We start from the raw sequence: 144,179 nt of genomic DNA, 5'->3' as shown, positions 1-144,179 counted from the left end.
CAGCCCCCAGACTGCAAAAGTCCTGGCTCCTTTTACAGAACTGCTGTAAGAAGAATCGCAGAGAAAATGGGTGGTAAGTGTGTGGAATACTCAAAATAGGCCAGGGATTGTTCTTATCAAAGGATGCGGGTAGCGCTGTGGTCTAAACCACAGAGCCTAGGTGTTAAGTTGTGGGTGAACATATCAGACGACACAGTGATTCTTCAAACAGCTCTTGTTTATTCACAGGCCAGAACTGAACTGAACTGAAGGGTTCGGCCAGCCTGCTTATATAGAGCTCCACTAGAACACAACAGTAACCATTTTCTGTAACTATCCAATCACTGAGTATTTCAATCCCTTATTTGCATATGTGGACCTGAGTGAAAACTATCTACAGTATCCCCCTGCTGGCCCAGGGTGAAAACTTCAGTACATAACACTAGGGCTTGCCGATCAGAAGGTCTGCGGTTTGAATCCCTGCGACGGGGAGAGCTCCCGTTGCTTGGTCCCAGCTCCTGCCCACCTAGCAGTTTGAAAGCACGTCAAAATGCAAGTAGATAAATAGGTACCGCTCCAGCGGGAAGGTAAAAAAGGTGTTTCCATGCACTACTCTGGTTCGCCAGAAGCGGCTTAGTCATGCTGGCCACATGACCGGGTAGCTGTCTGTGGACAAATGCCAGCTCCTTTGGCCTATAGAGTGAGACAATTGCCGCAACCTCAGAGTCGTCCGTGACCGGACCAAACGGTCAGGGGGTACCTTTACCTTTACCTATTGTTCTTATCATTATTGATTGTGTCACCATGGCTGCTTAACAACGTGTGAGAGAGCACAGGAGAAAAGAGGTTATACACCACACAATAGAAACAATAAGAAAGCAGAAGCAACTTAATGATAATGATAATAATTTAGCATTTATACAGTTATTTCTGAAGGAAGTTAAAATGATTTCTATAAGATCAGCAAGATTTCAGGGTCGGCCCTCCCTACTAGACAAAGAACTTGAGCTCCCACTTCTGTTTCTGCCCAAAACTCCAAAGCACAAATCAGATCAGCACATAGGCAAGGCACTGGTTGAAAGGTATAGCAGGTGCTACAAAAGTATGGCTGCATGGCTTAAGTGCTAGCTGAGGTCATGTGCCCCCTGCATTTTCCTTTTTAAGAGTGATGGTGGAGCAGCTCTTAGTGGGGCAAGTGGCTAGAGTTGGCCCTGTGAGGTTTGTTCACACTGGGCTGCAGTACAGTGGTATTTTGGTTCCCAAACTTAATCCGTTGCAGAAGTCTGTTCCAAAACCAAAGTGTTCTAAAACCAAGGAGCGCTTTCCCATAGAAAGTAATGCGAAATGGATCAATCCGTCCCAACAACCCCCAAACAGCAATTTAACATGAATTTTACTATCTAATGGGACCATTGATCCATAAAATGAAAGCAATAATCAATGTACTGTACTATAAACTAAATAAGACAGCATTGTAGATGATTGAAATTCAAATTAATTTCCCCCCCTTAAGTACACGGATGATAAAAAGGGATGCGGGTGGCACTGTGGGTTAAACCACAGAGCCTAGGGCTTGCCGATCAGATGGTCGGAGGTTTGAATCCCCACGATGGGGTGAGCTCCTGTTGCTCTGCCCCTGCTCCTGCCAACCTAGCAGTTCAAAACCACGTCAAAGTGCAAGTAGATAAATAGGTACCGCTCCGGCGGGAAGGTAAATGGTGTTTCCGTGCACTGCTCTGGTTCACCAGAAGCGGCTTAGTCATGCTGGCCACATGACCTGGAAGCTGTACGCCGGCTCCCTCGGCCAATAAAGCGAGATGAGCGCCGCAACCCCAGAGTCAGTCACGACTGAACTTAATGGTCAGGGGTCCCTTTACCTTTACACTGATGATAGTCATTGTTTGGATGGAGGAGCTTTTATCCATTTCTGCAGTCACACAATCAATCAATTAGTAGCTGAACTGGGTTCCACACAGTCACAAGCAACAGTCACAAAAACGGAGTCACAAGCCACAGTCACAAGTCAGTCCCATAAAATGAAGAACAAGTCACAGCAAAAAAAACGTATACCAGTTGCTGGAAACCACGAGAGGAAAGAGGGCTCTTGTGCTCATGTTCTGCTCGCTGGTTCCTCAAAGGCATTTGGTTGGCCACTGTAAGAACAGGATGCTGGTCTAGATGGACCATTGGCTAGATCCAGCAGACTATTCTTTTGTTCTTTTGACAGTAGTTGGCTTGCCTAGCAGTTCCCTGTAGAACAGCATAAACTGCCACTTGCCAGATAGTCTTCTGTATACAACCATAGTGGTTTAACATCAGAAGAAGCTAGTATGCACCACTAGATTTTGGGATAGATTTGAAAATGTATCAGTCAAAATGTTTTGTTTTTGAAATATACTCAGAGTCGAGAGTGGATTTCATGCTCTTTATTCAGCTCATAGTGGTGAGGAGGAATGGAAATTCCCACAGAATGCCTGCTTTATATACATTAGTTGCACAATTGGCCCCACGTGATTGGCTAATTCCGGGATTCTCCTGTAGGCCAATCAGGTTGCGGATTCACTTCCACCTGGAGCTGGATTGGGTGGCTCCTGTGGACCAATCAGACTGCTGCATTCTGGATCCTATTGTTCTAGGACCAATCAGACTGCTGCATTCTGAATCCTATTGTTCTAGGACCAATCAGACTGCTGCATTTTGGATCCTATTCAACTCAGTACATAACAGTTTTGCTCTGCTAGTAGCTTTCTACACCATTTTACTGATGGGACTGGGGTTAAAAGCAGACATTTGTTTCAGCAAGATGACAAATTTCAGGGAAACAAATTTCCTCTTTGCTTATTGCTTACTATGTGAGCAAAAATTCTACTACTAATAAAGCCACATTTGAAAGAACATACCGACAACAGAGGGAACAATATATGTGTTTATACCTTTACCAGGAATATGCATGAACTAGAGCTCATCAAAGGAATGAGCTCAAGGAAATGTTCCTGCCTGTGACCAGGTGGTCCAAGTCTATCAAAAATAATAGTGAAGCAATTCCCATTAACAAGGGAAATGACTGAAAGTAATAAAACATAGGACCACAATATGTTGGAACCACACACATACACACACAGTTTAGCAGAAAATTACTACTATTAAGTATACAGAGTGTTAGGATGATCTAATAAAATAGACAGGGTCTTTAATTCTGTACAGAGTATAACATAACCTCTCATGTATTCTTTCCAATATGCTTTTTATATTTTCTTGAGCTCTGCAAGTGTTCCTGTCGTACTTACCACACAAAGTTTTAATTCACACAGGATTATTATTGGTGTTTATCGGCTTAAGGAGACTACCAGAAGAGATCATAAAGAAAAAAGGGAAAATATATGAACAAGATGTGATGTGGAAACAGCAAGATAAGACTGGATAGAATTATGAACTCTGCTTGGACTGATTTGGACATTAACGCAGTAGCAAGAAGATAATCAGAATCCCCCTTCGGATCTTGAAATATGGGTCCCCTCAACAAAATTTAAAATTCGGCTTTGTAATTCGGAATTTATGTGATATGATTTAATTTGATTTGATTGGCCGGTTAATAAAAAATATTTTAAAAAAACAAAAAACAAAGTTTTATGATTAGTTCCGCTTGTACTGCCCTCTGTAGATAACCTTCTTTACAACCATTTTGTATGTAAAGCAGTAATATCTCAACTACCACCAGCCAAGCATGTAGAACAGGCAGTGGCCCACTGCATTCAACAAATGTATGTGTACCTGGGTACACAAATAATCGAGTGTATGGTTGTATGGCTAAAAAGGGACACGGGTGGTGCTGTGGGTTAAACCACAGAGCCTAGGACTTGCCGATCAGAAGGTTGGCGGTTTGAATCTCCGCGACAGGGTGAGCTCCTGCTGCTCGGTCCCTGCTCCTGCCAACCAGCAGTTTGAAAGCACGTCAAAGTGCAAGTAGATAAATAGGTACCACTCCGGTGGGAAGGTAAACGACATTTCCGTGTGCTGCTCTGGTTCGCCAGAAGTGGCTTAGTCATGCTGGCCACATGACCCGGAAGCTGTACACTGGCTCCCTCGGCCAATAAAGCGAGATGAGCGCCGCAACCCCAGAGTCGGCCACAACTGGACCTAATGGTCAGGGGTCCCTTTATCTTTATACTTGTATGGTTAGTTGTTTCTCCCATGCAATGTTCAATGAGTGTATAGTTTGTGTACTTGTGTATTCAGTAGTTGAGTTTTGATTAATCTTACCATCCTCTGTTGGAAACTGAAATAGCTTTGCTGTTACCAATCCGCTAACCGCATACAGAAAGATCAGTACTTTAAATGCTGCTGAAATAACAACAACAACAACAACAACAACAACAACAACAATTTATACTCCACCCATCTGGCTGGGTATCCCCAGCCATTCTGGGCAGCTCCCAATAGAATATTAAAAACATGATAAAACATCAAACATTAAAAACTTCCCTAAACAGGGTTGCCTTCAGATGTCTTCTAAAAATACAGTAGTTGTTTATTTCCTTGACATCTGATGGGAGGGCGTTCCACAGGGTGGGTGCCACTGTTGAGAAGGCCCTCTGCCTGGTTTCCTGTAACTTCACTTCTCACAGTCAGGGAACTGCCAGAAGGCCATCCGTGCTGGATCTCAGTGTCTGGGATGAACGATGGGGGTGGAGACGCTCCTTCAGATATACGGGACCGAGGCCGTTTAGGGTTTTAAAGGTCAGCACCAACACTTTGGATTTTTTCAGAAAGAAGAGGAAGGGTTCCACCAGTACCCTAAATGAGATTGGACCACCTTTGCCACCTGTGCCACCTTTCCCGGGGGTGATTGAGGGTCCCCAGGGCTGCGTGATGTCAATGTGCTGTGTGCGTCTGCCCCATGCCGTGCGTGCATTATGACGTACGTGTGGACTCCCTGTGGTGTGTGCTTGTGCAGACATTTGGGAGTGTGGCCCTCTCATTTGTAATTTTTTTGGGCCCCCACTTCCCCCCATACTTAGCCCTTGTGCATTCAGGTGAATGAATCTATTAAATAATGTCCACTCTTTAGTACAATTGGACTGGCAAACTAGCTGCATTTGAAAATTATAGCCGTTAATGTTGCTAATGAATCTGATTTCCTGCCGGAAAGTTCTGCAGGGCAGAGAGAGAAATAAGAACCATCTCAAGAAGAATGCCAGAAGTGTATTTTGTTACCTCAGTTCCAGATAAATCTTTTGGACAAGATACAAATATTTGAATTTACGCTTCTTTGGTTAGCCATTGAAGGATAATTTCATTAGCAATAATTAAGCATGGCTCAAATTTGGAAGCTGATGTATGTTTACATATCTCAGCACTAGGGATGGGGGATAAATTCAATTTAGTATGCATTTAAAGTCAAATCTGCCAAAGTTGTCCTTTCCTAAACAATATATGAAATTCACACTTATCCGAATTTTGCAATGCAGCCCTTCAATCAAAGCATGTTCACAAAAACCCTATATTATGGGAAAGTGTGAATAAAAATGAAGATTTTAGTGAAAATAAAATACAAAAAAGCATTATATTGAGGAAATCACTTTTAAAAATGCACATATAATGTGTCCAGAAGGAGAAATTCTCACAAAAATAATGCTGATGAATTTTTCATGAGGATTTGTGCTTTTAAAACAATAAAATGGAAATGAAAATTCCTTCAAAATGTGGAAAATTGAATTTAAGATTGGAAAAATGAGGAACCCAGAGAACCAGAATTGACAGATACTTCCATCCCTACTGGGGGAATAGTTCCTATTGTGGGGGGATAATGCATTATTTATTCTCCCACAATAGGAACTATTTCCTCAGCTGGGTCTTATTTCTTGGCAGGTGAATACATATTCATCAGTTGAACATGATTGTATTCCATCCTTCTTTGTAATGTTATGAAACACATCATTATAGGTTTCTGCATTAGAAAAAATCATAACTGCATTAGATCAACTCTCACTTGTGTTCGAAAACTGCTTTCAAGTCAAACGAGAGACAAGATTTCTTCCCCTGAGCTGCACATGCGCAAATTAACAATTTTATTATTCTCCATTCTCTTATTTTGGCCTACGCCTCTGGATAGAATGTCACACTTGGTTTTTCTATTAACATATCCTGCAAGATATGTTAGCCAAGATCCGTTTTTCTTGATACAATACTACTGTCCAAGTGTATCTACTGGTTGTTTTAAGAGACTTGGCTCAACTCCACCCTTGGTCTACCTCCTGATTGATTGAAATGGAAAAAGGCTACTCAGTGGAAAATCATGAAACAATCTGGGATGTCTATAAATTACATCACATTACTAAAAGCTCTCACTGTGGGTGGGAGTCAAATATATTTTAATCAGAATAGACCCACTGGAATTAATGAACCAAACTAAGTTAGGTCCATGATGTCAGGTGATTGGGAAGAATTAGGAGCACACTTACGACTATGTTCCTTCCTCCTCCTTTTCAGCCATGGCTCAATCGGCACAGCATGAGACTTTTAATCTCAGCGTCATGAGTTTGAGCCCCATGCATAGCTGTCAACTTTCAGATTTGAAAATAAGGGATCAGAAGCCTCGAAAATAAGGGATCCGCAGCCAAAATAAGGGATCGGCAGCCTCACCTGTCCCAGGCACTCCTGTCTTCCACTGCCTCCCGCTGTTTGGTCAAACTCATGCTGGTAGCTTTGAGAATACTGTCCAACCATCTCGTCCTGTGTCGTCCCCTTCTCCTTGTGCCTTCAATCTTTCCCAACATCAGGGTCTTTTCCAGGGAATCTTCTCTTCTCATGAGGTGGCCAAAGTATTGGAGCCTCAGCTTCAGGATCTGTCCTTCCACTGAGCACTCAGGGCTGATTTCCTTCAGAATGGATGCGTTTGATCTTCTTGCAGTCCATGGGACTCTCAAGAGTCTCCTCCAGCACCATAATTCAAAAGCATCAATTCTTCGGCGATCAGCCTTGTTTATGGTCTGTGTTTTACACATGTCTCACAAATTGACTTACCTTTTAACTAGCTGAAAATGAAAGTATTAATTATTTTAAGAAGTTAATTTTAAAGGCTGCTTTCAACTTTAACAAATTATTCCCCCCCCCCCCAGTGACTAAATAACCTTGCCACAGCACGCACCACCAGTATCACATTTTAAGGAAATGGGGGACATAAGCTTTCATGCATGTCAACGCCATTGCCTGTTGTTTATTCATATGCACTTTATGCAAAGTGTTCTGAAATTGTCTGGACCTATTTGAATGTGAAGCTATTTTGTGTGCATCTATTTCTCTTAATAAGTGATGAGAATTGGTACAAATCCTATTGGGCTGCGAGCAATAAATTGCATTCCAACAGCTTTTCTATTAAGAGTTAGATTGTCTGACATCGGCTTGAAAGAGATGTAATATTTCTCCATGTCAGATTTTCTCCGTGTGTTGGAGCTGTTTGTGGAGTTTTCGTGCCACTGTCAATAGAACTGGATGCTGCTGAGGACCTTGGCATTTCATTTTGCTCTGCTAAAAGGAAGTAAACAGTGTCAGGGACGAATTGAAATGACCCATCTACATTATTGCATCGAGCTTCTGAATGAGCAGCTGAGAACAAAAGCTGGATCACTTGAGGGTTACAGAGGCTCTGCATGTTGTTTTCAGCCGTGAATATTCGTTTAGCGAAAGGAGAAGAGGGAGAAAGACAAACACTCCATTTAAAAATGCAAAAATAAAAATAAAAGTGCTCCCACTGTTCCAGCAAAGAGATCAAAAAGTCATTTTCTTGTTCCATTAGAAACAATAATAATTTCTATTTAACAATTATATAAGGCATTTGACTGTTAGAGGCACTGTGAAATAGTTGTTTTCAGAACCTGTTCCCATGGTGAGTCTCTTTTCCTCCCATCCTCCCATGAATCAGGGCTCTCATGGCATGTCTTTCTTCATCCATGATCCATCCTTTGTGCTCAATTATATTTTGATATATCTTAAATGAGCTGCTAACCATTGAATTTTTAGTGGTACGTTGTGGTGACATTACAATTTCTATTGTGTGTTGTGCTCCTGGCGTGTGTGTGTGTGTGTGTATGCACTGTGGTCTAAACCACTGAGCCTCTTGGGCTTGCCGATCGGAAGGTCGGCTGTTTGAATCCCTGCGACAAGGGTGAGCTCCCGTTGCTCTGTCCCTGCTCCTACCAACCTAGCAGTTCGAAAGCACACCAGTGCAAGTAGATAAATAGGGACTGCTGCGGTGGGAAGGTAAATGGCGTTTCTGTGTGCTCTGGTTTCCATCACAGTGTCCCGTTGCACCAGAAGCGGTTTAGTCCTGCTGGCCACATGACCCGGAAAGCTGTCTGTGTACAAACGCCAGCTCCCTTGGCCTGAAAGCGAGATGAGCGTCGCAACCCCATAGTCGCCTTTGACTAGACTTTACCGTTCAGGAGTCCTTTACCTTTACTATAGATATAGATATATAGATATAGATATATAATGCTATTTCAAGTGATGTTGCAGTGCTTTGTGCTGTTAAGTAACACAGGATTATTATTATTAATTTAATTTATATACTGCCCACCCCTAGTTCGGAGAGTCGCTCCAGAAGAATACCATGGTTGATCAAAAGCCACTGAGAGGTCAAGAAGAATGGACAGGGAGACATTTCCTTGTTTCTCTCTCGACAGAGGATGTGTTGATTTTGTTCACCTAAAGCTGCACAAAGGGTTTTCTTCTACTTCAGGTGTAGCAGCAGGGCACGTCTCCAGAGCTTTGTTTGAGGTCAAGCGCTGCTTTTCTTACTCACGCACCACAAGGACTACTGGTCTGAGGATGGAACTGCATGTAATTCAAATCAGGACACTATTGTCAGAGCCCAGAATCCTTCAGGTCCTGGCAATCAGGGGACACGAAAGGCCCGATCCATGCCACAGCTTGCTATAAAACTCCCAGAAGTCCTGCTCTTGCTAGCCCTTGAAGCTGAATGCTTGAAAAGGTTAAGTTAAAACATCCCACAGAGTTGTATAAATACCTTATACAACAACTGCAACATTAATAATGTCTGTTTATAAAATGATTTATAAAACTACAAGTGAGGCACTCACTTGACCGGAATGTAATTGAAATTAGTAAGATTTTGGAACGCAGAAATAAAGAAAACTATCAAACCATTAATTCTAGCACGCGCCGGGGGGGGGGTACCTAAATTATATAATTTGGTATTTGAAGTATTGGTATTAGTAATTGTATTATAATTCGGCATTGTTATAATGAGGCTATTATTGGACTGTAACTGAAAACTAATAAAAATTATTATCACAGAGTTGTAAAAATAAATTCAGCAACAGAGGTGGAACTATTGACAAAAAGGAATGCTATCATAAGGACTTCAGTAAAACTTTTTGTTTCAAGTTCAGTCTTAGCTGAAAAGCCCACTCCTATTGAAATAAGTTTTGTTTCATCTTTTTGAAGCCAAAGTCTGCAAGAGTTAAAGGGAAAGGGAAAGGGAAAGGAAATGATGAACGACCAGGGCTGAGATTTATGAAGCTGCAGCCTCAAGCTAAGCTTCTAAATCATTATTTCGATGCCTGCATGAGATGCATGGCTGTCAAAAATGCTAAACACCTCTTTGTTTATAGAGGTGGTACAGCTTGCTCAGCACTTCTGAAGATGAGGCTGCTGGCTGCCCCTCCCATATTGAAACTACCAATAAGCCAAACCACAGGAGTCACATTCATCTGTCATAAATGTGTTGGATAGGGCAGAACATGGGCAGTTGCTTAGTCCAGAAACACCTGAATACAGGACGTACAAGTCTAAATTCTTTACGCTCCCATCCAGGCTGGTGAGGAGCCCATTAAGGATACATTCCCAACCTTACCACAGTCCATTTATTAGGGAACATAACAACAGAGCTATCAAATGGCAATATTACTTGTGCTGGCCTCGCTGACTTAACTTTGCATTATGTCCTCTCAATAAAGTTTTGGGCTGTTCTGGTTCATCACCCTCTTAGTAAGATTTCTGTCCACATTTTTTTTTTGGAGCTGGATTCTGGATTCATACATTGACAGTGTGGTGTCACTGGCACGATGCTGACAGGTGAGGAATGCCCAGAGTGATGCGTTAACTCTTTATTGTCAGAAGTACATTGACAAGTTAGGGAAAGGCGTGCCCATCAGTCTATCAGCCAGTGTGGTGTAGTGGTTAAGAGCGGTGGAGTCGTAATCTGGTGAACCGGGTTCGCGTCTCCGCTCCTCCACATGCAGCTGCTAGGTAACCTTGGCCTAGTCATACTTTTTTGAAGTCTCTCAGCCCCACTCAGCTCACAGAGTGTTTGTTGTGGGGGAGGAAGGGAAAGGAGATTGTTAGCCGCTTTGAGACTCCTCAGGGTAGTGATAAAGCGGGATAGCAAATCCAAACTACTCCTACACCTCCTCCTCTTCTTGTCTTCTTTTCTTCTTCCTCCTCCATATCTCAGCCACTCCTAGATGTGCACCTGTTGAGGCTGCAACAGAGAGGACACCCCCCCCCCCATTTTGGCTTATTGTGCTGGTCCCATGGGTTAACCATGAAGTGAGGTCCAAGTCCAGTCCGAGGTTGAAGGTGCAGTATGGAGGCAGTTCATCAAATCTGAAGCTAGGTGCAGGGCAGGGAGTCAGGTGAGGTCAGGAGCTCTGGCAGGAAAGCAGGACAGGGTTCAGGAAGGAACTGGCTACCAACAACGTTGCCCCCGCAACCTGGGAGTGGGGCTGGCTGGCTTTTATCTGCCCTGAGGCATAGGGTGGCCCCGGTCCACAGGTGACTCACCTCTCCTGGCCTGGAGGTGTACACTCCTCCTGTGGGAACTTGGTTCCCTCCGCCTCTCTGCCCTGAGCCTCTGTAGCTCAGGAGAGGCTGGAGGGTTACCGGACCCAGAGGCAACCTCAGCTTCCCCTGACAGGGCTGAGAGTGGATCACCTGCAGGCAATGGGTCCTCCATCACCTCAGGAGCCAGAGCAGACTCAGCTGATGCCTGCACCTGAGGATCCATCACAGGTAAGGACCCTTCAGGCTCAAGCCCCAGCCCCGGCTCAGCTGGTTCTGGAAGCGGGGAATCCTGTGCAGGCTGAGATTCCTCAGGTTCAGCCTCCGAATCTGAATCCCAGGACATCACATTTATGTATCTCCCCCACCCATGCAGTGCACACGCAGGTGAAAGCTCTGCCTGAGTGTAACCTGTTTCTGCTCCTCCCAGTTCAATCCTCTACTGGTCCTGGGAGACAGTAGAGAGAAGAGGTGGGGGCAGGAGGAGGAGGAGGTGTAGAAATCCTTGACTCTACCTCAGCCTAACCTATCCCTCCTCCTACACCTGTTCTTCACTCTCCATTCCTGCAGCTTCTTCTGCCCCTCGTCTCCCGGCTGCCTCTCAACAAAGGCCATGGATACCCATTTTTATACTCATCCTTCTTTTGTGACATGACCCATGGGGAAAATGGTAAGGAGGGAAATGTCAGAGTTCTTTTACAGTGAGGAGCTTCCATGAATAAATGGCGAAGTGTTTTCCATGGGAAAATGACCTGGTGGATTGTACCCATTGTAAGACATCAAGAAGAACATTTGGATTCTTTCAAACTTTACCACTAGTGCCCTGCATTCCATTGATCTAAGAGCTCATTAATTACCATGATGATATTTGCAATTGTCTCCTGCAGAAAGTGATGAACAAAGTCATTCTCAAAAGCAATCCATTCCAAATCTAATTTGTTGGCGAAATGAACCATATAAACAAAATGCCACTTGCAGTTTGACTCAAATGAGATGTGCTTAACGAGCCTATCATTGTCTGAAATGCTCATCACTCTGTGGCCATAGCGACATAAAAATCCAAACCAATGTGCACAGAGTGGAAACATTGCATTCTGTATAGGGTATAACATAAAATGGATGGCCACTCTGTGGAAACATCCTTAATTTTCACACTTCCTCATTTACTGAGTTTTGGGCAACTGGATTTAGAAAAGTGAGTGAGATGGCTAAAAGTGAATAAGTGAAAACCAGCCACATGCCCATTTTCTTGTGCATATTACATTATAATCCTAAACTGAAACCAAGGGCTTTTAGAAGGTATTATACCTGCGTAGACTACAGAACAGTGTTCTAAGTGCAGAAAGCGAGCTGTCGAGACAACCTAATTACAGATTAGGTTGGAAGCTATGCTTTCGGGATGGGTCTGAATATTTTCAGCTGTGGACCCTAGACCCAAAGGTTTTCCAAAAAAAAGCCACAATAAGTCAGTATCAAGCTTCTTAATTTTGTCTGTGGTATAAGCATGCAAGGTTTGGAGGCTCCGTTGAGTCACCTGATAAATACTGTCTCTGGTTACCAGAATCCGTCTTTCAAGAGCCCTGGGCCCTTCAGTGTTATTGTTGATGTATCTTTAAAATTTAAATGCTCAGTAGCTGCAAGGGCAGGGCTTTTTTTCAGCCAGAACTCACCAGCACCTCTTAGGCGGGCACCATTGCCATTATAAGAGAAGGAGAGAGGTGTTCATGGTGAGTTCTGGCACCTCTTTTTCTAAAAAAATAGCACTGTCAAGGGTATTTTGTAACTAAGCTGTCCGGCTCCCTATGGGGTTGTATCTTACTAATGGGCACTCAAAGCAGACCCACTGAATTGAACGGGCCTAGGCTAGCCATGTCCATTATTTTAATGAGACTATTTAGAGTAGAACTTACATTGGATACAACTCATGGAAAGATCTTCATTGGCTCCCAGTACATTTCCGAGCAAAATTCAAAGTGTTGGTGCTGACCTTTAAAGCCTTAAACGGCCTCGGTCCAGTATACTTGAAGGAGCGTTTCCACCCCCATCATCCAGCCCGGACACTGAGATCCAGCACCGAGGGCCTTCTGGCGGTTCTCTCGCCGCGAGAAGTGAGGTTACAGGGAACCAGACAGAGGGAACTCCCAGCAGATGTCAAGGCAATAAACAACTATTTTACTTTTAAAAGACACCTGATATGTTTTTGATGTTTGGTTGGAAGCCGCCCAGAGTGGCTGGTGAGACCCAGTCAGATGGGCGGGGTATAAATAATAAATTATTATTATTATATTATTATGAAACTTTATAAAACCACACAAATAAATATAAGACTTCTGGAGAAGCATAATCTCTGGATTACAGGCTGCTTAACATTGAAATGTGGTTGGTATTTGGCATATATGGCTAGTTATTTTGGTGACGAGAACCTGCCTGGCTGCAAGGAAGGGCCTATAAGCTTATCATTTCTGTCACAATTCAGCTGCCACCCTGCAATCTTCCACAGAGACGAACCCGATACCTCCTTCAGATGAGGTAGAAAAAGAGGCACTCATCTATGGGGTTAATGTGCTCGGAGCCCAGGGACTCGTGGAAATGGTTCCGTATGATTAGTTGGCAGCGATGAGTAAGAGTGATAGGAAGGTGTTAGGAAGACTGATGACAGTCGTGAGCACAGCAAAAGACACCTAAGGGGCCAAGGGAATGCTCGGACTGATAGCGGAAAGCCCACTTTGTGTCTCGCTCATCTCCCATACTTAGATCATGAGACAGCGTGTCTCCTACCTTGTGACACGTGGTGACCTTGGTCCTCCCCCCCCCGCCTGAATGGCCGAAAGCAGTAAGTAATAATAGAATACCAATAATCTCTACTTGCAGCTTTCTTATTGTTTTGGCAACACCTTGGATATTTCCCAACGAAAGTCTCTTAAGTTTACGAATATTAACAATACATTTGCATTTTATATTCTCTCAGGTTTGATTAAAAAAGAAGAAGATAGTATTGTTTATGGCGACAAATTTTCCAAAATACAGCGAACACAAAATATTAATGGCTTCTATGCAAGTTCAAAAGGATTGTTTCTGAGCGGTATACAGTGGTACCTTGGGTTACATATGCTTCAGGTTACATACGCTTCAGGTTACAGACTCTGCTAACCCAGAAATTATTACCTCGGGTTAAGAACTTTGCTTCAGGATGAGAACAGAAATCACGCGGCGGTGGCGCGACAGCAGCAGGAGGCCCCATTAGCTAAAGTGATGCTTAAAGTTCTTAACCCGAGGTAATAATTCTGGGTTAGCGGAGTCTGTAACCTGAAGTGTATGTAACCTGAGGTACCACTGTATAACGAATTTCCATGTAATTCCATATTCTTAGGTAGAATTTTTTAGAAAAATGAAGTAAAAATTAAAGATAAATGGGGCAAGATATTGTTTCAAAATAATATTACAATATCCCTTTCAGCTTTTTAATTAACAAAACACTTTTAGGTGCAGGAAAGTAATTAAAACTCATTGGAGTTTCTCCCCATTTGCAGGAGAGGTGGCATTAAATTTCCAAGCAATAAATATGTTGAAATTATATTTTGCATAAGGGTGACAACTGCATAAACAAACAGCTCTGCTTGGCTAGAAGCAAGGACGTCAAAAGCAGACAGGCACGGTTTGTAGTTACTGTTCCCGCTATTCCAATAAAAGCTATTAGCGCCTTTCCTAAAATACACAAAAGCAAGTTCTGTGTATTAGCCCAACTTTTCTTAATTTAAAGTTTATGATGCTTGTAATATGGAAATATATGCAACATTTCATTGCCTGTGGGTGTCCTTGGGTCGGGCGTCACAATGGTCAACGAAGCGTGGCAATTAATTGTAATAGATAAAGCTCAATGAGCAGAAACTGAGCAAAATTAACACAGCAGTTCTCGACTAATTTCCATTCCTGCCCTTAGATCACATCCCTCCGCTCTGTAAAGTCTTACACATTCTCTCTTGAAGAAGACCTCAGTCCAGTATCTGAAGGAGCACTGCCACCCCCATCGTTCTACCTGGACACTGAGGTCCAGTTCTGAGGGCCTTTTGGCGGTTCCCTCACTGCGAGAAGCCAAATACAGGGAACCAGACAAAGGGACTTCTTGGTAGTGGCACCCGCCCTGTGGAATGCCCTCCCACCAGATGTCAAAGAGAACAACAACTACCAGACTTTTAGAAGACATCTGAAGGCAGCCCTGTTTAGGGAAGCTTTTAATGTTTAATAGGTTATTGTATTTTAATGTTCTGTTGGAAGCCGCCCAGAGTGGCTGGGGAAGCCCAGCCAGATGGGCAGGGTATAAATAATAAATAATAAATAATAAATAATGAATAATAAATAATAAATAATAAATAATAAATAATAAATAATAAATAATAAATAATAAATTATTATTATTATTATTATTATTATTATTATTATTATTATTATTATTATTAACTCCAGCAGCAAAATAGTGCTTGAGTCCAACATTAATAATAATAATAATAATAATTATAATTATTATTATTATTATTTCCCCAGCCACTCTTGGCATCTTCCAACAGAATATTAAAATACAATAGTCCGTCAAACATTAAAAGCTTCCCTAAACAGGGTTGCCTTCAGATGTCTTCTAAAAGTCTGGTAGTTGTTGTTCTCTTTGACATCTGGTGGGAGGGCGTTCCACAGGGTGGGTGCCACTACCAAGAAGACCCTTTGCCTGGTTCCCTATAACTTGACTTCTCGCAGGGAGGGAACCGCCAGAAGGCCCTCAGAGCTGGACCTCAGTGTCCGGGCTGAACGATGGGGGTGGAGACGCTCCTTCATTGCAAGATTCAACCTCAGCCTCCATTTTGGAAAAGGCAAGAGGATTACTCTTGTTCTTTCGTGAGGGGTTTGCAGGCACAACTTTCCACATACAAGGAAACATATGCAAATTACTAAATGAAATAAAGACACATGATCCAATGGAGTATATTTTAGCATTAAGTATAAGCACAATTTAGCATAGCTGGTGTAAACAATAGGGACCTATTTTACATTTTTATTGGCTAGAGTTATCTGTTGGCTCGATTTAACCTTTTTCCACTAGCAGAAGCCAGAGTTAGGATTAATGCAAGTGGGTTCCCCCCTTCTTGCTCCCCCCTGTATCTCATCCAAATCCTTTATGGGGGTTGAGGAACCCCCAGAACAGTGTGTGGGGTGAGGGCAACCGTACTTGAATTCAATCAAACAAAGCAAATAGGTTGTAATTTGAGATCTAAATGAAAGGGTTGCAAAAACTGCTCTTCGTTATAGACGTTAGATTCACCAGGAACAGAAGGGAAAGTTTAGCTCCATCTCAAGTAGTGTCCTTCAGACTTCCTGTTCTTTTCATAAATGAATGGTTCCCATTCACAGCTATGGGAAAATAGACACTCTTCCGTTAGGTATAATGTTGCTATGGAAGGGGAGAGAAGAGAATTGCGCATTTGATGTCAGCATGGTCTGAATCTGGCACAAGATGCAACTGGACTTAATTCCACCTATATATAATCAGTTCAACCTCCCTAAACTATTTTTAGAAGGAGACTCGCTCCCCTATTGATTATATACAAGATGTATGCGTTTTGGCTACATTCCCATGTTAATAATAAGTAGTATTTAATGGCAAATAATTTCTCCAACATGTCTGTTTCCCTGCACCATCCATTCTTTATTTGTATACCCTGTTTATGTATTTAATGGCTTCTAAAGCTGGCAACACTTGAGGAATGTTTGAAATATAGGAGGTATATGTAGGGAATAAAACATGGGAGAGCTTTCCTCAGACATACAATGGGCCTTTGGGGATGAATATTCTGGGCTGCCTTCACAAAACTATAGCCCTCAGATCCGCTCAGTACACCTGATCTTTCAGTTGCCAAAGCACAACAACTTGTCTGTTTTATTTATGAAGGAAGTGAAAAAAGAAAAGCATCTTTCCAAGAAATAAATTTGGTTTCCTATGCAGGCTTGATGAATTTTCTAAGTCAGGCTAGAACTCAACCATGGTATTTGTTTCCTATTCAAAGGAAATGAAAAAGGGCAGATTTTTTTGGGTGGTTGATGGTGTCCTAATGTAAGCTAGTTCACTGCACACGATATATATTCACCAAGAGCATTAATATTGGGTTTAATCCAGCCAACATTAAGCACTTTCCGTTCTCGTCGATTCAGTGGGACCATGCCCACTGGTCTTGAGTCGTAAATTCTGCATCCACTTTTGAGACCTAATTCACGATAACAACAGGGCTTAGGGCCAGTTTGCATGTAACAGCCTCCATCTGGAGGTCATTTTAAATTGCTTCCATGCAGCTGTTAGCACATGGTGAGCTGTTAATGTGCAGTCATTCATCACATCCACTGAGTGATTTTTACTCCCAGAAAACTATCCCCCAGAAAGAGAGAAATGTTTGCACAATAGTGATGTAGTTGGTCCGGTTTGGCTAGAGTAGCGGGATCCGAGGCAGTCCCATTTTGGGGCACCATTTTGGTTCACATTTAATCCAGGCAGCCTGGATGTAGTACACATATGCAGGAATAACCTGATGACTTTTCAAAACCTGTGGATGTAGACCTTCTCCTACTGCTCCCCTATCTGGTCAGGAGAAAGCAGGCAGCTCCCATCCATCTAATATTGGGTCCAAGACAAGCTTTCATTGTGCCTGTGTTGGGTGGGTCTGAGGTAGTGATAGGGTTTCTGCCATTCAATAGTTTTGAATCTTACCTTGGTGGTATCTAGACACACATAAAAAAACGCTGTGAAATTTTTTTTAAAAAAAAAGTTTTGAAAAATACATTGAATCCTGCATAGCTCACTGTCGCCATCAAGTGTCACATTTGTAAACTGCACTTTACAACACCTTTAAAACGTTTTATTTGCAGCCATATAGCTGAGTCCCTAGTTAAGGAGAATGCAACAGGCAAGATCTGGACACATACACAAAGTTTCTTCATTCACATTGCGTGCCCAGGTGGAGACCCCCCCCGACCCCAGGCGACACCTGAGTGGAATAATGTGACAACGTGTTATGGGATTAAAATTGGCCACAACTTCATTAAACTTTCAGGTGTAGGAAGACCTTGGCTTAGGCATTGGGCATTTATCCCTCCCAGTTCCCGGCCGGGGATCTGGGGCACAATCTGTCTGTGGATTGGGCTGGCTCTGGAAGATGCATGTTTAAGCAGAGAGCCAGCCCCCCCAATTCACCGCAATACAGGGGAGTGCACTGACAACCTTTCAGCATATGGCCAGTGACTCCCCTCAACGCAACCCTTTAAGGGGGAACCCTGAGATCGCCACCACGGGGGGGGGGGGCGTGCGTCATGCCCCCCCCCCCCATTTAGGGAAGATAAACTAAAGGATTCCACCCAAGGCCTAAAACAGCCAAAGTTATGACGTTTTGCTACGGGGAAGGCTAAACCTGCCAATGCAGGGAAAATTCCTTCCCGGTCCTTTAACAGGAACCATCGTAAGTCCATAGCAGTGCCTGAATACCTGTGAGGAAGAATTTAACTTGCAATAAAAGGCCTAAACGAAGGAAGGGAAGGGAGGGTGAAGCTTTGGAGCCGACTGTCAGCATCGCCCTTGAGCCAGTGCCACTAACTGGACTCATCCACTTCAGCCCGACTGGGCTAGGCGAGCTGGGTAGCACTTCCAGAGACCACATTCTGCACAGGAACAGGTCAAAGTGCTGTGGACTCACAGCTTAGAGTTGTGAGCACCGGATTCACTTCCACAAGTAGACAGTCATCGCACAGCAGAGTACAGCAGAGTCTAGCAGAGTCTAGCAGAGTATATAAACAACTTGGAGAGCTTCTTTATTCTATCTACAACTACTATACAACTATATGCAGAGCTAAATAAGCCTAAGCATAAATGAATGCTAAACCGCACTGAGTGTCTGCAGCTGCTCTTAGCAGCAACCTTATCTATACACACGATCTCTCTCTAACACTCTCTCTCTCCGACACACTGACTGACTGACCGACCGACTCACTCACTGACTCTTTGATGTGGTGCTGGAGCAGAATAAGTAGAGAGCAGAACACGCCTCCTCCTCTCTGCAGAATCAGCAGACTCCTCAGGAGATTCTTGGATATGGGAGGGGTGAAATCTCCTCACCGACTGAGAGCTGCCAGGTAGGCTCCACCCCCTTTTATGCTTAAAGAGCGAACCCTACCCTTACTTGGTCCACTCCCCTGCTCTGCCTCGCCAGTCACGATTGATTATTTGAACTGAGGTTGGTGGGAACCTCAAGGTTCATGACTTGGGGAGGTGGTCCAGGAGCGCTCTGCCAGGAGTCACGTAGAATCAGGGGTGCTGGGTGTGGTTACGCAAAGGGCGCTCTCCATTTGATGTGGGGAGAGGTCATTCTCTTTCCTACATTTTTCATATCCTTTTCTCCTGCCTCTTCCGCCTCCACGAGCAATTGTTATTCTTAATCCAGCTGTTTTGTGGAAGGGTAAGGTAAAGGGACCCCTGACCATTAGGTCCAGTCACGGACCTCTGGGGTTGTGGCGCTCATCTCGCTTTATTGGCTGAGGGAGCCGGCGTACAGCTCCCGGGTCATGTGGCCAGCAGGACTAAGCCGCTTCTGGTGAACCAGAACAGCGCACGGAAACGCCATTTACCTTCCTGCCAGAGTGGTACCTATTTATCTACTTGCACTTTGACGTGCTTTTGAACTGCTAAGTTTGTAGGAGCAGGGACCGAACAACGGGAGCTCACCCGGTCATGGGGATTCGAACCGCTGACCTTCTGATCGGCAAGTCCTAGGCTCTGTGGTTTAACCCACAGAGCCACCCGCGTCCCTTGTGGAAGGGTAGTCACATGCCCAAACAACTGTTTTAAAAATAAAAATACTGCGAAGGTGTCTTGAACAACAACTAATGGGGAAAGGTGGGCTTCATCCTTTCCTGTGGGCTATTGGAAACAAAATGGAAGGAGGGGAGTGTGGTGATAGATGGAACCCAGCAAAACATCACCGCACATGTTTTTAAAAAACCCAGAACACCCCCCAATACTCTTCGGTATTTTCACAGTCAGATAACATGCAATTCCACATTTGATTTTCTTCCATGATTGGATTAGGAAAATCAGAATTTAGTACTGCGACAGTGTGGGCTGCCACTTAGATGAAGACTACGCCATGCTGATGCCACAAGGAGAAATCAGGAATACAGCCACTTTCAAATCCACCTTAAACTTCATTGGGGACAAACGCATGATCAGGAAGGTGCCCTTAAATAAGATGAATCTTGAGTTGAATTAGTATATAGCTGGAATACAATACTTTTATCACACTTTAGCAGTTTTCCTATATGCATTCATGTTATGCTTTAATAATTAAACATGTTTGCATGTTTTGCCTAATATGGTTAATACGAAAGTTGCATAAATTTTGGAGAATATTAAATGCAAATAAATAAATAAATAAATATTGCTTTTGCAAAACACAATAACTTACACTGTTATATTTTATTTCATGCCATAAATTTATGGCATTTCCGTCTTCTTGGTAGAAAATGAATCACGAAGCCGAACATGTGTCACTGATATTTCATCTTCCCCAGAAAGCTCTGTTCTGAGGTGTGTTTTGAATTCGGAGAAATTCAAAATGGACCCTGCCATAAAAATATGATTGGCTTCTTTTGTCACTCTCGGGGGAGGGGCACCAATATGGCGGACAGCTGTTCAATATTTACAGAAACACACACACTTTTACAAAGTGGGCAGGTTACTCATATCCAATTTTAACTGGGAAGTGTTATTTGAGCAGTATCCACAACGAAAGGGCAGAGATTCGAAGGAATCTTGTTAAATATATGAATTCAGAGTTGTATTCAACTTAGCCCCAGGTAGATTGTTCCACCAGTTCCCATTGCCCCCCTTGCAAGCAGATTTGAGGGTTGTGTGGGGCAGAGGCAGGGGCAAACTCCTCTTGTTGCTGTTGCAAAATATACCGTGTTTTTTGCTCTATAAGACTCACTTTTTCCCTCCTAAAAAGTAAGGGGAAATGTGTGTGCGTCTTATGGAGCGAATACTTTTGCTCCGCAGTGATCCCTCTTGCTGTTCTGGCTTCTGGGATTCAGAATATTTTTTTCTTGTTTTCCTCCTCCAAAAACTAGGTGCGTCTTATGGTCTGGTGCGCCTTATAGAACGAAAAATACGGTAATTGAATACTGCCCTCAGTGTGCCATTCCACGCAATCCTATTTGAAATACTAAGAAAAATGTATTTTTATGATTGGCTCTTCCTTCCTTCCTTCCTTCCTTCCTTATTTTTAAAAGGAAGGAAGGAAGGAAGGAAGGAAGGAAGGAAGGAAGGAAGGAAGGAAGGAAGGTCCAATAAAAAATGACCTGCAAAGTTAACCTATCCCAGGGATTGTATGACTTTGAATTCAGACAGAATGCAGGATAGATGCAATGGCAAGCAACAAAATTATAGTTATAATTTCAGCAGGAGTTTATTTGTTGAGGATATTATAATACTGAGTGGACCTTGTGAATATTTCTAAATGTGGGTATTTTATTTGAGGGGGGTTCTTGGGTTCTTGTTTTTGTTCTGATTATGTATTTTGTGGTTTTATATTTTGACTTTATTTTGTGAACAGCCCTGAGACCTCCGGGTATAGGGCGGTATATAAATAAATAAACCATTAAATAAATAAACCAATAAACCAATAAATATTAAAGAAATCTGTGCCAGTGGCAGCATGGAACCTCAGAGCCGCTGGATGGCACTACTTTATCCTGAAGGCATTAATCTGTAGCCTAAAGCAAACCTAATTCAGGTAGAACAGAGTAATGCGGGACTCCAGGCAAGGAAAAATCAGCTGAATTCAGATACTGATTTTTTTTTAAGAAAGCAAAATTAAAATTTCAGCTCAAGAATGTGCAACATAACAACGGTTATCTGAGTGAAGCCAAATAGAGGTGGGATTTAACCTAATAAACCACTGCCTGCTGGCATTATTACAGAGGTAGTATTGCACATTCCTTTTCTCTTAGTTGCCTTTTAATCTTTTCTTAAAGCAAAGGGGGGAAAAATCCACTTACACATTTATTCATTTCCTCCCATTTATCGATTTCTTTGTTGTCTTTTCAATAAGACATAAGGGGAAGGCAAATGTGCAAACTGCTCCAGGGATTGGGTGTGTATGTCTTGGTGACATCACAGATGCTGGCCAATCAATATCACGCAGAGACGGCTTCTGTAGTAAGCCTGCAGAACTTTGTTTTTAAAAAACTCAACCAAGCCTGGAGAGGATTAGGTGCTTCGAAATGAATGTGATAATTCCAGTTCCAACTGAGCCCCACTGTTTTCTCCAAGTTGCCTATGCACAGCTACCTCTGTTCAAGGTCCACGTTGTGGGAAAAGTGCAGCTAAACACTAGATGGCAGAATTCCCATTGCAATTGGCAGCGTGGTATGCTAACACACAAAAGGAATGTCCTGTTTCTGCACAAAATGATGCATAAGCATAGACCGCAAAAAGCCATTCGTAACATGAGGATGAAAGAGTTTGTTCCATTTCAACCTCCCCTTGTCTTACTAAACCATTGCTATCATTATTTTTACACTATGCCAGTGGCTTATCTTAACGCCATAAATACGCCTTCATCAGCCAGGTGTTTGCAATATCTTTTCTTCAAAATATTCAGAACTGCCTCCATTGATGAACACAGGCTTGACTGTGATCTTACTGGCAATCTGTTCATGTAGCTGATTGGAACAGCCATCACACCATCGCAGCCATCTATTCCATTTGGATGCCACCATTTAATAAGTTATTAGTAGGAAAACAAGCCAACCCATTATTATGCCAGATTTCATTTTTCTGACTTTCTGAGGGTAGTACAGTGGTGACTCTACTTACGTGTCCCACTTCTTACATATCTTTCGGGATATGCACACGGAAAACCTGGAATTATATTTCTAGATTTCACTGTGCGCGCATGCGCAGTAGCACTCTATTGCACCGTGCGTGCGCGCAGAACAGGCACCTCCAGTTGTGGAAACCTCAGGATCCGACCAGAGCTCCAGAATGGATCCCGTCCACAACCAGAGGTACCACTGTAATGTGTTGCTTTGGTGGCTATTAGAAAGCTACCTTAGGTAAAGGTAAAGGGACCCCTGACCATTAGGTCCAGTCGTGGCCGACTCCGGGGTTGCGGCGCTTATCTCGCTTTATTGGCCGAGGGAGCCGGCGTACAGGTCATGTGGCCAGCATGACTAAGCTGCTTCTGGCGAACCAGAGCAGTGCATGGAAATGCCGTTTACCTTCCCGCCAGAGCGGTACCTGTTTATCTACTTGCACTTTGATGTGCTTTCGAACTGCTAAGTTGGCAGGAGCAGGGACCGAGCAACGGGAGCTCACCCCGTTGCGGGGATTAGAACCACCGACCTTCTGATCAGCAAGTCCTAGGCTCTGTGGTTTAACCCACAGCACCACCTGAGTCCAGAAAGCTGCCTTAGATGGAGTTAAAAGATTATTGGTCCATTTGGTCCAGTATTGCATTCTTCGACTAGTAGGAACAAGCCAAAGTTTCAGGCAGGGGTCCTCCACCAAGAAACTTGGGTTTTCCTTCCTGCAAAGCACTGAAATACACCCTGCCTTTTATCCAGCTTGCTTGGGGAGTGGGGTTTGCTATTATTGCCTGGGTGCAAATATCATTGAATTTTTTGTCACAGAAGCATAGAATCATAGAATTGTAGAATTGGAAGAGTCCACAACCTCCTGAGGGAGACCATTACAGGGTCGAACAGCTCTTTCTGTCAGAAAGTTCTTCCTGGTGTTCAGCCGGAATCTCCTTTCTCGTAAATTGAAGCCGTTGGTTTGAGTCCTACCCTCCAGAGCAAGAGAAAACAAGCTTGCTCCATCTTCCATGTGACTGCCCTTCAGATAAATCTTGTCTGCGGATTTGAGCCACTTACTCTTTACTCTTCTTTCTATAAGCAAATATATCAAAAAGCACTTGGGTCATAGCACATTCCAAAAGAATGGATGCTCTGGTTTTCACCCTTGCCCTTTTCCTGCCTTAGACTGATCCTGTAGATCTTGTACGATAATGAATCTTTTCTACCACCAGGGCTTCCAGGTCGTTGCCCCCAACCCTTCAGGAATTGGCACCTTGATTTAGTTACAAAATAGCTTCAGACTTTAAAGAGTTCTGCTGCTGAAATTCCAAATTCTCACTCTTCACATTGCCATTGTACAGAAGCTGCTGCAGAAAAAGTGCCAGTGTGTGAACATAGTGTCGGAGGCATAACAATGGAAGAGATGATTAGCAGCTGCAGTTGGGAAATCAGATCTTAAACTGAGGGTGGAATTTTATCATTCAGATCTGAATTTGGGCTGCTTTGGGTTTACCTACATGTGTTTCAGTAGCCTGTTTGAGCACATTCTACAAATTCGAGGCTACAGCATTCAGAAGTCACAGTAACTGACTGGTGTAGGAGCAGACAGAGAAACTTGCATTCCTGCTGCCAGCAGTACCTGCTTCTATTGGCAATTTCCAGATCTCCCGATGTCTTTGCAAGCAGAAAATTAAAATCTAAGAGGCATTGATTGGAAGAATCATTGACACAGTAATTTGTTTGTAATAATTGTTGTGACTGTAGCAAAAAAGCTGCATTATAATTTACTGTATAAGAAAAGTGGTTGCATCTAAGAGGCATTACCTAAATGTCAACGAATCCATGTTAAGATGCTGACTTAATCCAATCAAGTAAACAACCTCATTTTCTGATTACTGTGGCAAAACAAAGCTGATTTTGCTTTCCTAATCTATGTGATAAGCTTGGTTTCTGCAAAACTTTGCTGCGTCTTAGGCCCAATTTGCCACATTTCACAGAACCAAGCAGCAAAGCTTTTCTTGGGCTGTACAAACAGCTTCAAATTGCAGGTGGGCCACTGCATGTTTGAATGATCCTCTGCATTCAGACCTGCATCTCCCCAGCCGTAGCTGCAAAGAAAGGCATGCTTTGTCACAGGGGTGGGAAACACTTCCAGCTCAAGGACCATATCTGGGCCACCATTTTCTTTTCAGAGTGGAGGAGTACATGCCTGAGGTAGGTGAGGCCAGACGCAAACATGGGCATAGCAATGAATGTGAATTTTATCTTCACAGATTTGAAATTCATGGCATGTTGTTCACTGAAAGAAATGAAAATGATGTACCGGTGGTATTTGACTCCTGTTCAGTTAGCAAAAGTGTACAGAAAGAGTACAAAAACTTGCTGGAAATGTAAAGAAAAAGAAGGTACCTTTTATCATATGTGGTGGGTGTGTAAAGTAGTAAAATAAAAATAAAAATTGGGAGATGATATATAATGAAATGAAAAAAATGTTCAGAATAACCTTTGTTAAAAAACCAGGAGCTTTATTATTAGGAATTGTAGGTACCAAGATCCCAAAGGATCAGAAAAGACTGTTTATGTATGTGACAACAGCACAGATACGACTGGCCCAAAGATGGAAGGAAGATTCAACCCCAACCAGAGAAGAATGGCAAATCAAGATGAATCTCTATGCCAAAATGTCAAAATTAACTGGGAAGCTCAGAAATCAAAAAGACAAGAACTTTAAAAAAGAATGGGGAAAGTTTATAATTTATATATGAGACCACTGCAAACAGGTTAAAACATTGGCAGGATTTTATCCATACTTGTAAAGTAATGGAAACTATGGACAACTCAGAGGAAAAATATTTGGATAAATATTAATATGCAGTTGTAATCATTTTCATTAGGACGCATGGAAGGGATAGGGGAAAGTAAGGAGAGTAATCTCAGTATTTGGATTTCAAAGTGTTGTTTGTTGTATGTTTATATTTTTTAAAAAATTATATATATATATATATATATATATATGCAGGTTTTGGTGTCCTCGGGTGTCTTCCCGTGTAAAAGTTGGGGTGTCTAGGCGACGTTTCGCCTAGACACCCCAACTTTTACACGGGAAGACACCCGAGGACACCAAAACCTGCATTCCTGTACCCGTGAAAATCTACGAAAGCATATATATATATATATATATATATATGAGAGAATATATGAAAATGAATGTGAATTTTATCTTTATCCAGTAGAGTAGTCCTTACCTCACATACTCTTTGGTCTACCATCCAAACGGGCATCTATTCCAGTCAGGCAAAAATATTCAAGGAAGGGGCAAAACAGGCCCATTGAGGGATGAGTCTTGCAGAGGGTCCCAAGGGACAGACAGAGAAACTGGGGGGCGGAGGGGTTAAATTGGCCACCAGGCCTGAGAATCTCCAACCCTGCCTTGCCCCTTAAGTCTAAGTGGACCTCATCCCATCTCCTCCTGTTGTAGGAAATTGTCAGGAAGCTGTCAGTGGCTCCCAGCTGGTCGCCCAGGAAAGTATAAAGACAAGGAAAAGTTTCCCATCGTCTTTTTTTATTTCAATCTTTACAGAGAGAGGCTATAGAACCCAGCCTCTTGGATAATTGTCCAGAGTGAATCTTCACCTCCATCTCTCCCACTTCCTCATATGTCACTTCTATGGGTGCTGCTACCTGCCCTCTGTCTTTGAGCAATTTGCTCTCCTACTTTTAAGGCTCGCCAGGTTGTGGGAGATGGAGGGTCTGGGATGCTTTCTATTGACAACGTGTCAGACGGGTGTGGCTCTGGCTCTCCCATGATTTCCCAGCATTTCCCCATATCTGCTTCTGAGCTGCTACTTCCCTCAAACCCCTGTTGTAAATCTTCCTCTTCCTCCTCCCTGGAAGGGTCAGGCTGGGAAGGCGGGATCCACCATTCCTCCTCTGCCCAGTCCCTGACAGAAAAGGGTGGGTGCCACTACCGAGAAAGCCCTCTGTCTGCTTCTCTGTAACTTGGCTTATCACAGTGAGGGAACCGCCAGAAGGCCCTCGGCGCTGGACCTCAGTGTCCAGGTAGAACGATGGGGGTGGAGACGCTCCTACAGATATATTGACTATTTGTCTATGAAAGCTGTCAAATGCAGATTATGTTTTATGTTGGGTAGTTCTGGGTGCAGTCTTCAGGCAAGTCCTTCTCCCTGAGCCCCCATTGAGAGCGAAGGAAGCTTAATTATCTTCCTGTACATTTCCTGTTTCAGTGGGGCTTGAAAATCCTGGTGAACTTTGCCCTGTGCACCTGACAAATGCAACAGTAATTCTTCAAATTACTATTGCCCCTCTGCTAGTCCAAAGTGCTTCATAGATCTCAGCAGTCCTTGTAACAACCTTTCCAGGTGGGCAGTATTATTCCGATATTGTGGACGTGGGGCTGTAGCTTGCTTAAGACCAGCTAGTAAGCATGGGTCTGAGAAGAAATTTGAACTTCCTCCTGGCTGCCACCTGCTTCCGCTGTGCTATGTAAATGGAACTGGCTTTGACAGAATCAGTATTAATCACAATCTCCCTCAAAATCATTCTCTTCCCGTCTCACAGCACTTATCTGTATGATGTATGCAGGTAAAATCTCCCCTATTTATGTTAGGCTTATTTATCCTGTGCAAAGAGACACCTGAAACAATGTAAGATCTGTGATTTACTAATTTATCAAGTGATCTCTGGTAACGTCAAGTAACGAGGGCTTTGCTCCTGTCACAGTGATGCATCCCTGCAAAACGTTCCGCTTTGTTTTCCGTTCATTATGTCAATGAAATCATGTTTGCATGAGCAGAGGGTCTTATTCGTCTATCACTCAACATCTATCCATGCCCCCCTCAGGCAACCATAACTGCCCCTGTCCTTCCGTATATATTAACAGCACTTCCAACACCCTCATTTAAAAATATAATAATAATAATAATAATAATAATAATAATAATAATAATAATAATTTATTTATACCCCACCCATCTGGCTGGGCTTCCCCAGCCACTCTGGGTGGCTTCCAACAAAACACTGAAATACAATAACCTATTAAACATTAAAAGCTTCCCTAAACAGGGCTGCCTTCAGATGTCTTCTAAAAGTCTGGTAGTCGTTGTTCTCTTTGACATCTGGTGGGAGGGCATTCCACAGGGCGGGTGCCACTACCAAGAAGGCCCTCTGCCTGGTTCCCTGTAACTTGGCTTCTCGCAGGGAGGGAACCGCCAGGAGGCCCTCGGCGCTGGTCCTCAGTGTCCAGGTAGAACGATGGGGGTGGAGACGCTCCTTCAGATATACTGGACCGAGGCCCCAAGGACTTTTCTGTTGCAGACTAAGAAATAACAGTCACCCCCAATTCAGTAAGGGAGATCTGCAAACAGAATAGCTTTTAAACACTGATTTCACTGCTGGGTCAGGAACCGTTAAAAAAAACCTTTCATCTGCGGAGTAATGTAGCTAAACAACTGTTGTTCACAACTGTTCCTTTAGAAGGTACAGAGTGTACACATCACTGGCAAAAAAAGAACTCTGGATATAATTTTCTGTTTTTTTATCATTGCTGCTCTTAGGGGATGAATTGAAAAGCGTGTGGCTTAGTTAAGGCAAAAGCAACTGGAGGCAGACGAGACAGAATAAATTGTAGGATCCATGTTATAAGGCACTTGCGACCATAAGTCTCCAATGCCATTTGGCTGAGCAGGTGCGATGGCACAGAATGTACACGAACATTCAAGATGCTCAAACTACCAGAGGGTTGTGGAGCTTATTGAACATCTGCGGGGAAAGGGAAGGTTGTTAAAAATATAGCCCCCCAGGAACTAAACTAGCTCTGTGAAACAATTTGAAGACTGGGAGCCAGAGAAGGGAAGGAAACCCAGAGATGGGCGAGGGGTGGTAGTGATGAAGCTAAACAACAGAATGAAACAGCCTGCCCCAACCTGGTGCTCTCCAAATGGTTTTGACTAGACTTGGTGTCCAATGTCCATAGGGCACCAGCTTAGGAAAGTCTGCCTTAGGGAACGGCAGATGAAAGAGAAAGCTTAGAGAAGAAGGCAGAGACCGGAACGAGGTAAGAAGGGGGCAATGGATTAGGGGGCTCTGGGGAAACATCACAGCCCAAGGCTGGATCAATTGCAGTGTGTGGAAACAAAGGCAGGGCAGGGCAGCCAGGGAAGAAGAAGAAGAAGAGTTTGGATTTGATATCCCGCTTTATCACTACCCGAAGGAGTCTCCAAGCGGCTAACATTCTCCTTTCCCTTCCTCCCCCACAACAAACACTCTGTGAGGTGAGTGGGGCTGAGAGACTTCAAAGAAGTGTGACTGGCCCAAGGTCACCCAGCAGCTGCATGTGGAGGAGCGGGGAAGCGAACCCGGTTCCCCAGATTACGAGTCTATCGCTCTTAACCACTACACCACACTGGTGCACCAGCTGAAGGAAATGGACAACATTGCCTGTGGGGTGAAAAACTGATACCCGAGAGAACCATGTCTGATGCAGAGGGGAGGGTTAGACCAGATGAGTCGCACTGCACCCTGCTCTCTATTTTATCAAAAAGGTGGCCTTGGGTTTTATTGCATCCATTGTGTTATTTTTATAAGGTTGATAAAATGTGGGGATATTTAGAGGAGATGGAAAAAGTGGCCAGTTGTGCCATATGGCAGAGATACAGCAAAGTGCACTGGAGTGCCTAATCGCTTTTTCTGTTTGCCATCCGGGATTAATCCTGACTGCACTGATACTGCCAATATAAATGAATGATTGTCAGCTGCAATAAATGCCAGCCACATAATCTGCCAGGAAGGACTCGTAAATCTTCTAAGCAAGGCAAAGGAAGGTGTCCCCCCCTTGAAACAGATAAACAAACCCAAAACCTTTATATATATCACTGTTCTACTATTGCTCTTGCAATATTTCATGTTAGCGTGGGCTTCTAGAATTATTCCCCCCATGTAAACATTTTTATGCACATAAAAAACAGTTCTTAACATTCTATCACAGTCTCCCATCATTCTGTCACACTCTGGTGTGGCCATGAGACTATCTTAGTGGAGGGCTTTGTGGGATCAGACTGGGTTCTTACATTTCAGTGGTGTTACACAATGTACCCTTAACATTCCCCATTATGATTGAATTGCTGCCAATCACTCTTAAGAAGGGACACGGGTGGCGCTGTGGGTTAAACCACAGAGCCTAGGACTTGCCGATCAGAAGGTCATGCTGGCCACATGACCCAGAAGCTGTATGCCGGCTCCCTTGGCCAATAAAGCAAGATGAGCGTCGCAAGCCCAGAGTCGGTCACGACTGGACCTAATGGTCAGGGGTCCCTTTACCTTTACTCTTAAGAAGAAGGGATGCAAGTGGCGCTGTGGATTAAACCACAGAGCTTAGGACTTGCCGATCAGAAGGTTGGCAGTTCGAATCCTTGCGACAGGGTGAGCTCCCGTTGCTCGCTCCCTGCTCCTGCCAACCTAGCAGTTTGAAAGCACGTCAAAGTGCAAGTAGATACCTTCCAGCGGGAAGGTAAACGGCATTTCCGTGCGCTGCTCTGGTTCGCCAGAAGCGGCTTAGTCATGCTGTCCACATGACCAAGAAAAACTGTCTGCGGACAAACGTCAGCTCCCTCGGCCAGTAAAGCAGGATGAGCGCCTCAATCTGTCAGGGGTCCTTTACCTTTTTAAGATCATACAATAAAAATGAACTTTCAGTCTCTTACTTTGTTTGGGGTTCTGTAGAGCCTCTTTTTCTCGCTTTACCTTTACTCTTAAGAAGAAAAGCAACCCTCTACTTAGGACACTGTGGCAACTTGCCTTCCCCTGAACTGTCCTTAAATATACAAGCTTTTCTTGCACCAACACACACACCTGACACAGTGATAGGCACCTTAGATACAGTGGTACCTCTAGTTAAGAGCTTAATTTGTTCTGGAGGTCCGTTCTTAACCTGAAACTGCTCTTAACTAGAGACGTGCTTTCGCTAATGGGGCCTCTTGCTGCCGGTGCACCGCTGGCACACGATTTCCATTCTCACCCTGGGGCAAAGTTCTCAACTCGAGGTAACTCTTCCAGGTTAGCGGAGTTTGTAACCTGAAGCGTTTGTAACCTGAGGCATTTGTAACTCGAGGTACCACTGTATTGTGCTGTGTAAGGATGTCAGAGAATACCTATGGAAACAGAAACTGTAGCAGAAATGGCTGGTGTTCGCTTATTTAGACCCATGTTCAGAATGGAAATCATCCAGTGAACAAAGATCAGTGTTTGTTGCTGCTGCTGTTGCTTTCAGTCCGCAAACGATATGTTAATTGATTATGTTTGTCCCCTTTCTGGAAAAGTGCACGGAAGTGGGAGGGGAAACAGTAGCCCCAGCAATTCCTATTGTCTGGTGTACTTATCAGTCACAGCCTCATTCATTCACTCATTGGCTTTAAAGAACCCACAGATAGAAACAGCCAGACTAGCTCATTTCCCAGAAATATCTACCTGTGCATTTTGTTTCATAATTTTATTTCTAGGAGGGCTGGAAATGGCCGTGGTTTTTTTTTTTTTGGGGGGGGGGGGACGGACCCAAAAGCTCAGAGTTTGGAGGCCCTGCCCATCACCTGTACTAGTCTGTGAAATATCAGCAGTTCTTTAGGGCAGCTTCTTGCTAGCCAGTCCATTACTTACCAACTGTATCTTTTCCACTCTCCATCCCTGGCAGAGGAGAGGACATTTGTAGCATCCCAGGTTATTTTTCCCCTTTTATTAGTTGCATTGCATTTGGACTGTTATAACACTTTGCATGTAGATGCTGCACCATTAGGTGATTAATAGATTTAACAAATAAATAAAATTATGACAACAGCGGTTTAAGCTACCATCCTGGGTGGTGGTGTCATTTTCAGAAGCTTACAGTTTCCACCAGCCATTCAAAATTATTAATCCATCAAGCTGTTTGAAAACCTAGAATATGACAAGAACATAATTTTCACCTTTCTCTTTCTCTACTTCTCCAAATCCCAGACCACACAAACCTAAACATGGATGTCCTCATGGGCCTTTAGCTAGAGAGAACAAGGAAGAAATTAAGAAAGGAAGAAAGAGGATGCAGTTGATTTAGAAGAATTTCTGTATTGATGAAGGACGGGGTGGAAATCAAAGACAAGATTTTGTATGAACTCTCCATCATCTCCACCTTGACCTGACACAGAATCTAACACATGGCTAGCGATACTATTGGCTGAGGTTTTTTTTTACATGGCCTAATTGGGATTTCATACAAACACATCAGAATAGCTGCAAAGCGTTCTGTCAACCCAGCTTCAAATCAATCTGAATCAATTTGATAGCCCTGAGGAAAATCCTATAAAGGTGTATTTTGTGTGTGTAGAGATTTATTATTCTTTGCGTTTTCCTTTTTACATAGAGACATTTTAACTCATCCAGTTTGCTGGTGCTTGTGGATTTAATATCATGACAAAACAACTGCAGCATATATATATGCTATATTAAAAGAACTCGGCATGAATATTTTACATGACTTCTTGATTCCATCTGGAGTACAAAAAAATCTGTCGGTACAAGTGTGGTGGGAATCCTTGAACAGCTGTGCGTGTGTGAAGTGGCACAGACACTATTGCATTGCTGTGAAGATAAGATGGGTGTCTTTTGCCTAGGATGTGCAAATAGCAGATGAACTTATAAAAATATTTATTGGCTATACTATTTCAGACTGCAGATTGGAAATCACATAGTTCTCCACCCTTAAAAGCAAAATCTACACACAGTATGCTGTACATAGAACAAAAGGAGGTCCCCTTTCTCCCCAACATCTGGTTTCCTGTAAGACCACACATAAGGTTAACAAAATTTGTTTCGTAATCCGAATATTTCAAAATTACTTACGTCTGGTTCACAACTTGCATGTTCATCACTCAGTGATATCAAGAAGAAGTAATGGCTTTGATGTGTGAACTGACCATTACAGATGGTTATTTTATATTGCCCCCAAACCAGCTCAAGATCAGTGCTTGCTGGTGGAGTTAGTCCACGTATTCAGCTTCCACCCGCAAAGTGATTCGAAATAAAAAATGATGTAATGCCCTAAGATTGACATTATTTACTGAATCTAATGCAAACTGAACAGGTATGGTCGCAAGATTTAAGGATGCAAATTGCAGTAGGTATGGGAGAAGGTTGATGACATAATTAGAGGTGGTTTTAGGGTGGCATGACTAGTGCAGCAGCACTGCAGGGTGCGCCTAGAATGCTGGAGAATGGAGCCTGAGCGGAGAGGGGCGTGCATTTTAGTGCCACACAGGGTGTCGCTGAAATGTGAGAGCTCAAAGTCCACCACTGACATACTCTACATCATGTTTGGAGAACCTCAGTGCTTTCCCACTTCCTGCAGGTTAAAAGTTAGCAAATGGCACACTTGATAGCACACTCTCTACTGTGCCTGTTTTCTATTTGCAGGGAGTTTTGTGTTGTTGTTGTTTTAACTTTGGGGATGTTAAAAATGTGGTCACTTCTTCCATCTCATTTTCCTGTATGTATAGATGAGTGCTGTGGCAACACACACACACACACACACACACAGAGAGAGAGAGAGAGAGAGAGAGAGAGAGAGAGAGAGACTTTCACAATGGACTTGCTTTGCCTTATAACATTTCTTTGCTTCTTACCTGTAATGGTTCTAGGGGTTGCTCGTGCGTAAGTCGCCGCCACTAATGGCTAGGTTACCTGGTTGAGCCCCTTTCTGTCTGGACAGCCTTAAGCTTCGTGGCTGCCTCAGTCGCTGGCAGAATCCGTCAGTGGGCGTTTCTTGAACCTTTTCCAGCATAAAAGCTGTTTGACGCCCAGTCTTCTCCTACTCTCCCTGCGCGGAAGTCTTCTGCGCAAAGAGGGTGTGGGCAGCGGAGTACTCGTGCCCTCTCCGCTGGTCTCCGGCGAGGAGTCCTGGAGCCACCTCTCCGATTCCCCCATCTGCCCCCCTTCTCCACTGGTGTTACGCTGATTTCCTTCCCCAGCGGATGGACTGCCTCTCTCCCTACTGGGACCCTCTCCGTCATCCCTCTGGAGCCTTCTCTCCGCCTCCAGCTCCGATGGCAGTTCCCTGACATCACCCCAGATACTTTCTTCACAAGACACATTGACAGTGATTTGCTCTGCTGCCTTTTCACCAGAGCTTGTCAGAAATGACACGATAGATGTACAATCGTTGCCTTTGCCATACTTTTACCATGTGTTGACTGTGAACTGAGTGAAATAATGTGCTATTTGCAAATATTTGTATTTTGAAATTATCTGTGTCCCCCAACCCACCCTCCCCACAGAGTCCCAGCAAATGAACATCTCAAGCTTAAAAGTCAATAATTAGACTGGGCAGTTGAAGTGAAGGCACAATGAACATGCAATATAGAGCCAAAATGAATTTTGTTAGGCCTCAATTTTGTATAACATTTAGAATTTGGGCAGATTTTTTTTTGTTGTTGGTCACATCAGTAAACATATTATGCAAGAACTGATAGTGTCAGACTTAGACCAGCAAGTGGGGCTGTTGTATTACATCGCTTGCAGCTGTGACTTTAGGTTTTAGTCACTTTGCATTTGTCCAGTAACAAAGAAGAAAGCAGCAATGTCTCGTGTCGAGTGATCTAAGGGGGTGTCTCTAGAAGTAGCGCTTCCAGTTATGTGAGGCCCTGCACTTTGCTCCTGAGATGGTGTTTTCAGGAACAGTTTCATATCCAGTATTTGGTGACTTCAAGCATTAGGGTCAATGGCAAAATTAGGTCAACAGGTATTAGACATTAGAAGGTACGGCATATATATCCTCTGTTTGAATAGTGAGTGGAACCTTCTTTTCTGGGCTGATGCCTGTTTTGAGGAAACCATCAAAAGAGCAATGTGCCTTCTGGTAGTTCTCCCAGTGTGGTGTAGTGGTTAAGAGTGGGAGAACCAGTGTGGTGTAGTGGTTAAGAGTAGTAGATTTGTAATCTGGGGAACCGGGTTCGCTTCCCTGCTCCTCCACATGCAGCTGCTGGGTGACCTTGGGCCAGTCACACTTCTTTGAAGTTTCTCAGCCCCACTCACTTCACAGAGTGTTTGTTGTGGGGGAGGAAGGGAAAGGAGAATGTTAGCCGCTTTGAGACTCCTTCGGGTAGTGATAAAGCGGGATATCAAATCCAAACTCTTCTTCTCTTCTTCCCAAATGGAGGGGATGGGTGGATGGGCAGTGGTACTGACAGCATCACTGATCCAGCTGCCTGTCAGGTCAGTGCTGTAAAGAGTAAGTGAGGCCACTGTAACTACTACCATCTTCAACATCAGGTGTGATGGGTCTTCTAGAGCTTAAGCTGTCATTTCCTCGCCATAATAGGTACTATGGCTGGGTATGCCTGTTGTCTGCTTACATAGGAGCCAAGGTCCCTTCTGCTCCCTCCATAAAATATTTGAGGGCCCCCCAAATTGATGGGCATTGCCATTCCAATGGTGCGCATGTGCCGCATCTTGTGATTGATTATGCAGGGCAAGGCTTACCTGGCGCCGCCAATATTTTATTCAAGTTGGCACCCTTGTCTGCTTATCTTTATTTTACCCTATCTCTCCCCCCCCAACTAAAATCCTCCAGACCCTGGCCATGGTCATTCCATTCTGGCCTCAGAATGCTTGCCAGGGTCACCAGGACTGGTTGCCAAACCTGGTGGAAAGAGCTATAGGCTTGGGGAGATGAGAACCCAACCTCTCACTGGGAACTGGGAAACGAAAAAAGCCCAGTGATTGAGTTATGGCAATGGGTTTTTGGCTGTCTTTGGCATTTTGTTTGAGGAGATTTGTGCCCCCCCTCTCTTACACACAAACACACAAACACACACAATCAGAGAGAATTTGTAATGGTTGTTACCTTAGATATCCTCTTATGGCGTCTGTTTTCTTTCTGTTCTTTTCAGTGCTTCCAATTCTCACTTTGTTTCCTATTTTTTTGACCTCCACTTTAATTGCATCTTCTGAATAAAAAGAAAAGAAAAGGAAGAGTGAGTCTGAAAAGCAAAGTGGTTTAGAGGCCGGCTAATCTTCTGTATGAAGCGAAAGTGTGATGCAAGCAAAAACCAGAACAACACACATATTGACCTTGCTTCACCTTTGTTTCCATTCCTTCAGCTTACTTAATGTAGTCCCTTTATTGAACCAGCAACATGGAAAATCACTGGTGTCAATGTGAGCACGAGCCTGCAGTTGCTATCTATGCTTCTTGCATATCAAGGAGGAGAAAGGACTGAAACTGGAGGGGAAAATATATATTCTAATTACATAAACAGACAATCCAGGGCTGGTAGCACAAACAATCCTGTGACGGTTACGTTCTGCTACTGAATGTAAGCAGAACCTGCAGGTTCCAAAGCTGAATCTGCCAATTATAGTTTCTCTCTGTTTCTTGTGCCACCTCCCAGATTCAGATCCCTACATTTCTGCATCATTTTGCATTTGAAAAAAAAAGTCCTAATGAAAATTATTCAGTCTTTTTAATGCAGATTTCTAATATACATAGCTTTGTATACATTTTCCCCTAATATAATATATTTTCACACATTGCTATCAATAATATATGCATTTTAAAAGCACATTTCCCTCTAATACACATATTTTTGCACATGCTATTTTGGATGTTTTAAAGCATGGTTGTTAATTTTTTTCTTGATTTTCTTGTTTTATCTTTTTGCAAACTGCTTTGAGGTGGGTTTTTTGTTTTTGCAATTAAGCAGTGTATAAATTTTATGAAATAAATGAATAAGGTTATACAAGCGCTAATTCTGAGGGCTTGCTGTGCTTTGATTCGTATCTCTTTGGGTTGTGAATCAAGCAGGTCCACCTTTAAATGTGAGCAGAACCAAATCTATTATCTCCTGTCTTTAGCTGAATAAGACTACAGGTCAGCATCCTGTTTAAGTGGCCACATGCTAGAACCAGAAAGGTGGGCATTGTGGTATGAGCCCTATGCCTCCATCCAGGAAGAGGGTTGAATCCTGAAGCAGGCTCCCACATGCCCAACCAATGTGGATGCAGATTTTCACCTAGAAACAACCACGCTAATATATGCATCCCTGTTGGCTTACTCAGAGGTAGACAGGGTTGGGTAAGCCAACAGGGAGGTCAGCATGATGCGGATGCATAGGCAGAGTGCTGAATTGATTCTGCACATCTGCATAGCACAAACCCAGCTGGAATCTGATCAGCCAATGCCAAGTGACGCTCCTCACAAGGGAAATGTGGCACACAGAAAGCTAGAGACAGATTTAATTGTCTTTGACGAAGACCCCCCGATGGTCCCAGCAATTCAGATAACACCGTCGATGCCGGGAAATAGGGAAAATGCTGCAACTCAACCCCGAGAACAACAACACCGTGCATATCCTAAGAACGGTTGCATCACTACCAAACTAGTGGGAGCGCTGATAACAATTTCCCCACCACAATGAAGCCAAGCCAGTTACGGAACGTGCAGCCTTAACATTATCTCATGGAACATAGAGGGTTGGGCCAACAAACTAGGGGACGAGCCATTTCGTGAATATATAACTGGTTTTGACATAATAATACTGCAGGAAACTTGGGCAACTGACAACATAGTTCTTGACGGTTACCTTGCCTATGAAATCAAGGCCTCTAAACCGCTCGGAAGGGGACGACCGAGGGGGGGCCTAGTAACTCTGGTTTCCACTCAATTGGCGTCACAGGTTACTGAGTGCTCAGTTTTTGAGCAGCTGGCACTGGGGATCACTTTGCATCTGGAATCCAAGAGTATCATTCTTGTTTTAGCTTACATCCCACCATATACCGTGCAAACACAGATCGAGAGCACATGGCGTAAATTCCATAGTTTCCTTTATTCCCTACAAATTACCGTATTTTGCGCCCCATAGGACGCACCGGCCCATAGGACGCACCTAGTTTTTTGGGGGGGAAATAAAGAAAAAAAATTTTATTTCCCCCCCAGGTGCGGGGCTGGAAGAATCAGGTCGGGGAACAGCAGGAAGGCACGCTCCGCCTCCCCGCTGTCCCCCGAGCTTGTGGGGCTGGCGATGGGGAGAAGTGCGCTGAGCCCAGGACTGCAGGCAGCTCTGCGCAGCCACCGGGAGCCGGGCGGGACTTCGCGCCCCGCTCCCGATGGCCGTGCAGAGCTGCGCTGAGCCCGGGACTGCAGGCAGCTCTGCGCAGCCACCGGGAGCCGGGCAGGACTTCGTGCCCCGCTCCCGATGGCTGTGCAGAGCTGCGCTGAGCCCGGGACTGCAGGCAGCTCTGCGCAGCCATCAGGAGCCGGGGGGGGGACTTCGCGCCCCGCTCCCGATGGCCGTGCAGAGCTGCGCTGAGCCCGGGACTGCAGGCAGCTCTGCGCAGCCATCAGGAGCCGGGGGGGGGGGGACTTCGCGCCCCGCTCCCGATGGCCGTGCAGAGCTGCGCTGAGCCCGGAACTGCAGGCAGCTCTGCGCAGCCACTGGGAGCCGGGCAGGACTTCGCGCCCCGCTCCCGATGGCTGTGCAGAGCTGCGCTGAGCCCGGGACTGCAGGCAGCTCTGCGCAGCCATCAGGAGCCGGGGGGGGGACTTCGCGCCCCGCTCCCGATGGCCGTGCAGAGCTGCGCTGAGCCCGGGACTGCAGGCAGCTCTGCGCAGCCATCAGGAGCCGGGGGGGGGGACTTCGCGCCCCGCTCCCGATGGCCGTGCAGAGCTGCGCTGAGCCCGGGACTGCAGGCAGCTCTGCGCAGCCATCAGGAGCCGGGGGGGGGACTTCGCGCCCCGCTCCCGATGGCCGTGCAGAGCTGCGCTGAGCCCGGGACTGCAGGCAGCTCTGCGCAGCCATCAGGAGCCGGGGGGGGGGACTTCGCGCCCCGCTCCCGATGGCCGTGCAGAGCTGCGCTGAGCCCGGGACTGCAGGCAGCTCTGCGCAGCCATGAGGAGCCGGGGGGGGGGGACTTCGCGCCCCGCTCCCGATGGCTGTGCAGAGCTGCGCTGAGCCCGGGACTGCAGGCAGCTCTGCGCAACCCTCGGAGTCGGTCTCCCGAGGGTTGCACAGAGCTTCCTGAAGCCTGGAGAGGGAGAGGGGTTGGTACGCCGGGGGTTGGTATGCTTTGTAATGATTTGTTGGGTCTCTGGACCGTAATAAAGATTGATGATGATGGCATAGCACAAACCTCCCTCCCATTTCACCCCAGTAACCTGAAGCGGGTCTGGTGTGGGGAGGCCAGATGCCCCCTGCTGCCCCTCCCTGCTGGTCGTTTCTGCGGGAGGGGAGTCTTAAGTCCTTTCTCTCTTTCATTGTTTCAAGGTTGCCCTCTGCAAATGTATGTTTAGGGCTGAATACACAAACAACACCACTGAGAGTAAGCTGTACTTCTATTTATGCAATAGCTCCACTCCTTCACTTACATACCTTGGGTTCAGTTTCTTGGTCACGGTCGAGTGTGATGTAGCATGTGACCAAGAGACAGAATCCAGGAGTGAGATATCCTTTACCAGTTTCAGATAATAAAAAGGGTCAGAATAAATCTGGTGAGGAAGTCCAGGAAAGTGAGAAATAAGAAATGTTCAAGTACTGTAGAACCATATACTCTTTGCTCTTTTCCTTTTATTTTTTAGAACCCATGAAATTTATCTGCATCTCGGTGCTGCAGCCATGGAAATTGTTGGCTTTGTGTTCATTAATTAACAGGATGCACTTTTGCAAGCAATCCATTTTCTGATAAATGTAGTTTAATGTGCATTGATCTAAGGCATTCTCATAAACATCACTATATAATTTATGGTGAGTTCCACCCTGGTTTATTGTTCAATAATCTGCATCACTGATTTTGTTCTGATAAAGTTGCAGGCTGCTCTTCCTCAGATTTCCTCCACGGGATTTTTCAGCCTTCACCATGTGACTATTCACTGTGTCACTCCTAATGTTCATCATTATGAACCATGGCTTGCTTGCCTTTGAAGTTATCTTGCATGCAGAATATTGATCCATCAAACAGGCACCTAATTCACTCTGATAGTCCCTTGTTTTTTTCGTCCTTGCTTTCTGTGGCTGTTTGCAGAAAACCTCTCTCTCTCTCTCTCTCTCTCTCTCTCTCACACACACACACATATTCCCCTGCAGTTACTGACACCCTTCATTATATATAAAAAATGACAGGTAGTAGTATAATATTTGCATATACAGATCTGTGATGCAATATTATGTCCCAGCAGTTCAAATTCTGCACCAAGAGTTGAATTCTGTGATCTCTGTGCAATCCTCCATAGAATCATAAAATTGTACAGTTGGAAGGTACCGCAAGCACCACCTAGTCCAACCATCTTCTATGCAGGAATCTTTCAAATATCTGCTCACCTTGGGAGGAACCAGGTAAACAGACCTATTGTTCTTTCTTAGCAGGGGTGCCAACTTGAATAAAATATTAACAGGCCTAGGCAAGCCCTGCCCGTCATAATTGATCACAAGACACAGCAGCACCCCCCCCCATTTGAATGGAAATGCCCATTTATGGAGGGGCAAAGGGACCTCAGGCCCTAGGAGTTGGCTCCTATGTCTCCCAGTCTACCTGAAAAGCTCAACGCGTGAGGACGTCTGAGTTGGTTGCTCCAAGCTCAGAACGCATGGCTGTCACCAGCCACTATTGAGTTCCTATAACAATAATTTAGGAACTTTCACCACTTTGTAACAAAGCCAAGTTTTACTGTCTGTGCAATATTCCTGACTGATGTATGGGAAAGCGCATGAACCTGACCTTTGAAGAATTTGTAAGTAAACCATTTTTTAAACTCACCAACCATTTGCCTTTTCCTATGCTGGGGCAAAATTTTGGAACTCACAACATTTTCACAATATTTCCACACTTTAATTTGTTGCATATATTTTTTTAAATAAATCTCTGCTCGGCTTCTATCACCAAAGAGTATTTGTCCCAAATCTTGATCTTGGTATCTAGGAAATACCCTTTTATACCAATTTTTCCTTGAACCAACACACCTTCACATGTTCACTAAACACATGAGTGAGGAGTGTTGTATGAAAACACCTAGTCTAGCAATGGACAACCAGATACCAGCTGACTATATCTAGTGTGTTGACAAGGCTGGAAGGTGTGTGTGTGTGTGTTTTTTTAAATATTCTGAATAGTTGGACTGTTGATTAATATTTTAAACACCTCCCCAGAAAACAAACATATTCTGTGCTGTAATTTGACACCTTGGTTTATTACTCTATTTGTATACAGTGGTACCTCAGGTTACATATGCTTCAGGTTACAGATGCTTCAGGTTACAGACTCCACTAACCCAGAAATATTACCTCGGGTTATGAACTTTGCTTCAGGATGAGAACAGAAATCGCGTGGGAGGCCCCATTAGCTAAAGTGGTGCTTCAGGTTAAGAACAGTTTCAGGTTAAGAACAGACTTCCGGAACGAATTAAGTATGTAACCAGAGGTACCACTGTACAATATTACTCAAAGTGGTCGTTGACTTTGCCAATGAAGTTATAGATAATAGTTGATAGCCTCCATTACTTGCACAGAGCTTCCAGCATTGCTAAAATATAGTAGTCTGTTAGTAGGTAGTTAATTTTGTTCTTGTGCACAAGATGGAAATGGGAACACTTCCATGTACACCGTATTTTTCTGTGTATAAGACGCCCCCATGTATAAGACGACCCCTATTTTTTGAGCCCAAAATTAAGAAATAAATATTTTAAACATTCCGTGTATAAGACAACTCCCCCCCCCAATTTTAAACTTTAAATTTTTTTGGGGAAATATAGTCTTATACAAGAAAAACTACAGTATAATTCAACCACTAGATGTCACCGCCTATGGAGTTTAGAATACAATTTAGCAAATAGGATAGTTTCCTCATCAAGCTGCGGCATGGAGTGCAGAATCGAGATTTGCTGAAGAACTTACTCTGAAAGAGACATTGATTTCAATTGATTACACTAGAGATGAATTTGGTAAATCAACCATGAGCAGTGAGAAACATGTTACTATGGAGAATAAATCTTGACTGGGGAAAAAATTGATTGCTTAATTTGGAAAGATGTAGAAAAATAATAGATGGAAGGAATGCAGTGCATCTTCAGTATCTCATGACTTTTCTAACAATGATTAAACAGTTCTTAAAAAAAATAAAAAATTGAAGCAGAACATGGACTAAATGTGAACAGGTTGGATAGTCCAAGGATTGATTTTACGAATTAGCCAGGTGGGCAGGGTATAAATAATAAAATTATCATCATTATCAGCAGCAGCAGCTTTGATTCAGAAATAATAACAGCAGAATAATAATGAGTTTTAAGAATGGTTTTGGAGAAGAAGAAAGCTCACCAGAAAATACAGCACAATGGAAAAGGGAGCCAATGTAAAATTGAGGAATAGCTGGGAAATGCAGCCTAATAGGTTTAATGAAGTAATCCTAAAGTATTTAAAGCCAGCCAAAAGTTGCCTGTTTTTCAAAGTGATTTTGCACCTCATTCCTGAAATTCTCTCTTTTTTTAAAAAAAATAATGTTTATTAGAAGTTTAAAAGTTACACAAAAAGGAAAAAAAGAGAAAAGCGAAGAGAAGAAAAAAAAGAATTAAAAGTTACATAGAAAAAAAGCAAAAAACCCCACAATACATCAAAACACACACAAAAAAACAATACATAAAAAGCACAATATATCAAAATCCTTATCTTTCATTAACTTATTTCCTCGACCTCCTCACACCTCCCATTTTTGCATTCCAGTTGTTAATTATATCAGCAAATCCTTTCCGTCTTTCACTGCTTTCTATCTTTTAGTTATCTTAATTTATTTTTACCTTATCTTATCATCAAAACCTTAAAGTTTATTTATACCTAACTCCTTATAATATTTCTACTAAAGTCATGTAATTTCATTCCAGCATTTCCCAACATTCATTAATTTTACATTCCTGAAATTCTCTCCCAAATGCTGTTCTCTCCCCCCCCACCCCAACTTTTGGGCTTAACGCCTTAGCTCTCATTCCTAATGAAAATAAAACTCAGCAGAGCAATCCTACAGTTGTGATGGCTGTGGTTAGAGAACCTGTGGTGAAGCGGACAGCACTTCCAAACCCCTGCCAGTTCTTTTCTTTTTTTTTTTTTACCTTCAAATTTCTTAACCCTATCCCACACATATTGATTGCAATGGGAGGTAATTGTCTATGCTAGCTCCAGGGCTGGCTCAGCTTGGGACAGTATGGGACTGAGGGGATGCAGGATCATGCCTTCCTGACGTGCCTTCCAGCATCCCACTGGAACATCCACTTGGCGGAACATCAATGCCCATAGAACTTGACATAGGTGAACTCAGATACTTTATTCGGCTATAAGCCCACAAGGTAAAACCAGTCAATAAATAAAATAAAATAGCATTTTACATTCTAAAATATCAACTAAAATGTTTCAATGCATAATCTCCTTCACGTTACGTACCATCTCTAGATATACCATATTGTGGCCTTGAATATAAGGATTGTGGACATAGGTGTATTGAGGTGATTGGGGCTGTTCCAAGACAGCAGGATACAATTCTACATTGCAACTACTACCACAACTCAACTGCTGCACCCGTATTCAAGTGGTGCTGGTGGGGCAAATTTCATCTGCAGTGTGATACCGAAACCTGACAGCTGGTGTGCATAGTCAGAAAACAATTTTGCAACATCAAATTGACCCGCATGCCTGGTTACAGTGAGGCCAGAAAAGATGTCGGACCCATTGTAAGGAAATATCTCCCGTGAAAACTGTGATGCCGCAGCGAAACTCAGCGTATATTCTTGTGGCGTGCTTCTCTGTCCTCTTGCCACTTGCGTCTGTTTTCAGGGAAGGTGAGGAGCAATGCAAAAGGCAGCACTCTGTGCATCCCAAGTGAGCCCTTGAATGCTGATTTCCTAATAAATAATAGGAAACTCCTGCCAACCTAGCAGTTCGAAAGCACGTCAAAGTGCAAGGAGATAAATAGGTACCGCTCCGGCGGGAAGGTAAATGGCGTTTCCGTGTGCTGCTCTGGTTCGCCAGAAGCGGCTCAGTCATGCTGGCCACATGACCCGGAAGCTGTATGCTGGCTCCCTCGGCCAATAAAGCGAGATGAGTGCCACAACCCCAGAGTCGGTACAACTGGACCTAATGGTCAGGGGTCCCTTTACCTTTACCTTAACAGGAAACAGATCTAAATAAATTGGTGGTGGGAGACAGGGGCGAACGAAGGCGTCGCAACACCTGGGGCAGGGTGTCGATGTTAGGATATTTCCGTTCCACCTTAAAAGGGAGCAGGATGTTTGTGTCACAGCCTGCGCATTTCCTGTTTCACAGGATGTTTCTGTTGTGTCTTTGTTTTCGTCTCTCTGCCGTAACACTGAAGCAGGCAGTCATGTTTTTCTTTGTTCTGATCAACGCTAAATAAACTTGCAAATAATGCTCTCCTGGGTGCATCCTTCGCTGTGCATTATCTGCTGATAGAGCGTGCATCGGCTCTGGAATGTGGGAAGCTATTTCTGGAGCTCGTGTCGCTAATTGCTGATACTGCGTGTCTACGGGAGATCAATGGACGTCCGGAGACGATGTGGAGTCATGATGGACTTTGTCTCCCTGGCAGTATCCCAACAACAGGTTATGAGCCCAGCACGCTTCCGCTGCACCACTCTGCTCATAAATCTTGAAGCCTGCTTTGCAGTATCCCAACAGTCACTACGTAGGGCACATGTGCGGAGTCGCTACGTACGACGTATGCGCTGTATGTAGTTACACTGCACATGCACTTTACATAGTGGTTTGCCGCCACCGCCGCTCCAGCGCCGTACAGACGGTGCCAAGATCCTCTGCTTGCAGTTGTAGCAGCGACAGAGTAATTCCACTGTTGTCCGTACGGCACTCAAGTGGCGCCGGCAGCAAACTGCTATGTACAGCACGTGTGCGGTGTTGCTACGTACAGCGCATGTGTGCAACGCAGCACATACGTTAACATAGTGGTTTGCCGTCGGCGCCGGGATTCTCTGCTTGCAGCTGCAGCCACGAACAGAGGATCCTCCACGTGCGGCTGCGGCGGCACGATGCCTGCTTGTGCCGCCGCGAGCCCTCGTGGGGTGGCTTCTTGTCACCCTCCCAGACACGCACCTGGGGCGCACCGCCCCCCACCGTTGCAACGCCACTGGTGGGAGAAACCTACTGAGAAAATACCCCGAGAAGCAAATCATCCTGTATCAGCAACCAAGGAGATTTTCTCTCCCTTATTAAAGGAGATAGAAATCTCGGGAGCATCAGCAAGCTTCAATATGTCACCGTTGGTGTATGACCAAGGACCTTCGTAAACTGAAGCATCCATGTGTGAAGGAAAAAAAGCAATTAGTAGGGAAAGGATTGCATTAGGTATAGCTCATTCAGTGCAAAAAGAGGAGGGCCTTCATCGAAAACCTGAGCGCAGAACAGAGGGGACTGTAATACTTCAAGGACAATTCTAATTGCTCTTTAATTTCTTTATGCATTATCTCCATTGACATATTTCTTCCTCTCAGTATCTACCCATTTAATTTAATTTTCACTAATGTTGCTGCTTTCTGTCGCATTGTGTTGTTTTCCCCTTCCCTTCCCAACCTGGGTTTTGTTTAATTATAATTAATAAGTCAAGTTCATTGCTGCTATAAAGGCTTTTTTAAAAAAATAAAAAAGGACTCCATTTGCCATTTATTTCGCACAATGTGGGGTAATGGTGGCAAAGTGTAAGATCCCTGCTATTTTCAAACAAAAGGGAAGCCGCTGCATTTCTTGAAATCCTCCCCATGAACCCCAAAGTATCCGTCTGGAGGAAGCCTGGCTTCATCCTGACACAACAAAAGCAGCCAGTTTAATGAAAGTGTATTCAAAACGTATTATGAAGTAGGCATCCCCAAATCACTTGGTGCAGAAGAACCACCACGAAGGTCAATGGGATTGCTGTGGAGTAAGTGGTCTGAGGATTTCAGCCACTACCTTGAATTCCTGCATGCTCCCTTTCTTTTATTTTCCTGCTTGTCCAGACATCAAATTTGGAAGCATTTCCTCTAATGCTGACGGGAAAAGGGTTTTTCTTTTCCAAGCTCAAGTGCCTAATTAGGAAAAAGTTTCTCTGCCTTTCACCCCTCCACTTGAGTGCGGCTGCTCTCCAGAGCCCCATCGACAATGCAGGCATTTATAACCTTAGAGTGGAGCAGCAGGAAGCTCTATTCCATTATTGTGTGATAAATGAAAACAACAGACAGAAAATAGTCTCATTCAAGCAGTACACCTGCTTTGTGCCTCTTCTGATCCCGGCTGAATTTTACAAGGGCCTTTTTCCCCCTTCCTTTTTTGGAGCGGGGACCATAAGCAGAGACCAATTGGGGAAATCATCATTACTGAAGTCTCTGAACTGGCCACTTCAGATAGGTTGCCTAGTTCTTAGGTTATCCTTTCCCAATAGCTATAGACTTCCCTCAATTGTTTCCATTTTAGAAACTGCCTTTGATTCTGAAGCTTTCAATTTGCCACAAGTCCTAGTTATTGCATGAGTTATTTCATCTGGCCCTCATGCAGACATGTTGTGCTTAAAGTTACCAGATGCAAAGAAAGAGAGCTTCTCTCCCCACTCAGCCGAACTACGCTTTGCAAATACCTTTAATAGCTGTGTAGGAGAAGGAATTTCTAGGCAAGAATGGATTCCACCCCATTCTTTCATTTTATTGTGTACTCTGCTCTGCATGCCACTCTTCCTGAATTTTGGTTTAACTAGGATAAATACCCAGCTCTACCTCTCATTTAAATTGGAACCAGTGAGGACAGTGAATGTCCGGCGTGAGTGTCTGGAGACTGTGGGGGAATGGATGGCAAATCTACATCTCCAGATGTTCTGTCCCAATGTCCTACCCTGTCAATTCAGTTCATTTGTATCTCCCCTCTCCCATGTTACTGATGTCCATATACCCATAGGCAGGCCACTGCCAGAAACACGACACAGTCATGTGTACAATTTTATGTACTACTCCCAGTGCTACCTCCACTATCATGCCTTTAAGCACCAATTCTGAGGATCACCAGTGGGGACAGAGTTGTTGCAGCCATCCCTTGCTTTTGAGCTTCCCATAAAGCAATGGATTAGTCACTAAGGCAACAGGATCCTGGACTTTGATGGGTCTTTGATCTGATTTAGTAGGCCTCCAAATGGGATACGGGTGGCACTGTGGTCTAAACCACTGAGCCTAGGGCTTGCCAATCAGAAGGTCGGCGGTTTGAATCCCCACGACAGGGTGAGCTCCCATTGCTTGGTCCCTGCTCCTGCCCACCTAGCAGTTCGAAAGCACGTCAAAGTGCAAGTAGGTGCCGTTCTGGCAGAAAGGTAAATGGCGTTTCCGTGCAGTGCTCTGGTTCGTCAGAAGCGGCTTAGTCATGCTGGCCACATGACCCAAAAGCTGTACGCTGGCTCCCTCGGCCTATAGAGCAAGATGAGCACCTCAACCCCAGAGTCGTCCACAACTGGACCTAACGGTCAGGGGTCCCTTTACCTTTACAAGTAGTTGGTTGCATGTTTGTAAGTTTCACTCAACTTACTACCTGTAATATGAGAATCATGTCTGCAGTCAAGCCAATTTGGAGGTTTTCCTTCAGGCAAAATGACTGGGGGATTGCGAGATAAGCCAAAAGGGTTTCAGTAACACTAGACAAATTTCCTGAGGAGATTGCGCACACTACTGTGGTGTGGGACACATAATTTGCTTATTTATTTTATTGATTCCATAAAATTTATATACCACTTGATTGTAAAAAATAAAAGCTGAAAGCGGTTTACAAAAAGAATAGAACAATAAGATTATTAGTAAAACCATTCCGAAAATTAAAACCAGCACCAAACTAAAAATATACCAGCATTCTAGATATTTGGGTAGGCTTGTCTAAACAAAAATGCCTTTAGCAGGCACCAAAAAGAGTATGTTGAAGACACTTGTCTGATATCAAAAGGCAGGGAGTCTCAAAGTGTAGGTGCCATAACACTAAAAGATTGAGTTCTTATAAATGCCGAACAGATATTATATGGCACCTGTAACAGTGCCAATTCTTCAGATCAAAGCAGTTGAGTGGACATATATGTGGTAACGTGATCTCGTAGGTACAGTAAACGGCTCCCAACTTATTGAGGGCTTTGTATACTAGTAGTAGTAACACCTTGAACTTGGCCCAGTTGCAAATCGGCAACCAGTGCAGATCTCTGAGCATGGGTGTTCTATGCGGACAAGGCCTCACTCCCGTCAGCAATCGTGCTGCAGCATTCTGCACTAACAGCAGCTTCCAGATCAATCGCAAGGAAACATAGAGAACATTACAGTAATCCAGTCTTGAAGTAACCAATGCATTAACTACTGTGGCTAGGCTTTCCCAGTCCAGGAATGGTCAAAGCTGAAAACAGGTATGAAATTCACAGCCTGTTATGGCTTGAAAGAAAATTATCATGATATATAGATGGTATTTAACTCCAAAGAAGCTAGCTCAGATGTTTCAGAATGTTTCAAATAAGTGTCGGAAATGTGTAAGAATTGTGAAGGTTCTTTCCATCACATGTGGTGGAACTGCAGGGAGGCCAAGGCCTATTGGAACTTGGAGGAGAAGGAACTGGGTGACATCAACCCCCTTTCCAGCAGCAGAGGCCAAGGAGACTTAAGATTTGCCCAGTCCCATTACATGCCTTTGTATGCAGGGTTTTTGGGGTGTGTGTGTGTTTTGGGGGGTAAAGTAGCATTAAGATATGAGACTCATACACAACTGCAATAAGAAAAGTACAGTCCATGAACAATGAGTTATTTGATTTGATGGCAGCTAAGAAACTGGACTCATGAAGGGAAGGGAAGACAAGACAAGGGAAAAGGTAGAGTAGATGAGTTCAGGTACGCAGGATATGGAGAAGTTTTCTCACCTAGTAACAGGAAAAGTGAAGAGTGTCACAAAGGTGGAGAGCATCAATGGATAGGTACAGATATATGTTTCATAAAACTTTTCCTAGCTTGGACCACTCCATGCTACAGAGGCAGGTTACATACTTGAGTCTTTTCCATGCAAAATCCTCCTTGCACCTACACAAATAACACACCCAGAAGATGGGTATTTCTTTGTAGGATCAAATATTAAGTCATACAGTTTTTCCAACTTCAGTGTGAAGTGTCTCAACGAAGGGAACATTTTAGTTCTTGATTCTTTCACTCAGGTAAACTAACAGTCCCCTGGAGCGGGCCCTAATGTCCCCATTGGCCAGTTGGACCCACTGCCAGGGGAAAGTCTGAACAAGGACTGCCGGCATTGGCCAATAGCTGGCAGCTGGGTGATCACCACTTGTGGTGTTTGGGGCCTGGCCACAACACCACCCACCCAGGAAGGTGAGCGGACTTAGAGAAAGACTGCAATCCAAGAAAGGTGTGTAAATAGGATTTTGAAAGAATGTAGGTTAAGATTCTGAATAAGGTCTAATAACTTTTAAATAAAGTGTCTGAAGCGTTGAGTCCATCAGAACCTAGGGCTGAACCTTTGAACGTTCACCCTTCACTAATGTGAACAAGTCTCCTGTTGTATTTGCCACATCTCTTTATCCTCTGTCCAGTCAGAGAACATCAGAGAGCATTTGTGCCTGATGGATGGAATTGCTTATGGCATGTCATAACGTGATCAAAAGTGACATGGTGTGTTAAAATATTGGTCAAAAGCTCTCAGGGTGGTAAAATCTTCATGACACATGAAAATGTCTTGAAGCAAATACTTCATTTGTTGCATGCCTTATCCTTGGCCTATGCACTAGATAGGCATAGTTTTATTTTTCCAGAATATTTGGGGCATATAATATTTGCTTCTTCCCCCAAAAGAACCATGAGCAGATTTTATCTAACTGGAGGTGTCAGTGGAATGGACCAGCTGCATTAGCAGCAAGCAGGCAGAGTTACAAGCCACAAGTGGGGGGAGACCTAAAATTGCAGCAGCAGCAAAATGGTTTTACAGAAGCAGGGAATTAACTTTATTCTCTCGGAGTTGTTGCATCTGTAGCACAATTCATCCAGCGCTGCCTATGACTAGAAACAATTTTCTCTAGCAGCTGTTAGTGGTTTAAATGTACCAGGAGCACTGTTGCCTGTATGCTGAACATATATCAGCTGAGCTGAAACTACTCACTGGTTTTGAGAACAGTGGCAACACATTTGAACCTGATTTTAGGACTCCTCTATGTTCAAGAAGAAGACAGGTAGGAATTTTGTTGGCTTCTGTCTGTCTCAATAGACAATGGAGTGCGCCTCCAGGGGTGAAGTCAAACCACTGGAGAATCACACTGCCTGATGTCGCTGCAGAAGAGGTAGCAGATAACTGTTGCTTCCCACATTGTTTTGCTGTGTTAGCAACACTGGGACTTATCTGGGATGCAAACCTGGGCAATGTCTCCTGGGCTACCCAGACCACCCTCTTAGCCTTGCTGATGTGGTCCAAAGGAAAGCAGAGCAATACATTTGGCACCAGCTTGGCTGCAGAAGGAGGCATACAAGGTGCCATCTAACCATCTTATGGACTTCACTCTGGATTTGTGTAGGTAGGCTTTCCTCCTTAGCCTTTTCTTCTCCCAAAGATGTCCCACAAGGCAGCAGGTATGGATTTTTCCACTGGGTTTGCTCCTGAAGCCTTTCTCACAAGGCAGCAGAGGTTTAGGACCAGAGTCTTCCTTTTCCTAGGTGAGCCCCATCTTCCCCTCACTTCCTTCTACAGCGTGTGAAGAAACTGCCTTCTTGACTGTTGGACCCACAATTGGTTTCGTCAACTCAATCCACCAGAGTCTTTGCATGGAGCAGAAGTCACTAACTCACAGAGGGTTTAAGACCCATCGACTATTCTCACCTGGTTTAGCCGGCCAATTGAAGCCGTTTCCCGGAGTTCATCCACTGTCACATGTTGACAGCTTCTAGGAGTCGCAGGTGAGAGCTGAGTGCAGGATGGGGACCAAAGGTGGACCAACCACCCCAGAAGGAGCACCATGAGGTACTACCCCTGAGGCAGAGTAAGCCCATAGAAAAATAATGGAACTGCATTGGGGCACTCTATTCACATAGGAAGCTGCCTTATAAGAGCAAGGGTCCATTTTGCTCAGTACGGTCAACATCTTTCCAAGTGTTCAGATGGCAAGCTTATATACATCTGCTACTGAAATTCATGACATTCCCAGATTCTGATGTGTGGGCTTTCCCCTGCAAGGGTGAATGATGCACTGCCTGCCTGTGGGGTCATGGAAGCTTGCAAAAAAATTGTATTGGCAAATTCTGAAGTGCAGTGTCCCTAGGCTTGCCATATGTTAGGAAAATTCCTGACAGGTCCTGGTTTTTGGGTGTAAAAATGTTGTCGGGGGAAATTTAGCTGAATCGGCAAAATGTCAGGGAAAACCCGGATGGAAAAAGTAAAGGAAACAACTAAAAAAGCTTAAAATCACTATTTCTGGGTTAGGTTACCCCCCAAAAGAACAACAACAACAAAAAAAAAAGCTTAGCAATTTGGGTGGTTTCCTTAAAAAAGGCCCAACTTCGCAGGTGTGGGGAATTTTACTTTTTGAAATGTGGCAACCCTAAGTGTCTCTTCGTGCTGGTCACAGCCATGCCCCTCCTGTGATTTTACAACTTTTTCTGTGGTCTAAACCACTGAGCCTAGGGCTTGTCAGTTGGATGGTCGGTGGTTCAAATCCCTGCGATGGGGTGAGCTCCGGTTGTTCAGTTCCTGCTCCTGCCAACCTAGCAGTTCGAAAGCACATCAAAATGCAAGTAGATAAATAGGTACCACTCTGGTGGGAAGGTGTTTCTGTGCACTGCTCTGGTTTTGCCAGAAGCGGCTTAGTCATGCTGGCCACATGACCCGGAAAAACTGACTGCGGACAAACATCAGTTCCCGTGGCCAGTAAAGCGAGACGAGCGCCTCAACCCCAGAGTTGTTTGCGACTGGACTTAGCTGTCAGGGGTCCATTACCTTTTTAAGATTATACAATAAAAATGAGCTTTCAGTCTCTTACTTTGTTTGGGGTTCTGTAGAGCCTCTTTTTCTTTTTCCTGCTTGTGTCAGATCCTTGAAGGAGGGAGCCATAGGATTTTGAAAGAAGCAGAAGAGAGGAAAATGTATCAGCTCTGAGTGTGCTTTTGCGATGCGAACCATTTCCTTTTTAAAGCCTTTGACTCATGGTCATCACCTTGTTGAATCACCACAATCTGCCCAGTTTTGAAAATAACTTGCCTAGAATAAAGATATTGTAGCATCTCTGGAGGCAACCAAAGTATGGACGAGAGGAGAGAGGTAGCATATGTTATTCTCCCTCCCCAGCTTCTACTGAATTGTATAATGCCAGGCAACATTAATCAGTACTAAGAAGAATAGAGGTTCTAATGTACTGCCCTGGAGAGACATCTCCATTAATTGCTTGCCAAGTAGTTGATTTTACTCTACTGCCTGCAGTCTATAGGAAAACTGCAATCCATTAAACAAGACTGGATAATTCCATAACCTTTCATGCTGCATTGCACAATGTCAAGTTATGTCAAAGTTTTTTGTGTGTGCTTTTTTAGCCACCCACAAGTGGTAGCTTTCTTGTCATCTCAATTTCAGATTGTGTTCAGTTTAACTGAAGATTCCGCCCACTAGGAACATGATTTTGCCCAGGACAGACAACTCAGGGGATGTAAGCTACATACATGTCCCAAGGTAGCCTGATCCAGCCCCTGCCAGCCCCACCATATTTTCATCATGGTACAGATTGTAAACAGGTATGCTGGTGGAGCTGTGGGTTAAACCACACAGCCTAGGACTTGCCAATCAGAAGGTCAGCGGTTCGAATCCCCGCGACAGGGTGAGTTCCCGTTGCTCGGTCCCAGCTCCTGCCAACCTAGCAGTTTGAAAGCACATCAAAGTGCAAGTAGATAAATAGGTAACGCTCTGGCAGGAAAGTTAATGGTGTTTCCGTGTGCTGCTCTGGTTCGCCAGAAGCGGCTTAGTCATGCTGGCCACATGACCCGGAAGCTGTACACCGGCTCCCTCGGCCAATAAAGCGAGATGAGCGTCGCAACCCCAGAGTTGTCCGTGACTGGACCTAATGGTCAGGGGTCCCTTTACCCTTTACCTTTACAGATTGTAAACAGGGAACCCACAGTTTTGCTTAAAGGTTTTGAGAACTAAGCATACCCTACACTTTAAGGTTACGTCTTTTCTATGAATTTACAGTGTAACATATAGGTGATGGCCACAGAGCTGGGCATTCTCAAGCCGAGGAGTGGCTAAAATTGTGGGCTCAAAGTCCCATCAGCCAGAGTGACCAAGGTCAAGGATGATGGGATTTATAATCCACCAGCATCCAGAGAGCCACAGAGTGGCCACCCCTGCTTTAGCCCACAGATAGCAATGGACTTAAGCACCCATTTAGGGCTGCTTTGGTTCGTGACCATTGCAATTAAATGTACACATGTTCATGTATTGGGGTGCTGGGACACGGGTGGCGCAGTGTCTAAACCACTGAGCCTCCTGGGCCTGCTGATCAGAAGGTTGGCAGTTCAAATCCTCGCAGAAGTGAAGAGCTCCCATTTCTCTGTCCCTGCTCCTGCCAACCTAGCAGTTCGAAAGCATGCAAGTGCCAGCAGATAAATAGGTACTGCTGCAGTGGGAAGGTAAACGGAGTTTCTGTGCACTCTGGCACTTGTCATGGTGTCCTGTTGTACCAGAAGCGGTTTAGTCATGCTGGCCACATGACTCGGAAAGCTGTCTGTGGACAAATGCCCTCGGCCTGAACGAGGAGATGAGCATTGTGGTGATCACACAGGGTCACCGGACATTTAACGGTCTATTGATCCCTGTGCCACCACTGTGATCGCTTCCCCGCTGCCACCAACCAATTACTCTCTGGTAAAACACTGAGTCCAGTCAGTTGTTAAAAGTGAACAAAAAAAATAAGTTTATTTTACAAACGTTAAGAAGTTTATGGTTTCTCAGATAATATTCCTGTCAGTATCTTAACTTTAGTTTCTTTACCGGCCTATACCTTCCTAATACCTTCTGACTGATTAGCTCAACTGTTTGACTGACTCCTCTTAACAAATTCTCTCACTCTCTCCCACCAGACTAGCCCAACCCACAGACTTATCTTCCCTCTCTTGTCTAACTCCAGACTGTCTTCTCAACCACTCTAACTCCTCCAAAAAACCCTCTGTGCTTAAACCTTATATGCAGTTAACTCCACCCCTTGTGTTCCCATTGGTTAGTCATTTTACAATTAGTTAACCCTTTCCTTATGAACCCAGTATGATTTCACACACCTAGAAGGGCAAACGGCACAAGCGCCATATCCCATAGTCGAATTCAACTGGACTTAACCGTCCAGGGGCCCTTTACCTTTTACCTTATTAGGGTACTTCATAATTCCAATGTTTTTATTGCTTGATGGAATCCATTTTACCTTGGAGGGAAAGCTGACCAAAATCTGGAAATACATATTGTACCTCTTAAAACAGGAATGTGGGGCATCCACTGGTGCTGTGGTGTCAGAAAAGCAGTCGCTGTTGCAAAGAAAAACAATGTCCACCAACTCCCCAGGGCTATAATACACATGGCTGGTGAAGAAGGTGAGCTGCAGAAAAAACCTTTTGCCTCCCTGCTTGTATGCCCCCCCAAAAAACCCCTCTGCTAAGCACTAGTATGAATTAATTTAAATGCTTCTCCAGCCATTGAGAAAATTTCTGTTTGTTTGCCTCAATTTATTCTTTTTACTATGTCACTCTACAGCCTGAGTAGCTTGCATTACAAGTTACAAGTTGGGTCAAAAGCAAAAATAAAATAACGAACACCCCCCTCCCCAGTCATTTAAGACATGAGCTACAAATTTAAAATATTCTTTTTTTAAAAAAAGATATTTATTGAAATTTCAACATGTTACAAAAATAAAAAGAGAGTAAAAAGAAAAAGAAAGTACAAAATAAAAACAGTTAAAAACAAATCAGTCTTTCCATATCTTATCTTTCATTTGCTTGTTTCCCTGACCTCCTCACACCTCCCTTTCTTGTATTCTAGTTCAGTTAGTTAATTCAGCAAATCCTTTCCCTCTTTGATTATTTCTTAATCTTTTATCTTAATATATTGTAGCTTTAGATTATCACCTGTTAACAGTCCATTTTTACATATTCCTTTATAACATTGCTGCTAAAAAACCACTTAACTTCAATCCAACATCATTCTAACATTCATTAATTTTGCAGTATTTCTGTAAATAGACTTTAAATTTCTTCCAATCTTCTTCCACCGACTCTTCTCCCTGGTCTCGGATTCTGCCGGTCATTTCTGCCAATTCCATATAGTCCATCACCTTCATCTGCCATTCTTCCAGAGTGGGTAAATCTTGTGTCTTCCAATACTTTGCAATAAGTATTCTTGCTGCTGTTGTAGCATACATAAAGAAAGTTCTATCCTTCTTTAACACCAATTGGCCAACCATGCCCAGGAGAAATGCCTCTGGTTTCTTCAGAAAGGTCATTTAAGACATGAGCTACAAATTTAAAATATTCATCCCTCGAAGCAGCACTATTCAGTAAAGGCAAGCATCTGCTTTGTGCGAAGCCTAAATTCTGAGGTGAAAGCAATGAAATTTCACAAAAATTGAGGCCCCTTCCTTTAGGTCATATGTTATCATTCCTCTACAGGAAACTCTGCCGTCAATCTACATTTCCTCTTAATGACATTAAAAAGCCAAATCTGACATGACTTTGTGGTGTCCAACACGTGATCCTTGGTTGGCTGGGATTACTTGAGGAATGAGACAAAAGTGTGAGGGGAGGCTGCTGAAACAGCAAAAGAGGGGGAATGCAGTTGTGAACAACTGGGAATTACCCCTCCTTTTAAGTAAGGTTATTTTTTTCTTCAAGATATTCACTGTCCAGATTTACTATGAACTTGCTGAAGACAGCCCTAAAAACCTTAGCACAGCGCAGGTGGTTACTTTTCCGAACAATCTGAGTTTGGATCTAAACCTCGCTTGGGCCCAACTGAATATCAGATCACAACGAGATGTAGTCAACTTAATCCTACTCAGAGTAGACCAGGGGTCAGAAAACATTTTCAGCAGGGGGCCGATCCACTGTCCCTCAGACCTTGTGGGGGTCCGGACTGTTTTTCTTTTGGGGCGGGGGAAGAACGAGTTCCTATGCCCCACAAATAACCCAGAGATGCATTTTAAATAAAAGGACACATTGTACTGATGTAAAAACATGCTGATTCCTGGACCGTCTGCGTGCTGGATTTAGAAGGTGATTGGGCTGGATCCGGCCCCCGGGCCTTAGTTTGCCTACCCATGGAGCAGACCCATTAAAATGAATGAGCCTAAATTATTCATATGTGTTAGCTTCTATAAGTCTACTCCGAATAGGACCAGCACTGAATCCCACCTGTTATGTTTGCTGCAAATGTTCTATGCATTATGATGTACCCTTCAAATATGCCACAATTTGGATTGTCCTGCTCTTAAGGTGGTGCCATATGGTCACTCTGACAGTCACTGAGAATGGTACTCCCGGCTGTGCAGGAGACTGTGCCTCGCATGTAATTGTCAGCTATTAGTTTTATTTCCTAAAATTAAGCTCGAGAGAGGTTCCTCATTGAGTCTGGTAATGGTGTGCTTCTAAATGGTCCCTCTATCCCCAAAAGAACAGTACTCTATGTGACTAATAACTTTCTTTCTTTATTTTTAAACCCTGTTGGCGATAATGAGTGTGTGAAATTTTCTATTAGGGAAAAAAAAAGGCCTGACAAGCATGAGTGATTGACTGACGATCAAAATTATCAACATTTATAATCATTAGAATGTGGGAGAGTAATTATGAGCACGGCATAGCCGTTACATTAATTAGCTGTAATGGATGCTCACAGCCAGTGAAACGAACAGGAACAATTTAAGGTAATAATAGACAATTAACTTTTTGGACTATTTCAAATCATCTTCTCATTAGCAATGCTGTTAAGGATACCCTTTATTAAGTTCTGCAAGTTTCCATTCAAAAATCTGGGTTTCACTAGTGTGGTGCGCGCACACACACACACACACACACACATTTGCTGTCATTCAATGTAAGGTAAAGGTAAAGGTACCCCTGCCCGTATGGGCCAGTCTTGACAGACTCTAGGGTTGTGCGCCCATCTCACTCAAAGAGGCCGAGGGCCAGCGCTGTCCGAAGACACTTCCGGGTCACATGGCCAGCGTGACATTGCTGCTCTGGCGAGCCAGAGCCGCACACGGAAACGCCGTTTACCTTCCCGCTAGTAAGCGGTCCCTATTTATATACTTGCACCCAAGGGTGCTTTCGAACTGCTAGGTTGGCAGGCGCTGGGACCGAACAACAGGAGCGCACCCCGCCGCGGGGATTCGAACCGCCGACCTCTTGATCGGCAAGCCCTAGGCGCTGAGGCTTTAACCCACAGCGCCACCCGCGTCCCTGTCATTCAATGTACTTTTTATTTATTATTTTGCTTGAATCAACTTAGATACGCTGTTGCTATTCAACTTTTCAGTTCCTTCTTACCATCAGGGGATCTGCCATGGTGTGGTTGCACACAACTTTAAGTGGGACATCCCGGAATCACAGAAGCCATCCCAAATCCTGGAAGTTCTGCTTCTTCTGCCTCACCTCCGCCTCCTCCGTGATCCCAGAGATCGGGTGGGGGGGGGGAGGGATGGGAGAGAGATTACGGAGATTGAGTGGTGAGTATGGGAGACAGAGCACAGAGTTTGGGTGCAAGAGATCATGGCGGAGACTTCCGGTTGATCACCCGCTTAATGGCAGGTGGGACCTCTTTCAGCTGAAAGAGCCCCGGCGCTTTGAAGATTGGGGTGACCGCGAGAGCGTCACAGAACCCTGAAAAAAACTCAGATTGAGCATTCTGAGGACCTGGTGTTTCTGTGGGTGCCCTGAGTGACTCCCCTGCTCCCCAGTAAGCTCCAGTAGGAGCCCTGAGAGCGAGCGGGGTTGGAGACATGGGCACTGCGGAATCAACTCGCTTTCTTCATAGCGTGAAGCTCCGTGTCTAGTGATCTTGAGCGATCAATTTTGAAAAAATAAAAATAAAAAAAGATTGGAAAATCATGAGTAAAAAAAAAAAAAGGGGGGGGGGGGACTTAATTGGACTTATAATTGGCAAGGAAAGGATTTACAAACAGAGGCTGATCCCCGGAAATGACCGGCAGAATCCGAAACCAGGGAGAAGAGTTGGTGGAGGAAGATTGGAAGAAATTTAAAGACTATTTACAGAAATATTATAAAATTAACGAAGGTTAGAATGATGTTGGATTGAGGTTAAGGGGTTTTTAGTAACAACGGTACGAAAGAATATGTAAAAACGGAATGTTAACAGGTGAAAATTTAAAGGTATACTATATCAAGACCAAGATAAGGATAAAGTCGAGGGAAAGGATTTGCTGAATAAATAAATTGAATTGGAATACAAAGAGGGGAGGTGTGGGGAGGTCTGAGAAACAAGCAAATGCAAGATATGTTATGAAAAATTGAATTGTTTTTCTTTTTTACTTTTGTATTTTTCTTTTTCTCTTTTGTGAAAATCTTAATAAAATATTATTTTAAAAATAAAAACAGAGGTTGATCCCTTTCCACTGAAGTAAAAGGGAAAGCAGTTACTGCTGACTGAAGCCGCAATTAAAACTAAAAATTAAAACTTCCAAGTAAGACTTCTAAGCCTCCCTTCTGCAGGGGGAAGGGAAAAAAAATATTTGATAGAAAAGATGCCCTGCATAAGAAAGACTTGACAGACTCTTGTTTTCTGAAGCGGACCTCCCAGTGAGGGAAGGCTAGACTCCATTGTGATGTCACAAAGACACAGGATACTTTCAACTTCCGTTTTCCTCTTTGGAGAATACAAAGTAATTGCAGCTGCCTGAACTGGCTAAATTATTGCAAGAAGTTCTTTTTACCCTCCTGGATTCTTATGAGAGTTCAAATTGACTTTGTTGTTGTTGTTGTTTAGTCGTTTAGTCGTGTCTGACTCTTCGTGACCCCATGGACGAAGTGCGAAGGCACTTCTGTCTTCCACTGCCTCCCGCAGTTGGGTCAAACTCATGCTGGTAGCTTCGAGAACACTGTCCAACCATCTCACCCTCTGTTGTCCCCTTCCCAACATCAGGATCTTTTCCAGGGAGTCTTCTCTTCTCATGAGGTGGCCAAAGTATTGGAGCCTCAGCTTCAGGATCTGTCCTTCCAGTGAGCACTCAGGGCTGATTTCCTTCAGAATGGAGAGGTTTGATCTTCTTGCAGTCCATGGGACTCTCAAGAATCTCCTCCAGCACCATAATTTAAAAGCATCAATTCTTCGGCGATCAGTCTTCTTTATGGTCCAGCTTTCACTTCCATACTGGGAAAACCATAGCTTTTACTATACGGACCTTTGTTGGCAAGGTGATGTCTCTACTTTTTAAGATGATGAAATTGACTTTGGATATGTTTAAATAAATATAAAAAGAATAGAAAGAATAAGTGTAAAAATAAGTGTAAAAAGGAGGGAGCTGCTGAGGATGGAGATTGGGTGGTGTCCGGGACTGGGCAGAGAAGGAGTGGTGGAGACCAACTCCCCAGCTTAATCCTTCCAAGGAGGAGGGAGAGGAAAACAGTTTAGAATTACAACAGGGGTTTGAGGGAGGTTGTTGCTCAGAGGCAGATGAGGGGAAAAGTTGGGAAATCATGGGAGAGGAGGAGGAAGCTGTTAGGATATTTCCGTTCCACCTTAAAAGGGAGCAGGCTTTGTGAGTCACAGAGTCTGCGTACTTCCTGTTCACAGGATGTTTCTGTTGTGTCTTTGCTTTCGTTTCTCTGTCTGTCTCTGAGACACTGAAGCAGGCAGTCATGTTTTTTTCTTTGTTCTGACCAACGCTGAATAAACTTGTAAATATGCTCTCCTGCGTGCATCTTTCGCTGTGAATTATCTGCTGATAGAGCGTGCATCAGCTCTGGAATGTGGCAAGCTATTTCTGGAGCTCGTGTCGCTAATTGCTGATACTGCGTGTCTAAGGGAGACCGATGGACGTCCGGAGACAACGTGGAGTCATGATGGACTTTGTCTCCCTGGCAGTATCCCAACAGAAGCATGGGGGGGGGGCAACAGCTGATGGACACAGTGTCTTTAGAAAGCATTCCAGACCCCTCCTCTCCCAGAATCCGGCAAGCCTTGAAAGTAGGAGAGCAAAGAGCTCAAAGACAAAGGGTACGTAGAACACCCATAGAAGTGACAAATGAGGAAGTGGGAGAAACGTGTGTGTGTGTGTGTGTGTGTGTGTGTGTGTAGATTCACTTGGCACAACGCCATTATCCAAGAGGCTGGCTTCTATAGCCTCTCTCTGTAAATTCTGAATAAAAAGCGGATGGTAAAAAACATTTCCTTGTCTTTGTACATTCCTGGGCAACCGGCCAGGAGTTGCTGGCAACATTCTGACAGGTGGGGTTGGTGGGGGAAAAAGGCTCTTACTGATTTGGTTGACGAATACAAGGCAGAATGGGAAACGGTACGTCCATTTGCCCAGAGTGACAAATCCTGTTTAAGCAGCATTTGCCACACTACTGACACCCCAAAATGGCTCCCCAGAGTTTGGGTTCTTTCATATGACTTTCATCATACATTCAAAGAGATGAGACCTTTATTAACGCATTTGGAGAACCAGGAAAGCCAGGAGACCACAAAAACCCAACTGGAGTCACAGTGCAGGCGGAGCGATTGAATAGTTTCAACACATAATCTGCACTGTTCAGTTTCTCCAAGTATGAAATCCCAAAGCTCCTGGAAAGACTTTCTATATTTGCATTTAAAGCCCAGAGTGGCAAGGATTCCCACAGGCTAGCTCTGCAGGTCCCTGGTGACTGGATTACTAGCTTTTTTAAAGATTGTAAGACAGATTTTTGTGTGTGCATGAACAGAGACAGCGATCAGTCCCTTGGAGTGACGCAGGCATTGCCCCATGAAGAAGTCCCCATGCCTCCTGATCCAGGTTATCAGATCATATTTGATGAGCCCACATAGGAACCTGAATTTACTGTACATTTCTAGTCTTCAGTACAGCTCTAATTCCAAAGGCACGTGCAGGCTCGCATTTTTCATTTCAAGCCGCAAAAGAACTTCACAGGAGAACAGTGGCGTAGCATGGGAGGTGCAGGGGGACGGACGCACCGGGTGCAACATCTGGGGGGGGGGCGCGCTCGCACTCGCAGCTCTCTGTCCCTACCTGGCTCACTCTCTCTCTCTCACTGCAGTGCTGGCTGTGCGAATCCGATCCGAGCCGCCGGGTCGCCGCCCACTGTGGAGGGGAGGGTGCCAGGCGTGCGGTGCGGTGCGGAGAGAGAGCGAGGGACTATCTGGGGGAGGGACAGTGCAGCGGGGGGTGCAAATTACTTGCCTTGCCCCGGGTTAGGGGGCGCAAATTACTTGCCTTGCCCCGGGTGCTGACAACCCACGCTACACCACTGCCCAGGAGAATGATGTCCACTTCACAGTACATCTGAACGTTTTGATGCAAGCAAATTAATGTTCTGAACCAGCTAATTAGAAACTTTGACAACATCTTTAGTAAATAGGTGATTTGGGAGGTGGGGGTGGATGAAGATAGCTGTTTTCAACCTGAAAATTTATGCTGGAAAACGGGTGCTTTGCTAAAATTTATTTGTGATTTTTATGCCTTTGGAAAGCTTAGGTTTCTTCAAACCAGTCAACAGTCCGAAGTTCTTCAGCTTTAATCACAGCAGCTTTCTCTCAGAGCAATAGGAGGTGCTGGCAGTTGTGGGAGAGTGAAAGTTGTCTCACTTCTCAGTTCTACACCCTTCAAATCCTTTCCTGCAGGGATCTATGAATGCTCAGGATGATAAGGTTACGAGAGAATAGCTCTCTCTGCTGGAATAAAATAGTCACTCCTGGGTGGACTGTCATCGCTATTGTTCAAGGTCACTTCTTTTTATTACTACAGACCTTTATAGAGAGCCACAATTCATCATGACTTAGACATGTGATGCATCATTTTCTGTGGTATGTCTCTGACTTATTTCACTCTGAAGATGATGGTCCTTTGCCTTCTATTTCCACCAACACTACATTAAAGGAAGGGTGTGTGTATATACCTGCTCACCAGATCTTTTCTCCTGTGCTTTATGATCTTTCAAAAGGGCTTTGAATCCACATCTTTGTGGATTTTGCTGAATATTAGGGTGCATTTTCACCTGCTCCATTTAGCATACTCTTTTGATGGTTTCCAGAGAGGAAGGCAGTTCCAAAATGAGCTAACTTGCAAAGAAAAATAACTAGGGTTTTGTTATTAAGAGAGTGAGTACAGTGGTACCTTGGTTCTCAAACTTAATCCGTTCCGGAGGTCTGTTCCAAAACCAAAGCGTTCCAAAACCAAGGCGCGCTTTCCCATAGAAAGTAATGCAAAATGGATTAATCCATTCCAGACTTTTAAAAACAACCCCTAAAACAGCAATTTAACATGAATTTTACTATCCAGCGAGACCATTGAGCCATAAAACAAAAGCAATAAACAAGGTACTGCAGTCACACAATTAATCGATCGGTAGCTGAACTGGATTCCACACAGTCACAAAAACAAAAAAAAGGGCCGCAAAAACAAAAACACGAAATAAATCCCATAAGCAGACAGAAGTCAGTGTAACACTCAAAATGGAAGTGTGGAACTCAAAACGGAAGTGCGACACTCAAATTGTCAGCATAACACTCAAATCGTCAGCGTAACTCTCAAAACGGAAGTGTAGCATTTAAATGGAAGTGCGGCACTCAAATCAGAAGCATAAGACTCAAGACAGAACATGTTTGGCTTCCAAAAAAAGTTTGCAAACTGGAACACTTAACTTCTGGGTTTGCAGTGTTCTTTGAGTACCAAGGCATTTGAGAACCAAGGTACCACTGTATTTTAAACTTAGAAAAATAACAACCATCCAATTCTCTGGATAGGATTATATCCCAAGGAGTTCGAGGTATCATGCATGCTGAGAGTCTATTGCACTCCAGCCATGCCCATAGGTGTCTGGTTGACCTTGTGAGAACAGAATGCTGGCTGCTTGGCCGGATCCAGCAGAACATTCTTCTGTTCTTCTGCTCTATCAATGTGCTCACATCCATATGAATGTCCAGGATAAAGGCTGTTGTATGGAAAGTGTATCCTTTGTGTGCAGGGCCCCCTTTCTCCACTCTTCCCCTTGCCAAAGTTTCCCCTTGTGTGCGCAACATGGAAATGTTATGCCAATGAATGAGAATCAGCTGTGAAGACGTTGTCATTTGAGCTATAGTCCTCCAGTGTGGGATTTATATAATGGTGATGGTAAATGTAATCTGGTATCTGCCACATACTGTGCTCTGTCATGGTGATATGGGTGGATAATAATGATAATAAAGGTAAAGGTAAAGGGACTCCTGACCATTAGGTCTAGTCGTGACTGGCTCTGGGGTTGTGGCGCTCATCTTGCTTTACTGGCTGAGGGAGTTGGCGTACAGTTTCCGGGTCATGTGGCCTGCATGACTAAGCCGCTTCTGGCGAACCAGAGCAGTGCACGGAAACGCCGTTTACCTTCCTGCTGGAGCGGTACCTATTTATCTACTTGCACTTTGATGTGCTTTTGAACTGCTAGGTTGGCAGGAGCTGGGACCGAGCAATGGGAGCTCACCCCATCGCGGGGATTCAAACCGCCGACCATCTGATCGGCAAGCCCTAGGCCCTCTCCGACGGGAAGGTAAACGGTGTTTCCGTGCGCTGCTCTGGTTCTCCAGAAGCGGCTTATTCATGCTGGCCACATGACCCAGAAGCTGTCTGCGGACAAACGGCGGCTCCTTCAGCCAGTAAAGCAAGATGAGCGCTGCAACCCCAGAGTCGGTCACGACTGGACCTAATGGTCAGGGGTCCTTTACCTTTACCTTTGTGGGGACCTCAACACACAACTATCTTTGGATGTAATTGTCTGCAAGTTTCCCCCTCTTGACCCGCATTTTGAATTCTCAAGCCCTTAGGGCTAGGTGAGGTCACAGAACTGGTTCCAGCACCTATCTGCCTCACTGAGCGCCAACCTTGGTGTCAGGGAACTGCCATCGGAGCTGGGGGCGGAGAGCAGGCTCTAGAGGGATGCCGGAGAGGGTCCCAGCAGGGAGAGAGGCAGCCCATCCGCTGGGGAAGGAAATCAGCGTAACACCAGTGGAGAAGGGGGGCAGATGGGGGAATCGGAGAGGTGGCTCCAGGACTCCTCGCCGGAGACCAGCGGAGAGAGCACAGGTACTCCGCTGCCCACACCCACCCTGTGCAGAAGACTTCCGCGCAGGGAGAGTAGGAGGAGACTGGGAGTCAAACAGCTTTTATGCTGGAAGAGGTTCAAGAAACGCCCACTGACGGATGCTGCCAGCGACTGAGGCAGCCACGAAACTTGAGGCTGTCCCGACAGAAAGGGTTCAACCAGGTAACCTAGCCAGGAGTGACGGCAACTTACGCACGAGCAACCCCTAGAACCATTACACTTGGCTAGACCTCAGAGGCATTATTTCTCACTCAGATCCATGGGTACCTCCTACAAGAGAGCTGAAAGGGAGAGACAGCAAATGCCAGACCTAAGAATTTGATTTGGAACCAGAAGCTGATGCTTTGCAGCTGCCTTTTTTCCCTTCCAGGCCACAGTGATTCAAGGAATCGTTTTTCCCCTTTCAAAAATTTCACTCGGAAATCTGAAGATCAGCCACCTTGAGATTGAAAGAGGATTATTTCATGTCCCCCCCCCACTTCCTCCATTTCTGGAATGAGCAGAATTAATCCACTTAGTCTAATGCTGGGCCTCTCAGCAGGCTTGTTTATCAAGAGAACAGGGTGGGGGAAGGGATTTAGATTCTTGGACCACTTTATGATGCAAATGTCAGACAGGAACCGTATCCTTTCTGTTTTGCAAGCCAACACCCATTATTTTTCCAGCATGGGAATTGATTTGCAGACATGTTTTGAGAGAATGTTGTCTTCACATAAAGCTGAGCTCAGGGAATAAGAAGCTGAGAGGAAGTCACTACGGCCATCATACAGCTTATGCACTATGAATACTGTTACTAAATCAATACAGTGGTACCTAGGGTTAAGTACTTAATTCGTTCTGGAGGTCCGTTCTTAACCTGAAACTGTTCTTAACCTGAAGCACCACTTTAGCTAATGGGGTCTCCTACTGCCGCCACGCTGCCGGAGCCTGATTTCTGTTCTTATCCTGAAGCAAAGTTCTTAACCTGAAGCACTATTTCTGGCTTAGTGGAGTGTGTAACCTGAAGCGTATGTAACCTGAAGTGTATGTAACCCAAGGTACCAATGTACATGTTTGTCATAGGTTTTCCTGGAGGAGTTCACATGCATATATTTAAAACATATGACAACCCCTCAAATGCCACAAAACTGCTTTATATAATTTTATCTGTAGGCAGTTTTTATCACCTCATGAGAAGAGAAGACTCCCTGGAAAAGAACCTGATGTTGGGAAAGGGCACAAGGAGAAGGGGAAGGCAGAGGACGAGATGGTGGGACAGTGTTCTCGAAGCTACCAGCATGAGTTTGACCAAACTGCGGGAGGCAGTGGAAGACAGGAGTGCCTGGCGTGCTCTGGTCCAGGGGGTCACGAAGAGTCGGACATGACTAAATGACTAAACAACAACAGCAACAACAGGCAGTTTTTATACACAATGGTGAATATCTACTCCCAGTATAATATAACTGGCAGTGATCTATCCATTTTCATTGCCCTGCTGGAGCAGTACCTATTTATCTACTTGCACTTTGATGTGCTTTTGAACTGCTAGATTGGCAGGCGCTGGGACCGAGCAACGGGAGTGCACCCCGCCATGGGGATTTGAACCACCGACCATGCGATCGGCAAGTCCTAGGCGCTGAGGTTTTACCCACAGTGCCACCCGCGTCCCACTATGTGTTGAAATAATTAGTGTGAAAAGAGTAGCAAAATATTCAAATCTTTATTGAACGTCTATTTTCAACATCTTGTTACTTGGGGAAAACACAGAATGTTGAATAGCCTAACGGGAATGAACAGATAGTCTGTTAACAGGCCTGAAATACTCTTGTCTCCTTTTGAACTGAGGTCAGTTCCAAAAAAAAATGACCCAAGTGATGGCCTTCCAAATGAAATCCATTCTTCTTCAGCCTAAAATCAATTTTTTAAATTTTATTCCCAAAGTCGCACAAATTAATTACAATTATAGCAAGTGTGGAATGCTGGAATGGAGATGGATGAACCTGCAAGCTCTCTCTGACTCTTTAATATATTGTTTGCCCAGAGAGGAATTTGTCACTTCTGTTGACAGGCAAAGCACCATAAATTCTCATCTAGTGTGAGACATTCTTGGTCTCAGATTATCTTGCAAATGCTCCGAGTAGGACCTCTACATAGCCTTTATGTCGACCTGAAGTAAAGGATGATCAGAACATCTTGTCTTGAAGCGATAATGCCGCTAGTCTTGTTGTGCACTAAATTAGAAACTGATAACAGGGTGGGACTGAATAAAGTTTTGGACATGCTCATTGTCTTTAATTGCATTACATTGCCACAGAAGCATGCAAAGGAATGTTGTATACTCTCTCTCTCTCTCTCTCTCTCTCTCTCTCTCTCTCTCTCTCTCTCTCTCTGGATAGCATGCAAAGAGGGATTGCTGCTCTGCAAAGTGTATGAATGGCCCCTCATAATGTTTCTCAACATTTCTCAGGTCTTTTGCCTACAATGCACCTCCAAATGCACCTTAAATTTCACTTGATGGCAAGTCTGACAAATAAATGCACATAATCGATATAGAATATGAGCAATTTGTACTCAAGCCCCATGTTGAGCAAAAGATTTCTGCATTGCAGTTTGAAAGCATGTCAAAGTGCAAGTAGATAAATAGGTACCACTCCGGCGGGAAGGTAAATGGTGTTCCCTTCCAATTCTACAATTCTATGATTCTATGAATACACAGAAAACAATGTTGGTGATGGGCAACAGCATGACACCCGTGACACCCGTGTTTGCAGCTCAGATCCTCTTGGACTAAGCAGTATTACATACAGAAGAAAACCTGTTCTTTTACATTCAGAAAAAGCAGCTGCCCTGTTCTAGCACTTCAGTTCCATTAAGTATGATTTCAAATACAACTGTTGAGTAAGAAAGGAATAAAGTACCCTTCATATCCATTCAGGTTTGGTTACCGTATTTTTCGCCCTATAGGACGCACTTTTCCCCCTGCAAAAATGAAGGGGAAATGTGTGTGCGTCCAATGGGGCGAATGCAGGCTTTCGCTGAAGCCTGGAGAGCGAGAGGGGTCGGTGCGCACCGACCGCTCTCGCTCTCCAGGCTTCGCGCAGCTCTCCGCAAACCATGGGAGCCCGGGTCCGGGGTCCCGTGGCTTGCAGAGAGTTGCCTGCATGCTGAAGCCTGGGCACGCTGAGCTCAGCACGTCCAGGCTTCGCGCAGCTCTCAGCAAGCAGCGGGAGCCGGCGCTGGGCTCCCATGGCTTGCAGAGAGCTGCCTGTTCGGGGGGCTGGGGTTGGGGGAAGCTCGGGCTTCCCCTGCCCCCGCCCCACACCTGGGGAAAAAATAATAATTCCCCCCTTTATTCCCCCCCCGAAACTAGGTGCACCTTTTGGGACGGTGCATCCTATAGGGCGAAAAATACTGTATATTTCATATCTGTGGCAAAGCTGTTCAATGACATTTTTGAGGAGATTTCACCCCTCCCATATCCAAGAATCTGCTGATGAGTCTGGTATTTTTCCAGGGTGCAGTTGATTTCTCAAGGTTGATTTTTAATCTTTAGCAACACACAATGCAATGTAGCAGGGGGAGTGAGATGGGGGAGAGACACCAATCAACTGAATGAATCAGAAGCTGTGGAATATTGCGCATACACAGCACACCACAGAAAATTCAGAAAGCAAAGCCAAGAACAGTGGAGAACTCATAGTGCGTTGGTTCCTCTTCAGGAAAAAAAAGCCAGGTAATCTGGAAAATCTGCAGTATTGAGAAATATGGTCAACTTAGTTGTTGGCACAGTGTGTAAGGTGTTAGGATCAAGCCCCACTGTGAAATACAGGTGAGCAACCTTTGAAGCTTTTCTTGCACAAAAAATCATTGAAGTGCAGCTGTGGAAGTTGTTTCTTTGAAATCCTTTAAATTGTTCTCTTTTTAAGCATCATGGTATTCTCTTTAGACTTCCCTAAATATTTTTTAATGCCCATATTTTGCAATCGGATTTCATCTTTTTCAGGATCGGAATCATTTTCACTCTTCTTTTTCGAACCCTGTTCCCACTCAGAAGTACATATAGTATTTGATTTTGCATCCATTCCTACAGGTCTTTTGAGGGAGCTAGACATTCCTCCAAAGACTGTGAACAAAGGCATGGTTGGAATTGGGTCGCAAAGATGATAAAAACTGTAGTATAAGTGGCACGCATGGGCTCATGTTTTCCTTAAACATCCATACTATGTTTCCAAATGCTAACATATTATTTTTCTCTCAGATCTAATATGAATCCATCCAAAGCTATGAAAAAAAGAAATTGGGTGAGTGATTTAAAAGACTTGAGCAGCCCCTGATCCTCTTGGAAGACTAAAAGATGCGCTAGATGAACAGTGTTTCGGAATTAGAATCATAGAATCATAGAGTTGGAAGAGACCACAAGGGCCATCGAGCCCAACCCCCTGCCAAGCAGGAAACACCATCAGAGTACTCCTGACATATGGTTGTCAAGCCTCTGCTTAAAGACCTCCAAAGAAGGAGACTCCACCACACTCCTTGGCAGCAAATTCCACTGTCGAACAGATCTTACTGTCAGGAAGTTCTTCCTAATGTTTAGGTGGAATCTTCTTTCTTGTAGTTTGGATCCATTGCTCCGTGTCCGCTTCTCTGGAGCATCAGAAAACAACCTTTCTCCCTCCTCTATGTGACATCCTTTTATATATTTGAACATGGCTATCATATCACCCCTTAACCTCCTCTTCTCCAGGCTAAACATGCCCAGCTCCCTTAGCCGTTCCTCATAAGGCATCGTTTCCAGGCCTTTGACCATTTTGGTTGCCCTCCTCTGGACATGTTCCAGTTTGTCAGTGTCCTTCTTGAACTGTGGTGCCCAGAACCGGACACAGTACTCCAGGTGAGGTCTGACCAGAGCAGAATACAGTGGCACTATTACTTAATTAGGGTCCTCTAGATCAGGGGTCAGCAAACTTTTTCAGCAGGGGGCCAGTCCACTGTCCCTCAGACCTTGTGGGGGGGCCGGACTCTATTTTGAAAATAATAATAATAATAATAATAATAATAATAATAATAATGCAAGAGCATCACAAGCCCTGGGGCTGCTTACCTATGTCTTGCAGGGGCAGGGGCTGGTGGCGGCGGCAGTGGAGGGATGATGAGCGCCGTGCGAAAGGACTCCGGGAGGGGCTGCTTAAAATGGCGGCTGCTCAAGCGCTTCTGCTACTGGCACCAATCAAAGCCCAGCCCCCTACCTCCTCTAGGCAAGGCGGGGAGAAGCCAGGAGGAGGGAGGGAGGGAGGAGGCGCTGCCATGTGAGGGGAAGGAAGGGAGAAGGAAAGAACATGCGTGCTGGCGATCCACACGGCGATTCCTGGACCGTCCGTGGGCCAGATCCAGAAGGCAATTGGGCCTGATCCGGCCTGCTGGCCTTAGTTTGCCTACCCACACTCTAGAACTAGGGATACATTATGTCAATGCAGTAGTTGCATAGGAGTGGAAAGCTGGCCTTCGTATAAAGTGTCCTGGTGAGTGGGGAGTGGAACACACACAAAAGGGTTAACTTGCTTAGGCAGGGTCAAATTTCTGAGAAAATGTCACTGGTCAGCTGGAAGGGGGAGTAACCTTCCAAGCTACTTCTTCTTTTTTCTTTTTCTAAAATTTATTTATACTTTTCAGATATATACATTTCACTGATTTTACATTCATTTTGACATTTTAAAACTTGACCTCCTTCCCCCTCTTTCTGCGGTTCCTTAAATTTATTTCTAATATCTTCTGCATATCCAAATTCACTTCACTTGCTCATTTCTCTCTCTCTCTCTCTCTCTCTCTCTCTCTCTCTCTCTCTCTCTCTCTCTCTTATAGCTGCAGGTTATTACAATAATTCTGCCAGTGTTTTTATCCATTTACAATTTATCAGCAAATATTCAATAAACCACTTCCTTTCTTTTATAAAAAAGTTTGTTATCTTGATTTCTTATTTTTCCTTCCAAGCTACTTCTAGTTGTCGACAAGCCACAGCAGTCGAGGATGGCCGAAGCGAGAATAATTGCAAAAACCTTCCGTAGAGCAGATATAAACATCGGAAACATCAGGCAGCCCGGGTCAGTACAGAAATACAACCTCACCAGAGAGAGCAAAGACACTTCACTGTGCACTATAATTTTTTCCCTCATGACCACAACTAGCATTTCTGCTGCAGAAAAAGAAATGGCAGTTTCTTGCCTCCCAAAGCATAAGTTGCTGCAAATGTAGTTTACTCCACAGCTAGCATTTCCATTGTATTTGTGAGAGTTGATATGTACTGAAGTTCTCACCCTGGGCCAGCAGGGGGATACTGTAGATAGTTATGCAAATAAGGGATTGAAAGTGACGTTCAGTGATTGGATAGTTTTAGAAAATTGTTACAGTTACGTTGTACTGGAGCTCTATATAAGCAGGCTAACTGGACCCTTCAGTTCAGTTCTGTTCTGGCCTGTGAATAAACAAGAGCTGTTTGAAGAATCGTTGTGTCATCTGATATGTTCACCCACAACTTAGCAAGCATGGTATCAACTATGCTTGTAGGAGCATCGCAGATATCTTTTGGGCTGCTGCCTAGGTCATCACTGCTAATGGGTTCAGCACTAGTCTTGTGGAAAGCAACCACGACCTCTACCAATATTATGTGATTCCAAGTACACAGATGTTACAGGTGGGACACTGGACCCGACCAGTTGGAAGCAGGGGCCACATTGCAAGGACCATGTATGAATGGGCACTTTGTCTACTCTTACTGTATGAAAGGGTCAATGTCTTAAGTAGGCATAAGTTCTGGGGATAACGGAAAGCTCACAGAGATCAAAACAGCCAAAGGGAAAACATCAACAAAGCTGGACTCAAATGTACTGGCATAATTAATCCAGCGTCTTGGCACCATGTGTTATTTAGGCATCTTGAATTCACACAATGGCTAATCTGCCTTAATTAAATTTTTGAGTGTGCACTACGGTTGCCGCTCTGCGACCAAGTAATTCATTTAAGACTCATTTAGGTCCTGGGTGCAGGATTTCAGCCTGTGGTTACAATCCTTTCCCACATATTTTGGAGGAAGTCCCATTAAACTCAGCGAGTCCTGCTTTTATGTAAACATGTAAAGGGCTGGCTTGTAAGACGTGTTTAGAAAATGCAGCAAATACATTTTAATGGTCTAAAATATGGTAATTTTAGACCATTAAAATGTATTTGCATCAATAAAAGATGCAACGCTACTAGTTTATAGAAACTATTGAAAATTTGAACTTGCTGAAGTCAATAGTATTTTTATTAGCCATACCGGTGGCGCCAGGACTAAACTCTCAAAAACAAAGACACCATTAACACTGCCTAAGCTCTTCTGATTTTCAGTTTCTGTTGTTCCTTTCTTCTTTCATCATATGAGATTTGGGGAAATTAAAGAAAATTATGTTCTGACTCAGACTACATATTCAAGCAGCCTTTAGAAGTGATCTAAGCAGTGCTTAACATCTTATATCCTGCTGATTGCAGATGCTTACCTGCTCTCATTTTGCAAGACCCGATCTCTCTGTGTGAGTCTTGCAATTTCCCTAGCACTGATTGACGGGTGGGTCAAAAGTGACAATTATGACCAAAGCCTGATTCACAATTTCAAAGGCTACTTTTTCTAATAACTGAGAACAGGAAGCAGCAGGATAACACTTCACAGTGACCAAAGAGCAAAGGTCCTTATAAAAAAAGGAAAAGGAAACAGACTTTAAGTAATATCAGAACTCTCAGGAAGTTTAGGAATCAAAATTCCACGTGTAAAAGGAAAAAAGTGAAGTAGCTGACCCTGAAAGCCTTTGTTTATTTAGTTACAAAGCAGTGGCCTTATATAGAAACATGGCGTCAAGTCAAGTCAACCCAGTCAAGTTTGGATTGCAATCTTAGACATACAACTACCTGGGAGTGGGGGTGGTGGATAAATCCAGTTCTTTTCAGACCTACCTAGTTCAAGCTTTCCGAATTGAAAGCACAGACATCTTTTGAAACCTATACTTTTCTGCATTTTACAATACAATTCTCCAGCCAGGTGCAAAAAAATGGGTATACAGTGGTACCTCAGGTTAAGTACTTAATTCGTTCCGGAGGTCCGTACTTAACCTGAAACTGTTCTTAACCTGAAGCACCACTTTAGGTAATGGGGCCTCCTGCTGCTGCCGCGCCGCTGGAGCACGATTTCTGTTCTCATCCTGAAGCAAAGTTCTTAACCTGAAGCACTATTTATGGGTTTGCGGAGTCTGTAACCTGAAGCGTATGTAACCTGAGGTACCACTGTACTAGAGCAAAGTATGCAGAAAAATGCATATCTTGGTGAAAGTTGCATTCAAAATGCATTATTATTGGGGAAAATTGCTTTGCAAAAATATGTACATTAGGCAAAATACACACTTAAATGTTGATGAATTTTCACAAGAACATTTAGTAACTGAAATGGAAATGCGGAGAACTGAATTGAAGAATTTCTTGCCTGACTCAATGTGTCATCCTGGTTGTCTTGGTAACTGCTGGGTCACTGAGCTAGGCAACACATCAGTCTGCCTCTAAATGTTGTTGTTGTTGTTGCTGTTGCTGTTGTTGATGTTGTTGTTGATGTTTATTCAATTTATACATCGCCCTATACCCGGAGGTCTCAGGGCAATTCACAAACAAGACCACAACGTATAAAATCAAACCCCAAACAATAAACCCCCCCCCTAAAAAAGAACCACATTCTAAAAGGGTGTTGGATGTCAATAAGATCAACCAAAGGCCTGGTTAAAAATGAATGTTTTTGCCTGGCACCTAAAGTGTATAATGAAGGCACCAGGTGAACTTCCCTAGGGAGAGCTTTCCATAGATGGGGAGCCACTGCAGAGAAGGCCCGTCCTCGTGTTGCCACCCTCCGGACCTCTCGAGGAGGCGGCACATGAAGGAGGGCCTCGGAAGGTGATCTCAGGGGCTGGGTAGGTTCATATTTAGCAGCCGCCAGGACTGAAGGTCCCTGACTTCCACACTTTCCAAGGCTCCTTCTCTCCCAGTTGTTTCCCAAGCAGTCACAAAATGTGCACTCCTCTGCTCTCTGTTCTGCCTCCTCATTATCCTGCATCTTCTTGGAGATTGGGGGAGGGAAGAGGGAACCTTGTTGCACCAGGAGAGGGAATCCTTGGATTCTTCAGCAGTTGGTTGACTGGGCAGTCTCCTCTGCTTCAGCCTCAGAGTCTGAATTGCTCCCTGTCACCAGCTCTCCCCGCTCACTAAACCCTAGCGCCCCTTCAACATCTAATCTTCTCCCTCTGACTTCTCCTCAGTGTCCCACCACTAATCTTCTGGCCCTGAGCTTTCCTCCTCTGGGGTTTCAATTGGGGGCTCTCTGGCTGGTTCTTCCCACCACTCCTCTTCACCCTGCCAGTCCCCGAAAAACAAGGCAAGGCACATGTCTATGCCAACTGGCAATGGAGCTGACGTTCTTCCAGTATCGTCCCTTTGATTCTGGGACCATCTTGCCTAATCTTTCATACCCAGATCAGAAACGTCTGAAAGCAAGCTTCTGCATACATAACTCCAGCTGGATAGATAATCATCCAAACAAAAGTGCTGCAAAGATAGGGCTGTGTGCACACATAGGCCTTTTGAAAATGAAGAGATCATGCAGACTGTCTGTCTGTCTCCCCAGTATTCCTTCTCAAGGAGCTAATCAGCAGGATCCCAGCTTCTTAACAAGACCTGACAGCTAAGTTTGTGGATTCGCTGTTGGATTGGAGTCAGCAGGGATCAAGTTTTTCCTAATCTATATTTATATCAAAATGAGAAAATGTAAGACTAATTGCACAGGACAGCATACAATGTCATGCAAAGAGAAGGTCAATATGCTTTATGGTCATATTGGTCTAATACTGTATGCCAGGTTAGATGATATGCAGATGAAACGTGACTAGTCATGTGTGTGTGTTTAATAGCAGTCATGGCTGCCTGGCAGTTTAAGTGGAGCAATGATATGTTCAGGATTTGCTTAACCCTTTCCCCTCCTGCTATTTGCCTGCTGAAAATCACCCACCCTAAGTTGGTTTTCTCCTCACAATGAAGCAAACCCCATATCTTTTCTTTTGCAGGTAATAATTCAACTTGAGTAGGGGGAAGTTTGAGCAGAAAACCCTGCTGCGCTCCCATTCTTGGAAGGTGTCTTTCCCCCCAAGGTTGCTTTTCTAATTTTCAAAAAAGGAAAAGGAAAAGAAAAGAGTGAACACATTTTCCCCAAAGTGTGAACCAACACAATTTTTAAAAATTAGATTGGCCAAACTAACATCCCACTTGAGTGAAGTCAATGGAATTCAAACTTATCTGAAGTATTCTTTATACATGTATTCAATTCTTGTCTGATACCTTCACCTGTGGAACCTGCCTTCTCCCGAAAGGAAATCTGTGTTTATTGCTTGAATGACTATCCCACTACGGCAAGTTACAATATGTAATTTAATTGTTTGAATTTTATGGCAGTAGAAAAGCACCAGAGAATGTACAGCATGATTATTGAATCTAACCTTGAATTAAATTACTCTTACATAAAAATCAGAGTAGCGTGCTATATACTCTAAACATTCGACTTTTCTATTCTGCTATAGCTGCAAAAGCTAAAGGTGTCCTTGAAGCCGTAGGCATTTAGACATTTTAGGATAAATGATCAAGGCGCCTTGAGGCATTCTACCTGCGTAGAAAAGCAACCTGTGAACACCAAGAGTGGGGATGAGGATGCTACCATTTCCACCTCTGTCCTCATGAAGGCTCTCCATGTAGCTTAGAACCCTGGTCTTCTAGCTAAGACTTCAGAAGGACACCATCCATGGAAGGGGATGGATAGAGTTTAGTACACTCCCCTCCATTCTCCCCACTTCTGTGCTACTTTTAGGCATAGGTGAAAAGTAGGCTATGCTATGCTGAAAATTAGTGCCACTAAAAGTATGCACATGTTAGCCCCTCTGGTTTCATTTCTGATGACTCTAATGAATCTCTGCTTGCCTCTGGTGCAATCACTGCTCAGAGTGGAGCTGGAGAAATGGGCACTGTTTGAAACTTACTTTGTTTCTGTATCTGAATCTAGCATTGGGTAATGTATATTGAGAGTATTTAGGGAAGGGAAATTGCTAAACATCTGCTGGGGGAAGATATAGTATGTTTAGAAATGTGCCAGGTATATTGATTAGTTAAAGAGAAGGGGGACTTAAATTCACCTTCCAATATGTGAGGCAGCTTACTGCTTGAGATGCCACATTGACATGGCTAATTGCAAGTATATTAATAAAAATGCAAGCCAGTGCATTTTTTTTTTATAAAAAATAATATTTATTAGAAGTTTTATAGTTACAGAAAAGAAGTATAAGGAAAAAAACAATAAAAGATTAACAAGCAATACATCGAGAATAGAAAGAAAAAACAATACACCAAAACAACAAAAAACAAAAACATTTAAAAACACATCCAATTTCCATATCTTTATCTTTCATTTACTTGTTTCCTCGACTTCCTCACACCTCCCTTTTTTGTATTCTAATTCAAATTCACTAATTCAGCAAATCCTTTCCCTCTTTCTCAGTTTTTTGTTCTATAATTTATCTTAACACAGTCTAACTTTAAATTTTCCACTTTAGCCCTTTAACAATCAGTTTTCACTTAATTCTTTATAACATTTCTGCTAAAACCATATAATTTCATTCCAATGTTCTTCTAACATTCCTTAATTTTGCAGTATTTCTGTAAATATACTTTAAATTTTTTCCAATCTTCTTCCATTGACTCGTCTCCCTGGTTTCAGATTCTGCCAGTCATTTCTGCCGCCAGTGCATTTTGAAAGATGAGGGGGCACCCACTCCTAGCATATCGTGAAACAAAACCATGTGATTTCTCCATTTGGGGAGCATTGCTAGACAGATGCATGCAACAAACTTAGGGGATTTTTTGAAAACAAACAAACAAATAGATGATGATGGTGAAAAATAGTATAAGAAGAAGAGAAGAAGAAGAGTTTGGATTTGATATCCTGCTTTATTACTACCCAAAGGAGTCTCAAAGTGGCTAACATTCTCCTTTCCCTTCCTCCCCCACAACAAACACTCTGTGAGGTGAGTGGGGCTGAGAGACTTCAAAGAAGTGTGACTAGCCCAAGGTCACCCAACAGCTGCATGTGGAGGAACGGGGAAGCGAACCCGGTTCCCCAGATTATGAGTCCACCGCTCTTAACCAAATTTGGGAAGAGATTCAGAACCATTGCTCCCAGTGTAAGGATAAGCTCGAGTATGTTTTCAATGTTACCTCCTCTATCTTGGTTAGAAGATTACAATAGGGAGAGCGTCAGGGAGGGAAAGAAGCCCAGAAGAGACCATTTGTATAAACATAGCTCATTTGACGCATTTCTCCTCTAAGACTGAGAACACTACGCTCAGATAAAAATGTTTTGGTGATACTAAGTATAATATCATTTTTTCCTCTGGTAAAAGGTAAAGGTACCCCTGCCCATACGGGCCAGTCGTGTCCGACTCTAGGGTTGTGCGCCCATCTCACTTAAGAGGCCAGGGGCCAGTGCTGTCCGGAGACACTTCCGGGTCACGTGGCCAGCGTGACGAAGCTGCTCTGGCGAGCCAGCACCAGCGCAGCACACGGAAACGCCATTTACCTTCCCGCTAGAAAGCGGTACCTATTTATCTACTTGCACTTAGGGGTGCTTTTGAACTGCTAGGTTGGCAGGAGCTGGGACCGAAAGACGGGAGCTCACCCCGCCGTGGGGATTCGAACCGCCGACCATACGATTGGCAAGTCCTAGGCACTGAGGTTTTACCCACAGTGCCACCCGTGTCCCTGTTTTCCTCTGGATCTCATTGCATTTTATTGTTGTGCACAAAGGGATTTTCTGGCAACAGAGGAGAAGTCTCGGGCAGTGATTAACTACACTTTCCTTATGTCACAGAGTGCAGTCAGAAACATCTCAGTGTTCTGACTGTGGTGAAAGAGAAATAGTGAAGGCAGCACCTCGGAAAGTAGGATTGGATATGGTCCAGATCAGGCATAGGCAAACTCGGCCCTCCAGATATTTTGGGACTACAACTCCCATCATCCCTAGCTAACAGGACTAGTGGTCAGGGACTAGTCATGGTGGGAGTTGTAGTCCCAAAACATCTGGAGGGCTGAGTTTGCCTATGCGTGGTCCAGATGGTCAAGGGGATGGTGTTGACTTCCACACCTTGGTTATGAACTTTCAGAAAATTGACTGCTCTCTCTTGGAAACAGAATGCCAAATTATGTCTGCTCCAGCTAGATTTGTTTGGGGAGGTGTGAGAGAAGCAAAGGGTTATATAAAGGTCTTCTTCCCTTGAGGGACATTGGAAGCATGATAAACCTTACAAATGAGATGAATCTCTCCTGTGAGGCTGACCTTTCTGCCAAATAAGTTGGTCTACCATAGAAGAAAGCTCAGTGGCTTTCCATGGGTCATTAAAACTGAACAGAGCTTCTGATGATTGGCTAATTTATTCTTTCTCCATGTCTAATGATCTGTGAGGTGAAACATTGGTAGCAGATATGAAAATGCATAGCATGATTAGATTTCAGATTGAAAAATGCTTCCATCAATCTCCAGTCTTGTTAACAGGGGACTGCCGAGAGCAGTTAAACATTCAATCTCAGCCGATGGAAAGAAAATACATTCTTTTCCTTATTAAAGGCAAAAGGGTGATGTTTCCTCTTATGAGAATCAGTTTGTTGTTGTTGTTTAGTCGTTTAGTCGTGTCCGACTCTTCGTGACCCCATGGACGAGAGCACGCCAGGCACTCCTGTCTACTACTGCCTCCCGCAGTTTGGTCAGACTCATGTTTGTAGCTTCGAGTACACTGTCCAACCATCTCATCCTCTGTCGTCCCCTTCTCCTTGTGCCCTCCATCTTTCCCAACATCAGGGTCTTTTCCAGGGAGTCTTCTCTTCTCATGAGGTGGCCAAAGTATTGGAGCCTCAGCTTCATGATCTGTCCTTCCAGTGAGCACTCAGGGCTGATTTCCTTCAGAATGGATGCGTTTGATCTTCTTGCAATCCATGGGACTCTCAAGAGTCTCCTCCAGCACCACAATTCAAAAGCATCAATTCTTCGGCGATTAGCCTTCTTGATGGTCCAGCTCTCACTTCCATACATCACTACTGGGAAAACCATGGCTTTAACTATATGGACCTTTGTTGGCAAGGTGACGTCTCTGCTTTTTAAGATGCTATGTAGGTTAAAAGAATCAGTTAAAAGGTATCAATTAGAAAGGAATAAACTATATGCAGATGTGAGATTTAACAGTACTGCTGGATAGAAGTTCTTCTCATGTATGTAGCTTAAAGGTAAAGGTACCCCTGCCCGTACGGGCCAGTCTTGACAGACTCTAGGGTTGTGCGCCCATCTCACTTAAGAGGCCGGGGGCCAGCGCTGTCCGGAGACACTTCCGGGTCACGTGGCCAGCGTGACATTGCTGCTCTGGCGAGCCAGAGCCGCACACGGAAACGCCGTTTACCTTCCCGCTAGTAAGCGGTCCCTATTTATCTACTTGCACCCAAGAGTGCTTTCGAACTGCTAGGTGGGCAGGCGCTGGGACCGAACAACGGGAGAGCACCCCGCCGCGGGGATTTGAACCGCCGACCTTTCGATCGGCAAGCCCTAGGCGCTGAGGCTTTTACCCACAGCGCCACCCGCGTCCCGTATGTAGCTTAGTCTGGTCCAATAGATCAAGGACGACATCCCTATCCCTTTGAACCTTCCAGTAATGCAATAACATTTGAAGACACCCTGCTCCAGAAACTCTCTCTTTTGAGTACAGGTTTCTGCACATCTTAATGATATGGCTTTCTTCACTGTATGTACTCCCCATGAAAACTCACCAGGCAGCCATCATATTAGAATTTATATGGCAAATAAAAAGTGTCTATTCCATCCAGCTTATAATGGATAGTTACTCCATTTCCTTTGGAAGGGTTTCAGGTACTTATGTTTTTAAGCGATATTTAATAGCATGTTGCTTTTTTAAAGGCATTCTTTTGTTAAATGAGCATAACCTAAGCAGAGTTGGCACAATGACACATACCCATGGTGTCCATGGACTAGTCATGTTTGGGTGCTCTGTTGATGCTAAGCAGAAAACTGTCTGATGGACACCATTTGTCCATATTTTTGTGTAATTAAATTGGGTGAGTGAGGAATTAGTGTACTCCGTATAGTTAAAGCTATGGTTTCCCCAGGAGTGATATATGGAAGTGAGAGAGGCAGTGGAAGACAGGACTGCCTGGCGTGCTCTGGTCCATGGGGTCACAAAGAGTCGGACACGACTAAACGACTAAACGACTAAACAACAACAACAGCAACAAAAGATTAATACTACTACTACTACAACTACTACTACTACTACTAATAATAATTTATTATTTATAGCCCTGCCCATGTGGCTGATTTTCCCCAGCCACTCTGGGCAGCTTCCAAAAAAATATTAAATATTAACACAACACAGCACAACAGTGCCATCTCTGCTAGAATGTGTGTCTGAAGAAGTTAGTCATGTCCAATTAAAAATTATGTGCCATTTTTGATTTTAAAAAGGCCTATTGGGATAGCAAAGAGCATCAACAAAGATGTTTTTAAAATAAAAAAGAGAGGAATTTGTTTTGTAGAAATACAAATAGTATTTTATATGCCAATGGCACTCTGAGAATGAAAAGTGTTGTGCAGTATATTAAGGACTAAAACAGCTATTCGTAATCAGTGTCCAAATTTCATGTCAGTTAGGTCTGAATTAAATACCTAAAGATTTAGCAGATACCTAAAGAAGGTCTAGATAGCTATGTTGATTCTGTCTTTCTGGGACAAGGTGACCAATTGAGATTTTTCTGGATAAAATTGATGATTTAGATCTCTGAGCTAACTACCTTGGTTGTCCTGGTAAATGGCCTGTGCTAGGAGATAGGTGGGTGGCCTTTAATTTGCCTGGACCGCTCACTAAACATCATTATAGAATTGCTATCTTCACACAAACACTTTCTATTTTAACAGCTGGGAGTCAGTCAAATATATAACGAGTTCAGCTTTCTTCTGGATGACAATCTGTTGAATGTTTGCCTGTTATTGCGGTTATTTTAAAAACACAGAACCTCTACAACAAGGCGAGGTGCAGATTCTGTCTGTAAGATATATGGTATTTCACAAAATGGGTGAGTGGCTGAAGTCAGGTGTGAAATCTTTGAGCATAATGTCGAAAAGGCAGGCTTGCGGTCCTAAACCTTTTGTGATTTGCTGCCCTTTCCTGTTCCCATAAAAGCATTTAACCACAGTATCAGTAGCCACACACATTTCTGGCAGCGACTGGCCACTGATTAATTCACTCCGCAACACTGAGGATTGTAACCTTTTCAGATGTAAATTATGTTATGCTTTGTTGAAGAACATGTAACTGGAAAACATAAGTTCATGCCAGCAGAAACAATCAATGTGAAAGAGAAGTGGTGTAGGAATAGTTGTTTCAGCAAGCATTTAATTATCTCAAGTGATATTAATCAGCAAGTTGGCTTTGGAGCACATCTCTCAGCATAATTTAAGGAACGTCTCTATGGGAGCCTACCCCGTTTTATATTCTGATCATTAAGGAGATGAGTGACTTCCCCTGGTCTTGTGTCAGATTGGCTCAGAAAATAAGCCGAGCGGCTTCCTCCCCCAAATCAGAAATAGTTCTGCTTATTTTCGGAGCCAAACCAACTTCCAAGCATCAACAGAGTAGACTGCAAGGTGACCCAGCTGTGCATCTGGTCCACAAATGATGCTAGGCTGGTCAGAAGGCAAAAGTCAGATCAGGAGGACTGCAAAATCAGCCTGCTGAGCTGCAATCAGCATGGTTCGCTCCAAATCATGTAACAAGTGCTTTTCAGGAGGTCATTAAAGGCTATGTTCTAAAAGGTTCTCAGTAGTGTTCCCCAGTTGGTTGCAGATGTTCAAATCTCTTCTATTCAAATATGAGATTGGAATTGCAACTGGGGAAATCATGTGCTATATCGTCCTTTTTTGAAGAAAGGACAGTTGTTTTTATCCTCTCCTACTTACTTATAAAGACAATGTTTTTTAAATAATAATAATAATAATAATAATAATGTTATTTATACCCCGCCCTCCCCAGCCAAGACCGGGCTCAGGATAGCTAATACCCGATATATTAAAAAATTGTTTGAAATAAAACTTAAAAACAAGATTAAAATACAACATTAAAACCTTAAAACCTTAAAATATTAAAATATTAAAATACAGCCTCATTTCAATGGAAACTCAAATCAAAAACTTTTTTGGGAATGATAACATCAAGTCTTCACCAAGACTAAATTTCCAGACTGGTCCTACATAGGCCAGAAAAAAGCCAGGGAAGTCCCTAAATAGGAGTTCCATCACAGGAGGGGAAAGGAAAAAAGAAGAGGGGGAGGGAATCAAATTGATTCCAAGCCGAAGGCCAGGTGGAACAACTCTGTCTTACAGGGCCTGCAGAAAGAAATCAGATCCTGCGGGGCCCTGGTCTCATGAGACAGAGCATTCCTCCAGGCCGGAGCCAGTGTTGAGAAGGCCCTGGCTCTGGTTGAGGCTAATCTAACTTCCTTAGGGCCCGGGACCTCTAAGGCATTGCTATTAATGGACCTTAAGGTCCTCCGTGGGGCATACCAGGAGAGGTGGTCCCATAGGTATGAGGGTCCTAGGCAGTGATAAACAAAACAAAACAAAAACAAAACAAAACAAAACAACACCTCCAAAAATGGTCCACTGAACTTTCAGGACCTATGAAATAATAATGACGACAACAACAACAACAACAACATTTTATTATTTATACCCGCCCATCTGGCTGGGTTTCCCCAGCCACTCTGGGTGGTTTCCAACAAAAGATTTAAAACACCTTAAAACATCAATAATTAAAAACATCTCTAAACAGGGCTGCCTTCAGATGTCATCTAATAGTTAGATAGTTGTATATTTCCTTGACATCTGATGGGAGGGCGTTCCACAGGGCGGGCGCCACTACCGAGAAGGCCCTCTGTCTGATTCTCTGTAACCTCGCTTCTCGCAGGAAGGGAACCGCCAGAAAGCCTTTGGAGCTGGATCCCAGTGTCCGGGCTGGACGATGGGAGTGAAGATTTGTGTGTGTGTGTGTGTGTGTGTGTGTGTGCAGTAACTGATCTTATTGCCTTTTGAAGGTTATATTAACCCAAAGGAGTAGATCACCTTTTAAACGTTATTAGAATATTAGACATATTGTTCTAAAATGTCAGAACAGGAAACGTTCTCTTTTGCTTTCTCCCTGCGGTCTCCTAATTTCTGGTTTTGTAGCACCCTGCTTGTGGTTAACGCTTAGCTGGAATGAAATATTCAACGCAGCAATAGAGAAATTAAAATAATAATTTATTTGTCAGACAAATAAATGATTGGCACAGTGGTATATTTACCAAAAGCTCTGCACCACCCCAGCCCTGGTGACCAGCACTTATATTCCCTCAGCCCAGCCTCCTTACTCCTCCTTTTGGCTGCCTCTGTCCAATCAGCCTGGTTGAAATTCCTATTGGCTGTTTGCTAGAACCAATCATAAAAGATACACCCATTTCCTATTACCTTTTATGGGAGACAAAGAGCTATATTTCCTTCTATCAATATCTTACATTTGCCTTGACAAGGCGTCTTAAATATCAGATCACCCTATGCCCTTTGCTCTTCTGCTCTTTGCTCTTCTGCCCTTGGCAACAGGGGCAAATGGCTAAAACAGATGGCTCATGGTTTCAAATTTTGTCATATAAACAGAGGTCTTGGGTTCACCTTCTCACACACCATCAATGAAATAAGAATCTAACATAAGAATCTAACATCTCTTACTTTCTACATTCTTTTACATTAAAGTCACATTAAAGTCAGTACATATATATATATAGATTGATTTTTAGAAGGGAAGAACTTATTAAAAATCAAGTTTCTAAAATGACCAAAAGAACAAGAACTGTTTCCAAAGTGACCAAAAAAAAACAACAACCTCAGAGCAGTTTCTCTTCCTCACCAGGCAGCAGCTTTTGTTGCTTTTAGCTCTTTGCCTTTTAACCTTCTCAGGATACCTTAAACCTTGAGAAGATGTTTGATGGGAGGCATTATTTACCAACTCTAATTAGTGTTTTTGCAGCTTGGATTGTATTCTGTAAATTGTATGACCTTTTGTTCCCAGCTTTTGCTCCTTTTTACAACTTTGAGGTACTGCAACAAATCAATGAGGGGCCCTTGTTCAGGAGTCAGGAGAATAAACAAAAAGACTCTCAGCCAGGTGGTTTCTCCCTGGCCTGGAGCAAGCATTTGGAGCAAGCATTTGGAGCAAGCATCTACAAATATATTTTTAAGCTTATTTTAAAATACAGATCTTTGATCAGATGCCTCATTCCCCCCTTTCAAGCTCAAGGACCTTCATCCCAAGTGTCCTTGATAGCTTGACCTTCATCATATTCCTGAGGTAAAGCTCTGTATAGGGCCATGATATGAGGTAGAGTTTCATTTGAAATCATCTTGCTAATTGTACTTCTAAAACATGAAAAGGTACATGGCACCATACATAAAACCATGACTACTACCGTCAAGAAAAACAAGCAAGACAATAGTATCCCTTTGAGTCCTGCAACATTTGGTAACCAATTGGTGAGCCATCCCATATCCCATCCTTCCCATGTTTGTACTGGGACATGTGCTATACTCTCCATCTTTGTGGCCAACACACGGATTGCCTCACCATTATCAGAAATGTTAAAGCAACAGGCATTCCCTGTCAAGTTCAAGACTCCACATAGGCCTCCCTGCCTGGCAAGTACATAATCCATTCCCAATTTTAGCTGAAAAATGGCGGCTCTACTTTCATCCAACTGTTGTGCAATTAGTCTCAAACTCTGGGCCGTTGCATTGGTTACAAGTTCCACTACTGCTTGCAATCGAATTATTCTGTTTAGATTATAAATAGGATCCCGTGCCCCTTGTATCAGCTCATCAGGATTCCAGGAGGCAGGATCATAATAGGCTATAATGCGCTCTGGTGGCCAATCATCAGTATCGCTCCAACTCTGGGTACTTCCTCCTGCTATATGAGAAATATCAGCATTTCTTCGTGTACGTTTGACTGAACTAGTGGGCATAACCCACATTGGTGGTAATACCCATCCCAGGAAACAAGTCCCACTCCATTTAGAAGGGAGTTGCTTGTATGCCCATTCTCCACATATCCACCACAACCATCGGGTCTGAGGTTTTTGGAACGTGGAGTGCATAAGGCGAAATATCACAAGGGGTAAAGAGTTCACAATACAGTATGTTAGATTGCCTTTTGCTGTCACAGTTTTGTTCCACACCATTTTCCATGCATGAATAAAAGGAGGTGCACAGGGCAAGGTATTCCTAGTTCGATAGGAAGTACCGTCTGCCCAGGTTTGATTATTCTTAATATAATTCCAAGTATAGTGGCAACGAGAAGAGCCTACCATGGTAGAATCAGCTGCATCTGATGATTTATGTACACAGAATTCCCCTTGTACAGGTATAACTCGTATTGGTTTAGGTGAGTTCCATCCAGGGAAATTCTGTACTTCTGTTTGATATGGCATTTCGCTTACCATACCAATGGCATTTAATGGTATCGGTAATAAGGGCATACCTCCCTCTGAATCATCTGGCCCAAGAGAGCAAACAAGGCAATTAGTCTTATTTGTAGCATTGGCTACCATTTCAGCTAAGCCTACCCACATATTGTGGTCATGGCGAAATCCATATTTAGCATATTTGGTCAGATTCAAGGACCCTTCCCCTTCCCAAGGGATCAGGATTAATAATAAAATCATGTTGATGTCTAGTATATGCATTCCTCCCACAAAAGATTACCTTATTGTGATAGCAAAAAAATATTAGCCCCAATATAATTCCCCCAGTGACAGAAATGGGAAACCACCAAGACCAAAACATATATCCCGAGGATCCCCAATGAGTAATATCCCTGATAATTGTTCCACAAGGGGGGGGGGGCAGTCAATCAATTATATAAGAGAATCTTCCCGCTCACAATCGCTGGTTTAGACGCTCCTCAAGCTTCAGGCGTGCGCAGGTCAGCCAGCTTCCAGGTTGTGGCTGCAGCAGGCCGGTCGTCTCAATGTTGCCCGTGACCTAGCCCGTTCCCCGTAGGGCTAGATACAGGGGTTTTTGGAGAGAGTCAGTTTTAAAGGATTAGAGGGGTCACCTTTGCACGTCCAATTGCCTTCGGACTTCTTCAAACGGGAGTGATGAATCCAGGGGGTCACCTCAGCTACCTTCACCGCTGTTGGAGTAGAGAGCAAGACGGTGTAAGGCCCACGCCACTTAGGTGCAAGTGGATCACGTTTCCACTCTTTCACCCATAGCTATCGCCAGCCTGGAACTGATGAATCGGCTCGGCAATGCTGCACGGCGTGCGCTGAGGGCCCACCTGTTAAGAGAAACAAACAAACAAACAAACCACGGGAGAGAGATTGCACTTGTCCCTGTGTCACATGGTCTCCTATTTGAGGTCAGCTGGAATATCCCGAACAAAGGAGGGTGGCCTCCCATACAGGAACTCAAAAGGTGACAACTTAAGTCTTTTTGTGGGTGCGCACCCTTCTGATTTCTGAATTTTCTTACGAATGTCAGAAGCGCACTGGGCCACAAAAGTAGCAGTAATCATTCTGCTGTTTTCAGGGGCTTCAGGGTCAAAAGGAGTCTATATACGATAGACTTCCTGCAGCCTCTCAAAAAGTCTCTCGGCCAAAAGTAGAACATTTAATTTCTATTCTACTTCTGAGACTTTAGACATATTAGTGGGCTTCTGGCATGCCCTGCGGATACCTTGCACAAGCGTCTGGCGGTAGGTAGTAAGCCTGGCCAGGTGAATTGCATTGTTTGGATCCCAATTAGGATCTTCCAAGGGGAAGTTTGTCCTGGAGATGACGGTCAATATTAAAAATATTTCCCACTCTGGCCTGCTCACGCAAATATATCTGTGCTTTTTCAATTATGTCTCTCCTTTCCTCAGTGGTGAAAAGAGTATTGAGGAGTTGGCGGCAATCTGTCCAAGTAGGACTATGAGTATTTACTATTGAAGTCACCAAGTCCATCATAGCCTGAGGTTTTTCTGCAAAAGTCGGGGTGTGTGTTTTCCAATTCATCAGATCCGTAGTCGTGAATGGAATGTATTGGAGGGTCGAAGTTCGAGGTGGCCGTGGTCCGGGTTGCCCGTTAACCAGCACAGGCTCCTCAAGTGCATCAAATACTCTTCTAAGAGGGGCTACTACGTGACCTTTCTCTTCACTTTGCTCTAGGGGCCTCAAATCATAGGGGATGGTATCTGTCCCAAGGCGTTCTTTTAGCAGCTTTATACGCCTGGCTGTATTGCTTGCTGACCGTTCAAGGTCTCCCTGTAACTTCTGTAATAATTCTCTAGGACTTTGATGTACAGGGTTTTTGGGGTGGGCAATCAGTTGTTCCACTAAAGGAAACTGTAGATGGAGTTCTACTGGGACTCACAAGTGGAACAACCACTTCTGCTTGGGCTTTATTATAGGACTCCAATGCCTCCTGAAGATATTTATCATAATCTATCAAGGAATCAAGGTCTGTGACTTCAGCTCCATTACTCATTCCACTTTCTTGCCTTGGGGTTGCAACTGGTGGAGTGTTTGGATTAGGCTCCCCCCGACGTGGAGCATAGGGTGGAGGTGAAAGCACCTCTTCCTCTGGTCCCTCAAAAATGGGTTTGAGTTTATTTGGCAAGATTCCTTTCCTAGCTTCGGCTTTTACAGCCAATAATTTGCATTGTTGGACTTTGCATTCCCTTATCCATGGAGGATTATTATTTAATGTGCTCAGCCAAGAGTCTATATATGAAAATTGTTCTGGGCACCCTCCAGTTTCTTTGGTGATGTTAGACCAAAGTTTGCTTGCTAAATTTATATCAAAAGTTCCTTGAGACGGCTATGCAGTATTTTGTTTCGGCCAGTCTAATTCACATAACGTTCTCAAGCGCTCTGGGGTCATTTTGACACCATAAGCTCCTGAGAAGGCTTTCTTAAAATTATTTAACATACATTCAAGAGGTGTATTTCCCCCCTTTGAACCTCCAACTCCCATTGTATGGCCCTGTGAAGTATCCACTCAGTCACTCACACACTCGCTTCGTGGGGTTCCTTGCCCAGTGAAGTCGCCTTACTGGGAAACGAAGTACTACCCACTCCACACTCAGGTCAGCTACAAATAGTACTTTCTCACACATACAATGCACTGGATACTTCACCACACTCTACCTCCCAATATTTCCCTTTTCCTCCACCAGACCAGCATCTGATGTACCCAGCCACCTAGCGTACTCAGTTCCCCTTAACTGAGACGCAGAAGTTTGATCAAGACTTCTCTTCCTCCCAATTAATTGGAGGGCCACAATCCCTTTTGTGCACTTACCCTTAGCTGGTTCCCTGTTAATTTATCTGGTTCCCCCCGGTTCCGTCGCCGTTCAGTGAGCAGGGTAGTAGATAGACGAGACTGCTGCGTTCCCCTGGAAAAAAGTTCCAGTGCGCGCTGGGTAAACAGTGAGTGTCCTCCCTCTGGTACCCTGCCCACTAAGGCGAAGGGGCTGCGTTCCAGCAGACCACTTATCCGAGTCACGGCACCATAAAATGTAGCACCCTGCTTGTGGTTAACGCTTAGCTGGAATGAAATATTCAACGCAGCAATAGAGAAATTAAAATAATAATTTATTTGTCAGACAAATAAATGATTGGCACAGTGGTATATTTACCAAAAGCTCTGCACCACCCCAGCCCTGGTGACCAGCACTTATATTCCCTCAGCCCAGCCTCCTTACTCCTCCTTTTGGCTGCCTCTGTCCAATCAGCCTGGTTGAAATTCCTATTGGCTGTTTGCTAGAACCAATCATAAAAGATACACCCATTTCCTATTACCTTTTATGGGAGACAAAGAGCTATATTTCCTTCTATCAATATCTTACATTTGCCTTGACAAGGCGTCTTAAATATCAGATCACCCTATGCCCTTTGCTCTTCTGCTCTTTGCTCTTCTGCCCTTGGCAACAGGGGCAAATGGCTAAAACAGATGGCTCATGGTTTCAAATTTTGTCATATAAACAGAGGTCTTGGGTTCACCTTCTCACACACCATCAATGAAATAAGAATCTAACATAAGAATCTAACATCTCTTACTTTCTACATTCTTTTACATTAAAGTCACATTAAAGTCAGTACATATATATATATAGATTGATTTTTAGAAGGGAAGAACTTATTAAAAATCAAGTTTCTAAAATGACCAAAAGAACAAGAACTGTTTCCAAAGTGACCAAAAAAAAAAAAACAACCTCAGAGCAGTTTCTCTTCCTCACCAGGCAGCAGCTTTTGTTGCTTTTAGCTCTTTGCCTTTTAACCTTCTCAGGATACCTTAAACCTTGAGAAGATGTTTGATGGGAGGCATTATTTACCAACTCTAATTAGTGTTTTTGCAGCTTGGATTGTATTCTGTAAATTGTATGACCTTTTGTTCCCAGCTTTTGCTCCTTTTTACAACTTTGAGGTACTGCAACAAATCAATGAGGGGCCCTTGTTCAGGAGTCAGGAGAATAAACAAAAAGACTCTCAGCCAGGTGGTTTCTCCCTGGCCTGGAGCAAGCATTTGGAGCAAGCATTTGGAGCAAGCATCTACAAATATATTTTTAAGCTTATTTTAAAATACAGATCTTTGATCAGATGCCTCAGTTTCTTGTTAGCACCCTCTGGTGTCATATTTTAATAACGTTAAGAGCAGAACATCATGTGACCATATAGTAATCAGAACCATTCTGCAACTCTTTCTTAGCTTTGAAAACTATGAGTGTAGATCCGCTCCCAGTTTGAGGGGATTGCACACCATGAGATTAAGAAAAACCTCTCTTATGCTGTACTCCACACATTGACAGCAATAAAATAAAATAAAATAATGGTAAAATTTATTACCTGCTCTTCACCAGCAGGTTCCAGTGCTGCTTACAACAATTTATTGTGTTTTTCCCATGTATAAGATGCCCCCTCTTTTTGGGGACTCAAAATTAAAAAAATACACTCAGTCCTATCCGTCTATAACGCAACCCTAATTTTTAAACATTATTATTATTTTTTAAATAATATTTTATTAAGACTTTCACATAAAAAAACAAAAAGAAAAAGAAAAACAAGTAAAAACAATTCCATTTTCATAGTATTTCTTACATTTGCTTGTTTCCCAGACTTCCCCACACCTCCCCTCTCTGTATTCCAATTCAAATATTTAATCAGCAAATCCCTTCCCTCTGTCTTTTATTTATCTTTATCTTAGTGTATCATACCTTTAATTCTTCATCTTTTTAACCTTCGAATTTTCTGTACTCCTTCACCACATTATTACTAATAACCCTTTAACATCCATCCAATGTCATTCTAACATTCATTAATTTTATAATATTTCTGTAAATAGTCTTTAAATTTCTTCCAATCTTCCTCCACCGTCTCTTCTCCCTGGTCTCTGATTCTGCCAGTCACTTTTGCCAGTTCCATGTAGTCCATCACCTTCATCTGCCATTCTTCCAGAGTGGGTAGTTCTTGTGTCTTAATTTTTTTTATTTTTATTTTTAAACATTATTTTAACGTAAAAAACCCTAGTCTTATACATGGGAAAGTACAGCAATTTTTTTTTTAAAAAAATAAAAACAGTTAAAACAAACTAAAATCACAGGATGACACCTGTGGGGAGTAATTCTACAACTTAAGGGCAGTCACAGAGAATGCTGTCTCCAGGGCCACCACACCCTGGACTTCTGAGCGGGGATGCAGAAAAATAAAATAAAAACAAAGCACTTTTGTTCCAGGCTGGCTAGAGCCCTCCTGTTAGGGGATGGGGATTCACTGCAACATTTTTGTGGGTCCCTACTTGTATCTGGGAGGCAAGCCCCTCATTCTTGGGCAAGGTGATTGAGCGGGTGGTTGCTGAACAACTCCAAGCACGCCTGGAGGATGCGGACCATTTGGATCCCTTCCAATCGGGATTCAGGCCTCACCATGGGATTGAAACTGCCTTGGTCGCGCTGGTTGATGATCTCTGGCGGTCTAGGGACAAAGGTGAGAGCTGTCAACTCTCACTCCCCAGAGGACAGGATCACACTTCAAAACGACCTTGACAGATTAGAGAACTGGGCCAAAACAAACAAGATGAACTTTAACAGGGAGAAATGTAAAGTATTGCACTTGGGCAAAAAAAATGAGAGGCGCAAATACAAGATGGGTGACACCTGGCTTGAGAGCAGTACATGTGAAAAGGATCTAGGAGTCTTGGTTGACCACAAACTTGACATGAGCCAACAGTGTGACACGGCAGCTAAAAAAGCCAATGCAATTCTGGGATGCATCAATAGCAGTATAGCATCTAGATCAAGGGAAGTAATAGTGCCACTGTATTCTGCTCTGGTCAGACCTCACCTGGAGTACTGTGTCCAGTTCTGGGAACCACAGTTCAAGAAGGACACTGACAAACTGGAACGTGTCCAGAGGAGGGCAATCAAAATGGTCAAAGGCCTGGAAACGATGCCTTATGAGGAACGGCTAAGGGAGCTGGGCATGTTTAGCCTGGAGAAGAGAAAGTTAAGGGGTGATATGATAACCATGTTCAAATATATAAAAGGATGTCATATAGAGGAGGGAGAAAGGTTGTTTTCTGCTGCTCCAGAGAAGCGGACACGGAGCAATGGATCCAAACTACAAGAAAGAAGATTCCACCTAAACATTAGGAAGAACTTCCTGACAGTAAGAGCTGTTTGACAGTGGAATTTGCTGCCAAGGAGTGTGGTGGAGTCTCCTTCTTTGGAGGTCTTTAAGCAGAGGCTTGACAACCATATGTCAGGAGTGCTCTGATGGTGTTTCCTGCTTGGCAGGGGGTTGTACTCGATGGCCCTTGTGGTCTATTCCAACTCTATGATTCTATGATTCCTTCATATCCCTCCTCAAAACCCATTTGACTTAACCCCTTTCACTGCAATCCTAACACTGTTGATTCATAAGTAAGCTGCACTGAGCTAAATGGGAATTGCTCCCCACCCAGAACAAATATTTTGTATATGTAAGAGCATCGGTTCACATTCATTGTTTGTTAATCCGTTTTATGCCATTGATTTACAATTAAACTTCATAAAGCCTAATCCCCAACCAACTAAAACATCAAAACTAAAATCAGAACAAGTAACATACTCTGGGGGCGGGAATCAGCTACCACAAAGCCTGTTGGAATGAAAATGTATTCACCTGATTATAACAATTTCCAGGAAATGCAATAGTTGGACATGCAAAGGGGAGTCATTTTATAACACCAGGGCCAACACCAAAAAGGTCCTGCTTCTAGTTTAACATCCCAAAGGTCTGGAATTGGTAAAATGGCTTCATTACCGGTTTAGAAAATTTCAGAGCGTAAGGGAATACTACCATTTCCTCTTCCTCTTCCTCTGTCATGCCTTTCGTCTTCCATACTGTCAAAGTACCAGTATATATTGTAAATTCTTTGGGGCAGAAATCTGTTCCTTTCTGCTTATGTTACATAGGTTTTTGACAAAACAGTTCAGTGGCTTGAATGGCTGCTAGTTTGGTATTGCTATGCCAAAAATGTCTTTAAAAATATGAATAAATGAAATTTCCCATCTTGCCAGACTTCAAAAATCGTAAGATGCCATTCCTTTATGTTCTTTCTAAAACCAGCTGTTTGCACTGAATGCCCTATTCTCGTAGGCATCGGCACATTTCTCCTGCTTAAGCCTTCCACAAATTTAATAAGAAGCACCTGCAGAACATTGGGAAGTATGAGGAACCATCATAATCAAAATTGGCTGCTGGGGTTCTTAACAACAGGTGAAATTATTAATAATCATTCTTTGCACGTACCCTTGTGATCTAGACTCACGGATCACAGCTTAAATAGCCAGCTACAAATATCCTGAACTTTAGACGTAGTAAAACCAAATATAATAATTTTTTCCCCTGCAGATGCAATAAGGCCCTTAATTGGAAAAAAACGTCATAAAATCTGCAATGTATGTAGAACATGTTCTATAGTTTCACAAAGAAGTACCCCGATCTTCCTCCCCCCTTCAGTTTATCAACTCAAAGAATATCATACTTTGTCTTTTTCCTGCAAATCTAATGCTGTGGGACTAAGTGATTTCCAATATATTTAGCATGTCAACACAGCAATACAAGCACAGAGTGAAAATGAATTTGTAAATCCAGATGTAGCCCTTGGTCACTTCACTAGCAAATGTCCAGGGATGCAGGTGGCGCTGTGGTCTAAACCCCTGAGCCTCTTGGGCTTGCCAATCTTAAGGTTGGCAGTTCAAATCTGCACAACAGGGTGAGCTCCCATTGCTTTACCCCAGCTTTTGCCAACCTAGCAGTTATAAAGCATGCCAGCGCAAATAGATAAATAGGTACCACTGCAGCGGGAAGGTTGATGGTGTTTCTGTGCGCTCTGGCTTCTGTCATGGAGTTCCGTGTGCCAGAAGCAGTTGAGCAGTTGAGCTGGCCACGTGACCTGGGAAAGCTCCCTCAGCCTGGGAGAGGAGATGAGCGCCACACCCCATAACCGTCCAGGAGTTCATGTATTAGAGTAATCTTCCTTAATCCTTTTCTAATTGTGTGTGTCCATTAGCCTGGCATGTAGTTCTGCTCTAATATCCTCTCTGCATGTTTGGGTTGGAGCAGGCTAACAAAAACAAACACCCCGACAGAATTACCCTTGCTCTTATCAATGTTGGAAATCTCCCTCAATCTGCCCATCAACTGACAATTCCTCCTTATTGAATATTTCATAGAATCATAGAATTGTAGAGTTGGAAGGGACCCTGAGGATCATCTAGTCCAGGCACCCCCAAACTCAGCCCTCCAGATGTTTTGAGACTACAGATCCCATCATCCCTAGCTAACAGGACCAGTGGTCAGGGATGATGGGAACTGTAGTCCCAAAACATCTGGAGGGCCGTGTTTGGGGGTGTTTGATCTAGCCTAATCCCTGCAATGCAGGAATTTGCAGCTGTCCCATACAGGGATTGAACCTGCAACCTCAGCATTATCAGTACCATGCTCTAACCAAGTGTGCTATCGAGGCTGACCCTGGATAATACAATACTTTAGTGCACTTGGTAAGGCAGCTTGTTCTTTTGCTGTTCAAAATAGAAAAGAAAACACAGAAGTATGGTCCCTACAGCCACAAACATTTATAGGTTGGTACAAGGAGTAAAGGGATGCGGGTGGTGCTGTGGGTTAAACCACAGAGCCTAGGACTTGCTGATCAGAAGGTCGGTGGTTCGAATCCCTGCGACGGGGTGAGCTCCCATTGCTCGGTCCCTGCTCCTGCCAAGCTAGCAGTTCGAAAGCACCTCAAAGTGCAAGTAGATAAATAGGTACCGCTCTAGCAGGAAGGTAAATGGTGTTTCCGTGCGCTGCTCTGGTTTGCCAGAAGTGGCTTAGTCATGCTGGCCACATGACCCGGAAGCTGTACGCCGGCTCCCTCGGACAATAAAGCGAGATGAGCGCCGCGACCCCAGAGTTGGCCATGACTGGACCTAATGGTCAGGGGTCCCTTTACCTTTACCTTACAAGGGGTAAACCCTTAAAAAGAAGGCTCTTTCTTCAAGGAAGCAAAGTTTTATTTAATAATCTTGACTTACGATTTTTAACATTTCAGCCTGCAAATGTCATAACCGTAATCTACCCAAACACATAGTGAATGCTTTAAGGAATTTAAGGAACTGAACTCTGTATTAAACACCTCCTACATAGTCATATTTTTTCATCAGGGATGAGCAACCTGCAGACCAAGGCCACATTTTGTGTGACCCACAACTTCGTTTCATATGGATGACAATGAAGGGAAAGGGAAGAGGGGAGGGAGAGAATATGGATGGAAGAAAGGGAGAGGTGACAGGGGGTGCCCTGCTCACAGATTGCCGTGAGGTAATGTGGCTTTTAACAAAAAAATAGATAAGAAAGATTTTGTGGTGAATATTGCAAATTGTATGAAACCCTGCACGGTTTCAGTTCAGAAGTTGTCAGACACAGCTTTTCCATTGCACATGACAATTCACCTGAAATGGCGTGGGTGTGCATTTACACATCCTTGCTGCAAAAATGAGAGGAATGTGAGTCTCAGGCTACACCTTCTATCACATCTCATGTATGAAATGGACTACATTAGATTGCAAATGTTAGGAAGAGATTTTGGCACCGGAACATACAGATTCCAAAGGGAAAAGACTATAATATGAGGTGCCAACTGTTCAAGCAATTGTCAGTATAATGACAAAAATTGGCAGGGGCAGCTATTCCCTTAATTTTTTTTCCAAAAGCGAGGATTTATATCATGGGAGGCAAGGCCTGACCTTAACCTTTGCAGATGCTCTGATCAGCAGACACTCATCAGCCATTGCAGTCCAGGCAGAACATAGTAGCAGCTGTTGTCTTCCTGTTCCCACTGATGGTCTGAGACCAGGTGGGAAGAAATGGTAAGACAGTGTCTAACAGAAAGGAGAATATACCATGGTGTGGAGGAGAAAACCATGGTGAATTAATCCAAGAGACACTCAGAATTCCAGAAAGGTGAGCAAGAGAATTCCTTGAAGAGAAGGAATTGGAATAAACTGAGTAAATATGGAGGTGAGCAGCAATAGAGAACCTAAGTCTCCAGCCCTGCAGATTGTTCATTACCGTGTGTCACACATCACACAGTGCAAATCTGGTTTGCTACTTCAAAAAGCTCACATTTATTTATTTCAAAACATTTATACACTGCTTGGCTGTAAAAAACAACACCACCCCAAACCCAACAACCTCAAGGCGATGGACAAAAAGATAAAGCAATACAACCAAGAAAAATTCACAACCATACTTAAAAACATACAAACACTGTGGGAGATATCTAGCTAGTTTTTGACAGTCCAAACATTGTGATAACATGTACATGCAAGCATTTAATCACTTTGTGCTATAGTTCTAGGTATATCTTAGAAATACCTCTGAAAATAAGGATGGGTAGAAACAGGTGTCCCCAATATGCTACCAGATGAACAAATTGAGGTTGATTTGTAGTTGCCATTTTGGTTCTGTTTTGGTGGTTCGAATCTAATCTCCAAGACAGTTTCCATCAAGGAGACTTTTTACCCCCATCTTTCATTTCATTTTATTTTTACAATACACATGTACCCCAAAACTTCCTTTTCAGTTTTTAATGCCCCTGTGCTGGAATTGTAGGTTCTTTCTCACTCTTCACTTCAGTGTTGCCTCTGCAAACTCAGTCGAAATCCCAGAGCAAAATGAAAAAAGACCACTGGATTCCTAGGACACTAGAAAAAAAAAACAAACTCAAACACAGAGAGTCATTTTGAATTACAATTTTCAAAATCGACTGTTGCTGTTAAACAAGTCCCAGAGCAAAATTACCTAAATGGCCTTATGCCTGGGTGTTTGGGCTTTATCTCAGTCTATATGTTAATACGAACAGTGAAAATCCCTCCCTTTCATGGTTTTCAGTGAAGAAACAGCTTTCACCACACCATTGCCAATCTCTTTCTCAAATGTTTCTTTAAAACTAGTTTAACTTACTTCTAAGCCTGACGCTGCTACTTGTGAACCTGCATTGCAAGGTCATATTTCTCCGGTCCACTTTCCTCTGTTGTTGCCATCAGTCTTTAGGAGAGACTGTAAACATTCCATAAAATATGATTTATTGCAAAATAAATGAGAGTCTATATCCTACATCCAATTCTTCCACTTGAGTTTATTGGGGGTGGGGGTAGGAATTATCACAAGGTCACTTTGCAGATGACCTTCATCTACCTTGTACTATTTCTAACAGTGTTATTCCTCTGGGATTTTGATTTCCATTGCCCTTTATCACCTTAGTTTGAGGAGGTCACTAGGTTAAACAAATAATAGTTTTAGAAGAAGAGAGAAGGTGAATGATGGAATCTTTTTCTTTTCCATAGCAGCACTGTTCTCTTCATCCAAATTCCCCCTTTGACTTCGGGATTCCTTGATCTTGCTGCCAATGCATTAAATATATACCAATTTTCCATTTTTAATCTTTGGACTTTGTTCAGATGGCTGTGCATAAGGGACCTGCCATAGTTTGAGTGTGCCTTCTTTCATATTATTGATGTTTACCAGCACATAAATTAAATCATGAGAGAAGATTTGGAAAAAGATTCCAAATTGAACTGAGAGTTCACCAATCAATTCTACTATATTTTACTATATTTCAGATATGTGAATACAGCTTCATAGTCAGAATTATTTTTTCTAGATAATTTCTTTTTTTTAAAATCATTTTTATTTGGTTTTACAAATACAAAGTTATAAAAATCCAAATATATATCCATATACAGAGTTTCCTCAAATCTGAGGACTTCTCCACACACCCCTCCATGGGGTCCCATTTTGAACATTTACAGCTACATATTCTTTGATACACATTCTCTGTGGGACACGGGTGGTGCTGTGGGTTAAACCACAGAGCCTAGGACTTGCCGATCAGAAGGTCGGCGGTTCGAATCCCCGTGATGGAGTGAGCTCCCGTTGCTCGGTCCCTGCTCCTGCCAACCCAGCAGTTCGAAAACACGTCAAAGTGCAAGTAGATAAATAGGTACCGCTCCAGCAGGAAGGTAAACAGCGTTTCCGTGCGCTGCTCTGGTTCGCCAGAAGCGGCTTAGTCATGCTGGCCACATGACCCAGAAGCTGTACGCCGGCTCCCTCAGCCAATAAAGCAAGATGAGCGCCGCAACCCCAGAGTTGGCCATGACTGGACCTAATGGTCAGGGGTCCCTTTACCTTTACCTATTCTTTGATATTCTAACTTTTATATCAATCCATATTGTCCATGGTCACTTTTACACTACAAGTGAAATAAAAATCCTGCCAATGCTTCCATCTGCCCACAGGGGTCTCCTAAATAACTAATCTTTCTAGATAATTTCTAATTATATTATGTTCCACAACTCAAACAGTAGATGAAGCAACTGTCAGATTCAGCAAGCTCCCTACTCCCTCAAAATATGAATATTTATATGGTGTTCTTCAAAGCATTTTACCCCTCTTCAGTTTAAAAGGCTCCCAGAGCAGCTAGAAAGCAACTAATAATCTCAATTTGGATTTGGGCTCTAAATCAATCCGAACCAAATTGAGGTCTGATCCAAATCACCAAATCCGGCTCTAAATTGAATCTGGGCTTGGGCTTGCACAGAACTAGGTCTTCATGTGTTATGTATTTTCTACTCAGAAAAAGACACATCATGGTTGAGTTAAATAGTTCCTTGTCTCTTTTTAAGCTGAAGCTCGTAGACTTCTCTGCAGCTGGAAACAAAGAAAACACACACATTAAACTTTGAACCAAAGTATCATTCTAGCTTTACTTAATTGTACTTGTCATCATGATAATAATCTTACACGCCATCCTGGCCTTTTTCAGCATACGATTTTGGTGGTTTTTCAATCCACTGTTCATTTATTTAGACTCTTAGCTCCTTCTGATGTAAGCAGATATTTTTTAAAAGTTCAGTATACACAGAAGTACGCAGTACAAAACTACATTGGGGTTAAACATTGTTCATCCAGATTTCTTTGAAGTTGTTGAAAATACTTGTTGGGTTTTGCAATGAGGTTTCAAGAGGCTTTTTCAAATTCACACACACATGAAATGGCAGTACAGAGGACAGGATTTTGGAACCCCGATTTCCACATGTAAGACACACACAGTTGAATTCCTCATTGCTGTCAACTTTTCTAGATGGCTCTAGGAATAAATTTGTCTGCAGAGAGTTAATCAGCTAATAAGGGAATACAGAGAAGACTACGTTGAAGCAAAACATTGGTTTCCAAGATTACTAGGTGAGCCCAGGATTCAGATTTGGATGTCCATTCTCAGGATAGAAAGTTTACACCTCAAGGTCACCAGCTAGATTCACATTACTGCCTTTGAATCATGGGTCAATGACTTTGCAGTTGGCTGTAACAATGTTAGTTTGAATCATAACTCTGAAGAAAAAAACCCCATTCATTCTGGATTTTTTTTTAAAAAAAGTTTCCCAATTTCAAATATTTTACTCTAAAAGGAGAGGGGAAACCTTTAAACACTGTTTTAAAAAGCACCCAATGTATCCCATCCCTTTTCCTGGGCTTTCATATCTCTACCCGTGCCCCTCTACTCTTTTTTTTTTTTAATAAATATTTTATTAGATTTTTACACAAAAAGTAAGACAAAGCAAAACAAATGAAACAAGTTACAAAAACACAAAACAACAACAAAAAACATCAAAAAGAAAAAGCAATAATAAAAACAATTTCTTCTTCATAATATTTCTTTCATTTACTTAATTCTCTGACTTCCCCACACCTCCCTTCACTGTATTCCAAATCATATATTTAATCAGCAAATCCCTACCCTCTATCTTAATTAATCTGTCTTAATTTTGATATCTTGATATAACTTAATCTCCTTAATATCTTAAAATATTAAATCTTTTAATTTTACAACTTTTTTACTAATAACCTTTTAGATTCAATCTGATGTCGTTCTAACATTCATTAATCTTATAATATTTCTGTAAATAATCTTTAAATTTCTTCCAGTCTTCATCCACCGTCTCTTCTCTCTGATCTCTGATTCTGCCGCCCGTGCCCCTCTACTCTTGAGCTACAGCCTTAGGCCATGTGCAGGGATCAGAAGTTTATCTCATTTAAGAGTTGGCGTTCCCATACTACAATGAGGCTCCACACTGTGACATCACAAGGCCCCACCCCATGATGTTGAGAGCTCCCCCCCCCCATGAGTGCTAGGGGAAGCTGCAGACATGGTATAACACCAGTGCTTTTTCCCCTTTTAAAAAAAAATGTTTAGGGGTACTCTCATATTGAATTGCTGTCCCTCAATGAGGCCAAACTTAGATTCACCAAATGTTTAGGGGTATGCATGTTAGGAGCATCCTACTCTTGTGTAGGAACCTGGTAGAGACACATGCCCAACTAGCATGTTCTCTCCCTCCTGGTCAATCATTCGGAAGCTTCAAAAGCTTTCTTCTGCCCGAACATCACAGCGCCTGATGCCTTGGAGACATCAGCACACTTAGGGATCCGCAGAGTATTCGCAGTTTGCGTAACAGAACTCAGTAGCACAGCATTTTGGCTAATCTACTTTATTTACATATAATACACTCAGGGCATTCTGACTTAGCTCCTGCCTCTTGCTCATCAGAGAGAAAGAACAAAGGACAGTAGTCCCACTTCATGGAACACAGTAACACATACATAAACATCCTGTCTCCGTCACTTCCCACACTTTGGAATGAAAACATACACCGTCATGTGATAGACAACAATCCCATGACTGCAGACACAGGGAATGAATCTCAACAATGCGTACCCCTGCGTACCCCCAGAAAAAAAAGCACTGTATAACACTATGGCTGTGTAGCATTTTAAGGAGGCCCAGTAATGCTGGAGGCCCAGTTCAAACTGGAGTCCAGAAAGAAGACTCCATCCAAGGTAGATGTATCTGAAGCAATTTTGCCTCTGTGATCTATTACAGCCATCTGCAGACAACTCCTCTCCTGACCTCTTTCAGCATGACAGACCAATCCCTCTTCACCTGCTCACTTTTCCTGCTTTCTTCTTGCATCAAAAACAAACTTAATGGCCTAGGTACAGAATTGTCATGGCTGCAAGCTTTAATTAGCAGGGGTTAGCTTTGGTCAGTAGGGCTGAAAGTGAAATTCACCGTTGATTTATTATCTCAGATTAATAAATGAATCAATCATTTAAATCAAAAGGATTATTGGTTGATGACTCTGCATTTCAACTCGCATAATAAAACTTTAAACAGTACATAACATATGAAGCTGTCTTATACTACAGATTGCCTATTGGGCCATCTAACCTAGTGTTGTCCAAGGCAGGTTTCGCAGGTGTGCTACCTGAGAACCTTTAAATGGAGAGGGTGGGGGGTGTTCCACATCTCCAGCAGCAGTTCTATGGGGTTTTACAGGGATGGGGTTTTCATTTGGGTGGGTGCTGTTTTATTTGGGGGGTGGGGTTGCTTTAAATTGTTCTAAAATGTTACAAGCCGGGGTCCCCAAACTAAGGCCTGCGGGCTGGATAAGGCCTGAAGGACTCGTTTATCCGGCCCGCAGCGATCCCCCCGCCCACTCTTACTGGCGCTGTGCTGCGCGACTGCCCACTTCCTGAAATTGCTTGTGCGCATGTGCAAGCATTATTTGCGCATGCACAAGCTTTATTTCCGGTGCACACCTGGGTTGGAGGAGGGCCGTACACATGCGCACAAGCTATTTCCGGTGCTTCTCCGACCCGGAAGTGCACCGGAAATAGCATGTGCGCATGCATATGGGCACACGTTCCCCCACCCTCCAGTCCGCTGTGCGATTGGCGCTGGAGACACCGGCCCGAGGTGCGGTAAGTTTGCTGATCCCTGTTATATGCTAACTTGTACAGTGGTGCCCCGCAAGACGAATGCCTCGCAAGACGGAAAACCCGCTAGACGAAAGGGTTTTCCGTTTTTCGATGCGCTTCGCAGGACGAATTTCCCTATGGGCTTGCTTCGCAAGACGAAAATGTCTTGCGAGTCTTGAGATTTTTTCCCGCTCCCCACCCCCTTTTTCTAAGCCGCTAAACCGCTAATAGCCTTTTAGCAGCTAATCCGCTAATCCCTTAAGCCTTTAATAGCCGCTAATAGCCGCTAAACAGCTAATAGCGCTAATCCGCTAAGCCGCTAATAGGGTTGCTTCGCAAGACGAAAAAACCGCTAGACGAAGAGACTCGCGGAACGAATTAATTTCGTCTTGCGAGGCACCACTGTATTTTGTATTTATATTTGTGGGTTCAGGGGCTTTTGCTGGGGAATGTATTTTTATTAGTTTGTATACATTAGTATGGTTAACTGTTCTAATTATTTTTATCATGTATTTTGTGCTTTTTATGTTGTAACTTTCTGTTGTGAACCGCCCCAAGACCTATGGGTATAGGGCAGTATACATATTCAATAAATAAAAATAAAATAAATACCACTGAGCTATGTTCTCTCCCTCGTCTACCCCCATCTGCCCCTTTACTTTTACCGTGGTGCCTTGGTGCTCGAACGGCTTGGCTCCCAAACAAATTGGCTCCTGAACGTCAGAAACACATGAGTAAGTGTTTTGGCTTGCGAACGTTTTTCGGAAGCCGAACGTTCGACGCAGCTTCCGCTTGAGAGCAGGAAGCTTCTGCAGCCAATCGGAAGCCACGCCTCGGTTTCAAACGGTTTCACGAGTTGAATGGACTCCCGGAACGGATTAAGTTCAAGAACCAAGGTGCCACTGCAGTTGTGGCAAAACCAACTGTGCAGCATACTGGTAATTGATTTCAAATTATTTCTGTGAAAATGCAGCGCAGAATACTTTGAAGTGTTGGTGCTGGGTGGCAACTCAAATATTTATTCTCAATTCCATTTCTTAAACCGACCTTTGGAATGGTTGTGTCTAGCCTGTCTGCTTTCAAATATCACATGTGGTTTTTTTTCCTGTTTTTTTGCAGCCTGGGATTCTTGCCAACAGCAAGGAGAAAACAGCTTTTCACTCCTTAATTTAAAAGGTTAAGTTCAATTCCACTGGAACTCTGGAGTCCTGACACTCGACACCGACTTGACATTGTTATCAATCCTGTACTGGTGGAAAGGCCAATCACAGTGAAGAAAAGTGACACTGAGGCTTCCGGTTCTGCTCTGCCTTAATGGAGGCAGCCCCCACAACAGCCACCCCACCCATTTGCCCCACCACTCTGGACGGCTTCCAACATATATATATAAAATACTAAAACATTAAACATTTAAAAACTTCCCTATACAGGGATGCCTTCAGATGTCTTCTAAAGGTTATATAGTTACTTATCACATTGACCTTGGGAGAAAAGCAATGACAAACCTACACAGCATCTTAAAAAGCAGAGACATCACCTTGCCGACAAATGTTCGTATAGATAAAACTATGGTTTCCCCAGTAGTGATGTATGGAAGTGAGAGCTGGACCATAAAGAAGGCCGATCGCCGAAGAATTGATGCTTTTGAATTCTGGTGCTGGAGGAGATGTATGTATGTTCGTAGCAAAAGGAAGAACAAAGAAACAGTGGGGTCACTCAGAGGAGAAGATGGTGAAATGCAAACAGGGGACACAGAAAGGGCTGAACTCCTCAATGCCTTCTTTGCCTCAGTCTTCTCCGATAAAGAAAACAATGCCCGACCTGAGGAATTTGGAGGAAATGATTCAGCAGAGGAAACACAGCCCAGAATAACTAAGGAGATAGTACAAGAATACTTGGCTAGTTTAGATGTATTCAAGTCTCCAGGGCCAGATGAACTGCATCCAAGAGTATTAAAAGAACTGGCAGATGTGATCTCAGAACCACTGGCAGTCATCTTTGAGAATTCCTGGAGAACAGGCGAAGTCCCGGCAGACTGGAGGAGGGCAAATGTTGTCCCTATTTTCAAAAAGGGGGAAAGAGAGGACCCAAATAATTACCGCCCAGTCAGTCTAACATCAATACCAGGGAAGATTCTGGAGCAGATCATTAAGCAAACAATCTGTGAGCACCTAGAAAGGAATGCTGTGATCACCAATAGTCAGCATGGATTTCTGAAAAATAAGTCATGTCAGACTAACCTGATCTCATTTTTTGACAGAATTACAAGCCTGGTAGATGAAGGGAACGCAGTGGATGTAGTCTACCTTGATTTCAGCAAGGCATTTGACAAGGTGCCCCATGATATTCTTGTAAAGAAGCTGGTAAAATGCGGTCTTGACTATGCTACCACTCAGTGGATTTGTAACTGGCTGACTGACCGGACCCAAAGGGTGCTCATCAATGGTTCCTCTTCATCCTGGAGAAGAGTGACTAGTGGGGTGCCACAGGGTTCTGTCTTGGGCCCGGTCTTATTCAACATCTTTATCAACGACTTGGATGATGGACTCAAGGGCATCCTGATCAAATTTGCAGATGACACCAAACTGGGAGGGGTGGCTAACACCCCAGAAGACAGGATCACACTTCAAAACGACCTTGACAGATTAGAGAACTGGGCCAAAACAAACAAGATGAATTTTAACAGGGAGAAATGTAAAGTATTGCACCTGGGCAAAAAAAATGAGAAGCACAAATACAAGATGGGTGACACCTGGCTTGAGAGCAGTACATGTGAAAAGGATCTAGGAGTCTTGGTTGACCACAAACTTAACATGAGCCAACAGTGTGACGCGGCAGCTAAAAAAGCCAATGCAATTCTGGGCTGCATCAATAGGAGTATAGCATCTAGATCAAGGGAAGTTATAGTGCCACTGTATTCTGCTCTGGTCAGACCTCACCTGGAGTACTGTGTCCAGTTCTGGGCACCACAGTTCAAGAAGGACACTGACAAACTAGAACGTGTACAGAGGAGGGCAACCAAAATGGTCAAAGGCCTGGAAACAATGCCTTATGAGGATCGGCTAAGGGAGCTGGGCATGTTTAGCCTGGAGAAGAGGAGGTTAAGGGGTGATATGATAGCCATGTTCAATTATATCAAAGGATGTCACATAGAGGAGGGAGAAAGGTTGTTTTCTGCTGCTCCAGAGAAGCGGACACGGAGCAATGGATACAAACTACAAGAAAGAAGATTCCACCTAAACATTAGGAAGAACTTCCTGACAGTAAGAGCTGTTCGACAGTGGAATTTGCTGCCAAGGAGTGTGGTGGAGTCTCCTTCTTTGGAGGTCTTTAAGCAGAGGCTTGACAACCATATGTCAGGAGTGCTCTGATGGTGTTTCCTGCTTGGCAGGGGGTTGGACTCGATGGCCCTTGTGGTCTCTTCCAACTCTATGATTCTATGATTCTATGATTCTATGAGACTCTTGAGAGTCCCATAGACTGCAAGAAGATCAAACCTATCTACTCTGAAGGAAATCAGCCCTGAGTGCTCACTGGAAGGACAGATCGTGAAGCTGAGGCTCCAATACTTTGGCCACCTCATGAGAAGAGAAGACTCCCTGGAAAAGACCCTGATGTTGGGAAAGATGGAGGGCACAAGGAGAACGGGACGACAGAGGACGAGATGGTTGGACAGTGTTCTCAAAGCTACCAACATGAGTTTGACCAAACTGTGGGAGGCAGTGGAAGACAGGAGTGCCTGGCCTGCTCTGGTCCACAGGGTCACAAAGAGTTGGACACGACTAAATGACTAAACAACAACAACATCACATTGACTCCACACCTTCAAACATTTCTCTGATGAAATCAGGGACGTCCTAAGAAAAAGCTGGACATTCCAGGATCAAATCAGAAACTGGGACAGTTTCTGTAAATCCGGGACTGTCCCTGAAATAATGGGGACAGTTGGAAGGTCTGAATTTTGGGATCTGCCTCAGGTGTCAAAATGTCTTGGGCTGGCTTGGGTAGTGGGTTGAGGAAGGCTGCTCCAAGTCCCCATTATTTCCATTTCTGTCTATTGCACTGTTGTTTCTCTTGGCCATCCCTCTAGCTTCATTCATCCAGGGGCTGCTTCCCTGCCACCTCCTCCTCTCTCCCTGATGCTCTCCAGCACACTTAAATGGTGAGGCTTTCCATCTTTGACTATCCCATTCCCCTCCGATGGCTACTGATGGCTTTCAAGTGGGCCAAAAGAAACCCAGCACCCATGTGTGTTTGAACTGTGGGCATCTGTTGCAGAGCTAGGGCCTATTTAAAGCTCTTTCCTTAAAAACCCACCAGTTCCCAAAAGCCTCCTGGAATTAAACAATATTCATCTGCCAGCAGGAAGACAACAAAGAGGAAGGCAGTCTACTTTCTCTAAAGGAGGAAGTTCCATAGTCTGGCAGCAACCACCACCAAGAAGGCCCTCCCCTGTATCCCCACCAAATGTGCAGGACTGAGAAATGGCTTCCCTCCAAGATTTTGGAACCCAGGCAGGTTCATATGGGAAAATACAATCCTTCCAATAGCCTGACCCTTATGCCACATGGGCATAAAATAATTCCTTGTATATTGATCCGATCGTTTGGAACATCAAAATTCCAGCATCTCACATTCAGGGGTGGAGTGGAAACCCTTTAATCTGTTTTGAAAGTTACTTTTTGTGTATTTAAGAATTGTTTTCTTATTGCATTTTTGTTTCAATTATTTATTACACAATACTCAAATCCAAAAACGAAGGAAAGGCAGTATAAAGCTGTTTTACATAAATGAATAAATAAATACACAGTAAGTCCCATTTGGACCCAGGACATCTTCATGAAGGCTGATATGTTCCACAGCCCATCCTCCCAGAGAAACACAGTTTCTACAAACATATAGCGTTAGGTGGTTAAAGGACACAAATTCAAGCTTCCCATGGTCTTTGAGCCCTTTAAATTGGTCTCAAGCATAAAACTTGCCTAAGGAAATAATATCTGATCTTGTAACATTTTGTCACTAAACATCAGAGTTTAAGAGATGGACCATGTGGAGACCTGCTCTGAGCCACCATGTGCTTTGCTTTTTAAATACAACTCATTGTCACCTAAGGCACTGGTGTGATATTGTTTAAACAAACATAAGCCAATTAAAAAGCCAAAGAGATCCAAAGAAAAAGATGCTCAGAGCAGGAAAGGCCTCATGGGAAGATAATTTAAACCACAGATCAATAACAGTGGAAGATCTATTGTCCCCAAAGACTGAAATATGGCATGGTACAAATCTTGAAAAAGGCGTTTGTATGTTATGAGCAAGTGCATTATGAAAAGCTAGATCTCTACCATAATGACTTATAAATATTGGCAGAATCCTGGCTATTGAAAAAAATATGTGTGTGAAGACTCTACTATTCAATGCATTGAACAAAATAAAAGCAGATTCAAGAGCTCACATTGTTGCAACTAAGATATTACAAAACTCAGGAAATACAGCCTAGGTTTACAACACACTGTCCAAAGGTATTAATATTGGGTTTTTGCAACTCTACTTTTTTTAAACTCTATTTAACAACATGCGGTACAGAAAAAGAATATGGATTAACTTCCCATCTACTTCAAATCATAAAGATACAAAGGATGTTTAACTCTTATTTTATAGCAGGTTTATTCATATTGGAAATTTACACCCTGCACTTAAAACGTATTCTCAGGATGGTTTGAAATACAGTGGTGCCTCGCAAGACGAAATTAATTCATTCCGCGAGTTTTTTCGTTGTGCGAGGTTTTCGTCTTGCGAAGCACCACTGCATTTAAACACTAACAATGGCGCGGAGGGGGGGAGAAGCAGGACAGCTGCTGCAGCCGGTACCTCAGACTCACCCGCGTGTTGGGGAAACCGCGCAACGCGGCTGCTGGAGGGCGGCGGGGGTCAGGAGCGCGACTCTGGCTGCAATGCTGGCTGAGGGGAGCATGTGAGGGGGGGTGGGCAGCGGTGCGAGGCAGCCGGAAGGTCGGCTGTCAGCCGGAAGGTCAGAGGGAGCCGGAGGAGCCGTCAGCGGGAAGGTGGGAGGGAGCCGGAGGAGCGGGGAAGCGCGTGTGCGTGCGTGCAGTGACCGTCGCCATGACAGGAGAGGCAGGTCTGTTTCGTCTTGCGAAGCAAGCCCTTAGAAAAATCCGTCTTGCGAAGCACCTCAGAAAACGAAAAACCCTTTCGTCTAGCGAGTTTTTCATCTTCCGAGGCATTCGTCTTGCGGTGTACCACTGTACTTAATAAAAAAATGCAAGCAAATGCTGCTTCTTTGGTGATGTATAGCCACACCATAGTATCAGGATCCAAAATCTCAAAAGAGCCTCAGCTCCTGGGAGCCTCTGTCCTCTGCCTACTGTTGCAGCTCAAGCACTGCGGGGATGCAGCCAAGCCTGCCAAGGAGCCGGGAGTTCACCGAGCTGAGAGGGTGAAAATGGTGACTGACAGGTGACCTCTCTGAGAAGCAGCTGCCGCAGAGGTGCAGCAAAGATCACATGTTGCCTCCCAAGGAGGTTAAGGGGCAAAATCCTTGCCTTGCCCCGGGTGCTGCCAATGCATGCTACGCCACTGCTCCCAAGTAGTGTTTAAATTGGGAACAGGTAGTATAATATGCTGAAAGGTTAAAATGATATTAAATCATGCAGCGTTCTCTGGTCAATCTGCAATAATTACAGTACGAGGCTATACAGGTCTGCTTAGATGTAAAATCCCACTGAAGTCTATTAGATTTACTGCCAAGTAAGCGTGCATATTGATCGCAGCTGAGGAGACTTCAAAGTGGATAGTGAAAGGCTACATGCCAGCTCTTTCAGAAGATTAGTAATGGAAACAGACCAAGCTGCCGCCTAACACAGTCTTCTTTGGCGATCACTCATAGCCGAATAAGATTGTCTTCCATAAACATGGTTTTAACAATGAGTCCATAAGTGATAGTGGAGGCCAATTCTGGATCCACACGTCCTTCCACAGTGTAAAGCTAACACAGTAAAGCACATTTAGTGACAGAATCCTGCCAGCAGAGAGGGAGAAAAATGAATCGACTCATTTAGCAGTCCAGCTAAACTGTATGAACTCAGAATCCTGCTCTTAAAGTTCCACCCATTCTAAACCTGCCCTTGATTTTATCAGTACAAGCCAATAGGGGAAGTCCGAATGCACCGTAATTCCGAGTTCTTAAGCTCACCACAGCAATCTCCCCCTTCTGCACCTCAAACACATCACTAAATACAGAGACTTTAAAAAATGGGTGTGGCTGGGGGCTGTACAAATAGAGCTTACTGGACAAACAATCAACTAATTGCAGGGTTTGCCAATGCATCACTTTTAGCTGCTCTGACCATAGCAATTCCTCCACTTAGGATATAAGGAGGCAAAAGTATTTTAAAAGTGAATGGGAGCTGGATGCAGGATAGTGATGCTATTTGCCCTTGTATTATCTGTATCACAGAGCTTCATTACTCATAAAGCGGTGCAGCTGTTGCCCACTCACAAAGTTCAACGTTTCACTTCCACTGGAATGAGGGGACATAAATTTTCCAATCTAGACCGAGCACAAGGCCATTTCAGGTGTTTTTACTTATTTATTTAACTTTTTGCCGGTCTTACAGATTATTGATGGTTGCGGCGGCAGTGGCAGTTAGGGTCTCACTAGTGATTGATGCCGCAGGTGCAGCCAGGGCTTGGAAGAGCTCCTACGTCTTTTGTATGAGAATCCAGGGAATTTTCATTCACCATCTTTAATCACTTAAAATGATCAAAAAAGAGAGAAAACTCCAACAGTAAGTCAATTTCCTTAGAAAAAGATAAGTTATATTTACTTAAACAGGTTGGTTGCCAGGAGATGAAACAGAGGCCAGACCAAAACTTATTTACAAAAAAGTGTAAATTTTGTGTAAGAAATTAACCATTCTGCAGAAACAATGGCAAATATAATGACACCTCTGTTATTTATGGAACAAGTGAATTTGAGGCGCGGTATTGTTCTGTCCTAATTATATTGTGGTTCTGAATCACTGTATCAGATCACAGCTACAAAAAACCTCAACGATCAAAGCCTTGCGCCTGCAAATCCAAGGGCGATATTCTCACATACACTACTGCTCGGGCGCTTTATATTCCGTAGCGAAAAGTTTTGTCTCAGAAAAAGTCAATGACATTTGTGGCGTCCCTCACTACATCAGAATATTTGAGGAGCTTGATGTGAACTGCGCAAGGAAACAATAAATTGTGACCTTAAAATAATCTCAACTTTTATAGAGACATAATTGGAGACACTGGCATCAACCCTCTTGCAGCTGAATGACTGGCAGTCTCTAGGGGAAAGAATGCATGTTGGTCCTCAGCTTGTAACTTGACTTCTCCTTATGTCAGTCTGCATACTTGCCATCACCCAGGTAAAGCTAGACGGCTTCTTCAATGGCACATTCTCTCTCTCCCCTTCCACCACACACTCAACACAACCTTTTGACCTCTGGGGGAAAGTAAGCAGCGGGGCTCTTTGGCTCTTGATTTAACTGTGGGAAAATATCTACTTGAAGAGGAAGTGTAAGCAGCACAGGGAAAGTCACTGTTATGTCACCGCAAACTGGAGGAGCCGAAAATAATTCAGCTAAAATGTATTTCATTTGTGGGTGGACTGAAGGCAGGATAACTGAGAGCTTTTGTGGAAGGGCAAAGCATTAAGAAGATGAAGATGCCTCTTTCTGTTTTGTTTTCAAAACCTGCTTCTCTGCGGAAGATCTCCAAGTAGACATGAGGGAGTTATTTCCCTGTCAAGGATGGCATGACCCTTAGTCATCAGCATGCGACCTTGATGGAGACAGTGGTTAGCACATTCCTGGGATGGGGTGGGGTGATCCTGACTTCATTACACACACATACATCTCTTGGAATCTGGGCAACTAGTATTCTTCACCTCACCTTCAGCTTGCATGGTGATCACTCAGAAATTTTACAGTCAATTCTTTGAGGAAGGGGGTAGAACATTTCATATTTCCATGCATGAGGCAGATGTTAAAAAAATATATGCATGTCTTAGGGACAATACATAAAAAAATGCACACTAGTGTGGAAATGTGATGGAAATGAATTTAAGATTGTGGAAATTATCAAGGTATCCATTTCTTTTTAAAAGGTGTCAAAATGGATTGTGGAAACTATTGAGGCATTTCTTTATTAGCTGCGGCCGGCAAAATTCTTGCAAGGATCTCAGCAAACCGTTTCTTAACAATATCTGAGGTGACCCTTTCTGAATCCCAAAATGGTTTTATACCTTCTAGGGGGAAAGTGGACATGATTTTCACTGCTCGACAGCTTCAATAAACGTGCAGAAAGAAAAACCATCCCCTGTATATGGTGTTTATTGACTTGACTAAGGCCTTCAACACTGTAAATCATAATGCTCTGTGGACTGTCCTTCTGAAAATTGGCTGCCCAGATAAATTTGAGAACTCCTCCATGATAATACGATAGCAACCTCCATGATAATATGATAGCAACAATTGCAGATAACACTGGCTCTCAAAGCGAACCGTTCACAGTGGGATCTGGTGTTAAACAGGGTTGTGTTATTTTCATTGCCATGATCCTATACATCGTCGAAGGGAAACTCCCCTCTGAAGTAGAAATCATATATCGTACAGATGGAAAGCAGGCTGAAAGCAAAGAGTAATGTAACTGCAACTTCTGTCATAGAGCTTTAGTATGCAGATGACGATGTAGTGTGTGCACACTCAGAGGATGACCTCCAAACCATCCTTAATATCTTTGCAGAAGCTTACAAAAAGCTTGGCCTATCACTCAACATCCAAAAAACCAAAGCACTGTACAAGCAAGCACAAAACAACCCCTCTGCAGTGCCACAAATCAAACTCAATGATGTAACTTTGGGAAATGTTGATCAGTTATCCTACCTGGGCAGTTATCTTTCCACAAGAGTCGACACTGATGCCAAAATCCAGCATCGCTTGAGCTCTGCAAGTGCAGCTTTCTCCTGATTGAAGTGCAGAGTGTTTGAGGACTAGGGCATTCACAGGGAAACCAAAATGCTTGTTTACAAAGCTATTGTACTACCAACTTTACTGTATGCTTGTGGAACCTGGACCAATTATAAAGGCCATCTCTAACTCCTCGAAAGATTCCACCAACGGTGTCTCCAGGAAATTTTACACATCACTTGGGAAGGCAGGCGAACTAATGCCAGTGTACTGGAAGAAGCAAAGATCACCAGTGTCAAAACAATGATTCTTCAACATCAACTTGGTTAGACTGGTGGTCATGTTGTGCGGATGCCTGATTATCATCTTCCAAAGCAACTACTCTATTCTGAACTTAAAAATGGAAAGCATAATGCTGGTGGTCAACAAAAGAGGTTTAAAGAATCTCTCAAAGCAAATCTAGAAAAATGTCGTATAAACACCGACAACTGGGAAACATTGGCCTGTGAGCACTCAAATTGGAGAACAGCCTTTACCAAAGGTGTCATGGGCTTTGAAGATACTCGAACTCAGGACGAAATGGAGAAATGTGCTAAGAGGAAGGCATGCTTGGCAAACCCTCACTGTGATCAACTCCTGCCCGGAAACCTATGTCCCCACTGTGGAAGGATGTGTGGATCCAGAATTGGCCTCCACAGTCACTTACGGACTCACTGTTAAAACTATGTTTTTGGAAGGCAATCTTACTTGGCTCGCCAAAGAGGAAGAGAAGGAGATGATTCACAGTCATAGATCAAATAGGGCATTTGCTTAATTAAGTTCTTTGCTTTGTGAAGTATGATATAAATATGAGAAGGAGTGTTTCCTTTGATCTGTCTCACCTTTCAAAAGCTCTGCTCAGTGAAAGGGTCGAGTAAAACCAATGAAGGCCGAGTAGTTAACTTGCTAGGCTCATTATTGTAGACCTTCTGCCCGAGGGTGCTCTGTTAGTCAAGGCCCCCATTGACAACCTTTGAAAGCCTGAGTTATTGCAAGGAGTGTCAGCGTTGGAGAGGAACAATTAACTCAGGCTATCAGTTGGTTGTACCTTTTTTCATGGTTCAGATTTACAAGCTGAAAGGGTCAAATACTTCACACTCTTTTTTCAACAGACATACACAAACTAAAAAAAAAAAGCCCAGTGGTCTAACATTCAGAACACAACTCTACAATGATTTATCTGTCAGAAGCTTTCAGAGCTAACTCAGTGTTACAGCTCCCTGGAGTGAGAGTCTGTGCCTGTCCATCTGATTTTCCTGAGCGAGAGCTTGAAATATTCTCTGCAGGGGAAACACTTGCTGTGTCACACAGTAGTAAAGCGAAGGAGTGTGAAACCATTTGGAATTCTTCTTTCCTGTTGTCACCTATAATCACTGTATTCATGGACAAGTTTTATTGCTTGCCGCAGGGCTAATATAGTCCTTGTGCAGCCCCCAGATTTGTTAAATGTTGAGTTCAATGTCAGATGTGAAGGGACAGTCACACCAGGCTAGGTAGTTATAACTCAGATGTAGTTTTTAACTGCCAGATTACTTAAGCGAGATGATAAAGTAGGAGTGACAATGTTTTTAGTTCTGGAAAGCTGGGTTTTTAAGTGGTGCCATTTCTTCCAGAATATTCCAGCACCACAACACTCAAGAGAGCCTACGGCTGCTGTCCCTTGGCAAAGGACCATAGGGTGGAAGAGATGATTTTCATTGAGAAGGGGTCAGCCAGAGTAGTCAGTACTTGACTCAATGGACAAATTGATAAGGAACCTACCTCTGTTCTTCCACTCTTTCCTTTTAGTATGAATTATCAGCTCTGTCTAGTAAGGAAGTTTGGCTTGCAGAAACCAACCATGGTCCCTGGAGGGCATACCATGGCTGGTGCAAATCTGCTTGTTTGCTTTTTCAGAATCTCCCAGCACTGCAAAGAAAATTTCTTTAACTATTGTTCTGACTGTTTAACATTTGTTTTTAGTGATTGTTGCTTTGTATTAATGTTTTGCATTATTGTATTTCATTTTATGGTGATGTAGCCTCGTAAAGATTTGAACACATATCTCTCAAGACAAAGTATGATACTCTGCCCCCCCCCGTGTGTGTGTGTGTGTGTGTGTGTGTGTGTGGCTGTGTGAAAACACTGCATTCTCAGTATATAGTTCATGGTTCCTTATGTGTTGTGGGCTATTATTACTTAATTTCTGCAAACATGCAGACTCTCAGTTCAGGAGAACTTGATAAATAGCCTCATGAACCTACAAATGGAACTTGTCTGATGCAATTCCTCCTTCTCTTAGATATGTAAATCGCAAGAGTTCAATCTGGTTCAGTAATGTGAGCCATCTAATTTGCACTTCCCAAGTCTTTATGCAAACTGAAATGCCACTGCCCTTTGAAATTTGCACTTTCCTGAAATTTGCAGTGCAGTTTCCCCATAAAAAAGCTGTATAAAAATGCATATGTTAAGTGAACACTCACTTTAAAAATGCATATATTACACACCTTCTCCTGCTAAGCAATAGTGACCCACCTGCTAGGAAGCTAGCATGTCACTCAGCACCACCTAGTGAGCTGGTTCTGTGTGGGAAAGGTTAGATGTTGGGCCAGGTAACTGGAAAGACAAGTTGGCAATTAATGAAGTAAAGTAGGGTTCCTCTCAGGGATGCAGGTGGCGCTGCGGTCCAAACCACAGAGCCTAGGGCTTGCTGATTGGAAGGTCAGCGGTTCGAATCCTCGCGATGGGGTGAGCTCCCGTTGTTTGGTCCTAGCTCCTGCCAACCTAGCAGTTCGAAAGCATGTCAAAGTGCAAGTAGATAAATAGGTACCACTCTGGTTGGAAGGCAAACGGCGTTTCCATGCACTGCTCTGGTTCGCCAGAAGTGGCTTACTCATGCTGGCCACATGACCCGGAAAAACTGTCTGCAGACAAACGTCGGCTCCCTCAGCCAGTAAAGCGAGATGAGCGCTGCAACCCCAGAGTCGTTCGCAACTGGACTTAACTGTGAGGGGTCCTTTACCCTTTACCTTTAGGGTTCCTGTCAAACACATTATCCTCTTTATTTTAAAATTACACACCCTACTTTATATGTGGATAATAAACAAGGATATGCCATGTCCACTCTTAGCTGCAGACTATGACAAAGAGATGGACTATTAGAAGTGATTGTTATACACATCCCTCTCTCTCTACGTGAAAGGCATCTACTTCACTCCTGATTGACCTGATTGCATTTCTAACCCTACACCATAAATTGATCATTAAAGAGCAACGGGACTAAGTTTATGCAAAAGCCCTGTCTAGCAGGGAAGGCTAGATACCACCCATGCTCTGTGACATCTGTTTTCCAGATGAGTAGATTCTGCCGCTGATATTTCTACCATTTTGCACAGAACCATAGCTAAGTTTTTAAGAAAGCCCATTTTGTTTTAGGCAAATAGCCACAGGCTTTCCCAACATGACAGCTTACACAAGGTCCCTATTATTCATTAGGTTTTGAATTATTATGGGAGGGAAAGGGGCGTGGAAGGGTGATCAGTGCCAGCAGCCCCCCAGCTGAGCTAAGCAGCTCTCCAAGTATTTGTGAGATGAAGGTGACATTCTTGCTGTCAACAAATCAGCAGCTTAATCCTTAGCAACATGCTTTAATGAGTTTGATCGGATTTTCAACAGGATGGGAGAAAACACATGCACAAAGGGTGGCTTAATAACATTACTTCTTAAATCGACATTAATTAAATTGTAGTTTGGACAATAATATCTCTTGTGTAAACAATGCTTCCTTTTTGGGCGGAAATGAAATGCAGGGGTCAACAACAACACAGGGGTAGTGGTAGCACTAAAATGAATCTCTGCTAAGTAAGAGGACATAATTTAGGCAACTGTTCTTGTAGGAACATCAAATTAGTGTTGCAGGGTAATTCATAACCAGTTTTTTTTTTAAAAAATACTGCTACCAATAATACACCCCAAACTCCAGGAGCTTTTTAAGGAAACAGCCTAATTGTTTTGCAAATGCCCTCACAAAAGTTTAGTTCATAATGAATAACAAAAAGCAAGCTGTTGGGAGACTGACAAAGCATGCCTTCTGATGCCTGTTGTCTCAGTAGTAACATTTTGCAGGGGTTAGGGACAATTTATCTATTCCACTAAAGTGGTTTTCAACCAGTAAGGTAAAGGTAAAGGGACCCCTGACCATTAAGTCCAATCGTGGCCAACTCTGGGGTTGTGGCGCTCATCTCGCTTTATTGGCCGAGGGAGCCGGTGTACAGTGTCTGGGTCATGTGGCCAGCATGACTAAGCCGCTTCTGGCAAACCAGAGCAGTGCACGGAAATGCCATTTACCTTCCCACCGGAGCGGTACCTATTTATCTACTTGTACTTTGACGTGCTTTCGAACTGCTAGATTGGCAGGAGCAGGGACCGAACAATGGGAGCTCACCGCGTCATGGGGATTCGAACCGCTGACCTTCTGATTGGCAATCCTAGGCTCTGTGGTTTAATCCATGGATGACTTGAATGATGGTTGGGGTACCACGGGCAATGCTGGCCTTTGTCTCCCCTCCCTCCCTCCTCTGAATCCCTCTCACGCCTCTGCCGCCCAATGGCTTGCACAACTTTTCGTTGCAGCAGCCCCGGCTACAAGCTGCAGCTGGGGCTGGCCAGGGGGTGCTGGTTGCCAGGGGCCAAGTTGGCCATGGAGTAAGCAAGCAAGTGCGTGAGGGAGGCCAGCCAGCTCATCCACCAGCTCTAGCTGTTGGGAATGGACAGACAAGTCCCAGGCCTCTGTTGGCCAGAGTGAGGAGGCACCTCTCTTTGAGGGCAGGGGGGCAGCTGAGAGACCAGGGGCAGCCGCAGTGGCTGCCCAGAGAACTCCCAATGAGAGGGGAGAGGAGGCTGAGGGAACACTCCACAAGCGAGGGTGTTCAAAAAAGGGTGAGGGGTTGGCAGCTCTGCAGGGAAGGGGTGACATAACTGGGCTCCTGAGCCCCACAGGGGTGCCATAGAGTGAATGTCAAGGGCATCATGGACTCAAAAATGTTGAAAACCTCTGCACTAAGATTTCAGTTCTCTGTCCCACTCCCAGTACTTTTCAGTAGCAGCATCAGAAAAATGGAGATGAACAGAGATGGGGATGTCAGGCTAAAGACACAGAAACCTTTCTGCTTGGGTACACAGTTCTGCTCTCCGTCTCGGAGGCTGTGATTCAATTAAGGTAAGATCTAATAGGAAACTTTCTCCTCGTCTTTATATGCTTGCCTTTCTGGACAAGCTTTTCTTAAGGTGACAACCAAAAATATTAACAGGGAATTCTAATATTTCATTATATTAAAAACCTTAACTTTTTTAAAATAAAAAACCAACAACCCCAAAATACTTTACAATACAATTCAACAAGCTGAGAAAGAAATCAGTGGCGTGTACAATTAAAGCACATTAATTAAAAAGCCACCTGAAGGCCAATATGATTGGTAGTGGAGATAACCACTAGTTTATGTGGCTTTCTGAAAATGACTAGTATTTCTCAACCTGGTGCCCTTCAAATGTTTTGAACTATAACTCCCATCAGCTCTAGCAAAAACCCCCAAAACCACATCCCAGGTATGATAAGCCTTTCAACCAGGTACCCACTTAAGGATGCATAACTTGTCTGAATCTTCTCCAAAGCGAGGATGGGCTAGTCCTAGGACACGGCAAGCAGAGGAAAACCATGCTGACTCATTTCTTCCCTGTTTTAGAATTCTTAACATGTAAGGAGGTGAGAGAAGTTGCCAATAAATGATTAAAGACTCCGGGGTTTAAAAACTCAAGGCTGTCAAAGCTGGGAAAATCTCTGTGTTTAACTAATGGCTCAGCTTGCCTGATGATAGGGCACAGCTGATGCCTACAGGGTAATAGGCAAGTATTGGATGAGGCAGGTTGAAGCTGAAAGGAAAATGAAGGCACCTGAGGAAGTCTATGCAGCCTAAATATGCATGTTCTGAGAATGTAGTCGGCTGAAAGCAGAGACATCACCTTGCCAACAAAGGTCCGTATAGTTAAAGCTATGGTTTTCCCAGTAGTGATGTATGGAAGTGAGAGCTGGACCATAAAGAAGGCCGATTGCCGAAGAATTGATGCTTTTGAATTCTGGTGCTGGAGGAGACTCTTAAGAGTCCCATGGACTGCAAGAAAATCAAACCTATCCATTCTTAAGGAAATCAGCCCTGAGTGCTCACTGGAAGGACAGATCATGAAGCTGAGGCTCCAATACTTGGGCCACCTCATGAGAAGAGAAGACTCCCTGGAAAAGACCCTGATGTTGGGAAAGATGGAGGGCACAAGGAGAAGGGGATGACAGAGGACGAGATGGTTAGATAGTGTTCTCGAAGCTACCAGCATGAGTTTGACCAAACTGCAGGAGGCAGGGAAGACAGGAGAGCCTGGCGTGCTCTGGTCCATGGGATCACAAAGAGTCGGACATGACTAAACAACAACAACTATATATGTGCCATCTTCAAGTGATCAGAGTGATCTAGGACTAGCTATAGAACAAATAGGCTTGCTTTAAGAGTATGCAACAATAACAAATGAATCATTGTTGTTATTGAAGTTTGCACAATCTTGCAGGGAGCCTCTGCAGGTGCAAAGGTTACCCGCTACAGAAGTTCAGTCTCATTATGAGAGGGAACGGGAGAGTTGTGTGACTTTGGGGTGGGAGTGCGAGCCCCAGAGCCCCACTTTTGCCTCTTTTCTCCAGGTAATTCATGACTAGGGCTTGTTTGGCAGACAGCTTTCAGGACCTGACAAATTGCAGCAGGTGATACCTGCTGGAACAGGATCCCAACACATTCACATCCTCTTCAAGACAGCCAAGCTGAAGGATAGCTAGTCTCCACTTACTCCTTCCTGCAGTCCATACTCTGTTAAAAGGACAGCTATATGAAACTGCAGAGATTTGGTAGCTACTCTTCCCCTAACTCAGACTTCCTCAACCTTGGCCCTCCAGATGAGAGCCAGTGTGGTGTAGTGGTTAAGAGTGGTAGACTCGTAATCTGGGGAACCAGGTTCACGTCTCCGCTCCTCCACATGCAGCTGCTGGGTGACCTTGGGCTAGTCACACTTCTCTGAAGTCTCTCATCCCCACTCACCTCACAGAGTGTTTGTTGTGGGGGAGGAAGGGAAAAGGAGAATGTTAGCTGCTTTGAGACTCCTTTGGGTAGTGATAAAGCGGGGTATCAAATCCAAACTCTTCTTCTTCTTCTTCTTCAGATGTTTTGAGACTACAATTCCCATCATCCCTGTCCTAGTTTGACTGTGCCTGCTCTACAATTTGGCAGGTTTCTTACCTAGGGGAACTTCTCTTGTGTCTCTTTTCAAAACGATTGTCAAGAAAACACTTGGGGAAATGAAACAAGTCCTTTTTTTGTACCCACCCCACCCCATAAAGGCTGCCCTTGCTCAAGACATCGATTCCATAAAACATATTTTGCTGCACTGTGTGAAATATGAGCAAGGCAGCGCTGAACTGATATTACCCTTGCTGGTACCTTTCCTGGGAAAATCAGAGGCTCACTATGTCAGGTTCCTATTGGAAGACCGGACAAATGCTAGAACGTTAGCAGTGGCAAAGTTTTATCGGTGGTTGCAAGAACCAATGATCCCTATCTTTTGAACAAAATGCTTGTTTAACCTGGAGGTAGGCTGTATGAATTGTGCATTGCTTTGTTGGGTCTCTGGACTGTAATAAAGATTGATTGATTAAATTTGTAGACTGCTCTTCATCCATAGATCTTAGGGCAGTTCATATGACCCGACTTGGATCCTGCAATCATCATCTGAGGCTGTTCTGGGTATGCCCTCTCCACAAGAGTTCTGGAGGATGGCAACACAAGAAAGGGCCTTTCCTGCAGTGGCTCCCTGTTTGTGGAATACCTAATGCCTTTATCACATATCTTTAGGTGCCAGGCAAAAGCATTCCTCTTCTATTAAGCCTTTGTTTAATTAGCCAAATAAATTTTTGGCGTTACTGTTTTGCTTGTTACTATGCATTTCTGCATTTTTACACTGTAAACTGCTCTGTGATCCTCAGATGAACAGTGGTACATAAATGTAATAAAATAACTAATAATAATAATAATAAAACCACAGAGCCTAGGACTTGCTGATCAGAAGGTCGGCGATTTGAATCCCCTCAACGGGGTGAGCTCCCGTTGCTCCTGCTAACCTAGCAGTTCGAAAGCACATCAAAGTGCAAGTAGATAAATAGGCACTGCTCCAGTGGGAAGGTAAACGGCGTTTCCGTGCGCTACTCTGGTTCACCAGAAGTGGCTTAGTCATGCTGGCCACATGACCTGTACACCACTCCCTTGGCCAATAAAGTGAGATGAGCACCACAACCTCAGAGTCTGTCATGACTGGACCTAATGGTCAGGGGTCCCTTTACCTTTACCTTTTTACTAACATCTTGGTGTTGCCAAGGCAGGTATTATGTGACATAATCCAATAGAGACTGACAAACTAGGAAGTTAAACCAGAGGTCTCCCTCAGCTGACTGATTAGCCTCCAGGCCAGTCTTCCCCAAGCTGGTGTCGCCCATAAGTTGTTGGACGAACAGGTCCCATCATCCCTGAACATTGGCCATGCTGACTGGCACTGATGGGAGGTTAAGGAAAGCTGCTCTAGGCTAAGACAAGTTGTTGTTAGATCTTGCAAGTTCATATATTAAGAAACCTTTCACTTATAGGACCTCAAAATCAATGGTGTTTCCATTTCTATATCCCATATATGTTGGAATAATTTATTCTTGTTACCTAGAAATCCAGCTTTTATATCGGTTTCAAAGTTTCCTGACTCAGAATGACTCCTGACTTAACAACAGTATGAATAGATGCCAAAACTTGCCTGTTATAGTTAAAATCATCAATTTACTGTTAATTAAGAGGCTAGCAGCTCCTTTCCCCTCTGGGGTTCTTCTGCTCTTAACTGCTGGTTAAATATTCATTTGAGTTTGGCTTGACAGGTCATGTCCTATCATAGGCTTTATAGCCTTCTTATTAAATGGAAACCCAGCTATCAAAAACTTCTACCCTGTACCCAGCAGTGTTTAGAGCAGTTGGTAATAAATTGTTAATAAATGTGACCCATTGTATAGGTTTATGATGCTGTCAAGCAGACTGAGGTGCCTGAAGGGAATCTGTTATCAGTAAAATATTTCAAGCGGAAGCTAAAATGGGGTACAAGGCGAAGTCTCGGCACAACCCACCCCGCCCTCGCAATAGATCACCTCACAGACACCAATGAGGCATATAAAACCTTTTACAATGTAGCTAAAAGTGTGACAGCTCCCCTGTAAAACAAGAACATTATTATAGATTGCTCTTTAATAATACATCTTTCGTTTAGGTTTCTAAAAGAATGCCATCAACATCCCTCTGTCTGTGCCCCTGCTGAGATCAATACTAAATAAATAACTTGGTTCCACCCCCCCAACCCCGCGAGATAAGCAGATGGTGGCAACTCCAAGATCCAGGCATTTATCTTTCAATTAATAAAAGATTTCAGAAACAATAATAGCTCCTTTGGATTTATCTCAAATATACATCCTTTTTGGGACTGGTATTTATCAATGGAGCTATCAATGGAGATCCCGTGCATTTTTCATCATTGTTGTGGTTTGGCGCTTTCGAGATCAAATGCCCCAGCCAGCATTTTCACAATGTCTGCAGGACTGTGGAATCTGGGACCAGTGTGCGGACTTTCAAACATTGCCAATAAACAGAGCTAGCTCAAGACATTTCGCTGCCTGAGGCGGAGGATGTGATGGCATCACATTCCATTCCTTATACAAAAGCTTCATCTGACTGGAAGTTGCATCTTAAATTCAAAACTGATGATAGGGCATCTTCCACTGCCTCTGAGGCTATCGGGCTAACAACATCTTGCTGCCGCAGCCTGCTTTCCAATATCTGCTACCTGTGGCAGCTGGCTCACCCTGCCTAATGATAGAGCCAGCCCTGTCAGTATATTAACAGCCCATCATCAACGCATCATCATGCCATCTGTATATGGCACTTTACAGGGCAACACCAAAAAGTCACTGGAGACTATATTTTTCCATTTGTCATAAGGGAGGCAATAGAGAGAGTGATCTATCAGGTTGTAACGACCCATATCTGCTTCTTTTGTGGGCAGGCAAAAACGACCTTGTTAATAGACCATGTTAATAGAAAGTTCTATTCTGTGGATGAATATTTTCCCTGTTTCATATAGAAATCTGTCACCAGTGGTTTAAGCTGATCAAAAAAATGAAGGGCAAACTCCTGCGTTACAAGGGAGATGAAGAACTTTGCAGACAAGCAAATGTCTTGACAAGTGGCGTAAAATGGAAGCTGGACCATGTATGTCTCATCAAGGCGCTTTAGCAACATATGATGGGAAGCTTCTGCCTATAAAAGCAACAAGGATATCAGCTGTTGTGTGTTTCCTTTTCCACCAGGTCGTGTCTTGTTAAGCTTCCAAGCTCCTGTTCTCACCCACTCCCATTGATTAGTTGATTTGATGATTTCTTACCTGCCCTTCACCAAAAGATCCTAGGATGGGTTACAGCCATACAATACAGTATAAAAATACATTATGGAGACCATTTAAAACAATTTGCTATTGATATAAGAATTAGAGACCCCAAGTGTATATTTTTATTATTTTAATAATGTTTCAATGTTTCACTTTATTTGCATTTAACCTTTTAGGATGTATGAGGCTTGATTTTTGTGTGTTCTGCATTTGTGAGTTTCTCCCTCCTTATCTGCCCCGGAAAGTGGTACAAATGGCAAGATGTTGTAGCACCAGAGTGCAAATCAGCTATCCCTGGAGCTATCTGAGACCCAGGAAGAGGATTTTATGATGCTCTTCCCTCCCACTGAAGGCTAGGTTGCCAGGGTAACAGTGGACATCCAAGACCTAAAATGGTCAAATGGCCTGGGCACATCGGGGCCACTCCAAGGTGATTGTGAGGGTGAAGATACCAGTATAGAGCCATGTGTGTTTTACTTCTCATGACCTGATGTATGTGAGGATGTTTTATGACTCTTTGTTTGCTGTGTTTGAACTACTGTATAAGCTTTTGTTCTGAAGTGCCTTGGGGCAGACCTTCTCAACTGGAACATTGAGTTGAGTGAGCTCTATCCTGTTGCAATAGCTATAATAAATGCCGGATCCCTAAATCTGGAGGCTGGACTTGAAAATAGTTTCCTTGGTTCTGTGGTTTATGCAAAAGGTGGTTGTTCCTCACCTGGGTAACGAACAAAGTGGTGTAGAGGTGAATTCTTACCACAGTTGGTGTCCCATACAGGGAAAACCCAGATCACTCGAGATCATCTGAATGGGACCTGGATAAGGATTTCATTAGTGTATAACACAAAATGGAGTTTTTGTGGATGAAAATCCACAAGTAGTTCAGTGGTCTTGGTAATAAAGAGGTTTTTCTAGGCGCAGACAAGCCCGGCTAGAACCCAGCAGCACATCCAGAAATCCACCAGTGGTGAGTAGGAAGGAAGGAATATAAGTGGCATGCTGTTGTGAGAGAGTCTATTCTTTGACCAAGCATCGAAACTGGGACCTTGCAGATTGGATCTGAAGGTTCCCCTTTTCACTCTTTCTCTCTGTTTCTCTGGTTTATGGCTATTTGGCCTCTTCCCACTTCTAGAAGAAATCAATGGGTTGCCTCCTTTAGGTGTCACTGAGCTGCAAGGGGCAATTTCCGCCCTCTAAAATTGGCAGAAAAGCATATCTCAGTGCTGCTTTACGCAGATGACACCAAAATCCTCTCAGGAACACCTATAGGCCTTAAAAGAGCCATGAAAACACTGGCAGCATGCTGCGAGGAGAACACACTAGAGCTGAATTACCAGAATAAGAGGATGTGTCTTAAAAATATCTCTCTCAAACGTCAAAAGCCAGGGTAAAGAGTATGATGAAAACCATACGTATGATGAAAGCTATATGTAATCAGCATACAATGGTTCTATGATACAATGAAACCAGTACAATGAAGGTACTAGATAATCTTTTCTGCAGGCATATAAGGAAAGGGCCTTTCTTCTAGATATTTGGGGTCTATGCTATTTAGGGCCTTAAACACGAATGTGAATACCTCAAAATGAACCCTGAAATGAATTGGCAACTTGTGCAACAGTTATTCTAAATGGAATAAATGGGGTTATTCTAAATGGAAACCCAGCCCGGCTGCTGAATTTTGAACTAGTTGAAGTTTCTAAGTCATCTTCAAGGGCAGACCTGTGTGGAGTGCATTGCAATAATTCAGGGGTTTCCAACCCAGCGCATATGGATGCAATGACACTTGCAAAGGCTTTTACTGGTCTCTCGGGCAGGTGCCTCAAACTCGAGCATTCTTTTTTCTTTTCTTTTTTAAGTCTCTGGCCATCTTAAAAAGAAAGTTATGGAGCAAAATGTGTTGGTATCTTCTAAGCAATTTCTGTGAATTGAGAGAGTGATATGGCCACTTTGCATTTTCCCCCTGGTAGTGAGATATGCTCCCTGTTGCTATAGCTTTAGTGAGTGTGCATGTGTGTGTGAAATCAATGTGCGATTTCCACAATCGGAACCAGCAGGACATAGCTGACTTCCCATGGAATGCATAAAGTTGTCTGGGGTGGCTGCCTCTAATTTTGTTCCACACTCTCCATAGCAGCTATTTTGTGACTGGTGCCCCCAGATCTCTCTCAAAATTCGAAATGCGCCCAGTGGTCGAAAGGGTTGGCAGCCCCTGCAATAATCCAATCTGGATGTAACCAGAGCATGAAATATCAACTGATTTCCCAGTTGACTTCCATTGACACTGTTTGGAAGAGTGAAATAGTTTTTATTTTTAGGAATCTTCCACACATTTTGTGTTCCTACACGAGTTGGCCAGGGAATTTTAAGGGTGATTCAGATAACTTTTCTTATCACCTCTGAATATGGATTTAAGGTAAAAATTTAGTATGATTCTTTAATAATAATAATAATAATAATAATAATAATAATAATAATTGCATTTATATACCGCTTTATATTTTTAAGAATAAAACATTACAAAGGAGGTCAACTACAGAATACATATTTAACACAAACAAACTTAACAAAAAAAATATCTTAAACATTTTTTTTAAAAAAAACATTGCTAAGAGAAGTTAAATATAAAATGCACATTTAAAACTGCAGAATAAGCAAGAGAATAAAATATTATCATAAGCATGACACGGCTGTTTGGAAAGCACAAAAAGATGGGGCAAAAGAATAAGCAAATATGGTTATTGGGGTTAATGAATAAGTTAACAAAACATATTTGTGCCCATTTTTGTGGATGATTGGTCACATCTGTAAATGATGAACTTTTGGTTAAATATTTCACTGACAGACATATGTCATTCTGGGATGTCTATACCTAGGATCTTTTATTAGTTTGAAATTCAGCGACATAGCACTAACAGCACAAAATATGCACATCTACTCAGAAGTAAGTCCTATTAAGTTAAATGGGATTTACTCACAAGTAAGTGCATATTGGGTTTTGATATGCTTACCAGAGTATCCTTGTAACCATGCACCTGGTGTTATAAATACGTTCTGTTGGGTGGCACCAAGGCAGGGAAACTGAATACCCATGGAGCCTATTCATAGGATAATTTCCACATTGCAAAGTCATTTTGTGGAAGAGAGTTCTAAGAAGATTGCATTTAGATATAGCTAACAGGAAACTGGACCCATCACCTCCTGGCAAATAGAAGGGGGAGAAATTTTACTTTCTTGGGCTCCATGAACACTGCAGATGGTGACAGCAGCCACAAAATTAAAAGACACCTGCTTCTTGGGAGAAAAGCAATGACAAACCTAGACAGCATCTTAAAAAGCAGATACATCACCTTGCCGACAAAGGTCCATATAGTTAAGGCTATGGTTTTCCCAGTAGTGATGTATGGAAGTGAGAGCTGGACCATAAAGAAGGCTGATCGCCGAAGAATTGATGCTTTTGAATTATGGTGCTGGAGGAGACTCTTGAGAGTCCCATGGACTGCAAGAAGATCAAACCTATCAATTCTTAAGGAAATCAGCCCTGAGTCCTCACTGGAAGGACAGGTCCTGAAGCTGAGACTCCAATACTTTGGCCACCTCATGAGAAGAGAAGACTCCCTGGAAAAGACCCTGATGTTGGGAAAGATGGAGGGCACAAGGAGAAGAGGACGACAGAGGACGAGATGGTTGGATAGTGTTCTCGAAGCTACCAGCATGAGTTTGACCAAACTACAGGAGGCAGTGGAAGACAGGAGTGCTTGGCATGCTCTGGTCCATGGGGTCACGAAGAGTCAGATACGACTAAACGACTAAACAACAACAAACAGGAAACAGCATCTAAAATGGATTGGGCCCAGAGTGGTCGCTGCACAAATGGAAGTGTTTCTTGGATGTTACTAATATTTAGTGGAGACTTACACCGGAGGAAGGAAGTTGAGAATCTATTTTCATTACTTCCCACCCCCCATGCTGCTCCAGAAAGCCATTCCAGAACTGGTCAGTTGCAACTCCTGGATCTAAACTCCTGCTTCTTATTCCCAATATATCTTCTTTTAAAGTAAGACCTTGTTTTGTTGTGACTGATTTCTGTGCTTTCAGAGGGAATTCAGCTTGTTTAAAAACTCTCTGATGCTGCCTAATTTGAAAAGGATCTGCAGCAAAACCCACACATCTGTGCTTTAGATAAATATGTCATTGGCATTCAGTGCTGCAACATCCCTTCTTGGTGGAAAAATATCACAGAGCAAACAAGACAGCTGCTTTTCCCATTTAAAGGCAGCACCACTTGTGTCTGCTTCCCCGGCGACTAAGGTGTCAAAATAACTAATTAGTTAGCAACAGCAAAAAGATTCATGTGTGGAAGGAATTTTACGTTAAATTTGGTTTGCACAAATAAAGTTTCAGAGCATAAAAACATAAGGGAGACTGCATGCTGGTAAAAAGGTAAAGGGACCCCTGACTGTTAGGTCAAGTCGTGGATGAGTCTGGGGTTGCGGCGCTCATCTCGCTTTATTGGCCGAGGGAGCCAGCGTACAGCTTCCGGGTCATGTGGCCAGCATGACTAAGCCACTTCTGGCGAACCAGAGCAGGGCACAGAAATGCTGTTTACCTTCCCGCTGGAGTGGTACCTATTTATCTACTTGCACTTTCATGGGCTTTCGAACTGCTAGGTTGGCAGGAGCAGGGGCCGAGCAACGGGAGCTCACCCTGTCCCGGGGTTTCGAACCGCCGAGCTTCTGATCGGCAAGCCCTAGGCTCTGTGGTTTAACCCACAGCGCCACCCTCAACAATCATTAGGATAGTATTAAATAATAATAACATATAAAAGTTAAACAGAAACCCACTCAACAGTTACAATAAATAATCAATAAAACAAGCCACAGTACATAAAACAATACAATACAAATAGAGAAGCAGAGACTAGGCTCTGTGGTTTAGACCCCAGCGCCACTCGTGTCCCACCTGCATGCTGGTATATGTGCATAAGTATTTGTTTATAACCACTTGAAACAAATAAACCACATAAGCCCAAGTGCCAAGCTTTTTTTCATTTTTTAAATCTCCACTCTGAACCTGTGTAACTGGCCCATTGACCTATACAGCAAGTCACACTATGTTTATATAGTATCATGGGGATGACAGATGCATTTTCCCAAATGGTTTAATCTCTCTGCCTTTTAAGAGCCGAAGGGATTATAACCATGCTTCGAGGAAAAGAAACTTTCCTCCCTCGTCCAATGAAATCGAGGTTTATAATGCTGCCCTCTCTAATTTCTTCACCTGATAGTCACAAAGGTTGGAGAAAGAGGAGACTTGATCCCCTTTAAAGTTATCAGCCTCCCTTTCACATGCCCAGTGACACATCATACTTAACATGTTGATTTAGCAGCAAGATTAGAGCACATATCTAAATATTTAAAGTGCTGAGATGGTTCTTTCTGGATTTCTTTTAAACGCAATTCTCTTACCATTCTTTCTGATATCTCTTATCAGTCTTCTTGGGATGTTAAGAACATGGAGTTTATTTATGGGCTGGGGGGTCAGATACATTTTTGCCCACAATGGAGGTTCCTTAATTGTTCTTGGGACATGGGTGGGCTGTGGCTTAAACCACTGAGCCTAGGGCTTGCTGATCAGAAAGTTGGCGGTTCAAATCCCCATGACGGGGTGAGCTCCCGTTGCTCGGTCCCTGCTCCTGCCCACCTAGCAGTTTAAAAGCACATCAAAGTGAAAATAGATAAATAGGTACCACTCCAGAGGGAAGGTAAACGGCGTTTCCGTGCCCTGCTCTGGTTCGCCAGAAGCGGCTTAGTCATGCTGGCCACATGACCCAGAAGCTGTCTGCGGACAAATGCCAGCTCCCTCAGCCAGTAAAGTGAGATGAGTGCTGCAACCGCAGAGTCGTCTGTGACTGGACCTAACAGTCAGGGGTCCCTTTACCTTTTTAATTGTTCTTTGGCAACTGCTGGATAGTTCCATTGCCATTGCCATTTAGATCTTGGTTTTGTCTCCATCCTGTATCTCAGTTGAATAGGGCTCTGAACTTTGACAACAATGATAATACTTTAATTCTGTTGTACTCATAATGCCGATGGGTCAACAAGTCCTGGTGTGTCCTTTCACATTCTCTCTGGATCAGGGGTCAGCAAACTTTTTCAGCAGGGGGCCGGTCCACTGTCCTTCAGACCTTGTAGGGGGCCAGACTATATTTTGCAGGGGGGGGGGGGATGAACGAATTCCTATGCCCCACAAATATCCCAGAGATGCATTTTAAATGAAAGGACACATTCTACTAATGTAAAAACACGCTGATTCCTGGACAGTCCGCGGGCCAGATTTGGAAGGCGATTGGGTCGGATCCAGCCCCCGGGCCTTAGTTTGCCTATCCATGCTCTGGATTATGTAACTTTCTGCAAATTGGGGGGGGGGCAGTCAGTACTGCTCAACACCACCTTATTTGAGGGGCTTGGAATTGTAGATGGATTCAGACATGGCTATGTAAAAAAGAAACAAACCCCAAAGAAAATTGTTGAGGCAAAAGCTGAACATGTTAGAAGCCACAAGCCCACATTTATTTCATTAGCCACTCCCTTTACCAACCAGGAAACTTTACATTTCTGGCCCAGCCCTCCTTACATAGGATACAATTTTATAGCAGTGTTTGTTTATTTACTTGATTTAAATGCAGCGGTAGTCTTGTAATCTGGGGAACCGGGTTCGCGTCTCCGCTCCTCCACATGCAGCTGCTGGGTGACCTTGGGCCAGTCACACTTCTTTGAAGTCTCTCAGCCCCACTCACCTCACAGAGTGTTTGTTGTGGGGGAGGAAGGGAAAGGAGAATGTTAGCCGCTTTGAGACTCCTTAAAGGGAGTGGAAGGCGGGATATCAAATCCAAACTGTGCTCCCGAACCTGCTCACAGTTGTAAAAAGCATGCTATACAATAAGAGCAATACCATCGAAGTTTAGGAAACAATATCTTCATTTCTTGGGCATAAAGTACCATTTTCTTGAAGCTTTCCAAATCTTTTCCCACAAAAGAAATGGATTTCCGTCTTGAGATGCCTCCTATGATATAGAATAGACTTTAATTTGAGTTTGTGAAATGTAATACACAAGAGCTTGGTAGTAAAATGTCACTTGTCTGAACAGAAGTTATAATCTCATTTTCCTCTGTGGGTTGAGTTCTGGGCATTGTGGCTTTGAATAGCAAGGCCTGAAATGCAACAGTAAACTGACTAGCTAATTACATGCTGCTTTTCAATGTGGGAGGAAGAATGAAGAGGACTTAGGATGGTGTCAGGTCTTATTAGTTCCTCCACTTTTAAAACTGTACAGATTCATGAAAACGGAGGTTTCGTGACACCTTGGAAGGTTCGTGAAACCCTTAGGGAAAATGTGAGCTGGGGACATCTTGGTCTATACATGTAGCCACTGTATTACCAACATGCCTTGAGTAGAGGTGACTTTCCTGTCCCTGGCTCTCACACTTTGTCACCACAAAGCCACAAATTCTATATTATGTCATCATGCTTCAGTGTTTGAAATGTTGATGAAAACCTGTTGTTCTCAAGAGCCCATTCTATGACACTAGAGTGAACATCCATAGTCAAAACACATGACAATCATTATCAACAGCATATGGAAAAGTCTTCATGCATCACATCACTTCTGATGCCTGGTTCATCAGGACAACGTGCTGGTGTGGCACGATTTTCATCTTGATGTACCTCTAAAGACAAATACTTCATACCAACTTTCAGATTCCTTTTGGACTGAAGCTCCAAATACCCTGGGAAGCTGTTAGATGCTTTGTAATGTTATAAATATGTGCTGCTGACTGCTGCTATTCACTTTGGCTGGATTAGAGATTTGTTAAAGAAGAAAGCAAAACTATTGTTTGTGAGATATGGACCAAACCCTTCAGCAGCTTGTGCCATACATCATTGTGTGAATCCTGGGATTAAGATATTCTTAGCATTTCATATGAAACATTTTGCTGCTTTATTTTTGAAAGACAAACCAGGAAACTTTTGAGAGCCACTCAAAGTTCTGAAACTTAGTTCTGAAACTCCAAACTGCATGTCTGGATGGAAGGCATGAAATCACAAAATTGTAGAGTTGGAAAGGACCAAAAAAGGTAATTTAGCCCAACCCCCTGAAATGCCCAAGGTGGGGTTTTAACCCACAATCCTGAGATTAAGAGTCACAAGCTCAAAGAATTAAGCAAAAACTGATTGTTAATGGGTTGAAGTGGAAAATTTAAAGTTAGATTGTGTTAAGATAAACTATAGAACAAAAAATTGAGAAAGAGGGAAAGGATTTGCTGAATTAGCTAATTTGAACTAGAATACAAAAAAGGGAGGTGTGAGGAAGTCGAGGAAATAAGTAAATGAAAGATAAAGATATGGAAATTGGATGTGTTTTTAAATGTTTTGGTTTTTTCTTGTTGTTTTGATGTATTGTTCTTCTTTTTTTTATTTTTGATGTATCGTCTGTAATTTTTTATTGTTTCTTTTTTTTCTTTTATATTTTTTCTCTGTAACTATAAAACTTTTAATAAATATCTTTTTTAAAAAATAAGAGTCACAAGCTCTACTGAGCGAGCTAAAGATCCTAGGAAGCTTCTAAGAGGCGAAACAAGAAAAGCAGAAAAATGCCTTGTATAAAAGTAATATAATCCCACAGACCCCAACATTTTTCAATATCCAAATAAATGGTATGCAAAAGTCTACAAAAATAGTATTTCACTAAATATCTGCTTTCAAGGATATATCATTAAGGAGGAGGAGAAACACACACAAGATCACACATATTTTGCATATTGATTGTCATTATCGTTGCATTGGACAGAGTATGCAAACAGGAAGCAAGATTTTGTGGCAGACAGAGATGGTTTCCTAGAGCAGCTTCCTCACATGGATTAATTAATTGTCTGGCACAATTTAAAGGTCAATCACCCAGGAGGGTGGGCAGAAACAGTTTGGTTAAAAACTCCCATCCCATTTCTCTAGATGCTCATCCTGGATATGGGCATGGTCTGTGTTAGAAACTGAATTCTAAGTGCACTTTTTTATAACAAGAATACAAAGCTGGAAATGAATGAACTGCAGCTAATATATTATGTTCATTTTTCACATGGTCTAGTCCTTCCCCTGACCACCCCCCTAATATTCTTATGGGGGGGGGGTCTCTTCTCCAGTCTTCAGAGAGCAGCTGGAAGTGGGGAGGCAGAAAAAGGTCCTCCTTTCCTTCCACTCAGTAGTTTTAATCTGAAATCTTAGGCACAGTACTGTGCCAAGAGCTCAGAAACTGCTTGTGCTAATGAAATTCCCTGTCGCAAAATGCACCTAGAACAATGGGAGAGCCAGTGTGGTGTAGTGGTTAAGAGTGTTAGACTCGTAATCTGGGGAACCGGGTTCGCGTCTCCGCTTCTCCACATGCAGCTGTTGGGTGACCTTGGGCCAGTCACACTTCTCTGAAGTCTCTCAGCCCCACTCACCTCACAGAGTGTTGTGGGGGAGGAAGGGAAAGGAGAATGTTAGCCGCTTTGAGAATCCTTCGGGTAGTGATAAAGCGGGAAATCAAATCCAAACTCCTCCTCTTCTTCCTCTTCTTCTTCTTCTTCTTCTTCTTCTTCTTCTTCTTCTTCTTCTTCTTCTTCTTCTTCACACTGGGCATAGTATAGTGTAAAAAGGCAGCAAAGTATGCAGAGAATGGATTTTCTGTGGTTCCCCCTTCTCTGAACTTTTGCCCGTATTGTTCAAACCTCTCTTGCCTTCTTCAAATTTCTGAGCAGGTATCTCCATATTTGCCTCAAAATTTCACTTTAGGCAGCTCTCGTTGAATGTAGCAGTATTTGGATATGAGGACGGCACCCCCCCCCCTCCAATGGATAACATTTGAAATGTATTAAGCTCAGCGATGAAAATGAGGTGGCAAGAACAATGCAGGGAAATAGTTTGAAGAGTCTTGTGGCTGGTCCAGGTTGGCAGCTGTATCGCTTGCTCATATGGTTTCACTTCTCTGTAAAAGTTGTGCCTCAACCTTTTGACACTGTGTTGTGTTTTGCAAGTATTATAAGCATGGCTCGCAGTGTTATTGGATTTGTGATGCTTATAAAACTTTTTATAACTAGAATTCCCTGAACGATTAATGTAAGGCATCTTTCGGCAGTCTGGAATTTCCCTCTACTGAGCTCTTCAAAGACACTGGTTACTCACAGTATTTCGAATGCGTAGTATTTTCTAAAACCTGATTCTACAGATTTGCAGTAAATGAATGTGGTAGAATTCTGTACTGCACTGTGCCAGGCAGGGAGATACATTTTTGAAAGCTCCCTATGTATAAAATTCACTGCATGTAGCGAACTAGGAATAAGAGAGGGGGAGGCTCTGGTTTATAATATTCAAGGATCACTTTTGTATAATATGATCCCTCTCCATCTGTATCCTGAAGTAGCAGAGCCCAGTGTTTGACCATCTCATTCTGCCATTTTATTCTGTATGCAATGTGCATAGTGAGTCAAAAACACTTTTAAGGGCTTTTTCAGGGGAGTTGAAATTTGCCAGTAGTTTTTCTCAGGAAATTCTATTCTTGGACATTTCAGTTCACTTAAATATTCACTGCCCCTTCATGGATCACTGCCTTGCCATGGCGAAGGGGCTTGAATAACTCATGACAAACCTAGACAGCATCTTAAAAAGCAGAGACATCACCTTGCCAACAAAGGCCCGTATAGTCAAAGCTATGGTTTTCCCAGGAGTGATGTATGGAAGTGAGAGCTGGACCATAAAGAAGGCTGATCGCCGAAGAATTGATGCTTTTGAATGATGGTGCTGGAGGAGACTCTTGAGAGTCCCATGGACTGCAAGAAGATCAAACCTCTCCATTCTGAAGGAAATCAGCCTTGAGTGCTCACTGGAAGGACAGATCCTGAAGCTGAGACTCCAATACCTTGGCCACCTCATGAGAAGAGAAGACTCCCTGGAAAAGACCCTGATGTTGGGAAAGATGGAGGGTGCAAGGAGAAGGGGACGACAGAGGACGAGATGGTTGGACAGTGTTCTCGAAGCTACCAGCATGAGTTTGACCAAACTGCGGGAAGCAGTGGAAGACAGGAGTGCCTGGCGTGCTCTGGTCCATGGGGTCAAGAAGAGTCAGACACGACTAAAACGACTAAACAACAACAACAAAATATTCATTGACACTCTTTCACCATTCCACAAGCCCCATGTTGATGGAATGGATCCACTGGGTTTGGACTGCTCCAAACCTGGGAGTCAACAAGTGCTGATCCTTTCTGTGGTTCAAGCCAAACAAGCAAAGTCTCACTGGGGGACCAGGGTGCAGATTCCAACCAGGCAGATACCAAACCCAAGCTTGGGTTTGCCACAGTCAACCTCCCCTCAAGCCCCTTACGGGCCCTCCTATACTATGTTGATCCTGACCAATGCCATTTCCGCCCTCATACAATCTTCTCCCGCCTAGCAAAGGAAGGCCATAATTTCACTGAGGGAAAGGAGAGAAAAAACCCCAAAATGCCAGTCAGGTTGAGAGAGAAAGAATCCTTTCTGGCTCTGTCAACCAGTGACCCAAAATTGCTCAGTGAAGGCTCTAACCTGGGTGTGGGCAGGCAGAAAGCTCTCAAAGCAAAATATAGGGTTTTCCCTCCCCTCTGCAGCAAGGGCTCATGGGACAGCTTTTTCCCATGGACCAATCGCACAGAGATGCGGTCCACAGCGCCTCTAGGCAAAGACATCCCATGCTTATTGGGCACAGAAAGGGGCTTCCATTCATATTAGGGGATTATGAAGGGAGCAATGGGCTAAGAGAAGAAGACTGGGTGGGGTAAGGCCCAAAGTCCTTCTCTCGCTTGATTCTATTGAGATAATAGTAAGCAGTATAGAAGCTGAAAACCACAGCTGCTTCCAAAATTAAGGGATGATGAACCCTGGGAGGTCATTTCACTGAATATCCTCCAACAATTCAAGAGAATACAATTTTCAAAATATTATCTGAAAGCTCTTTTCTGAGAAATTTCTATGTACTTTACAGACAGCAGGATGGGAAGAGAATAACTCTATTTTTATTACTCAGCTTTGGGGGTTGGGGGAAAGGGAAAGGTAAAGGTACCCCTGCCCGTACAGGCCAGTCTCGACAGACTCTAGGGTTGTGCGCCCATCTCACTCAAAGAGGCCGAGGGCCAGCGCTGTCTGAAGACACTTCCGGGTCACGTGGCCAGCGTGACATCGCTGCTCTGGCAAGTCAGAGCCGCACACGGAAACGCCGTTTACCTTCCCGCTAGTAAGCGGTCCCTATTTATCTACTTGCACCCGAGAGTGCTTTCAAACTGCTAGGTTGGCAGGCGCTGGGACCGAACAGCGGGAGCGCACCCCGCCGCGGGGATTCGAACCGCCGACCTTTCGATCGGCAAGCCCTAGGCACTGAGGCTTTAACCCACAGCACCACCAGCGTCCCAGCTGGGGGAAAGGTAGAATGGTTTAAAAATTTTACCTGGGTCCTTCTGGTTTTCTGTTTTCTGTTTTGTTTTAGAAGAACTTGAGTAATTTCTGTGTTAATCAAAGTCATGTGTGGAAAGTTGTTTTTGATTTTCAGGGTGAAATGTTCTTGGTTGAAATTGAAGACTTTTAAAATGAGGTTGATAAATAAAGTAAAATGAAGCGTTTGGGTTATTGTGTTTTTAGTAGCAAATTTTCTTTTCCCCTTTTCATGTCGGGTGCCCTTCCACTCTGTTAGTAAACTCCTCCCCCCCCCATCTAAAAGGGTGATTTATTTATTTATTTAGTGTCGAAATGAAATCGGTACGCATTAAGCTAAAACCTCAATCCTAATGTGCTTCTTGCCTGTCTCAACATTCTAATAGCTCTATTAGACAGATTGACATGATATGATGGAACATCAGCTACTCTCAAGTATTTAATCGGTGCTTATAGACTGCCTAAATTTTCCTGTAATAGCTCCTCCCACTTAAAACCCCTCAGTGGGAATTAAACCATCCAGGCAAAATGGGAGAAAAAGAAGGTTCTACTTTACGGAAAAGAAGGACTCTTGATGTGTCCTTCTTTTCATGTGCATACAGCAGGCTTATTATATGACTTACGAATAGTTTTCAGTGTCAAGAGTCATTTCTTAAAACAAGATTATGATGATGATGATAACATGATAACAACAACCCAACAGAAAGCAGTCACCAGCACTGTGGACACCTTAGACCTGATAGGAATTTGTTTCTCTAATTGTTTAGTATCATAATTGAATAAATTTTATTTGCGCTACTATAGTGATTCCCTAGGGACGCGGGTGGAGCTGTGGTCTAAGCCACTGAGCCTAGAGCTTGCCGATCGGAAGGTTGGTGGATCGAATCCTCGTGATAGGGTGAGCTCCCATTGCTCAGTCTGAGCTCCTGCCAACCTAGCAGTTTGAGAGCATGCCAGTGCAAGTAGATAAATAGGTTCCTCTGTGGCGGGAAGGTAAATGGCGTTTCCGTGCACTGCTCTTCTGGTTTCGCCAGAAGCGGCTTAGTCATGCTGGCCACACGACCTGGAAAAACTGTCTGCGGACACATCGGCTCCCTCGGCCAGTAAAGCGAGATGAGCGCCGCAACCCCAGAGTCGTTCGTGACTGGACTTAACTGTCAGGGGTCCTTTACCTTTACCCTTACTATACTGGTTTATATTTTCAAATCTTGTTTTTTAAAAATCTTATGCTTCAAAATGATTTCTACTGACTTATGGTGGGTGCCTGAGAAGGATGCACCAGCTCATGGCACCATTTTTGCTAGTCTCCCAGGGTTTATGGGCCGCAGTGAATGCATCCCTCAAACCTAGCTAGCCAGAGGGCAGGGGTTGCTCTGGCGGCATGGCATCCCCCCCCACAGCATGCACTGCCCCCATGGCACACCGCATGTGCCCTGATATGTATGGCCTGCCCCAGGTGCCAGCAGGGAACACTCCACCACTGTGTGTGATTGTGTGTGTGAGTGAGAGAGAGAAAGAGAAACAGTAAAGATCCACCAGGAACAAACAATAAAAACCTTTTTAAGTATTGAGTTGCTGCTTTTATTTTTATTAAGTATTTTGTGGTTTTATGTCTTGATTTTATTCTGTGAACCGCGTTGAGGTCCCTGGGTATAGGGCGGAATAATAATAATAATAATAATAATAATAATAATAATAATAATAATTTATGCCCTGCCCTTCCCGGTTTTAAAACCGGGCCTAGGGTGGCTAACAGCAAATATAAAACATTGATTAAAATGTGACTTAAAAACAGCATAAAGTACAACATAAAACGCAGCATCAATATCAATAAAATTCAAAAATTCAGGGGTCATTTTGGGGACACCAGTCAGTAGACATCAAATGATCCCCAGGGCTAACTGGCCAAGTTGGTCCTACCAGGGCCGGCAAGGAGACCAGGGAATAATTTTAATGTGGGGTCCCAGAAAGGGTTTCTTCATAGAAGAGGAAAGGGAGAAAGGGAATAGAGGATCAGGCTAATTCAAATTGAAGGCCAGGCGGAATAGCTCTGTCTTACAGGTCCTGCAGAAGGAGATCAAGTCCTGCAGGGCCATAGCCTCTGCCATGGACCCCCCACTTAGGATCACTCTGTTTCTTGCCCTTCTACTCAGCTGTTTAGCACTAACAAATGGTCGAGTCATTTTCTATTCTCCTAGAAGACTTTTGTTAAAAGTTCTGATGTTTTCAAGCATACTGTCTGGAAATGGAGGAATCCATATTATTGATCGTTTTCCCATTTGTTTTCTATAGGCATACAACTGGTCAGCAATGTGATATTTATGTCACCCACCCTGACAGCACAGAATATTTTTCACACATTCCTCCCTGCCCGAAGTAAACATAGGTGCCAAGGCAGGTCATCAACATTCCTTCCCTCTCTTGCTCTCCTGTATTTACCCCGTCTTCTCGCTCTTCTTTTGCTTTTCCAATTCCAGTTGGCATGCCAGTTACAATTAGCAGGACAAGGTTAGGCTGTCAAAGATGAGACTGGCTGTGAGTACAATTGGGCTGTAGGGCTTTATTTGCTTGTCGGTTGGGCTGCTATGTCAGCTTAAATGCCATCAGGTTTTTGTGACACACACACACACGCTTACGGAAGAATGTGGGTGGAGTGGACATGTCTGAGTGATGATCAAAGGAGAGCAAAACCCAGGGAGGCCCAACTCTCAGGACAACAAGGTATGAGTGCCTTTTCACAAAATGTCAGTGCGAGCTGAAGGCTGCCAAAGGGAAGTTGAGCAGTCTTAACAGTACACAGGAAAAGTCACAACTGACTCTTGTAGCAGTTCCTAAATATTTTAAGGAGGCAAAGAATTTTCCGGGGCTGTGATTAGAAGGAATTTTGTACAAGGCTTCCCACCTTTGCTAGACTTCGGTGTGCGAGGGTGTGAAGGTTTTTGTTTCATTTGCAAGCCTGTTAACAAAATCTGAAAAGCCTCTGGGCATGGCAGAATGCCCAGACCCAGTTTGAAAATCCTAGCTATCTTACAAAAGCAGGAGAAATTAGTTTTGTCAAGCGTATAGTTCCATTCATAAATCTTCACTGTATTCTTTTAAAATTACTAATTATGATTTTGGGGGGGAGTGGGTGGGGCTGATTTGATATGTGCTTACTGAAGCTTTCTAAGACACCTCAGGACATAGTCTTTCTCTAATCAATATTCATATTCTGAAAAAAGGAATTCTCGTTTTCTTCACTTATGATTACTACTGTCAATACCCAGAAGGCCCCCGGGACAACAAAAAAATTCTGCAATGTAAAATATAAATCAAGACTTCAGTAAAATGCAGAAGCCCTCCTGTATGTTTTGCTCACCATTAGAGAAATAAGTTGAAATATAGTTACATAGTAAAGGTAAAGGTACCCCTGCCCGTACGGGCCAGTCTTGACAGACTCTAGGGTTGTGCGCCCATCTCACTCAAGAGGCCGGGGGCCAGCGCTGTCCGAAGACACTTCCGGGTCACGTGGCCAGCGTGACATCGCTGCTCTGGCGAGCCAGAGCCGCACACGGAAACGCCGTTTACCTTCCCGCTAGTAAGCGGTCCCTATTTATCTACTTGCACCCGGGAGTGCTTTCGAACTGCTAGGTTGGCAGGCGCTGGGACCGAACAGCGGGAGCGCACCCCGCCGCGGGGATTCAAACCACCGACCTTTCGATCGGCAAGCCCTAGGCACTGAGGCTTTAACCCACAGCGCCACCCACATCCCTTATAGATACATACATACATACATATACATGGGCGTAGCTGGGGGGGGGGGCAGGGAAGGCAGCTCCCCCCTCCGAGATCAAGTAAAACAATAGAAATATTTAACTAACTGACCAATCACATCGGCTCTGCCCCCCAACAAAGTCCTGCCCCCCAACAAAAATATTGGCTACGCCCATGTACATATAAACATACCATCCGAGATATCTGTTTATATAATGCACTTAAAAGTTAACTGCATTCTGTAGGGAAAAAATGATTCTCCAGTTGGAGATGCTCAAGAACTGACAGGTATATTTTGTCATTCTGTCAGGGTGTGGCAGTGGGAGAAAATGGACTGCAGTTCATCTCCATCAGCTCAGCTGAGAAACCAGCAATTTATATTCTCCTTGAACTCTTTCTATTCCAGATGTTTGTTACAAGAAAGCACAGTTAAGTTGCTTGTTTCTGTATATTGCCCACTTCATTAGTTGAGAACACATAATAGGTCTCAAGATCAAAGTTAATAATAAATTTAAATTGACTGTTTTAAGCCTGCGGCCAGCACTGCTATACAAACCTCTGCCTAGGTACAGTATCTGGCTGGCAGATACAGTCAACACAACACAATGGTTAAATGTTGAGCGCATATAACGTAACTTCATGCTTTGCTCTTCCTGATAACAGAACAGAGCATATCAAAGTCATTAAGGATGAAAAGACCAGCAATATAGAACAAAAGAGTCGAATCTTGTGGTTCTTGAATTCTTCAGTGATGTGAGACCTAAAGCACAATATCATCTAAGGTTAGGGTGGCCATGTTTCTTTGAAGGGCTGTCCAGTCCAATACAGCTTTAAAGTAGAGTTGCCATATTTAAAGAGGTAAAAATATGGACACAAAAGTATGTTGTTTTAGGGCAATTGCCCGATAGCCCCTCTGCTGCTGATCCTTCATAAAGGTAAAAGGTAAAGGGACCCCTGACCATTAGGTCCAGTCGTGGCCGACTCTGGGGTTGCGGCACTCATTTCACTTTATTGGCCGAGGGAGCCAGTGTATAGCCTCCGGGTCATGTGGCCAGCATGACTAAGCCTCTTCTGGTGAACCAGAGCAGCGCACAGAAACGCCGTTTACCTTCCCGCTGGAGCGGTACCTATTTATCCACTTGCACTTTGACGTGCTTTTGAACTGCTAGGTTGGCAGGAGCAGGAACTGAGCAACGGGAGCTCACCCCGTCACAGGGACTCAAACCGCCGACCTTCTGATCAGCAAGTCCTAGGCTCTGTGGTTTATTCCACAGCGCCACCCACATCCCTCTGCTCCTTCATACTCCCTCCCTTATAGTCACTTTTAACCGTTTGCCCTTGTTTCTATCTTTTAAAGTATGTATTTCTATTTAAATATACCGATTATTTCTAAATTTGAATGTATGCAATATACATTACCAGAGTGTCAGGGAGCTGTCAGCAGCTGTGGCCGACTCCCAGGAAGGCAGTGAGATAGAGAAACACAAAGCTTTTTTCAGTTCTGTTTATTAATACAATTTACAGAGGCGAGTTCAAGATACACCATAATGCCTAACATTGCCCCAGATGAAGTTCCACCCCCATTTCTCCGTTACTTCTCTATTTATCAGACTCCTCCTCCTGCCTCTGACAGTGACTGGTATGTGACAGTTGCCTCTGAACTCTCTGTTCCGCTATTCTCAGCAAACGCCTGATTTGGGGCAGGGTACAGGTTCTGGGATACTCTCCAGCGAAGGCGTCAATTGCTGCTCAGCCTCTGCCTGCTGAATGCTCTCCACTTCTTCCTCCTCCTCCTCTCCCATTATTTCACAACATTTGCCCTCATCTCTGTCTGAGGTATGCCCTGTGTCAAACCACTCCTGGAGGCCTATGCTATCTAGACCAGGCATAGGCAAACCTCGGCCCTCCAGGTTTTGGGACTACAGTTCCCATCATCCCTGACCACTGGTCCTGTTAGCTAGGGGGTTGTAGTCCCAAAACATCTGGAGAGCTGAGGTTGCCTATGCCTGATCTAGCCTTTCCTCCTCTCTAGGCAATGCCTGGAGTGGTGGTCTCCACCATTCTTCCTCATCTACCCAGTCTCTGACAAAGAGGTGCTGAGTTGTGCTCAACATTGGGGGGTAGAGGTGGTCACCGTGTGTGCATGATTTCACATGGGCGGTGCCTGCAGTACCCCCCAACCCGCCCAGGCTAACTTGGCCTGCCATCCCTCACTCACCCACCACCTGCCACCTTACCTTTGTTTGATGCTGAAGAGCTGAAGCTACCTTGGCAAGGCCACTGTCTGTGTGGCCTGCCGAAGCACTTTGGTGCGTTCCTTTGAGATTATGAACACACCTTCCTGGAAGGTGCCCTGGCGATTGTCAAAGGGATGCCCCAGTGTCAAGGCCTCCTCAACATTGAGTGACTGAAGACACCTTGGCCTCCTGGCATTGGCACGTCTGCACATTACCATATACAGTGGGGCCCCACAAGACGAATGCCTCGCAAGACGGAAAACCCGCAAGACGAAAGGGTTTTTCGTTTGCAGAGGTGCTTTGCAGGACGAATTTCCCTATGGGCTTGCTTCACAAGACGAAAAATGACGAAAAAAATTGAAATTTTTTTTTTGCTCCAAAACCCCTTATTTTGAATCGCTAAGCTGCTAAAAGCATTTTAGCAGCAAAACCGCTAATCCCCCACCCCTTAAAAAGCTGTTTTTAGCCCTTAAATCACCAATAGCGCTAATAGCGCTACTCCGTCAATGGGCTTGCTTCGCAAGACGAAAAAACCGCAAGACGAAAAGACCCGCGGAACGGATTCTTTTCGTCTTGCAAGGCACCACTGTACACTTTTTATTTGCAAATTGGTGTTTTCTCTTTGGTTTTGTGTACAATCGAAGCCCTACTGTTTGGCAATGCATAACTGGCCACCCTAGCTAAGAAAGAACATGAATTCATTTCCAATTGACTCAGCAATACTGTTTGGTGATGTAGTAATTCTCGCAGAGCTATGTGCTTTCCTTCAAGCCCTGGTCTTAGAAGTTGCCTTACGCATTTGCTCTCACAGAAAGATATGAGCATGTAAACGCTTGACACCTCAACAAGAGATGACTTTGCAGCTCACAGCATCTAACCTTAGTGTGTTAGGGTGGCGACATTGCCACTACGCCGACCGAGAGGGAATTTGTATCCATCACTGCCTTATCCTCCCCTTTCGCATTTGGCAACAGCCTTTGGACTAGCTACCATAAATTTCTATCAGTGTGTTGGAAACTGCAAGCAGTACATCGAGCAGAGGAGAAATAAATTAAATGTAAGCTCTTCCATCTGAAAGGCCAATGGCAGATTGCCCAGAAAACAAACAATGTAAGTGCATCATGGTTTTCTTTTAGGCTGAAAGGGGGAGGGGGAGGAGCGGAGGAGGAGGAGGAGGAGAACACACCCTCCATTAAGAGTTGTTAGAGACTCTTCTTATTTTAGGTTATTCAAATAGCTCGGAAAGTCACTTACTACAACACGTAAAATGAGCGGATGCTATTAAGGACTGTCACTAGACTTGACAAGTTAATGAGGCCCAGATTATGAGAGTATTATTATTTTAGTAGAGTGTTATGTTCCAGTCAAATCCACCTCGTGACTTTATAGAGGAAAACCTTGCTCAGCTCTCTGTGGCAATTGTCATTACGTTAAGTTAATTTATCTATATCTGTCATCTATCTATCTATCTATCTATCTATCCATCTATCATCTATCTATCTATCTATCCATCCATCTATCTATCTATCTATCTATCTATCCATCTATCTCTCTCTCTCTCTCTCTCTCTATCTATCTATCATCTATCTATCTATCTATCTATCTATCTATCTATCATCTCTCTCCTGGAATCCCTCTGACCCCACAAAGATTGTTGTGTGTGGGAAAGAGACACAAAACTGAGTTCTGAAATACTCGGAAACCTGGGGTTTAAAAATGGAAAATGGAAAAACGTAGCCGTAAAAAACCATTTGAATTTTGCTGCCCGGTGCAGTTATTGTTCTAGCAAACATTTTGGCCTCTATTTTCTATGTGCGAAGTGTTTTTCAATCGATATTGCAGTGTCCTTGGGGACTCTCTGGTTGCGATGGTGGTGTTGAAGGCTGTAGCCATGGTTGGATGAACTGGCTTAATGTCGCAGAGGAACAAGGCAGGCAGAGCAGACCTGGGCTGCTATTGGCTGAGCTGCTCTCTGAAAACTGGGAGATTGCTGCAGCAGTGCTAGCGCACAGGAGTGGATGACTGCAATTCACATATTGTTTTCAAACAAATCTTTTGTTTCATGCGTCTCTAGTTTTAATTTAACCTCACATATGTACATGCATCTGAATATGCCTTTCATTCACTGCAAACCTTTCTTAAGTATGTTGAAAGAAGTAGATATTGAACCTAGTATTTTAAAAGTCACCACTGCATTGAGGAGCATAAATTTATAAACTCTATTTAGGTGTTTCCCCTCCTCATGCAGTTGTCATGATATGACGGGAAGGGGCAGGGGGCATACGCTGACCTCACACCTGGAGTGCTAACTTGGCCCTGAGACTGTAGGTGTCTGGCGCTATGGGTGCCATGCCTTCCTGGGGGATTTTGTGGGTGCTCAGGCACCCAGGGCCCCAGGGAATTGGCACCTATGCCTCACACTGTCCATCACCACTAACCACTGTTAGGATTGTGCTACTTGCGTGTAGGACCCCAGAAGACATATGCCCGACTGGCATGTTCTCTCCCTCCTGGTCGGTCATTTGGGAGCTTCAAAAGCGTTCTCCAGCCCAAACATCACAGTGACTGATACCAAAAGGCATCAGCATGCTTAGGGATCCTGTAGAGTGTTGGCGGTTAGCGTAACAGACTCAATAGCTCAGCATTTTGGCTAATCTACTTTATTTACATATAATACACTCAAAGCATTCTGACTTTGCTCTGTCCTCTTTCTCATCAGGCAGCAAAAAGAAAGAAACAAAGGACAATAGTCCTACATTCTGGAACACAGTAACACAAAACATCCTGTCTCTGTCACTTCCCACTATGTGGAATGAAAACATACACTGTCGGACAACAATCCCATGACTGCAAACACGGAGCAAGAATCCTAACACTGGGCACTCTGCACATTGGAGGGTGAACCTCCGCAGTGGGGAGCCTGCTGTACTCTCCCTGTGTGTCATGGACTGACAGGATGCAGAGGAGTGGGAGTGGGGTGGGGAAACCAGCTGGGGAATCCCCTAGGGAACCCCCAGGGGAAGAAGGCTCAGAGCCAGGGTATTGGTGGTGGAATGACAATGAGTGGTCAGAGGGAGAAGACTGCAGGGAGTAGGTATGGAAGCTGGAGGGGCAACAGGGTCTAGTGAGCAGGGAGAGTCGGTGGCAGAGGGCAGTCGAAACTCAGAAACTGGAGCAGAGGCTGGAATTGGGGGGGGGGGGAGTCAAGAGGCTGCTAAATAATCCAGGGAGCTCCCCCACCCTCCTGCTGCGACCAGCTCCCTTTCCCCCTGGTCTCCAAGAATGTGCAGAGAAATGAAAAGAGATTAGCTGTGCAGAGGCACAGTTTGACACTGCGCGGGGAAAAAACCAGGAGAGAGGTGGGATGCCTTAGAGAGCAGTGGGAAGGTGGGGACCTTAAGTCCTCACAACTATGTCATCAGGGCAGGACCTCCTAGGAAGGGTTGCAGAGACTACTAGTGTGCTGGTCCCGTGGGTTAACCGTGAGGCGAGGTCCGAGTCCAGTCCGAGGTCGAAGGTGCAGGATGGAGGCAGTCCGTCAAAGCTGAAGCTGGGTGCAGGGCAGGGCAGGGAGTCGGGCGAGGACAGGAGCTCTGGCAGGAAAGCAGGACAGGGTTCAGGCAGGAACTGGCTACCAACAATGTTGCTCCTGCAACTTGGGACTGGGGCTGGCTGGCTTTTATCTGCCCCGAGGCATAGGGCGGCCCCGATCCTCAGGTGACTCGCCTCTCCTGGCCTGGAGGCGAGTACTCCTCCTGCAGGAACTTAGTTCCCTCCGCCTCTCTGTCCTGAGCCTCTGCAGCTCAGGAGAGGCTGGAGGGTTACTGGACCCAGAGGCAACCTCAGCTTCCTCCAACGGGGCTGAGAGTGGAGCACCTGCAGTCAACGGGTCCTCTATCACCTCAGGAGCCAGAGCAGGCTCATCTGATGCCTGCACCTGAGGATCCAGCACAGTTGAGGACCCTTCAGGCTCATTCCCCACCCCTTGCTCAGCTGGTTCTGGAGGCGGGGAATCCTGTGCAGGCTGGGATCCCTCAGGTTCAGCATCCAAGTCTGAATCCCAGGCCATCACAACTAGGCCTGAATTGTGGTTTGTTTTCTTGAATAAAGATTTAACTTCACTGACCCCATGTGATTTATTGTTTTTTTGTTGCTGACTTATGCCTGACTGCATGATTCAGAACGCCGGAGTTCTAAACCATGCGAAAAAGCCTACATGAGCAGAAAAGCTTACTGCAGACCTTCAGCCCCTGGGTTCCTGTCCCCAAGAGGGGCATCATGAGTTTTTATTAAATCACAATTTTCATGTGTGCCTCATTTTCCTATTCATCTGGCATGCAGGAATTTTGCCCATTATTCCTGACTACCTTTGATACTTAAAATACTGCACCAAATTTTGCTTTGATAAGATATACATTGAACTTCGAAAACTGTGCATTGGTGCATGAAGAGTCTGCTGGGAATGCATTTTAATACTCAGCACAATTATTTCAGATCATCTGCTATCACACACCACCCTTTTGATTTACATTATTGCTGTATTTCATAGAGATTTTATAAGGCTTGCCTACCATGAAGATGTCAACGACTAAGTGCTGA

Source organism: Podarcis tiliguerta (genome assembly GCF_965153285.1).
Source record: "Podarcis tiliguerta genome assembly, chromosome: 9".
Lineage (NCBI taxonomy): Eukaryota > Metazoa > Chordata > Lepidosauria > Squamata > Lacertidae > Podarcis > Podarcis tiliguerta.
This window is presented reverse-complemented; position numbering follows the sequence as displayed.